The following is a 144179-nucleotide window of genomic DNA, read 5'->3' as shown; positions in this document are numbered from 1 at the left end:
TCCCCCAGCTGCTCAGGAGGATACTCTCAGAGCAATCCATGTAGGGCTTATGCCTCTCTACAAACTGATCACTTTCCACGGTGTGTCAAGAAGCTGCACACCCCTTGGCAGGTCTGTTTAGAGCAACGTTAACTCCCACAGGGATTTCTGCTCTAAATGCACCGGCTCTGAGGGAGGGATTCTGTGGAAAAAAGGCCATTCCCTTGCTCCAATCCAGGCTCTGCTGTTCTGATGCTGCAGAGCTGATACGGAAGGCCTGAAGTTTCCTGGAGAGCATGCTGCAACGCCAGCAATCCCATGCTGCCGCAGCCACAGGGATACGTTATCTTTCTCCCATGGCACCTTCCAATGGAAGGAAGAATGTGACACAGGAATTGGAGTGTCTCCCTGGCTTACAGATAACCCATCCTGCAGTAACACAAATGTGGACTCAGGGGAATGCTGTCCTGGGGTGTATATGCCCTGCAAGATACTCACGCATGAAGGGAAGCAACACTGCTGTTAGCACTGGAGTCTGGGCAATAAGGAAGAGGAATTGGAAATTCTGACTGAGGAGGGAAAATGGGGGAACCTGGTGGGACGATGTGTATGACTGGACTGTTAGTGTCACTGGTTACAATCCATTTAGGTAAAGGAAAGAGGGTAAAAGTGGTGGACAGTGTGACAGTTGACATTAGACCAGCTGTCATAAACAGATAAGTAAGAGTTAATAGAACAGAAGTATTTCATATCTCTTTTGCCTGTAAAGGGTTAACAAGATCAGTAAGCCTGGCTGTCACCTGACCAGAGGACCAATCAGGGGGCAGGATACTTTTAAATCTTGAAGGAGGGAAGTTTTTGTGTGTGTGCTGTTAGTGTTTGGTTGTTGTTCACTCTGGGGGCTCAGAGGGACCAGACGAGCAACCAGGTTTCTCTCCAATCTCTCTGATACAGGTTCTTATAAGTTCAGAATAGTGAGTACTAGGTAGATAAAGCGAGTTAGGCTTATGGTTTTTTCTTTATTTGCAAATGTGTATTTGGCTGAAAGGAGTTCAAATCAGTATTTTGCTGAAAGGATTTTAATTTGTACTTGTATACTTAGGCTGGGAGCGTATTCCCAGTGTCTATAGCTGAAAGACCCTGTACCTATTCCATTTTAAATTTACAAAGATAATTTTTACTGTTTTTTCTCTCTTTAATTAAAAGTTTCTTGTTTAAGAACCTGATTGTTTTTTTATTCTGATATGAGACCCAGGGGATGGGGTCTGGATCCACCAGGGAATGGGTGGAGAGAAAGAAGGGAAGGGGGAGAGAAAGGTTTATTTCTCTCTGCGTTAGGATTACTGTCTCTCTCAGGGAGAGTCTGGGAGAGGGAAACAGAAGGAGGGGGAGAGAAGGTGAATTTTCCTCTCTGTTTTAAGATTCAAGGAGTTTGAATCACAGTGATCTTCCAGGGTAACCCAGGGAGGGGAAGCCTGGGAGAGGCAACGGTGAGGGAAAGGGTTTACTTTCCTTGTGTTAAGATCCAGAGGGACTGGGTCTTGGGGGTCCCCGGGCAAGGTTTTGGGGGGACCAGAGTGTACCAGGCACTGGAATTCCTGGTTGGTGGCAGCGCTACAAGTACTAAGCTGGTGATTGAGCTTAGAGGAATTCATGCTGGTACCCCATCTTTTGGACACTAAGGTTCAGAGTGGGGAATTATACCATGACACCAGCAGTTCTCAAACTGTGGGTCAGGACTGCAAAGTGGGTTGCAACTCCATTTTATTGGGGTCACCAGGGCTGGCTTAGACTTTTGGCCTCCTCTCCTGGGCCGGTGGGGCTCAGACTTTGTTTGGCTTTGGCACTCCCACCCAGGGTGGTGGAGCTCGGGCAGGTTCAGGTTTCGGTCCCCCCTCCTGGGGTCATGTAGTAATTTTTGTTGTCAGAAGGGGATCGGATTGCAGTGAAGTTTGAGAACCTCTGCATTAGACACATCATTACCTGTTTTACGTGCCTGGTTATTGAAAATCCCAGGACCTCAAATGGACAGGGATCAATCTGCTAACTCACACAGCCCACAAGGGGAACCGGTGCGGGGCTGGCACAGTTCACTGAATCCAAACCAGAGAGCAGAAAATGTTTCTCCTTTTGCACCTGTCTGTGACTTGTGGGAAGAAATTAGGTTAGCATGGGGGACTTCCTTTTGGGAGTCAGATGGGGGAGGTCTCACATAGCCAGGAGTAAATCATCCTTGGAGATTTTGAAAAATTATAGATACTTTTCTAATACAACGTTTTGTACCCAACTAGAGGTGACTCTCTTGTGGGCCTCATTGTGGTGGATAAAGATGAACTGATCACTGGACTGGATGTTCGTGGTTGCTCTGGGGCCAGTGATCATGACTTGACTGTAGTCAGTAAGGACCAGTAAGGAGGTTTTGGAACAAATTGATAAATTAAACAGCAATAAGTCACCAGAACCAGCTGCTATTCACCCAAGAGTTCTGAAGAAACTCAAATGTGAAATTTCAGTACTACTAACTGTGCTATGTAAATCAGCTTCTGTACCAGATGACTGGAGTATAGCTACTATGACACCAATTTTTTAAAAAGGCTCCAGAGACACTCCTGGCAAGTACAAGCCAGTAAGCCTAACTTCAGTACCAGGTAAACTGGGTGAAATTATAGTAAAGAGCAGAATTATTAGAAACATAAACAAACATAGTTTGTTGGAGAAAAGTGAACATGGCTTTTATAAAGGGAAATCAAGCCTCACAAATCTACTAGAATTCTTTGAGGGAGTCAACAGGCATGTGGATAAAGGTGATCCAGTGGATACAGTGTACTTAGATTTTCAGAAAGCTTTTGACAAGGTCCCTCACCAAAGGCTTTGAAGCAAAATGGGATAAAATGGAAAGTCCTCTCTGGGATAGGTAACTGGTTAAAAGACAAGAAAGAAAGGGTCTGACTAAATGCTCAGTTTTCAGAATGGAGAGAGGTAAATAGTGGTGTCCCTCAGGGGTCTGCGCTGGGACCAGTACTGTTCAACATATTCATAAGTGATCTCGAAAGGGGGGTAAACAGTGAGGTGGCAACACTTGCAGATGATACAAACCAACTCAAGATAGTTAAGTCCAAAAGAGACTGCAAAATGTGACCAAAAAAGCGAATAAAATGTTGTGAAATCATTAGGAAAGGGATAGATAAGAAGACAGAAATGTAATATTGCCTCTCTATAAATCCATGGTACGTCCACATCTTGAATACTGGAGCTGGTCTCCCCACCTCAAAAAGATATACTGGAATTGGAAAAGGTACAGTAAAAGGCAACCAAAATGATTAGGGGTATGGAACAACTTCCATATGAGGAGAGATTAATAAAACTGGGAGTTTTCAGCTTGGAAAAGAGATGACTAAGAGGGGGATGGTAGAGGTCTATAGAATCATGACAGGTAGAAAGTAAATAAGGAAGTGTTGTTTACTCCTTCTCATAACACAAGAACTAGGGGTGACCAAGTGAAATGAATAGGCAGCAGGTTTAAAACAAACAAAAGGGAGTATTTCTTTACACAATGCACAGTCAACCTGGGGAAACTCTTTGCCAGTGGATGTTATGAAGGCCAAGACTATAACATGGTGTAACAAAGAACTAGATTAGTTCATGGAGGATAGGTCCATCATTGGCTATTAGCCAGGATGGGTAGGGATACAAAACTATTCTCTTGAAGTGTCCCTAGCCTCTGTTTGCCGGAAGCTGGGAATTGGCGACCAGGCATGAATCGCTCGATGATTACCTGTTCTGTCGGTTCCCTCTAGGGCACCTGGCATTGGCCACTGTGGGAGGATAGGATTCTGGGGTGGATGGACGAATGGTCTGACACAGTATGGCTGTTCTTATGACCAATAGAGGGCAGTCCCAACCAGTAATATTTATATTTGGTGCACTTAAAGGGATAACGTTACAAAGCTGACCAGAATTATTAGTGAAAGTGTTTTGGAGAAAAACATTAAACAGAATAATGTGAATGAAAATTGGGAGCTATTGTTTAAGGATCTTGTTAGATGGAGCATAGGCACATTGTATAATTAGCTGATCTTGCAATGGCCTTCCACTCAACTCGCTGGTCTGGAGCTGGAATCGTATGTCCTGAGAGCTTCCCTTGAATGGTGTATTCACCATGAGTAGGAGAAAGGACAACACCCATTTGCAGGTAGAACATCAACCTCCTCCTCTGTTAACTCACTTCCCCGCTATGAAATCTACCCTGGGGAAGAAGGACATAAGCCCCGGCAATCACCTTCACTTGTGGGTGTCTGGCCCTGGGACCCTAAACCAATTGGACTATCTGCCCCATCACCTCAACTGCCCTGTCTTTCCCTCCTAGGGCCTTGTCCTAAGTGCTCAGCCTGGCCCTTCCCGGCTTGTCCCTGACCTTTAAAGGACAATCCAAGCCCCTCCTGGGCCTGCTCCCCTTGGGGTCCCTCTCCTGGCTGAGCACAGGCTGCCCTCATATCTCTCAGCAGACCTGGGTCCCAGTCACATGCTGCTGCTTGTCACGTGATCCCCTCCCTTATTCCCTTCACCCTAGGGAGCTGCATAACCTGGGCTAGGCGCAGTTGAGCTCCAACCCCTTTCCTGGCCATCTCACCCCAGGACAGGCTGTAACTGGAAACCTGTGAGCGAACAGTAACTATTTGTTCTCAAAGGTGCTGAAGACACAACGGAAGAGGAAATCCTTTGGCCTGGATTTAAATTATTCCAACTGAAAGTGAATGAGAGACAATAGATCCAGAGTTATCTTCCTAGCAGCAGAAAATGTGGAGACTGATAGATGTTAAGGTCAAAAAGGACTATTATTGCATCTAGTCGCATCTCCTGTATAACTCGGGCCCTAGAATGTCACCGAGTGGCTCCCTCAGCCAACCCTAACGTGACTGAGCCAGAGCACGTCTTTCGGAACGACATCTACATGCATTAGAGCCAGCTGGCTGACAGAAAATCTTTATTTTGCAGTGAGGTGGGGTTAAGGGACATGGAGGAAAAGACATGGAGGCTGTGACTAAAGCTAGAGCAGCGAGGCCAGGATAACCAGGGCTAGGTCCCAGGCCTGACTATCAGAAGACCTGCCATTTTCTATTCCTGGCTTTGGGACAATGAACGAGTCTCTTCACTGCTGGGTGCCTCGGTTTCCCCAACTATCAAATAGAGCTAATCAAGGTTTTGTTCTCCCCATTTTACAGGGTGGGAAACTGAGACACGGATGGGACCTGTCTACACTTCAGGTCTGCAGTGCATGTGGAAGCTGCTGACCCCCACATGTTCAGATCCTATGGATAACACAGCTCCTAAAGATGTGTTTGTTCTGTGCTTATCCCCTATGTACCAGCAGGGCTGGCATTTTCTCACTGTGCTGTGTGGATCAGGTCCTGGGTACTAAGGGTCTGAAGAAGCTTTCAAGGACTAATTTTTTGAAATATTTTTTATCAATGAATTGGGAGAAAACATACAATCACTGCTGATAACACTGGTGGGTGCCAAAATACTGGTGGAGTAATTACTGATGAGGAGTGATACAGAGCGATCTGGCTCATTCAGCAAGCTGCCCCATTCAAAGAAAACAAGTTTGACCAGAGCCAAATGCAGGGTCCCATACCTAGCAACAAGGCATGCTGGCCACACCTACAGAATGGGGAAGTGTATTCAGGAACGCAGTGACTCTGAAGGAGATTTAGGGGCCGTACTGGGCAAGCTGTTCAACATGAACTCCCAGTATGATGCTGTGTGTGAGTAGGATAGGGAGGTGACACGGCATCAGTGAGACTGATATTGGAATACTGCATTCAGTTTTGGTGTTCTCATTTGGAAAAGATGTTGAGAAATAGGAGCTGTGGCAGCAAAGAGCCACTAAATGTTCTGAGGGCTGGAGAAAAATACCTTCTAGTGAGCTATTGAAAGAGCTCAACCTGTTTAGCTGGTTAAAAGAAGATTGAAAGGTGACTTCATTGAAGTGTTGAAGTGACTTAATGGAGAGAAAATATCAGGTATTAAAGGGCTCTTTAATCTAGCAGAGAAAGGCATAACAAGGCCCAATGGCTGGAAGATGAAAAGAGACAAATTCATATTACAAATAAGGCACAACTATTCAACAGTGAAGATGATTCGCCACAGTAACAAGCTACCAAGGAAAGTAGTGGATTCTCCATCTCTTGGTGTCATTTAATGAAGGCTAGATGCCTTTCTGGAATGTGTTTGCCCAAAAAGTAGCTGTTGTGATATACAGGAGGCCTGTGATATGCAGGGGTTCAGATTAGATGCTCTAATGGTCTCTTCTGGCCATAAAGTCTACTAATTTCTAAAAACTGAGTGTAGCATTGGGAGCAGCATCTGATGTTTCACGGTCTAGCCAGCTTGCTTCCTGGAGTGAACACTCATTGAGTGGGGTGATCCACAGGGAGTAGCTCAAATCTCCAAAGTGTCTGGCCAGTGGCAAGACATCAGCACTGCAGGGCAGGGGTGTGGCAGTGACATCACAAAGGCCTTTTGCAGGACCTTAGCCTATTGGTCAAAGGTCGGGGGAGACGGTGACCTCACAGAGAGATGCAGACATCAGCCAGACAGGTCAGGGGCCTGGGGCTAGGGAAACCTTGGAGACCCCTGTGGCTCTGCTTCAGCAAGTCTCCTTCTCGGAGTCTCTCTTTTAGGACTAAGAGATATTAGGGTTGACGTATGTGAGCTCCAGGAGGAACCTCTTGCGAATTTTCTCCTTTCCTTTTACTGACTTTACTAGAAAACAGACGTTCCTGTTTAGAAGGTAAGAGCCTCTGAGAGGTCTGGAACCTGTTCAGTCTGATCCATCTGGTGCCAGCTGAGTTCTAGGCATGGAAAACACTAGCTTAAGGTGGCAGAATTTTGTTCCCCATTTAGGATTTTGTCCCTTAGGATTGCTGGGGACATTATGGTTTGTCCTTTTGGTTTTACCTTTTCCTTCATCCCTCCCTCCTTTCTCTTCTTTTCTTGCTTCTTTTGTCCTTTCCCCGTTCCCCTCCCAAAACCAGGAGGTAGGTAGGGTGTGTGTGTGTGTGTGTGTGTGTGTGTGTGTGTGTGTGTGTGTGTGTGTGTGTGTGTGTGTGAGAGAGAGAGAGAGAGAGAGAGAGAGAGAGAGAGAGATGGGGGAGTGCTCTGCAGCTCCCATTGTGGGAGGTCCATCTAAATATGTGGGGCTGAAATAGTGCTCGGAGAGTGATCCTCACCATTAACTCGGGCCATCCTTTGGGCTCTCTGATGAGAACCCTTAGCCTCCCACCCCTCAGTCTCTACTCTGATTGACTGAGCAGGGGGTTATGGACAGGGTGGAGACTCAGGTCCTTGTTGTTCTCTTTTAAGACCAACTAAATAAGTCATAACCAGTCATATGTTTGATGAATTTTTTTGCTTCTTTGCATTAATTGTCTCTGAGCAGTTCATGATTCTCTCCAACATTCCAGTTCTCCTAAAATACTTGCTGAATAATTACTATGCACTGTGGTTGGTCTGGAGCGCATTTGAGAGAACATTATTCAGGTCATTCAATGTATGAAATTCAAGATTGGATGGTTAGTTTGAAAGTCAGGGCTCTTGGGTCCTATTCCCAACTCTGCCACTGACTGGCTGTGTGACCTAAGACAAGTCAATTCTCCTTTCTCAGCCTTAGCTTCTCCGTCTTTCAAGTAGGGATAAAAATCCACTCCTACCTACCTCCTGGTGGGTGGAGGATGGGGATCCAGTGGAGAGTGTCACTAGGAGCAGTGCATAATATGAAGTGCCCTGTCATGTTTACTCAGATCAGATTATGACATAATAGAATAGCTGAAATATTCTATTTTATTTATAGTTTATTATTTTGAAATTGTTAAAAGCAGCATGTACTTAGCTCAGACAGAAGCATCTTCTCTCATTTTTGAGATCTAAGTGTCTCCTCTTTGTGTGCAACGAGACAATTTAACACACTGTGACAAACAGGAGATGCTTTTGTTTTGCAACAAACTATTTTTGCAAAGAATTTTCATCCCACTTGTTATGATTTCAAGAACCAAACAGGTTTAGTCTGAATGGGATTTTCTGACAGAAACGGTTTCAATGAAATTTCCCCACCATCTCGATTCCTGCCTCTGGGGGGGTTTGTTGTCTATTAGAAAAGGAGTCAGGACTTGTGGCTTCTCTTTCTGGCTCTGCCACCGCCTTGCTGTGGAGGACCTTGGGTAGGTCACTTCCCTTCTCTGTACCTCAGGCTCTCCAGCTGTCCAATCGGAACAGGGACAATTCTCCAACTCTGAGCAGTCTTGAGCCTGGGTGAGATAAGGGGCGTAAAAGCCCTTTGTGAAGGAGGAAGGGGAGTTTCACGGTGTTTAACAGCAAGGAATTCTAAGCTTTGCTAAAATGTCTAGTCTACGGAAACAAGAAATGGTGGGGCCAAATTTTAACCATTGTCTTTTTTAAAGCCCATTCAGGGATGTGAGTCCCACTCTTTTAGGTACCTGGGGTTCTTTGACAGCAGGAGAGAAGAGGTTCCTGCCTCCATTTTTGTGGCCTTAACAAACCAGGTGCTATGCCCCAGTTCTCCTCTGAGATCCCTAAAAAAGAACATCTTCCCATCCATTAAGAAGTCAGGACCTATCTTTAGAAGGGGAACAAAGAGAACTCTGGGACTTACAGACTAGCTAGCCTTACTTCCATACCTGGAAAGATACTGGAACACATTATTAAACCATCAGTTTGTCAGCACCTACAGGATAATTTGGTTCTTAGGACTAGTGAGCATGGATTTGTCAAGGACAAATCATTCCAAACCAATCCTATTTCCTCCTTTGACAGGGTTACGGGCCTAGTGGAGGTGGGTAAAGAGTAGATGTGATCTATCTTGGTGTTAATAAGGCTTTTAACAGTCCCATAGGACATTCTCACAAGCAAACTAGGGAAATGTGGCCTTGATCCAATTAGTATAATGTGGGTACACAGCTGGTTGAAAGCCCATACTCCAAGAGTCTTTCTCCATGTCTGGCTGTCCAACGGAGAGAGTGTACCTAGTGAGTCCAGCAGGGATCAGTCTGGGATCTGGTACTGTTCAATATTTTCATTAATGATTTGGAAAATAGAGTGGAGAGTATGTTTCTAAAATTTGCAGATGACACCAAGCACTTTGGAGCACAGGATTGGAATTCAAAATGCCCTTAACAAATTGAAGAATTGGTCTTCTTGAGCCAAACTCCATGGCTGGGCCCCTCTCTATAGACTGGACTGAAGTGAAACCCCAGAGCCAAGCACTCCTCCTCCTGACAGTGCGCTTGGACCTTTAATGGACAGATGCTGCTTAGCACTGTCAGAGCAGCTTTTGCTGGGGAATTCTCCCAACACTTTCCAATAGTGGGAAAGTATTAAATCTCCATTTGACTGCTGGGGACAGAGTCATAGAGATGGGGAGCAACTTGTCCAAAGTCCCACAGGAAAAGGAAAACCAGCAATGGAACCCAGGAGTCCTGCCTTCCAATGCCCTGGTCCAATCACTACAGCAGAGCACACTTCCTCTCAAAGGCAGGGGGACCGGACATGAGGGCCTGGTTGTAATTGCAGCGGTGGGAGGGAGTATGTAGCGGTGGTTAGTGAAGGGGCCTGGAATTAAGGACTGCATGCCTCTGACGGTGTGACCTTGAGCCAGTAACTTTCTCTCCCCAGGCCCATTTCCCATCAGTAGGGTTGAGGTTCTGTTCCTACAGCCCAGGGGGGTTGGGAGGCTCCAGGAAGGTGTGTAAAGTGCCAGGATGTCAGGAGCTGAGAGGAGCTGTCAACCCCGCACTAGGGCAGTGATCTGCACCCACCGCTGCTGGCTGAGTTCTTCTGTCCCTTGGAAATAAGACAGATTCTTGTTTTCACAGCTAGTCGAACGCTCAGTGTCATCACCTTGCCTGCTGGCTGGGCAGGGTAACTCCTCAGGTCACCACCCTCTGCAGCCTGCCTTGGGCTTGGGGAGTGAGGAGAGGGCGAGGGACAGATGGTGACCCTGAACATCCGCCATCCATCGCTTCATCACCTAGAGCAAATGAGTGGCATTAGGGTTCCTCTGTGATGTTCCCAGTCTGTCTGGAGAGAGGCAGAAAGAGGGGGAGAGAATCTCTTCCAAAGGAGATTGGATTTGCAAACTGCCCCGAGGAGCCCCTCGCTCTCAGACCAGGAAGGGGCTTCTCCAGAGCCATCTCCAATGTGTTTGGAAAGGTCTCAGCAATGGGGCTCTCAGCCTTTCCCCTGTGGGAGACTGTTCCTCAGGCTGAGAGTCTCTGAGCTGGGCCAGACCCTGTGAGCTGCTGAGAATGGGAAAGAAGGGGGCCCTGGGCTTGCTATGCCTAGGGACTTTGATGTGGGGAATGATTTCCCAGGAGAAGTCCAGACTCCTGCGTTCTGTTCCTTCTCTAGCGTGGGAGGGGGGAGTGTGGGCTGGGATGGCAGGAAGCAGCTGCTTGTCCAAAGTGACCAATGGTCTTTGTGACTGACCCCGTGCTCGAAAAGGATGACTCCCCCATTATTGCAGCACCAGAGATGACGAGGGGGAACGTTGGGAGCAGATCATGCAAACAGCTCCTGCCCGCATGTGTAGCTTGCACTCCCTGCACCCCTGTTGGGAGAGGAAAAGCTGCTCTGACTGCAGCAGGGATGGGGAGGGACTGAAAAGGCCCGTTAGTAAGAGGCTGCCTTGACCCCAGACTCACGCTTGCTCCCCACTTGGTTCCAGGATGTCCAGGCTCCTGTTCAGGAAGAAGACTCTGCAGGTGGCCCCAGAGTCTGAGGGAAGCAGCTGCCACCTTCCCCAGAAGCAGACTGGCCCCTCTGTCCCCACTGGCGGGCAAGGAGCTCCCGGCAGGGCCAGGAAGTGGAAGTGCCCAGCCTTCTGGCAGAGGAAACCCGCTCCCGGCGCAGGCGCTGAGGTGGGAGAGGCACTGGCCAGGCCAAAATGGAGCTGGCCCAGGATGCAGCTGGGCAGGCAGGATCCAGCCCAGGAGGGGAGCCGGACAGGGTGGCTCTGGGGCTTGTTGTATGGGAAGCATCAGCCCCAGGAGCCCAGCCCTGATTCCCAGCAGGAGGCATCGCCCTGCCCGGTCACCAAGGACCTTCCAGCTCTCCAGGGCAGGAGGTGGAGGATCCCTGTCCCAGCACCAGCACAGCAGCTCAGCCTGCTCCCCATGCGACAGCAGCAGCGCCTGGGACTCAGGCAGCAGTGAGGCTGATGGGCGCCGCTGCTTTGTTCCAGGTGAGGGGCCAGGCTGGGCTCAGGGAGGGGTGAGGAGGGGGCTGTGAACACCCTAGGCCCAGGCACTCGACCAGTCCTAGGGGGGTGGGTCCCCAGCCCAGGTGTCTGGCCTGAGCCACGTGAACCCCACTGACACTAGATGGTGCCACTTTGGTCCTTGGTGCTTCAGCTGTGGGGGTGGGAGGCAGGTACCTCCCAGGGAGTCCAGGACAGTGATGGGAGGTCTCTTTGCAATAGGCTCCTGAAGGAGATGGGGGCTGAGGGCATCACTGAGAGGGAGAATGGGGGGGGGCGTGATCTGCCCTAGGTCCCAGAGGTGGGAAGGGAGCACATTGCCCCACTGTGCCCCTGTTCTTCCCCCAAGTGGCAGCAGGTGTCACCCTGTCCCCTTCTCTCCCTGGTGCAAGGACCCCCAGGGACTCAGAGGAGGAGGAATGGGGGGACATGGCCACAGAGGAAGCTGCTCTCAAGAACATCCGAGAGCAGCTCTAGGGCTGAGAAAAGGTACAAATGTTCCCCAGCTGTGCTGGAACTGAGATTATCCTGCTCCTTCCCAGCATCCCAACCCCCTGCAGAGGGTCTTCTTCCTAATGATCCACCACCCCTAATGGGGACCTTTCTCCTCCATGATCTGGGACCCCCAATATGGGGGTGTTTGTCACACACCAGCCAGCACCTCCTCCCCCCACAGGCACTGTCGCAGTTCCTGACCCTGCTTGTGTAGGAGTCGTGGATGATTTGGACAATGATTGGGTCCTCACTATCCCCCATTCAGGCCTACTCTGGCTCACTGTAAATGGAGGGGCTAGTGGAAGGGGAAATGGAACCCCCTGGCACTCACAGAAACTCTCTTCCCTCTCTGTGGAGCAGGGTCCTTCCCTCTGCCCCCCAAATTACTTCATCTGGGACAGGAGCTCTTTCCCTCACTCCCATTCTCCTCCCCCCTTTCCTTGGCCTGACCCCCATCCCATTCCCCCTGCTCCCAGGCAAAGCTCTCTCTGCCCCATATGGTGCAGAATGGCCTTTGTGTCAGGGCCACAGCCTCTAGCCCCACTGAAGCTCGGAAAGCTCCACTTTTGAGGAGGTAGGGCTGGGACAGAGGCTCAGGGCTAGCTTCATTTCGTGCCCTTTGTTCTCCCCTTGGCCCTTCTATGGGGTCTCTGGGAGTGAAATGAATAGGAGCCTGCTTCCCAGCTCTCTTCCAGGCCCTGAGATCTGGCACAACCTCCCAGATGGGCGCATCCTGCAGCTGAGCCACCTCAGGGAGCAGTGGGGACAGGTCACTTCATCCCCTCAAACCAAGCAGTGCTGGGTCTCAAAGAGGCTGAGATGGAAGAGCCTGCTTCCTCATGGAGGTAAGAGCCATTTACTCCTTGGGGCGTCGGTCTCTTGTGGGAGAAATGGGATCCCCGATGCATAGCTTGGCTGGGAGCTTCCCCTGTCCCTGGCTCCCAGCTCTGGGACAGAGATGTCTCAATCATTGTTCCATCCTGGTTTTGTTCCTAGGAAGGGGCTCCCCAGAGACATCCTTGAACCTGGACTCCTGAGAGTGTTTCCAGTAGGAGGCTCCAGCTCCTTGGGCATGAAGAGAGCATCAGGTAGTCTCGTCCACATGGTATCTCCTGTCTCCAGCTCCACTTCCTGCAGCAGGGCAAACTCAGCTCCCAGAATCCCAACTCTTTGACCTCCTTCCGCTCAGCAGTGGGGTTTCTCCAGCCCCCACACCACACCTGTCAGCCTCTGAATGATAACGGGCCTGAATGTCAGAGTCACCAGAACAAGCAAACTCCAGTTCCAGTCAGTGGGGCCTGTGTGTACTCAGCCCCTCTGGAAACCAGGTCTGAAATGAGGAGCAAGGACCCCAGCCCAGTAACAGTAGGAGTGGGCAGAGCAGGCCTGTACCAGGGTGCTTTCCCCCCGGCTGCACAGCCTGGGGCTTAGCTAAGCTGATTACAGAATGAGCCCTACCTGAGAGGCATCATGCACCTTCCCCTAAAGAGCCAGACTTCAGTGGTGATATGGCCCAGCTGGGGTATCAACAGGAATGAGAATGAGGTAGGAAGTTCAGAGCATCAAGGAAAGCCTAGAGGGGAACTTGAGAAGAGAGGTAAGAAGTGCCCAGGGGAAACTGCAGCAAAGAGAAAGGAGCAGACCGAGCTGTTGGGTGCAGGGCTCTGGGCTGCTACCAATGTCAGGGTGGGACTGGGTTCCCCTACTGGCCCCAAAGAAGTGGGTGTACACGCACCCGGAGAGGGTTCCAAGCCCAGCAAGGGGGCTGCAGGCTGAGCAAGAGCCCCAGCGAGGACAGAAGGACTTCTTTCTGTGGGAAGATCTCTTTGGACTTTTAGTGTGAGACAATCTGGGCCCCAGAAGGGTGGACTAAAGGTGGTGACCTGGCCAGCGGCTGAATTACCAGGCAGAGAACCTGCCATGGTGCTGGAGTGACCATTGATAGGGGACGCTAGCCCAGTGAGAGAGCTGTGATGCCATGTCTGGCCACCAGGGGGGCACCTAACCATGAGTAGATTCATTTATGATTGGCATAGTCGGGAGGATTGAATCCGTGAGGGCTGATGGAAGTCTTGGTTGCTGAAGGAAGTTCTGTTCTCCCAAGCAGGTGTATTGAGGGACCGAGCTGGTCACTGAATTTCCCACTTCAGTTCCAGGGACTGGTTAAGCAGCCAAAGCAGGTCTAGGGGTTTCTCCAGCAGCTCCTAGTAAACCAACAGAAGCAGAAGGAAGTGCAGGCAGAGCTACAGACACAGTAGGAGCAATACCTGTGAGAGATCCTGCAAAGGGAAATCAACCCAGGGTCTGCTATGCCCATGGACAAAAAGAGTAAACTGAGAAGGTTAGTCCAGGAGAGCAGGGCATGAGAAAGTGTACAAGCATGGCCTAATGCCAAGATGGGGACAAGAGTTCTTTGTTTTGCTGCAGAGAACAGGCCATATCAAAACACAGGCCTGCTTAGGAAATTGCTGAGTGGCAAAAGGAAGGGCCAGGGCCCCAAGAAGGTAGAAAGAAAGGAGAAGGTGTCCTCTGGCACGAACCCACATGAGGAAGGCAACGTGGAGGTGGCAGGGATGGGCATGAACCTTGCAGACTCTCCACCAACACACCCTGTCGCGTGCTGCAGGGAGGTGAAGGATGACATAGTTGGCACAGAGATGAAGCAGACTGCAGTAGGGACAAACACAAGGGTGGAGCAGTCCATGGTGGGTTCTCAGACCCTGAAGGAAAAGGTCTTGGGGGATGCAAAAGCAGTAGCAAAAAGGCTACAGGAGAAGCTAATGGCTTCAGAACAGGCTCTGCAAGCACTGTTAATGAGACTGAGTGGCTGCAGGAAGAGCGTTGGGATACTGCAGAAGAGAAGGATTGCCTCTTAATTCTGGTGAGCGAGCTGGCAGTGGAGCTAGAGACACTGGGTGCAGGCTGTACAAGCGTGCAGCTGGTGACAGCGACGAGATGAGGGATGAAGCTTAGACAAGAGTAGAACTTGCCTCCCCTGTGGACCAGTTTCTAAGGAGGAGGGTATTTAACAGGGGGGCTTGGCCTGTGGGTTATAAAGCCTGGAGCTAGGCCAAATGAATTACAGGATGAGTTCCAACTGAGGGGAAAACCGCAGCAAAGGTACAGGAGCAGGCCTAGCTGTTCGGTACAGGGCCTTGGGGCAAAACCTAGAATCCAGGGTAGGACTGGCTCTCCCATGGTCTCTAAGGAAGGGGATGTACAAGGCCATAGAAAGGGCTACTAAGGCCAGCAAGGGCAGGCCGAGACAATACCAGGCTGAGGAAGAGCCCTCAAGGGGACGGAAGACCTTGTTTCTGTTAAAGACATTTTTGGTCTTTTAGTTTGGGATGAGTGCGACCCAGGAAGGAGTGGACTAAAAGACGGTCACCTGGCTGAAGGGCTGAGTTCCCAGCCAAAAAACTGCCAGAGTGCCCTAGCGACTATCGACAGGGGTGCTAGCCCAGCAAGAAAGCTGTGACACCAGGCCTGGCCAGGAAGGGGCACCTATCGGTGAGTGAACTCTGTTACCAACCTGCTTCCATTATGGTATTGGAGAGTGGTGGGGATGGCATATGGGAGGGGATGGCTGGAGTGCTCATACAAAAGGGACAGCAGGGTCCAGTGACGAGAGCAGGGAACAGATTGTATTGCAGCCCTGCCACTGAGTGGTAACGTGATCCTGGCCAGGTCACTCTCCCACCTGGTGCCTCACTTTCTCTCTCTTTGAAATGGGGATCATCCTGACCCACATTAAGAAAGAGTTTGATCCTCTGCTCTTGCTTCCCAAATCCCTGCCCTCCTTGCCCCACACAGGTCTCTGCCCTATTCCTCAAACGTCCATGCTCATGGTAGTGCCTGTTTTGCCCCCCAACTGCAAGGTCTCATGTACAGTCTCCTGCCAGCCAACTGAAGCCGCCCCTAGATCCGGAACAGGAATTGCAGTTCCTGTGCTGTGCCCTGAATGGAATATAGACTGTGGGCATGGGGAAGGCCAACACTCACATCCAGGTAGATCATCAACCTACTCCTCTGTCCCAGGAGCAGGAAGGCCTCTGGTCCTTGCTCTCTTTGGTAGCTGGAACAGCTAAGTTGAGGGTGCAGTGGGCAGAGATGGAAACAGGCCATAGGATTAATCAAGTGTCAAGGGGAGACTCCCCCTCCGTGGGAGATGATGTTACCCCTCTGTGGGGAATCCCTTCCTTGCAGATGCTGTGCTTCGGTTCCTGGTCTGCTGGGAAGCCCAGCTCCGATCCCTAGCAGCTTGGCTGTTCCCTACCCTGCTGTGCACCAGGCCCTCTGCAGAGAGCTACTCTGGGCAAGGACTGCAGAGCCAGCTGTAACCCTGGCAGGTGTAGCCCCAGGTTCCATAACTCTGACTCATGATCTCCCTCCGCTGGCAGGCTCTGAACAAGGCCTGCCCAGAGACATGGATTCCATGCTGAAGAGCTCGCTGAAAGCAACCCCCAGCACACACAAACTCCAGCACATCTTGGAGGTGAGCACAGTGGGACTCTCTCTTCTCCTTCTGAGGTAACAGAACCCTGATTGTCACCATCCATCGAGGAGCTAAACACCAGATGGGAGCTAATAGATTGTCCTTGGTGGGCCATGTCCTGGTGTGTGATGGAGTTGTGTGCCAGAGAGGGCCGGAGCAGATGCCCATGCATGGCCAGGACCGTGCTAAACAGCCTATAATGCTAGGTGAGTACAACCATGGCCACATACAGACACCATGGGCATCTATGGGGACTGAATCTGGACCCTTCACTACCAGGAGCACAACTCACTCCAATTTGAGACATGACAGTGGTGACCCCTGTCAGCCCCTCTGAGGGGATCAGTATTATTCCTGTTAGCTGGGGCATAGGGATAGAAAGCAACTGGCTGCAAGGTCACGCACGTCACCAACAGAGGTAGGACTGAAGCATGGTACTGATACCAGTCCAACTCCAAACACTAGACTCCAACCATTTCCAAAGCCAGATAACCCAGGAGCCCTGACTTTCACAGATAGTCCTTAAATGACAAGACTAAACTCCCTCTCATTCAGGAAGCCATAGAAGAGACAATGCGCTGAGCCCCCCTCTGCAATGACACTGTCAGAGACCATTGCTAGTAGGTGCCAAGTGACTGAGCAGGGAGCTCCTGGAGAGACTCCTAGGGACCGCCCAGTTGTGTTTCGCTGTGACCCTCTGGGAGCCATGCAAAGAGTGTAGCATTGAAGAGAATCTCCTGCTCTAACAAAGGGTTTCTGTTCTAGTCAGCTAGTGATACCAGCTTGCAGTATGTGGAAGAGCCGTTTGGCAATGGGTGGAGGATTCACCATGTAGGTGGCAGCAGCTACAGTGCCTAGAGTCCCCATGGGCCAAGTCTCCACTCCTGACAGTTCAGGCTTATCTCCCACTGCTCTCAGCGGGGCTTTAGCTTTAGCTGCTGGGCCCGCGTGCCTAGACAGAGGACTCAGGTATTTCCATCAGGCAGCCATCCAAAGAAGTGAAGAATGGAAGCAAAAGAGCAAAGCTGGATCATCTGTGGAGCTGCTGCAGTCAAGTGAGCACAGCCGAGTAGAAAAGAGGGAGAACTTGAATGTGGCTGGTGGCTGCAGGGAGGAAAAGCAGTTCAGAAGCCAGAAGAATAGAAATAAATAGTTAATGTTGAATACTGCAGGCTTTGTCTTGTGTAGTGAAGGGTTTTAAATGGGTCTCTTTACTATCACAGTAAACTTTAAAATAGCTGTGTACGATGAAAGGGCAGGTCTATAAAGGTAAGAGGTCACTGTAGGAGTTTGAAATCTCAGATTCTGTCGCTATTGTCTGCTTCTACAGCTGACCTCAACCCAACAAATCCTTCAGGTGGTAGCAGTAGTGAGCTCTTTTCCTCTATTTCTGGACTAGCCATCAGAAAAAGGACACGATACATGTGGCCAAAGAAATAGAGAGGCATGGGGGTCACTTGCAGAATTGTCTGTTAATGCGGCTCTGTAAGGGAGCACGGCAGGGTACCATGGACTAAGTAAGAGCCACATGTCTCCTAACTTGCAAATTCTTAGGATCCCAGAGACCTCTCTCTAGCTCCCAGAGCTTCCTCAGAGCTCCTAAGGAGCCTGATGGAATCTGGCTGCTCTTCCCCCACCTCAGCAGTCCAGAAGAAGCTGTTTGCAAACATGTCACATATCCTCCCCTGCCACACTCACATGTGGGAAACTAATGCAGTGACAGTCTGAGTGTCATGCATTCCTCTGGGCTGTGAGAACCAGGAGAACTTGAGCTGCAATGGATCCTCCTTTGTAACCTCTCTACTGCCCTATCTAGTTTCCAGCCCACACACAGCGGCCGATGGCTAAGGAGGTGGTGATGGACTTACCCCAAAGGTGGGGGTGGTAGGTCGCAGCCCCTAGGTTCCATGGTAGGATGACCATATTTCCCTATGCTGAGTATCGGACACCTGGTAAAACTACTTGTATTCAAGCAAGTTCAACAGCAATCAATCAGAACTATGTAGCACAAATTAACCTCAAGCTGGCTGAGCCCCTGTTAAAAAGAAATACTGTATAGTTGGATTCTTTTTATTTATCTTATCTTTAAGGCTTTAGGTTCACACAGGGAGGGGTCATGTGCACCCCTCCCTCCTTCCCCTCCCCAACACACACACTCCCGTACTCCTCTCTCACACAGGGGGGATGACCGACCAACTGGACCCTTCTTGTCCGGTGCTGTCTGCCCTCCATGCCTGGCTGGACCCCTGGGACAGACCCACCTCTTCTGTTACCTGGCACCGTGTCTTCCCAAGGCAACATGTGAAGGAGGGCATGCAGGATCACATGCCCTGCTTCCCATATTTCTGTCAGGGTTCACACCAGAATGTGGCCAGCAGCAGCCTTTCAGCTCAATGTGGAAAGGAAGGAACGGGAGCTGCTTCCAGCTGCAGGGAAGGAGGAGGGGGGGAAGGAATGACCTGCCCCCTGTCATTGCAGAGCTCATCTCTGCTCTCCCCGCACCCCCTAAACCTGTGTGGCTGGAAGCAGCTTGTTCCTTCCTGCCCACACAGCGTCAAAAGGCAGCTAACACCTCCAGGCTGCTGCTGACCAGTGACATAACCCAGTGGAATTCTGTCCCTGGACTACGAAGCAGGCAGGAAGGGGTTAAGCATTAAGGCTGCATTGTGATGTGCACCAGGGCCCAGGGAACTTGACTGCACGGGCTTCAGCAAACCCGGCCAGAGAGGTGGCTCAGCAGAGGGTGGGGACAGAGCAGCCCTGTGCTCCCTGGGGGCAGGATCCGGGGGGGGAGGGAAGAGGGATGGATGAAGAGGATGCTAATCCCCTGCCTGGGGGACTGCTGTGGAGCCTGCAGGGTTGGGGCGGGAACAGGTTGGAAAATAACTTCCCGCCCCCTTGCCACTCTAGAGTTAGCTGAGGGGCGGAGCGGCTTCTCTGTACCAGCGCTGTGTGGGGCTTTGGCACACAAAGGGCTCAACTCCTCCTGGCCAGTGCCCCAGGCTGGAGGGTTGTGGGCTTTCTTGGGGTGCCGTCCCAGCCAGAGGCAGTTGGGGAAGGAAGGAGCCTCCTGGCCAAGCTGTTAGTGAGCTGAGCGCTCTGCCCAGGGGCTGGTTCTCCATACAGCGCTGGGAGTGGGACATGCCCCACTAGCGGGAAGCGAGAAGAATACAGAGGAACAGCAGGGGTGGGAGGCCAAAGCAGGGGAAGGCCAGCAAGAGGGGGAAGCACGTAAAGGGATAATGGGTGGGCAGCAGAGGCAATATGAAACCATCTGCTGCCTGGTGCCTTCCCACACACAATAGCCTCAGCAGCTCACAGCCAGCACTGGCCGGAAACAGGACGGGGGATGGAGCCCTGCTGCTTGAGAGCCAGCATGCAGCGGAGGCTGCACTGATGGACCAGCTGGGAGAGCAGCCAGTCCTGCGCACTGCGTCTTCGCCCTGCCACCAGCCTTCTACCCTCATACTCATCAGCAGCCACAGGACCCCCATTCACTACTGGTGGGCAGGTGGTTGGTGAGCAGAGATCCAGCTAGCAGCAGGACCTGCCAGTGCTGATGGGGAGAGCAGGGGGGAAGAAAGACAGAAAATACAGGACAATTTGCCCATTTTTAAGAAAATGGGACACCTGCAGGAGGGCTTAAATATGGGACTGTCTCTTTAAAAATAGGACATCTGGTCACCCTAGTGATAGAAACAATACAATAATTACAATAAAAATATATACATCAGAAAATGTGAACTAAGGCCTACACTTGTTAATAGGAAAAGTAATCTAATAAAGAAGGTTTTCCCCAGGTCAGTTGCAGACTTGGCTGGCTTCCCAGGGACCAGGATCCAGTATTTCATGGAAAACACCCCTCTTCAACAAGATGGTTCCTCCATGAATGGATCCAAAGTACCTTTCCTCAATCTGCATTATAATGAAACAGTTTTGTCTATTCAGAGACAGAATTCCATCTGTTATAATGTTCTTTTTTTTAACCAGAGTGGCTTTGATTGTTTGCAGTTGTCTTTGATGGTTTTCCATTGACGGTTCTGTGATGGGGCAATGGTAGAGAACTGGGCCTTGCATTACCTCATGGGCTAACTGGGAGGGGAGGCAACTCCCTCCTGCATGAAACAAGTTACATCCCTAATATATACAGACAACTACCTGAGGCAAGAAGTGATGAGACTACCTCCTTAGCCAGGAGAGGGACAAGACCTATTGACTTGAGAGGAAATGTTCTGTGTTCTAAAGCCCCGAACAGAGAAATAAGCTCTCTGCCTATCCTTAACAGGGGGGCAGACACAGAACAGAGTGTAATGATGGCTGAGACTCCAGCCAGATGTAGGGACACTGAAGCAGATGTGGTGCACTGCCAAATCTATAACAGCCACCCCAGAGGGAAACGCCCAAGTAGAGATTAAGGCCTGGTCTACACTACACATTTATACCGAAATTAGCAGCATTAAACCATTTTAACCCTGCACCCGTCCACACAACGAAGCCCTTTATATCGATATAAAGGGCTCTTAAAACCAATTTCTGTACTCCTCCCTGACGAAGGGAGAAGTGCTCAAATCGGTATTGCCATGTTGGATTAGGGTTAGTGTGGCCACAATTCAACAGTATTGGCCTCCGAGCGGTATCCCACAGTGCACCACTGTGACCGCTCTGGACAGCAATCTGACCTCAGATGCACTGGCCAGGTAAACAGGAAAAGCCCTGCGAACTTTTGAATTTCATTTTCTGTTTGGCCAGTGTGGAGAGCTCACCAGCACAGGTGACCACGCAGAGCTCATCAGCACAGGTAACTATGCAGTCCGAGAATCGAAAAAGAGCTCCAGCATGGACTGCACGGGAGGTACTGGATCTGATTGCTGTATGGGGAGAGGATTCCGTGCTAACAGAACTCCATTCCAAAAGACGAAATGAAAAAACATTTGAAAAAATTTCCAAGGCCATGATGTAGAGAGGCCACACCAGGGACTCAGTACAGCATTGTGTGAAAGTTAAGGAGCTCAGACAAGCCTACCAGAAAACCAAAGAAGCAAATGGAAGATCCAGGGCAGGGCTGAAAACACTCCGCTTCTACGCTGAGCTGCATGCAATTCTAAGGGGGGCCGTCACCACTACCCCACCCGTCTGTGGATTCCGAGGTGGAGGTAATCTTAGCCATGCCTGAGGATTCTGTGGAGGGGAAGATGAGGAGGAAGAGGATGAGCTTGAGGAGAGCACACAGCACACCATTCTCCCCAACAGCCAGGATCTTTTTCGCAGCCTGACTGAAAGGCTCCCAACCCTCCCAAGGCAGTATCCCGGACCATGAAGCTGGAGAAGGGACCTCTGGTGAGTGCACCTTTGTAAATATAAAACATGGTTTAAAAGCAAGCTTTTTTAAAATGATTAATTTGCCCTGAGGACTTGGGATGCATTCGCGGCCAGTACAGCTACTGGAAAAGTCTGTTAACATGTCTGCGGATGGAGCAGAAATCCTCCATGGACATCTCCATGAGGCTCTCCGGGAGGTACTCCAAAAGCCTTTGCAGAAGGTTTCTGGGCAGGGCAGCCTTATTCATCCTCCATGGTAGGACACTTGACCATGCCATGCATGTAGCAAGTAATCTGGTATCATTGCATGACAAAGTCTAGCTGCGTATGATCCTGGAGTTTGCTAGCATTCAAGCAACATCTGTTCTTTATCTTGCTGTGTTATCCTCAGGAGAGTGATATCGTTCATGGTAACCTAGTTGAAATTCAGGAATTTAATTAAGGGGACAGAGATGGCCATTCCTACTGGGCTGTCTACCTGTGGCTTAAAAGAAATCCTTCCCTGCAGGTAGCCAAGCAGGGGGAAGAGTGGGAGGTGATTGGCGCTGAGCTTTTTCACATTTGGCTTGCAGGGATCCTCCCTACCACCAGCCACGTGGGGGGGGCGGGGGTGTTTAGCTGTGATCTTCCATACCAGCCACTCGGTGGGAGGAGGGGTAAAGCAATCATCCCAGAGAATTGGGTGGGGGGGTGGTTTCTGCTGCTGCACGTTAACAGGAAAGAAGCAGCACTCAACAGGCTTTGCTTGCTATTTGGGAAAGGAGGGTGCTGGACATATGAAAGCTGCAGAAGAAAGACAATGGCTTACCATGGCTGCATGCAAGTCGAATTCTGCTGCCCAGACCTGCGTCTGTGAAATTTCTAACACCGGAGCCACAGGCACTCAATATTAAGATGTAAAATGCGACCTTGTAGTGAAATCACATGTGCTATGTAAGGTGAATAGCGTTGTTCACCGTGAAAGAGTATAACCATTGTCCTGTAAAATGTATCTTTTTAAATAATTCTCTCCCTTTTTTCCCTCCCTCATGCAGCTGCAAATTTTTCAAGCCTCCCTACTCCGTCCCAAAGGCTATCTCAGATAAGGCGGCGGAAAAAAAAGACGCGAGACGAAATGTTCTTGGAAATCATGGAAGTGACCTGCAATGAAAGAGCTCCTCTGAATGAGTGAAAGGATGTGGTATCAAAGTACAGGAAAGATGCCAGTGACCGTGAAGACAGGAGGGACGAACGTGAGGACAGGAGGGACGCTCGAGATGAGAAGTGGCGGCAGGAAGATCAGCGGTGGCAGGATGCAATGCAGGAGCTGCTGCGTGATCAAACTGACATGCTCTGGTGTCTGGTGGAGCCTTAGGAAAGCAGCAGGATAACACAGTGCCGTTGCAGCCCCTGTATAACCACCCTCCCCCCTCACCATGTTCCTTAGCCTCCTCACCCACCAGACGAATAAGAATGTGTGGGGGGAGGCTCCGTACACCCGCCTACTCCACCCCAGTGGACAGCCCAACCAAAAGGCTGTCATTATTATGATATTTTTTTAGTGACCTTTTCCCTTCCCTCCTATCCTCCTCCCAAACTCCACCCGGGCTACCTTGTCAGTTCTCTCCCTCTTTTTATAATTAATTAAGAAAACATGATTTTTAAACGAGTGACTTTATTTCCTTAGAAAGCAAGCTGTGTTCAGGGGCGGGGGGTGGCTTACAGGGAATGAGTCAATCAAGGAGTGGTGGGTTTCATCAAGGAGAAACAAACAACAGTTACACTGTACTTTGGCCAGTGATGAAACTGGTTTTCTACGCTTCTCTAATGCGCACCACTTCCTGGTGTGCTCTTCTAATCGCCCTGGTGTCTGGCTGTGCGTAATCAACTGCCAGGTGATTTGCCTCAGCCTCCCACCCCGCCATGAAGGTCTCCCCATTACTCTCACAGAGATTGTGGAGCACACAGCAAGCAGCAATAATAATAGGGATATTGGTTTGGCTGAGGTCTGAGCGAGTCAGTAATGAGCGCCAGCGCACCTTTAAAAGGCCAAATGCACATTCTACCACCATTCTGCACTTGCTCAGCCTGTAGTCGAACAGCTCCTGACTATTGTCCAGGCTGCCTGTGTATAGCTTCATGAGTCATGCCATCAAGGGGTAGGCTGGGTCCCCCAGGATAACTACAGGCATTTCAACATCTCCAACAGTTATTTTCTGGTCTGGGAAGTAATTCCCTTGCTGCAGCCGTTTAAACGGAGTAGTGTTCCTGAAGATGCAAGTGTCGTGAACCCTTCCCAGCCATCCCACGTGGATGTTAGTGAAACGTCCCTTGTGATCCACCAGTGCCTGCAGTACCATTGAAAGTACCCTTTGCGGTTTATGTACTGGGTGCCCTGGTGCCAAGATAGGGATATGGGTTCTATCTATCGCCCCACCACAGTTAGGGAATCCCATTGCAGCAAAGCCATCCACTATGACCTGCACATTTCCCAGAGTCACAACCTTTTGTAGCAGCCGCTTAATGATTGCTTTGGCTACTTGCATCACAGCAGCCCCCATAGTAATTTGCCCACTCCAAATTGATTTCCGACTGACCGGTAGCTGTCTGGCGTTGCAAGCTTCCACAAGGCTATTGCCACTCGCTTCTCAACTGTGAGGGCTGCCCTCATCTTGGTATTCTGGCATTTCAGGGCAGGGGAAAGCAAGTCACAAAGTTCCATGAAAGTGCCTTACGCATGCAAAAGTTTCGCAGTCACTGGGAATCGTCCCACACCTGCAACACTATGCGGTCCCACCAGTCTGTGCTTGTTTCCTGGGCCCAAAATTGGCATTCCATGGCTAGAACCTGCCCCATTACCAGCAGGATCTCCAACGCGCCGGGGCCCGCAGTTTGAGAGAACTCTGTGTCCATGTCCTCATCACTCTTGTCGCCGTTCTGCCATAGCCGCCGCCTCCTTGCCTGGCTTTGCAGGTTCCAGTTCAGCATAGACTGCACAAGAATGCGCGAGGTCTTTAAAACATCCATGATTGCTGTCATGAGCTCAGCAGGGTCCATGCTTGCTGTGGTATGGCGTCTGCACAGTTCACCCAGGAAAAAAGGCGTGAAACGGTTGTCTGCTGCTGCTTTCACAGAGGGAGGGGTGAGGCTGTACCCAGAAGCACCAGCAACAATGTTTTTTGCCCCATCAGGCACTGGGATCTCAACCCAGAATTCCAATGGGCGGGGCAGACTGTGGGAACTATGGGATAGCTACCCACACTGCAACGCTCTGGAAATCGACGCTAGCCTCGGTACATGGACGCACACCGCTGAATTACTGTGTTTAGTGTGGCCGCGTGCACTCAACTTTATACAAACGGTTTTAAACAACCAGTTTCTGTAAAATAGGAATAATCCCGTAGTATAGACATACCCTAAGAAAGCTGCTTGGGAGATGACAAAGGTAACTACAGGATGGAGAGGGGACTTCTTCCTGCAGTCTGACTGGTTAATGATCTGTGAAAATGCAAAAGACTCCGAGCTGGGTAGTGATCTTCATTAATCAACAAAAAAAAGTCAACTTTGAATTCTTATATAGCCTGAGTTGAAAAGTTCTGTACAATTGTTTAATGCAGTTTACATCATACAGTGTTCATCATGATGAACAATTCATGACAATGGAGGAACTCATCCATCTCATGAGAAATGTATAACATTGATTAAACAGGTACAAACAGAAATGAATGACATACAGTCATTAAACCATATTGTGGTAGCAGTAGTTATGAAGTATGTTAAAGTGGTAATGTCAGCTTAAAACCTAGTCAATTAAAAAAGTTAAAAATAGTTTCCAGGTACTACAGCTGCCCTTGTTTCCCTGGGCCAATTTCCTATTTAAATGTTACTGTTCCACCTGTTATGTGGAAGTTGCAAACAAATAATCTGTTTCACCTGATGTCAGTTAAAGTGTTGACAAATAAAAAAAATTAACTGAAAAAAGAACTTTTTTCTCGATTGAAGTAGTATTAGAGATTACATGTAGCGACTAGGTAAACAAATAGAATTCTTATATGGTTTCACTTTCTAAAGAGAGTTAATGTTTTTCTCAGCTTTTGCACAACAAAATGTCTTTCCCATAAATTTTGTAATTTAGGAACATAAAACAAATTCTTTACGTGTTTATAAACAGCTATCTGCACAAGTTCTACACAAGGTGGTCTTTGGCAAATACAGTGTACTTTAGTTAGCTTCTTTGCACTGATAAAGGCTACAATTCTAAAAGACAGCTATGAAAACTTGCCATATTTGATCTTAAAAAAACGTTAAGATAGAGTAGGATTTTCAAAAGTTTTGTCTCTGTTCTCATGAAGTCAATGGTAAAACTCAATGGCTGTTTCAATGTGAGCTGTTAGGTTGCCACTGAGTGCTTTCAAAACTCTTACCCATAAATTTTTCCTGTTCATATTTTTTAGAGATTTAAGTAGTAAAAATTTTTGCATTACATAGTAGAACCAGAGACCAGACAATTTACATTCTTTATGTTTTAAAAAAAGAATTAAAACTGAAAGAGAACAAATGCTGAAGACACATATATAAAAGTTTTTATGGTTAAGAAACAAAACAGAATTGAGATAAACATTTTTAATAATTACAAGAAGGAGTAAAAAGGTCATTCTAGAAATTAAACAGTTTTGAAGTGTATCCAAGACTGGAGTTCGAAATAAAGCTTTTGAACAGGTGCACCGTAAACATCCTTGATATTTACAAATCAAGTTTTTGAAACAATACTAGATCACCTGAGTTTCCTAAACCAAATTGAGTCAATCTTTATACATGGAACAAAAAGTATGTGGGGTGTGGTAAAGAATGTGGTTTTCGGTGGTAACAAGGAACATATCATAGAGACTAGACAGTTGTTGAACAGTAACAGAATGTCAAAAGCAGTCTGCAAGTTTCTTTCTTTCTTCAAATTGTTTGTCCACTACAAGTGAAAGAGCCTGAAGAAACACTGCCATTGTAACATTAGGACACTGGAAGTGAAAAAAGAAAAAATCTTTGTCAAATGTCTCAAAGAACAGTAGGTAGCATAATGCTCTACAGACAAATACACCTGAGAAGAGAAAAAAAAATTAGCTCCACATTTATTAGCATTTTCCAAATGATGTACAACAGCTATGGAATTCTGCACCAGTTAGCACAGGGGAATCTAAGCCAACCTGAGCAAATTCTTGAGGTTTAATCAATATCATGACTGTAAATTCACCTCACCAAAATCCAATAAGCAACATTACTGTAAAAAAATGTGACAGACCGCATCAAAACGTACAGAACAACTAAAGGAAAATAAGTGACAAAGAAGCAATATTGATGTTGTGTCATGATATAGGAGTTACTGGCCACATCAATCCTGCCTTCGTAATTGCAAAATATGCAAATATGTAGTTTCTCTTAACCTCTTTTTAAATAATGAGGTAGCACAAAATGATTGCAGTCCAGCCAGGAGCAGACCCAATGTAATTCAAATTAAGGTGGTTTCTTTTTTCAAAAAAAATAAAAATAAAGAGAAAGAAAGGCACACTCAGGAGCTTTCACCAAAGTGACTTCCCAACACACCTAAATAAAAAGCAGAATAAAATAAACTTACTTGAATATAAAGTGCATGTGCTAGAAAAGGAAGTTTCCTCAGGACACGGCCACTAAGTCCTTCACTTTTCCTACAATGAAGCAGAGATGTGCATACTATTATTTTGCTAAATACTAGATCTCCCTTCCAGAAATTAAGAGGTTTGCTTTCTGTGTTCTGCCAAGAATCCCTCTACAGAGAAACTCACATTATTGCTAGTTAGCACTATGTAGCACTGGGAGAGAAAATACAAATCTTTCATCCATTCTTTACCTGTTATGTCTAACAAACCTACAAAATATTTTACGTTCTTGAGTATTACTTTTACAAATACATAAATAAATATATATATACACATATATATACACACACACACACACACACACAGGGAGCTATTCAAAAATGCCCAATTGACATACCCCAATAGGCTGTCATTTGTTAATGCTAATTTCAGTTACTGTGCCTATCTTTTTATGGAATAACCCAGACAAGTCTACTGTGTTCTGAACACCACAGTTCACTGTTTGAAAGGGCACTATTAATTATATACTGGATATACTGTTGCTTTAAGGAAGACTTTTCTGACCCTTCTGCAAGGGTACACTTTCAAATACTTTTACTGCTCTGATATTTTGCTTGAGCTCTGTTAAGACCCCCACAAAAATTAGAAAAAAATTACTTAGTGAAAACACCAATAATCTGCTTTTTATTATTCCACAGATTTTCACATTGTGGTGAAATCTGTCCCATTAGTTCTCTTAGCAAAAAAACAAATAAAAATCAAACCAAAGTAAATGCAAAAAACTATTCATAATCCTCCTCTCCCACACCTCTGCCCATTTCTTAACTTGTGCTTCCAAAAGGTGACCTCCTAGTGAACTACTGAGATCTCTCAGCATCCTCAGATGGGATGAAGGCCAGAGCTGTTTATGCTGAACTGTGGCCACTACAGGCTTAGGCACCTCACTAGCCCAGGGAGGGATTTGATGGGAACTTAAAAGAGCAAAGCAGGAGGCAGGGATGGCATAAGATCATGCAGATTTTTGATACATTTTGAGATCCAGGAGGATAGAAGCAGATGGTCCTTGCAAAAAAATTCCCATGTTCACTGGTGAACACTGAAAAATTTTACAATTGACCAAATTTGAGAATTTGCAACAACAATTAAGAAACTGGGAAGTTTCAGAACTCTAGCTGTTGCTAATATATCCAACTCCTTTAGAAATAGTTCCACAAATTACTTTTACACACACACACACGAGCAGAGTTGCTCACTTTGTACATAAAATGCATGAATCAATAAATCTTAAAATCTTACCTTGCAATTTCTTTTAATATGAGACTCAGTCGTGACACATTATTTTCTACATAACCAATCATCTCTAACTCTCTGAGTGTCAGCAGCTGCTGTCGAGGATATATTATCTGACGCTAATAAAAAGAAAAATGATATTTGAAAAGACCAAATGCAGTTCTATTCTGAAATGAGACTATGAAAATGGCAACTTCTTACTCAACAGTTCTGCTCTTTGTATGTTTTCAGAATAACTACTGACTCCAGTGACAAATACTGTGTGTTTTACACTGCTAAGAGAAGGACACATCAAACAACTTTCCCTACCTAATCCTAGCACAACCCTTAATTTTAAATGATTTATGAACTGCTTACAGATTTCAGAAGTAACACAGAAGCAGAAAAGCAGAGTGTGTTACGGTTCATTTACCACACTGGCTGGCAGACACAGATTGAGGAACTATTATGGGGGCCAAGGGTGGCATTTATACCTGTGGTCAGTGCAATGGGTCTGTATGTGCCCCTGGTCTATAAATACAGCTTTAAAAAGTTGTGTGGCTGTGTGGACTACAGAGTGGCTCAGTAGAGGCAGTTTCAAGAAGGAGAAATAGAATAACATTTGTGTACTATTATCGTTAGCATTTATGCAATTATTAAAATAGGACATCTATGTTAAGAATCTTACTTGCAAAATTTTACCTTCATCAGTTCTTCCAAGCACGAAAAATATATTCGGAATACTGCTGCAGCAGATGGAGGTCCAATATATTGCTTTATATCAGCCCTGTCTACAAAGGCCGTGTCAATTTTCTCTGTAATATTTGAAGTAGTCAAAATTACAACATTGGGATACCTTTAAAACACAGAAAAAAGAGACATCATTTCTATCACTTACACATTATCATCCCTCAGGGCATGACAAAGTGACTGTTTCTCTTCTATGTCATGACAGTAAATTTAGTCCAGATCAGAAGTGGCCAACTTGTTACTGTTGGATAGATGTTAAGTGAAATGATCTGGAGGTCTCAATTTACAATGAACATATTCCACACAAAAGCACTTTTGTCAGCAATTTTTCTACAGATCCCCTGAAGACTGAACTGTATGTTAGCCTGGAAAGGAACCTCTTTCAAAATAGCACTGAGGTATAATCAGGTGGGATGAAGTTTGGACTGCTGCTGCCCATATTGTCTTGTGCTTGAGGGACAGGACTTTAGTTTCCAGTACTACTGAATCAAGCCTATTTTTATAAATACTAATTTCACTTGAAAAAAAAGTCAAGTCTTTTTAATTTGCACTTTTTGTCTAGCATATATTCTGTTTTAGTCCAACGGTAATTACCCTAATTTGCCTCCATACTGAATAATGAACTTTAAAAATTTAGAATTATGTAATATTTTAGTTACAAATTTTACCACAAAGAATTCCCACTTTCAGTGAATTTCTTAATAAAAATGTATTTAGATTTTTTTTTATTTTGTTTTTAATTTGTTGGGTAAGAAAGACAGCTGCTTCCAAGCACCACGCTCCTTCCACAGCCCAGCCAGAACTGCTAAAGAACAGGTAGGCTGAGGAAATATGGACCAGAGATATCTACCTTTACACAATTCTCAGGGTATTAATCTAAAACCCATTGACTAAATTATTTAAGTTAATAGTGAAATAAGAAAACTAGCTACTGCATATTTTGTCCTTCTTTCTCATGAATTAGTGCAGATACCCCCAAAAACACTTTGCATTTTTTAAGAATTTAAAGTAATTAATAATAATTTAAAGTAATTAAGCACCTCCTGAGCATGTTTTAAGGTGCCTTGCACATGTAAGACAGCGTAAGACAGTAAGAAAACTGGATTATAATAGGCACTATATTATATTAATTAAAATTACTCAACGTCTCATGAATGCACACAAACGTAGAATTTGTGTTTTAAAATTTTGCATGTCTGTTTTTATTAAACCCAAGTAAAACATAATATTGAAATACTTCACTTGGCTAACACACAATACAAACTCCCAAGATGTTCCGCATTTCCATTGATTTTTTCCTTCAAATTTATTTATAAGCCCAAGGAAACAACAAATCTAAATGGGTAAGGTCAGAATTATTTAAATTAATGACCCTACAAAAGGAAAGACTCTCGTTCCACTCAAGCCACTGTGAGAAAAATCCTGCAGGTATTGATAGGACTTGTATCTTGATCTGAAGCTCAAAGTTGGACTGTGGTGGACCTAGGTAGAGGCCCCCCTGCAACTAAGATTCAGTAGCAAATCAATTTACCCTATTCCCAGATATACATCTAGGGACTGTCAGCATCCCAGGTTTTGAATCAGAGTGTGGATAAGAATCAAATCTCTAAACAGCAGGGCCCAAACCATAAAGGAATGTGAACCAACCCTGAGAACTAACTGAAAGCCAGTGCAATCGAAGAGTACTGGTGCAATATGCTCTAGATGGGACATGCTGCTAAATAAGCAGGCACTAGCAGACCTGCGAGTGGTCTCAAAAGCAATCTCAAAGAGATTGCATTGCAATAAACCAATCTATAGATGGCAAAGGCAAGGATAAGTTGGGCAAAGTCTACATCAATCAGAAAGGTCAACATCTCTTTGTCTTGCCAAAGAAATATGGAAAAAACATTCTTGGCTATGGCCGTTTTTCAGATTTACAACCAGAAACGGCTATGGATCCCAAAATATGACCCAATGACTAAGTCTCAGAGCAAGAAAAAAAGCACTTTTCCTCAGCTAAAGCAGCAGTTGTCACCACCATCAAACAGAAGTTATTTCTCTTAACTTTAAAGTGTGGGTAGCTAGTTAACTCCCATGACTCACTTAGGTATGTCCATCACAACTCCTCTTCTCAGTAGGCATGGCTAGTTTAAAATTCAGCACAATTTAACCAGTCAAAGTTTTCTGGATTAAGGTTCTAAATGAGAATTGCGTAAAGCCAGATATTGGAATCTGTAATCATTTATCTACGTATGTTCAATATTTTTGAAATTAGACCCCAACTTGGTAATTCCTAGTGGTGTTTTGCTGTGGTAATACGGCTACTATGAATGTTACCTTTTAATTTGATCTATTTGTGTCAATACAGCATTCACCACACGGATAGCATCTGAAGGCTCTGTGCCTGCTCGGAAAGCACTACGAGCTGCTGTGAGACTTTCAACCTGCCCAAAAAACACCAACCAAACAAAAAAGTTTAGAGTTAGAGAGCTGGTATAATGCACTTTGGGGATAAGGAGATGGTGAAATGATCCAGGCAATAAATTTTCAAACTGCTGGGAATCTACTCAGACATCAGGAGTAGTTTCTCTGAAATTTTCTTTGTGGATAGGAACTTGCGCAGAGGGAGGATGATTGCTGACAGGGAGGTCTGGGTAGAATGTGGGAAAGGAGGCTGCGGAGATCGCTGCTTTCAGGGAGTGTAGTGTAGTGCTTGATGTACATCTATGAATATGACACTGTCAATAAACCTATTAATTTTGAGATGCTTGCTGTACATTTATGATTATTACACTGTTTGTCATTGATCCTGTGAGTTGTGTCACACTGTACGGTAACAAGTAGACAGGTGCTTTCTGAACTGCTGGGCACTTTGCAGTGTATGTTGTGAACTAATAGATGAATTATTTTCCAAATAGAATTTTGTTCAAACAAAACCAGTGCAAAGAAATAGCTGTGCAATTTAAAAACAAATATATTAAAAACTTAAGTTCTGTTCCATTTATATATTAAGGGGAAAGAACATTCACGCCCATTTTACCTAACATACAGCCAGGACCGGCTCTAGGTTTTTGCCACCCTAAGCAAAAAAAATTTTGGCTGCCCCTCACCCCAGCCCTGGGTTCCCCCCCCCCCACTTCCCTGCTGCCCTAGCGCTGGACTCCCTCCTTCCCCCCCCACCAATGCCCTCTCCCCACCTGCACTGCCCTGCTGCCCCAGTCCTGGGCTCTCCCCCACAACCTGCACCCTCCTGCTGTCCCAGCCCTGGGTCACTGGTAACTCGCTCCCAGGGCGAGTCATTCAGCAGAAATTTTGGATGTGCACAGAACACAGACAGGATTGGTTCCCATATGGTTACAGAACTGCAGTAAAGTGGAACAATTTTCAGCTTGTGTGATTGGAGGATATCTGGATGCATATTATAAGACTGTCCTGCATAACTGAGGAAAAGTTGAGATGCCTTTATTATTCTTTTGTTCCACTCTTTGTTTCTATGGGGAATTTGCCAATGCAATATCACTGTCTTGTTTTTAAACAGATAAAACTTAAAAAGGGCAATAGCTGTTGAAAATAACAATTCCAGTCCTAAAAACCACTGGGAAGCATTTCTTGCTTTTTCATTTCTTATCCTACTTTTTCTACAGCAAGTTACAATGGATCAGTATATTTGATATGGGAGAAATGAAGTAACAGCTGCCCAAATTGAGCTTGAGCACTCCTGAATTTTGAGGGTGTTCAAATCTGGAAGGCAGGTGCTAGATTCCCTTTCTGAATATTAGCTAAATCTGGAAGGAAAAGTCAATTTCTGCTTCCATGGCTCAGAAGTGGAAATCCTCCTACGTACCTGGTACTATATCTAAAGCTGCCGAAGTCCCCTAGCAGAGCCTCCCCTCCCTTACTTTTCATTTTAAATTCCAGTGGGATCCACGTACCTCCCTTGCCAGGCTTCAGATAGAGAGGTACACTGTTCATTTAGTCCACCCAATTCCTTCTTTGTGGGCTGCAAGGTGAGGTCACACCAGTATCCCTAATGCAGTCTGGGGAAGTCTTCTGAAGAGGAAATCTGGGGCAAAGCCTTCTACTCCTTGGGCACACTTGTTCCCCATTCAGTGCCACCCCTTTCAACTGGCAGCATGGCTCAGCTACCTCACTCCCTACCCCTCCTCCTTTCCTGTTGATAGCTGCCAAGGGATTGCTGGGAAATGTAGTTCTTTCCCTGCTCCAGGGCTGGCTCTATAGGAAGGGAGCAAGGCAAGGAACTACAGCTCCCAGGGTTTCATGGGTTCTTAGCTCCCATGCCTGATACCCAGCTGCTCCATGGCTCTGCTTCTGCAGGGCTGTGAGAATGGAGGAAGTGAGTTTAAAAAAGAAAAAAAACAAGGATGGCCAGAATGCTGCCCCTTAGAAATGTGCTGCCCCAAACACCTGCTTGTTTTGCTGGTGCCTAGAGTCAGCCCTGCATACAGTAACTGTGGCTTTCACACATCAGTGTATGTGAAACTGTGGTTATCCTTAATGTCCCACTGCATGGAGTGGCAGAAGCAGGGATGAGGCCCCAGATACAACAAGAAATGTTGTTGTGTGTAGGGAGATGCTGTAATGTCGCTCTCTATGAACTACAAAGGGAGACGAGCCTGTAGGTCCACAAGAGTCTGCAGCATTTGTGTTCGCTGCTGGAGAAGCCCCATTATGTCCTGGTGTGTATCCTCCTTTTTCTGTTGGGACTCTCTCGTTTGCTCTTTCCTTCTCCAGACAGTCTGTAATAGTCATCCTCCAAGCCCTCTGTTCATGGTCTGATGCAGCAACAATGGCTTGCAGGATCTCACTGAACATGTCTCCCTAGTCTTCAGCTTTCTGTTCTTTATCTGTCTCAGGTGTCCTTAAGGCCACAAAGACAGCAAAAAACACAGATACCACTGCCAGTGTAGTCATAACAGAAAGCAAAAGTTAAGATTCAGAACTCCCTTGCCTTGCTCCCCTAAAGTTTTAAACAAGACCTGTTTATTGACACTTCTGCTTGGGAGTGATCACGCACAGCGCCACTCACAGCCCCAGCCATGGTTAGTGTGGCCCACTAGGGGTGAGGGAAATGAGGAGGGAATTGCTTGGTTGCATGAAGCTGAGTATAGGGCAATAGCAATGAATATTGGCACAACTTTCCACAAGCGGCAGTGATCTTAGCTGATATGTTACTCCTGACAAAGGCTCAGAGACGACAGCTACAGCAAGAGTACCAAAGCCGCCTATAGCCTGCTAGCCTGTGTACTGGAATGGAGTCTGCTGAAGCTATCACCAACTGGCACGGGAAAGTGTCCTATTGCAGAGGAAACAATAAGTCTGCTATCCCTAGAAGCCTCCATGAGACGAAAGCCAAGTACCTCCATGAAAGTTTCATCGAGATCTCAGGAGGATTCAAGGCACATTCCTGTTTACATTAACAAATTGCTCCACATGGCTGTCCCACCTCACTCCACAGGGGAATGAAAAGCAGATCAAGCTATCTCTCTTTGTTGTACTACTACCTCTCCTAGTAAAAGAAAATCCTACAACAGGCTTGCCCATGCTCAACTGCTGGGACTGACTGGACTGCAGTGGAGTCTCAAACAAATCCTATCTGGTGGCAGAGTTGGACGCCCTCTCCATCTCATATCTCTCCTCCTCCTCCTTGCTGTTCATGCCAGGGACCTATGACTCAGGCCCCTCACAGGTATCCCCAGTAGTCTACAGGGTGGTAGCAAGGGTCTCAGGAAAAGGCATTTCAAGAATTCATGAGGTTTTAAGGGGGTGAGCTTCTGGTATACGTGGTCCTTTGGAAGTGGAGTTCATAATTGTGACCACAGTGGTCAGTGTCGGACATGGTGGAACAGCTGCTGGAGGACTGTTAGGAACAACATAGGTAACAGTGTCTATACTCACGCTACATCGACTCTGCTTGGAGAGGTGGTGTTGGCGTAACAGAGAATTTATATCAGCATGAAACAAATTTAAGTGTGGACACATGCAAAGCAGCTTATACCCAACTCTGTAGTGTAGACCAGGCCTAAGACAGTCTTATCAGTTCCACAGATAAAATTTTTTTTTTTTTTAGAAAGTGATGATTCTGAGTATCAGACTAATCAGTAAATTAAACAGATAAGCAAACATTCTTTAGGAATGCGACTTCAACAGTATAAAGTTCTAATAAGGTGCAAACTCTTAAGTCGCCCGTATAAGATGTCTATCAAAAGATCATCTAGGTAGTGAGCTAAATCTAATAGTGAAACCAGATTAAGAGACCATATTAAATCCACAATTCCTGAGCTCTATTACTAAATTCTTCTCTTACTAGTAAAACAAAACTAGGGCTCGAAGTTTAGAAAATGCTACAATATGTACACATAAAAGTGTGCAGGGAGGAAGCCAGCAAAAGCAGAGCCCTATACAGGAAGCTGAACTTCCCTTTCCATTCCTTCTGCAGCTGGAAATTTTTGTCTGAGAATTCAGACTACATTTCTCTCACTTTGCTGTAATGATGCAATTCAAATATCTTCTACCACTCTTACACACACAGTTAAATATAATTAATTACTCACAGCAGAGGCACATAGGGCATGGCTACATTTGCAGATGTAGTGTGCCGGGAGTTAAACTACCCTTCGGAGACTGCAGCAGGGAAAACACTGCCATGTGTTTACACTGTCAGCTGCAAGCACAGTGGCATGGCCACATTAGCAGCTCTTGTAAAGCCACAGAGAGCAGAGCATAGTGGTAACTATCCCAGTGTGCAAGTGGCTGCAGCGTGCTTTTCCAAATGGGGGTAGGGGAGAGGAATGTGACAGGGAGTGTATTGTGTGTATGTGGGGGGAGAGACTGCGTGTTTTGGGAGGCAGAGAGTGTGCCAGCATGCTGTTTCCTAAGTTCAGACACAAGCAGGGGGAAACCCTGACATCAGTTCCCAACCCCTTCCACACGCCTGCCTCGGCAGCAGCAATATTCCACAGTAATGGTTTGCTTTGCCGGGAGCAGGTAAGCATGCTGGTTGTTAGAAACGGAGCTTTGAAAGGGGATATTCGCATGCCTGCAGCCAAGTTCAAAACAATGACAAGAGTGGTCACTTGACTTCAAGGGATTATGCGACTTTTCCGGATCCCATCACAGCGCAGTAATGCAACATGTTGTCCACACTGACACCTGGGCATTTCAGTCAGGGTGCAGCAAGCTCAAAGCTTCTTGCGGAGGTGGATTACCACGAGCATGCCAGCTGCAGAGTCCACGTGCTCTAAGTGCCTTGTCAGCATGAACACCTCAGGCATTAAGACACCCAGGGCTGATTCAATGTGCTCTAACTTGCAAGTGTAGCCAAGGCCATAATATGCTTCTATATTTTCTCTAAAAATGTAAGTGATCATCTTTTATTCCAGTTTACTTTCCCATAAAGTAAAGGAATTGCACATCTTAATGTCATTGAAATCATACCTCATCAATCAGTACAAATACAAGAGCATCTTTATCATCAATTAACTCTTGAATCTTCTGGAACATCTTGGTTACAAGTTTGCCACTCTGAAAAGAAAATACAAATATATTAAGCTATTTTTACACAGTTTTCCCCAGAACTGATATACCTATTGTAGATCATAGTAAATTTTGTTTATCTGTACCACAAAGCTAAAATTGTGTAATGAGTTAGATAACACGTACCTCAGAAAACCACTTAGAGAAGAGGCTATGACTGTTTATCTCAATTAACTGTCCATACCTGTACCTAAAATATGGGAGAAATCATCAGCAATTATATTGTAAAATTAATTCTACTGTTGATTGCAAAGGAATCAAAAACTACAGCTTACATCCTCGATATTTAAAAAAAGAATTTTGTGAACTGTGGCATCATAGCATAACAGTCAGAATTCTTACAACATTAGGGCTTTGTAATTACTAAAACAAGTATCTGAATATAAAATGTAACTATTGCAAACTAAATTTCAATCTCAGTTTTATGTCAGTATAAGATTGCTCTTAATGTTCTCCACATTTTTTTTTCTCAAAGAAATTTAAGATTTGACACTATTTAGGCACAATTCAGGTATAGACTACCATGCCAGTAACCTCATTCTTATTTTCTGGTAATTGCTTACAGTCCAAAGTAATACAAGTATCAAGCTCATTCTCATCAGTTCTTAAGATATTGCCAGGAATGCTAAATTATGCATGGCTGACCCTAGAATTAAGTATGTTAATATTTCAGTGTAAGAGTATATAATCCATGTCTATTACACATTTATGTGAGAAAAACTGCATTACTTGGAGTAATAATGATTTATAATTGAACTATATTTATAAAATAGTAAGTTACCTAGTTACTAAGATTTGCAGTGTTAAATTGAATGTTATTACTTGTCTGTCTGAATATAAAAGATGAGTAAGGGAGGATGTGTTGATCTATAAGACAAACAACACAAAACCAATATATGTCTGGCTCTAAAAGCTGTTTGTTTAATTATTAAAGATGTGGGCTATTTTGTATGCAAACAAAACAGTGGGCCTGATTCAGCCTGGCTCTTCACCTTCTGTAGTAGTTTACGAGTGTGCAAAGCAGGCATAATACACTATCATTCTAAATGTGTAGTGTCTTATATCCACTGGTGTAAGTAGCTGCCTACAATAAAAGGCATTGGTGAATTGGGCCCAGTGTCTTCAGTATAAGATGACAAATGTGAGCATTTGCCATTCAACAAGTCAAGGATGCTGCATAAGGAACAACACTCAGCACCTAATCTATGCCTGAAAGAAAACCTGCCATACTTGGTGGCAGATTTTAGCCACCCTTAATGGGTTACAGATGTTTAACAAAGTAAACTGTATTTTAAACCAAAATATTAACAAAAATTACCTGTATGAAAGTCTAATGGTCAACTTCTGAGCCAATGCTTTGCAGAGTGAAGTTTTACCAGTTCCTGGAGGACCTATATTCAAACCACATCCGTATAATAATTTACATATGAACACATACTAGATAAAATGGCCTGACATCTCCTTAGCTACTGAATTCCAAAAACAGCACTAATTACATTTGACACTATAAAATAAACACACTACACTACTATAGCTGCCAATTTGAACAGTTATACAGATTGTTCACTGTGTCCAAATCTTCATTAGTGCTAGAATTGCACCCTGTCTATACTGCATCTTTTAACGGAGATTGTAACCAGTTACTTGCACAGTTTCCTCTAACCATGGTCTGCACACAAACAGATGGTTAAACTCTCAGTAACCATGGCATCTAACAGAATTTCTCCCTGTGCACTAGCATTATTTTTAAAATCTATCAGAACTGCATTACCACTGATGCAGCTCCACTAACTGTAACAGTAGAAGTACTATTATACACTGGGAGTAGATGTTTTATTACTATGCCATCTAACCCTGCTTGGAGCACATCCAGACAACATGGTGATTAAAATGCCTGCACACTCTCTCATATGCAAGCATTCCCACTAGTGAGACTGCCCAAGAGGTGTGGGGTTTTTTTGGTAAATAATGTAGATTGTTAGCTTAAGATGGCATATTGTTGCCTTCCTGCACCTGATTCAGCATATTTGTTTTTTACTGTATAGACAGAAATGCTAAACATGCCTGCATTTGGCCAGTCCCTTCTTCCGTCCTTCCGCCAATCTGTACATTAAGACATCACAGGGCGCCCTGCCCCATGTGCAACTGATGAAACACTGTGGGTTTGCCCTTCGGGCACTCCACCCCCTCCAGGATAACTGCCCAGATTTTCTAGGAATGGACCAATACAAACATGCTTAACTAGCCTGGGAAGTGTGAATATGCAAAGACTGTCAAAAAAGTTCGTATGTGGACACTAACTTAACTGTGTTATTGGTAACCAGCTAAGATGACAGTGCTTCCAATGGGTCACAAAGTCAATGTTGTAGTTGTAATGTGGCTACATTAAAAACAAAACAAAACAAAAAACCTGCACCTTCAGATTCTGATATTCTTAGCTTTTTTCCTATTCTAACATATATATTTAAACAAATCCATTATGACTCAAGTATTCCAGTGATATAAAGGATCCAATTCTCCCTTCAAAATCATTGTGCACCTTTCAACTACGTTTTATATTTAGACCTATAAATAAACCAAGAGAAGAGAGCTCTCTGTTAATTTGCTCTATATATTATAAAATCTCATGGTAGCTCTACTAAGGTTAAGTGAATGTCCACTAATTAGCATTTCCATTAAGAACATCTGTAGATCACAGAAGCTCATTCTGGACTGCCACTTGATACATAATGGTTCAGCTGAAGTCATAATCCTGTTTATGGCATAATTTCTTCCAAAGCAACTGAGTGACGGTCCAAAAAACATCTTGTATGTTATATCAGAAACACCACAATAAGTATTCACTTAACAGTTGAAAATATAATGGTTACCATTGTATCTGGGGGTAATTATAAGCTTAGTTTATTAAACAATCAATTTAATCTGTTTAATATTAGTTATCACTTGGTTATTGAAAGGTTTCTCTGCTCCCTCAAGTTCCACTGTATTCTTGCCAAAGACGACTAGATACAGCTCCTAGAGAAGCCCTGTCAATGCTGTTCCCTAATCATCCAAAGGGATCATTGTTCAATGACAAAGCATTTCCTGTCATTGGGGGATTGCTTCCATTATTGGTAATTTGGGGAGAGAACCAGTGGGAAAAGGAACCCACATTCTACCACACAGAAGTGCAATACAGCTCAGTCAAGAGAATGGCTTCATTATCAATACATTTACTCTTTATTTAGAAGTTGTAATCTTTACCGTGCAGCAAGACAACTCTGTTCCAAGATATCAGGTTGCTGTCAACATTTTTGTCAGAAAACAGTAAAGTTGTCATCACATAGTCAAGTAGCTAGTTCCAGAAGAGGAAGGAAAGAACCGTTAACACACATACTATAACAGGGTTACTAATGAGAGAACATAACACATCATCATCATCACTACTATGGAAGAAGTACATAGAGCAAGGCAAATGTTTAGGCCCCATCGAAGCTGCATTTTTGACCACCTCTACTTATCTTAGTACTATTTATTTTCCTTTTTTCTTCTTTTATATATTTTTCTCTCTTTGATACCAACCATTGTTAAATGAGGTCTGAAAATATATTTTTAAATTAAATTCTGGTCTGCTTTTGTTTCTCAGACTGACATTTACTTTTAGTGCCTTTACTCTAGATACAATAAGCATAGTTCCCTCTGAAAATATTTTTACCAATATTATTGGAAATGGCATAGACTACAGATATAGGAAATGGATTCCCAATTAGCAAAAGGTCTCGTAAGATATGCAATTGAACCTGTGTTTAATTGGTGGTATTGTTCTATACTGTCAAATTTGATATAAACACTCTCTTTTTTTTTTCTTTTTTAAAAAACTACTTGCATCATACACTCTGAAAATGGGTTGCTGTCCAATCTGTTTTAGATGAAAACTTGTCATGGCTCTTTTTGTATTTATGATTTAATTTTTGACATGGAAAACTGGATTTTGTTGCTGGTCTGGAATAATGACAGAGCTGCTTCAATCACATCCATATTATATTTACTTTCAGATGTTCTAGAAGATGTACATTTTTCTTAGTCATAATGCCTGATGCTATTTGACGTTTAACCATATGCTATATCTTCTGATATATACTGATAGCCCATCATATATAAATATTTCCAGTCAAATTTTCTTTACTTCCTATGGAACTGTTTATTTGCTACTGTAAGCAATTGGTAAATTGCTTTACCCAGGACAAATGTAAATAGTAGGAATTCTCCAGACAAAAGAATGTTTGCTTCCAAAAAGAATACTGTCCTCAGTTTTTAGTTTCCTGCCTGAAAGATAAGAAGCTTGACTCTATACTGACTTCATCTATAATTAGAATAGGAATACTCAATAGTATATTTTAATTTCTATTGATATATCTCAATTTTTTATGTTAAATTTCCACTGAGAAGTCAATGTAACATTCCTGCAATATGGCATGCCATAAGTCCTGTAGGTACAGCCATTATACAGAACAAAAAAGGTTTTATGATGTACCAAAACTGTTTTTAAAAAAATCTATGAGAACTTGAAAATGTCCTTAACACATATTACATATTAATTCTTGAGATGTCTTTTCACTCTTGATTACATCCTCAATATTGTTAGGGTGACCAGATGTCCCAATTTTACAGAGAGAGTCCCGATTTTTGGATCTTTTTCTTATATAGGCTCCTATTACCTCCCACCTCCGTCCCGATTTTTCACCCTTGCTGTCTGGTCACCCTAAATATTGTTATTCCGCAACAGTTCTCTTAGAGACTCCTTTTCTAAAATTGGAATGCGTGTGGGGACAGGAATATCTTTATGAATTTCTGTAACTACACAGTAGTACTGTTCGTATTTTCCAGCTTTTCAAAGTGTTTTAGTTTTGCAATACTGAGAAGAAGTTTCAATTAATCTATCCATAGTTTAAATAGGCATGTAAAGGCAAAGTAATCTTTTTCTAGATGTTAAGTTCAGTTTGATGGTTATTTAGTTTCTCTTTTCTTACCAATAATAATGTAGTATTTATTTTTCAATGTAGTGTTTGGTCCATGTGCCTATTGTTATTTTCAGTATATCAGTTTACAGTTCACCTACTATGCAACAGGCAATTTTTAAAATAGATTAAAAGTATTGTCATTTCAGAAGTGAATAGCTGTCACCAACATGAAGTGCATGCAGCAGAAAAAACCCCAGGAGGGGTAGCCTGAATTGGGTCAAGGAGAAACTATAAGATTTTGGAATTATTTTCACTCTGGATAAGGGGAACAATCAATTGATGACCCAACAGCACAGAGAAGGGACATTACCGAGAGTGAACAAGCCCCCAGAACACAATTCTAAAAGACAAATACTTTTAATATGTTTATTGACGCTGTGTAGTTTCTAAATGAAACTGCATCAGGTCTTAAAAAAACATTTCCACTTTTGCTCAGGAACTAAGATAATTTGAAATGTTATTAACATGCTGTTTTGTTACCCATGGACTGGCTCACTTAATTGTGAAAATATTTAAGTTTTTCTTTTTGAAAAGTATTAATAATAAGCATTTTTTAAAAAAGTGATTAACTTAGTGCCAATAATTCTATAGTTAAACATCTAATTGTTACCACTGTCCCAATAAGCATGCTCTGTAGCTCAAGGTTTTGTTGTTTTACAAGCGTCTGAGGAAGCTCAGGACCTTCATCAAGGGGCAACTGCTTGTGTGTAGATCTGCTATTCTAAGCACCTCTCTTAGATACGGGGAGGCCATCAAAAGATAGGGGTGTATTACCAAGGGACACGTTTGGAATTATTTGGGTGAACACTAATGGTGTGACTTACTGGACAACCCCCTCACAGCAACCAGACGTTTGTTACACACAGCACCAGCCTCAATAATGGACGTTTACTGGAATTTTCAACTCCTCCCTAAAGTTGTTTTTTCATGAGATGAGATGAGGAACCAAGAGGTTGAAAACTGCACTCAAAGTCTCTTGTTACTAAGCCAGCCTATGAGTCTGTCAAATTTCCACTGTTTTTCCAGTTCACCCTCTAGAAAAACAGGAAAAATTAGTCACACATAAGATAAGTTGCAAACCTTTCAGTGGTCTAGAGGGCATTAATAGCTTTATATGAAATTAAATTTTCAACCCCTTTCTAACCCAGTCTTGTCCCACGTTGCTTTTCATTAGTATGGACTGCCCTGAACAGGGCAAGTAGAGGGAGAAGATTTAAAGTCCCTTGAAAAGTGGAGTTATGAGCTATGTTACCAAAGCAGCCCTCGCATCTGCTAAAATCACTATTTTGTTTGAGAGCAATGCAATAAGGAAAGTTCATCAGATGACTTGTTCTGAGCTGAGTTTATGGGAAAGCAGGGGTGGTGTTTTATTATAGGGGAAAGAGTTAAGAAGCAAGCAGACTAGGCAGTTAGGTATAATGCCCTATGGCTGACTTGGAGACACAGGCTCTCCTAATCTAGACTCATCAGTACAATGGCCAGCAGCCTTCCCTACCCTCTCACCCCAGCTGAAGATTTCTTCTAAATAGCATAGCTGCTAGAGCTATCAAGTGATTAAATAAAAACCAATCGTGATTAAAAAAAAAAAGATCGCATTGTTAAACAATAATAGAATACCATTTATTTAAATATTTTTGGATGTTTTCTACATTTTCAAATATATTGATTTCAATTACAACACAACAAAGTGTACAGTGCTTTCTATTTTTAATAGAAGTATTTACACTGTAAAAAACAAAAGAAAGAGTATTTTTCAATTCGCGTAATACAAGTATTGGAGTAGCAATCTCTATCATGAAAGTTGAACTTACAAATGGAGAATTATGTACAAAACAAAATGAATTCAAAAATAAAATGTAAAATTTTAAAGCCTGCAAGTCCACTCAGTCCTACTTCTTGTTCAGCCAATCACTCAGACAAACAAGTTTGTTTACAATTGCAGGAGATAATGCTGCCTGCTTCTTGCTTACAATGTCACCTGAAAGTGAGAACAGGAATTCACATGACACTGTGGCAGCCAGGGTTGCAAGATATTTGTGTGCCAGATGAGCTAAAGATTCATATGTCCCTTCCTGCTTCAAACAGCAATCCAAAGCAGTGTGGACCGATGCATGTTCATTTTCTGAGCTAGATGTCACCAGCAAAAGGTTGATTTTCTTTTTTTGGTGATTTGGGTTCTGTAGTTTCCACATCAGAGTGTTGCTCTTTTAAGACTTCTGAAAGCATGCTCCACACCTCTTCCCTCTCAGATTTTGGAAGGCACTTCAGATTCTAAAGCTTTGGGTCGAGTGCTGTATCTATCCTTAGAAATCTCACATTGGTACCTTCTTTGCATTTTGTCAAATGAACAACATATGCCAATCATCATCCAAGATTGCTATAACATGAAATATATGGCAGAATGCTGATAAAACAGAATAGGAGACATACAATTCTCCCCCAAGGAGTTCAGTTGCAAATTTAATTAACACATTCTTGTTTTAACAAGCGTCATCAACATGGAATCATGTCCTCTGCAATGGTGGCTGAAGCACGAAGGGGCATACAAATGTTTAGCATATCAGGCATGTAAGTATCTATTTGCAATGCCAGCTACAAAAGTGCCATGCAAATGTCTGTTCTCACTTTCTGGTGACACTATAAATAAGAAGTCATTATCTTCTGTAAATGTAAACAAGCTTGTTTGTCTTAGCAACTGGCTGAACAAGAAGTAGGACTGAGTAGACTTGTGGCCTCTAAAGTTTTACATTCTTTTGGTTTTGAGTACAGATACGTAATAAAAAAAATCTATATTTTTAAGACATTGCACTACAGTACTTGTATGAAGTAAACTGAAAAATACTATTTCTTTTGTTTATCATTTTTACAGTGCAAATCTTTGTAATCAAAAATAATACACACTTTGAATTCAATTACAACACAGAATAGAATATATATGAAAATGTAGAAAAACATCCAAAATATGTAATGTCAATTGGAACCTATTGTTTAACAGTGCGATTAAAACTGCGATTAAGTTTTTTTGAGTTAATCGCATGAGTTTACTAACATTAATCGACAGCCCTAACAGCTACTAACTCTGCTCTAAGAGCTTCTCCTTTGTAAGATATTTTATTTCATTACTGGAGATGTTGCTGCTCCAGCTGACTTCAGTTCCTACAACAGACACTCACAGTCGGGGGACCATTAATGAAGAAATGCATTAGAGAATAGGCACATAGATATCTTAATCCTAGCCTACACTTAAAATTTAGGTCGAACTAATGACATCGCTCAAGGGCTATGAATAATTTCACACCTTTTGCAACACTTAGGTTGACCTAACTCCCACTATAGACACAATGGAAGAATTCAGAGTTTCTTGAGGCTGTGTTGTTTCAGCTAGAGGAGTTCACAAAATATGACTGTCAAACATTTTTTTAAAAGTCTGAGCTTTAAATAGTTAATATGACAGTGTATCATCATTCTGAAATGTTATGGAAAATTCAGCTGAGCTATATAATTTCTGTAATATTTATATGATAATATCATTAAACTTTGCAGACTAAATTCAAATTACAAATGGTAAAATTAATGAGTTTTAATCTGCTTTCACCCAAGATATGAATACAATTCCAACAATGAAGCCAAACAATGGAGCTGTTACTACAGTCCACAATACAGCTTCCAAGAATATGCTAAATCACAATACCTCAGGATCTCCTTTTATTCACATAAAATGTAAAAAAAAAAAAGTTTTATTTTTTATGAAGTATTATGGCCAAAATTTGAGTTTGAGTATCTGGAAATAAAGTAATTTATGCTGGGTGCCTATTTTTCAGAAGTTTAGTGTACTGTACCTATGACTTTTGCAGAAGTCAATGCAAGATGAAAGTGCGCAGGGCTGCTAAAAAACAACTCTTATTTAGTTGTACCATTTAATACCCATTTTGATCTATTTTTATCCAGAGATTACCAGAAAGTTTTGTTGTGTAAAATATAGTAAGAAAAATGAAAAAAAAAATTCTCATTTTGCAAAGTTCTGTCTTCATTTTAGCTGACTAGAAATATACTAACAAGGTAATTAAAAAGCATACTTTTCCTCAAACACAAAAATTTAATAAGGCTTTATAAAATTCCATGTAAAATAAGTTTCATTTCTGAAGACTGTTTCTCCCCAAGCTGCAGCACTTTCTACAGGCTACCTGTCATACCTCCTTGTCGACAGAGGGGTTATTCATTCAACTTACATGCGATTTTACTTCAATGTCATACACAAGGCTCTCCCAAAGACCATGGAATTCAACTGAAAAACAATATTATAGCCATTATGTATGATCCTATTTCATTAATAACTAAGAACTCTCACTTAAATGCAATGATCTGTTATCTAAACAGTGCATTATAATGCTGACAGATTTTCTGCAATAAGAAAAATGCTCAACCATAATTAAAGATATGGAACAAACAGCAGACAATTTTGAACAATAAAAATTAACCTAGGTTAATTTTGTTGCCCTGAAAGGAAAGTTCTTTACTCATTAGTGAATCAGAAAGCTTTACAACTTCTACGGCATACTATTATTTGGTCAACAACTGTAAGTATGGGTTAAATTATTTACTGGTTTCAACTTTCAGTAACATTTACCTATAGGTAGGAAAAAATTAATTGAATAGAATTTGTTCCCAATCATTTTATTTTCCATGCTAAAAATGTGAAAGTGAGATGCCAAGTTTGCTAAGAGTAAAATCTATTGAAAGCCAGGATGTTTATTAAAAAGGCCAGTTTTATAATTCAATTTTTTTTACAAGACTATTGTTGGCATGTAAGAAAGCAAGGCAGAAAACACAAGGAGTTTTTGAAAATAAGTGAAAATCAACTGCTTGATTTTGGTTAGTATTTATGTGGTTTTTTTTTAAATAGGAAAATTAAAATCTTATAAATAAGTTTCAGAGCTTTCAGAAAGGAAACTAAAAAGGTTTTAAAAGCAGGGTTTCCTCATAATCATAGCAGTAGCTTTCCATAGGTAGGAACTGAAAGCTGAGAAGGTGGCTGGGGAAGAACCACCCTAATATATTATCTCACATGTCAAAATTATGTCAAAATGAACAGCCACCTTCCTACCCATAACCCTTCCCAAGAAGTGGAGCTCAAACTATGTGGTGTACTCAGGTTTTCTATAGGATTGGTCAAAGGGAGAGAATGCCATGGAACTGCTGTTTCCCTCCCTTCCACCTAAGAGTGCCTAGTCTGGTTCCCCTGAAGACATGGTAGTAACAGAGAGGATCAGGCCCTATTTCAATACATCCGGGGCAAATCTTATTCCTATTTTGGGAACAAGGCCCCTATACTCCTCTCCTCCTCCCAGTTTTGTTTTTTTCTCTTTCTTAAATGAATGACTTGACAAGATGGGATAATGCCCATCTGATCCAATTACTGGCTCTGATCCTCACTTTTCCAGAGTAAGAATTCAATGCATTATTCATTTTCAGTCATTTGGATGCCTGTCAGAATTCTCCAACAGATCTTAACATATGCTATATTTTCATTAAGCCTCCCATCCTGAGAGCCCTTAATTACACCGCCATTTAATATTGCCTATGTCCACTATATACAGTGAGAGAAGAGTGCACACACAGAGGATATTAAGTGTATGAGCAAGAATAGGTGCCCAAAAGTTCATTAGAATGTACTATAAATACCAGAGAAGACTTTTAGTCTGTGAAATGTTCTTGTAAAAATAAACATTTAGACCATGCATTTTCATTTCCATTCATTTACACTATGACCGCAAAAACATTTACTTCCTCCACCTCCTAGTCCTTCAGAATTGTGTGCCATTTCCCAGAATCTTTTGCATTGCTTCAGTCAAAAAAGAGATGACTAACAAATTTTTTTTTATCAATTCATTGCTTCCTCACACCTGCTGGGAACTAAGCTTCATCCCATGTAGAGATTACCTTTAAGAAGCAGCCTTATAGCTACAGTCAAACAACAATGTCCCCTCCCATTCACAGATTTTTCCTCTGGACCTCCCACTAACCACCCCAGCTGGCTACCAAAAGAAGAGTACCTGTAGGCAGCACCCAGTGGTTGGCTGCAACAATATTCTCATTCTCTTCCTCTAGATTTTCAGTGCTTGGTCCTTCGTCATTCAGATGAAAAATATGAATCAAGAGATTGCATTTGCTCAAGTTAATGGGCTACAATGGATAGAAAAAAGTCAGCTTTAATAAGTAAGTTGATAAGTCAGTCAAATAACTCATTTTTGGTAGCTTGTAATAAGCTCTCTTTTTAGAAAAGGAAAAGAATTGGGTTAAAAAACAAAAGCAATCTGAGGTTTTTGGGTAAAGACCTGCATATTTTTAGAACCAGTGATTGAATTTTAGTCTCATTATTTCTCCCCCCTGCTCACCCCCAATAAATCATTACTAAGAATGAGATGGTATTTACGCACTTTCTGTGCATCTTACATTATTTCAATTCATTCAGTGGTTTTGAATGTGGTAGATGGGAGACTGAACATTCCACATTTCTACTATTTATCAGAGTAACTAGAAACTACAGAGCTCTATGGAACAAAGATCTTAGAATGTTTATTGCTCACGAAATTCTTCTAAATATTCATTCAGCTCTTCAATGAAATCATCAAGAAGTGGCCTGTCTGAAGAAAATAATTACTTTCAACCTGAATTCTGAAGTTTACTTTTAGGCGATTTATGTGGCTGGGCATTTTACTGGTCTAAAAATCACTGGTCAATTGACCAATCAAATGTTGATGAAATATGGTCAAAGTCAAAAATAGTCAAATATTTATCAAAGCGCTAATTTATTAGAACAATAGTAACAAAAAAAAGACAGGCAACAATGGGCTTACCCTTAGATAGATACTTACGCCCAATTACAAAAAAATTACTTAATTCAGTTATTTTAACTAAGAAAAATGTGAAAATTAATGAAGTTTGATAATGAAAAAATAATTACCTTTTTTATAAATGTTAGGTTAGCATTTAAATGTGAACTTTATTCAAGACTTAACTGTTAAAAGCAAAAAATGAAATTCAAAAGAAAAACTCAGAAAAGTTATTCTTAATAAACTTACGTTAGGTAGGCAGCATCTCGCTTTACATTACCTTTTTCTTTATCAGCTTCAACTGCTTAATCTATATCTTTGTCATCATCAAATTTATCAGTATCTCCCTCTTCCTCTTAATCTGACGAATACTGACTGAATTTTTCACCTGTAATTTTCTTCTCTAATCTTAGTGACAGTCACTAGCTTCCCAGCAGTGGAAGTCTTCAGTCTATTCCTGATTTTTGAATGGACCATTCCCCAAGCTGACCAATTTTATTTAGTGCACAGAAGTGATGTAAATGTTGCCATTGTAACTTTAGTGCAAGGACACAACCCTTTTCATCATGATAAAGCAAGCAGTTTTGATTCAACAGCTGGTATTGTACTCTACATTGTTTTATGACTGAACATGTTGCTTCATGCTTTATAATTTGCTGCCTCTGTCAGATTTGTTCATTTGTATATCCTTTAAAATTTGCAATAGCCACTATGAGGTCACAAGCCGAATCAAATTAGTTATCAGAAGGGTCCGGGCTCAAGCACGTAGGGAGCACTGATGTGTGCAAGTGATCACTTGATTTTTTCCATGGTATTATTTTGTCCATTATCTTTCTCTTCGGCTTTTGCAAATGGACTGTGTTCAGCCTTTTCACAAATGTTTTAGTATTTAGGAACTCATTCTTGGCATCAGACAATGCAGAACTATCACTTTCCACGTTCTGAAAGGACTGAACTATAGTTTCAAGTAGTGAAATGAATTCTGCACCCAAAGACAGCCATCAAGAATATCAGGGAAGATTACTCAGGGGCAACACCAGCCACCCCTTCTTCAACAGCATCTGCTTGACGAGCCTTGTTGCATATCTGAAGATATTTGCATATCTTTAAAGATCTCTGAAGATATTTAATAGAAGATGCCCATCAAGTACAATGAGGCTTACTCAGTGTGGATGAAACCGAGTGCTGTACCAAATGATGGTGGAAAATTGTTGCTGGGACTTTTCTTTGTTTTTGAAAAACTTGAGAATGCTTTTCATTTTTCACATGATGAGAAAGTTGTCAGGTCTCTGACATCACCAATAAAAAGCTGCATTGTGTGGGCAGCATATCCATATACAGACGGGGTGCCTATTTGTGCATCAGCAAAGACCAAGCAGCTTTCATATTAGCTGCACTGTTAGTCAACCAAAATAATCCTCCCAGGACCCAATTCATTGATTACATTTTTAAGCAGGCCAGCAAAATATTGGGCTTTGTGGTGATGCTAAATTGTGCTTGGAATAAGTAAAACACTAGTTGTAGAGTTGTTCCCATGACATTGATAACACCCTCATTATGAGTATTGCTCCATCCATCAGACAGTAGAGACACATAAGGAGTTTACAGAATAAAAACACCAACACACCAAGTCTCTTTCATGGAATCTGCTTCAGCATTCAAAAGACTTCCTGCAAGTGGTTTCCTATTTAGCCCTTTGTAAATTGGCCAAGATTTATGAAAAAATTCTAGTATATATGGATTTTTAATTATATGAAATAATGTACTGCTAGCATAAATATTGCTAGCAAATGTATGGTCAAGTTTGTTTTTCTGACCATGATATTCTATCCTCTTTCATCTATTGAATTTGATTAACATCTGAAGACTTTCAGGAAGTAGGAGTTTTCAATGCTGATGCAGATGGAGTACCAAAATTGTTATTAGAAGGTGAAGAAATGTAATGAGTGAGATGAATGGCAGCAAAAGTAAAACTATCTTCATCAAAAGATTCCATGCTTCTTGATGATGTTGCTAAAGAAAGTAGAATTCAGGGAAAAAATTTTTTTTGAACCAGACCAGTTTTCCCTTTCCTGCTGTTTGACTGCAATAATCTATCTTTGCCAGTAGCTGGACATCACAAGCATTTCTCCATTTTATCTACATGTCACATACTCAAAAGAAAAGAATTTGCACTTAGCTTCAACAGTTTTTCCACATTCATATATAGTAAAAAATTTCCAAAAAAGTGATTTTAGCTTTCCCCAACTCTGCACAATTTATTATGGTCCCTTTTATTAATGGATTACAACTTATGGAATGCTCTGTAGGTTATGAAGTATCTCTTGTATTTCAATCAACCAGTGGTCATTCAGTTCTATTTTTAACTGCTGCCGTTCAAGAAGATTCCAGCCAATCAAAATATTTTTGGACAGGCTGCCTTCTTCCTCCCAGGACCCATACAGACTCCCAAGGCTCACGGATGGGGAAGGGCTTTGGCAGGTAAACAAACTGGCCCAGCCCAGCCCAGCCGCACCCAACCTTGACACGGCACAAGGGGTGGGGATCTGGAGGAAGCAGGTCTGGGTGCTGGGGGCTCCAGATGCAGGGTGGATTCTCTGCAGCTTGAGGTCTTCAAACCACAATTTGAAGACTTCAATAACTCAGACATAGGTTAGGGGTTTGCTATAGAAGTGGATGGGTAGGGTTCTGTGGCCTGCTTTGTGCAGGAGGTCAGACTAGAAGATCACATTCGTCCCTTCTGACCCTAAAGTCTATGGGTTGAGGTTCAATGGGGTGGGGTTCAGGTATGGAGGACTAGGGAGATTCTGGGTGTACGGGGTGACACTTGGCGGGATGTCTGGGTATGGGAGGTCTGGATGCACAGGGGCTGGGCAGATGGGGGAGCAGCTCCCTGTACAGTGACCCCTCCCCTCCGCAGCTGAGGAGCAATAGGGCAGGAAGCAGGGGAGGAGGCTGAGGCTCCCAGAAGCAGGCCCTTGGTGGAGGAGTCAGGGGGCTCTGTGCAGGTGCATTCTGCCCACAGGTGCCACCCCCACAGCTCCAATTAGCCACGGTTCCCGGCCAATGGGAGCTGCGGGGCCAGCACTGGGGGTGGAGGTAGCGCATGGCACTTCCCTGATCGCCCCTGCTCCTAGGGGCCACAAGGACAAGCTGGTCGCTTCCAGGAGCTGCACAGAACTGATTGGACTTTTAACAGCTAGGCAACCCCAGCTTCCCCCCACAGAGGGACGAGCCGCCAATCGTGGCTCCAGCACCACAGGGGGACAAGGCTTAGGGCTTCTGGCTCACAGCACAGAGATTTGCCAGGGGCCGGATTACATGAAGCAGCAGACCAGATCAGGCCCAAGGGCTGTAGGGTCCCCACTCCTGACTTAAATATTAACTTTATACAGATGACATTTTAAAATGACTAAAGAGTGTTAAATAGAGGAGACTCCCTAAGCAGAGTGGTTGTCTCGTATGCTCCAGCAGGATGGTTAGATTCCTCGAAACATTTACACTACCTATTGTAATCATGAATAGTCTTGTTCATATACAGGTCTACTCTTTTGAATCCTCATCATATTTTAGCCTCAACAACATCCTATGACAATAAGTTATACAGGTTAAATATCTATTGCATAAAAAGTGTTTCCATTTACCAGTTTTAAATTTGGCAGCCTTTTAATTGTTAGTGTTCCACTGTTCTAACGTTATGTGACAGGGTAAATATAGTTTTGCCTATTGAAATCAGACACATTTTGTGTGTCACCTGAAGAATCATACTACTTTTCTGGTCAATTCATGAAAAAATCAGACACACAGAATTAAATTTGGAAAACAGGTTGTGAGTACTACATTTTTTACTACACCATTATTTTTACTACACCATATTTTCCCCATCTTTTTGCTCCAACAAAACAGTATTACATAGCAAAAGGGATACATTTGTTTAATTGAAAATATGACAGCTTGATACCGCATCACCAGAAGACGAACTAAAATTTGTGGTTTTCTGCTAGTATATCCCAATGCCTGTCTTTTGCCTGTTGATACACACCTCCTTTGTAAAAACTGCATACACACTTGTTTGCCTCATGGGGGAGAAGAAAATAAATAATTCTGGGAAATCTGTATCCATCTTTTGCGGTGCAGTGATTGCTGCTGTACTTGTTCCTGACTGAGATTTTACACATGCAAAACTACGATCATTTTGAAAGAAACAAAAATTAAACATACAATATCAGAAATAATTGACTCTGAGAATACAGGAGACTAAAGCTAAGAGCAACCTTAATTAAACGGATTACTATAATTTAATCTGATTTAACAGCAAGTTGATAACATTTTTCTATAAAAAGCGTATCCTTTTTATATTTACAAAGATGTGATTACCTGTCTTTCTTTCAGTTTTAGTTCCGTGTCCACAATAGACACAGACTGCACATTGTTGTTCAGAAAACCGTCATCAAACTCAGTCCATGTGTAATCACCAAAAACGATGTTATGTCTGTTTAGCAGCTTTAAGACACTCAGCCTGATATCTTCTTTCTTTGAGGTGCTAATAAGAGAGAAACAACATTATTTGTTAAACACCAGTGATATGCGTGGCAGCATGCAAGATTAATACACCTACAAAGAGCTTTTAAAAAAAGGTCTTTCCTCCAAAGGGCTTAGAAACAAAACATGGAAAATACTGACTTTTTCTAGAAGAAAAAGTGTTCTAATTAGGACTGTCAATTAATCTCAGTTAACTCACAAAATTAATCGTGATTAATTGTACTGTTAAACAATAGAATGTCAATGGAAATTTATTAAATATTTTCAGATGTTTTTCTACCTTTTCCAAATGTATTGATTTCTATTACAACAGAGAATGCCAAGTGTACACTCCTCACTTTATATTATTTTTATTACAAATATTTGCACTGTAAAAATGATAAAAGTAGTATTTTTCAGTTCACCTCATACAAATACTGTAGTGCAATCTCTTTATCATGAAAGTGCAACTTACAAATGTAGCTTTTTTCTGTTACATGACTGCTCTCAAAAACAAAACAATGTAAAACTTTAGAGCCTATAAGTCCACTCAGTCCTACTTCTTGTTCAGCCAATCACTAAGAAAAACAAGTTTGTTTACATTTATAGGAGATAATGTTGCCGGTTTCTTATTTACTACGTCACCTGAAAGTGAGAACAGGCATTCACATGGCACTTTTGTAGCCGGCATTGCAAGGTATTTACGTGCCAGATTGCTGAACATTCGTATGCCCCTTCATGCTTCGGCCATCATTCCAGAGGACATGCTTCCATGCTGAGGGCACTCATTAAAAAAAAAATCATTAATTAAATTTGTGACTGAACTCCTTTGGGCAGAGCTGTATATCTTTGGCTCTGTTTTACCCACATTCTGCTATAAATTTCATGTTATAGCAGTCTTGGATGATGACTCAGCACATTTGTTTAAGAACACTTTCACAGCAGATTTGACAAAACACAAAAGATACCAATGTGAGATTTCTAAAAATAGCTACAACATTCGATTCAAGGTTTAAAAATCAGAAGTGCCTTCCTTCCAAAATCTGAGAGGGATGAGGTATGGAGCATGCTTTCAGATGTCTTAAAAGAGTAACACTCCAATGCAGAAACTACGGAATCTGAACCACTAAAAAAGAAAATCAACCTTCTGCTGGTGGCATCGGACTCAGATAATGAAAATGAACATGTGTTGATTCGCTCCGCTTTGGATCGTTATCGAGCAGAACCCATCTTCAGCATGGACGCATGTCCTCTGGAATGGCCGTTGATGATGAAGGGACACATGAATTTTTAGCACATCTAGCACGTAAATATCTTGCAATGCTGGCTACAACAGTGCCATGCAAACGCCTGTTCTCACTTTCAGGAGACACCGTAAACAAGAAGCAGGCAGCATTATCTCCTGCAAATTGTAACCAAGTTTGTTTGTCTGAGTGGACTTGTAGGCTCTAAAATTTTACATTGTTTTATTTTTGAATGCCGTTTTTTTTGTATATAATTCTACATTTGTAAGTTCAATTTTCATGATAAAGAGACTGCACTACAGTACTTGTATTAGGTGAATTGAAAAATACTATTTCTTTTGTTTTTTACAGGGCAAATATTTGTAATCCAAAATAAATATAAAGTGAGCACTGTACACTTTGTATTCTGTGTTGTAATTGACATCAATATATTTGAAAATGTAGAAAACAGCCAAAAAGGTTTAATTGAGCAATTAATCAGGCAATTTTTTTTTACCGATCAATTAATTTTTTTAATTGCTTGACAGCACTAGTTCTAATACTTGCCAAAAATTAAGTTGTCAAAAAGTACTAGCAGAAGCTGCACTGTAACAGCTCGACATAAGAGTTACTCTTGGGGGAATTCTGTGCCAAAAAATTAAAAATTCTGCATATTTTGTCAAAATAACACTATATAATCACGCCAGTTTACATTATTTTGGCAATTTATTTCAAAATACCTTTCAGCAACTATGTTTGCAACAGTACATACACAAAAAAAATTCCTCCAGGAGTAGAGAGCTAAGTAAACCCTTATGACAACCCAGTTCCTGTTTCTCTGCCTCCACCTCCCAGAACCCCAGCAGGAGGCCAGGCCCACACCCCCTCTCCGCAAAGCCCAGCTGCAGGGCATCCCCAGCCCAGACACTCATCATTCCCCCCCCAGCTGTGCCTCCCCAGACCCCAGCTGTGCCCCCCTGCCCAGACACTTGCCGTTCCCCCCCAGAACCCAGCTGTGCCCCCCAGCCCAGACACTCACCATCGCCCCTTGCTGTGCCCATCCCAGACACTTGCCCTCCCCCCCAGATCCCAGCTGTGCCCACCAGTCCAGACACCTGCCCTCCCCCTTACACCCAAGCTGTGCCCCCTCCACCCCAGCCCAGACACTCGATATCCTCATCCCCCATCCAGCCCTGGAATCCACAGGGAGCAACAGCCTGAAGTTGGGTCCTGGGCTTGTATGGAGATTCCTGCATGCCACCTACTTCCTTCAAGATGTACTAAAAAACTGCAGCTGCCAGGGACCCTCTAGCTCCCCCCCTCCCCCCAGTCAGTGTCTTCTATTTGCAAGCTGTGCTCTGCCGGGTCCAGGGGTCCCTTATCAGTACCCATTGGGGAACCTCACGAGTTCTCTGCTGCCTCCTGCTGCTTCACAATGGTATAAAGGCCAGAGCACGTGCCCTCCTCCCCACAGTTCCTTCTTACTAGACAGACTCCAATATAGAGGGGAAGGAGGGTGGGTCATGGAATGGTCATACACAACACAACATATCTCAAAAAACATCAGCTACAGGTTAGTAACCATGTTTTCTTCTTCCAGTGAGTGCACACATCCATTCCACTTCAGGTGACTCATACGCAGTTTAGTCCAAAAGGTGGGATCACAGTTTACCCAAATAATGATGGAAGGACTACACACACATCAAAAACTGGCACTTTCTCTAGACTGTTAAAAAAAATAGCACCATGACATTCAAAAATATGTACTGATGACCAAGTTTAAGTTCTACAAATGTCCAGTATAGGTACTTTAGCTAGAAAAGCAGCAGAGGCTGCATGCGATCTTGTTGAATATCCTCGCTCCCTGCTTGTCAGAATTACACAGCCTACTGTAGCAAAAACACATACAGGAGGAAGTGCACAACAAAGTTCTTTGGGATGAGACTGGAAGGCCCTACATCCTGTGCACAGTTGCTACGAACAGTTGTGAAGACGACCTAAATGGGTTTAGTCTTATGCAAGTAAAATACAAATACTCCCCTAACATCTGTGTGGCATCTCTCTTCATCATTATGAGCAAGAGGGTTAGGAAAGAAGTTGATAAATACATTGCCTGATTGATGTGGAAATGAGAAGCCACTTTGGATGAAGGTGTAAGTATACCCTGTGCTTGTAAGAGGCTGTATATGATGGATCAGACACCAGGGGTCTCAATTCTCCTACTCTCCTTGCTAAGGTAATTGCCACAAAAAAGTTACCCTTCCTGAAAGATGCAGCAAAAAAACAGATAGCCAGAGGTTCAAAGGGTGGATCCATTAGCTTTGTTAATACCATATTTAAGTTCCTCTACTTGGGAATATAAACTTGGCCCAGACCCTTCAAAAACCTGAGTGAGGTAGGATTGGAGAAAAATGGACAAGTATCAAATGGAAGGTGGAAAGCAGAGTGAGCAGCCAGGTACACCCTGATAGACCAATTGGAAGACTTTGTTGTTTCAGATATAACAAATAGCCCAGCACATGTTATATTGGAGCCTGGACCAGACAAATACTTTTTTGTTGAGACCACAAAGAAAATAATTTCCACTTCACAGTAAGTATATCTAGAAGAATGTTTTCTGCTATTCAAGAGAATATCCCTTGAACAGACCTCCTCCAAAAGTATTAATGATGGAGGATCTTCACTGTATGGCTAAAAGCACACGGGTTGTGATGAACGAGTGCCCATTGTCTTGTGAGATCAAGTCTGGTTCTAGAGCCCTGCCTGAGAGAATCAGCAGAGTGGAAAATCAATGGTGGTGAGGCCATGCCAGTGCTATGAGGATCATGCAAGCATGACCCTGTTTGCTTTTTAACAACACTCTGGTTAGGAGCAGAACCAGAGAGAATGCATACATGAGATTATCTTCCCAGGACAAAAGGAAAGCATCCGCCAGAGACCCTGACTATGACCTGCACATGAAAAATTGAGGACAATTCCTGTTGTGTCGAGTTGCAAACAGGTTTATGTGGTGAACCCCACAGGCTTGAAAAATAAGTCATACATTAATTCTTCAACATTGAATAAAAAATTCTTCAAAAACCAGTGCAAAGAGACTAAGATAATGTATTGCTTGTACATACAAACGACTGATTTCATGTCCTTTATAAACATACTCAGGTGATGTCTCCCTTGTAGACAGTACATTTTCACTGATTTAAAAAAAAATTACAAAAATTCAGAACTATTACGGGAATACAGATGTCTGTTTCCAGAAATTATCTTGCCCAACACATCTTACTCCTTTAATTTAATAATCTAATGACTCATTCAACCCATTTTATTTAAAAGGAAAATAACCTTAATTTGCCTATACAAGAAAAAATAAAAGTTGTAAAAATTGGAATACCAAAGCCCAAACACTTGGTTTCAAAAAACATTCAAAGTTATTAAGCAACAATGTTCTGTCACATAACTTTTAAGTCCAAAGAACTTAAAAGCTAGGAAACGAATAGTTATACACTGCATAAATCTTGTATGAACCATACATATTATTTGGCAACATAGTTCTATTTCAACACAACAAAACTAACTCTGACCCAAAATAAATACACAATCATATCTAATCTAAAAAAATAAACAACCTTCTTCCAGAAAAAAGCCATCAAATTATATATGAACACTTTAAGACAATGAGCCTCACATGTAAGTTTACATATATGCAATTTTACCACTCTGACATCATGATTTTTGTTATTAGATATGTATATTATTCCCATGAAAAAAGTTACATCCTTAATAGTTGATATTTAGCAGTTGATAGCAATAATGTCAATATTCAGATAGTAATATTAAGATAAAAATATATTAAATAAAATCCAAGGTCAAAGTTAAGTTTGTGGAATGGACATTTCTTGAAAAGAATAAGAAGTTTAGTATATGGGTAGTGCAAGTTTTCTTTTTCCCTTTAGTGAATTGGTTTCCTTGGTGGTGGGATAGGTAAAAGCACACTTATTTAACCACCTTTACTAGTTTTTGAAATGAAGCTTGTGTTTTGGAAAACCTACTAAGTTCTTGTGAGGTATGTTAGGCTTCATTCATATACCTCTGAAATGGTCACAATATAAAACAAACCTGTTTGATTTCTGATGAACTTCTACATGTATCTGCACAGAATCACACACATTTGGAAGTGCCTGTTTTAAATCACCAGCTGCCTCATCCATTTTATTCATTCCTAAAAAGAAAATATACAATAGTGTTTACTAAAAAAGTGCCTCTAATGGCCTTGACTTTGAAGAGTTGTTAAAATATCAGATAAAGCATTTGTCCCATTCTAATAATAATTAGGCCAAATTAATATTTATGGAATGTCCGTGGGAATGTGGATCTGTGGCTATTATACTTTCTAGAGGAAAGGGCTGTTTATCATAAATTGAAAAAAAGTGATGGAAAGATTAAAACAACACAAAGGTCTGGTAACATAACAGTTCAAGCAGTTTTCAGAGGGGTAACAGTTCAAGCAGCAATACTCAAATTCAGGCAAACATCTACAAACTTCTATACCACAGTCCACAACTCTACATGCTTTACATTAGCTTTCAGCAATTTACATCTACAAATTGCTCTATAAACTCATTCTTCTGCATTAATTTAGATGAAATATATGGGTTAAAGATATTAGCATAACCCAGTCACTGTCCAACATTAAACAGTGTTAAACAGGGCTCAGGAAACAGACACCTCAGCCTGCTCAGTACCATGGCAAACACACTGTTAACATTCTTTTAACCTTTTATTAAAGAAAGAAAAAAACAGTTAAAGCATTTGAAATGTAAAATATTAAGTGAGGGTTTCATATTTAACAATTTTTTTTTTCTCTTTCCCTTTATTTGGAGGGGAATTTTAGAAGGAAAACTACCATTGTTTGAGAGTCTTGTATGCTGGTATTAAAAAAAAATGGTAACAACTGTCCTATTAGGGAAGAGTAAAGAAGTCAGTTGAGATGGGCTGGAGCTTTTGTTAAAGTCTGATCGTGTTTCATCCCTGGTGGTGTTTGGGATTCAGTTTCAATCAGCACAGATTGACGTCATCTGGTTTCTCTCTTTGGCCCAGTCTAGCCAGGACATTTCTCAGGATTAGGATGAAGGTCTGGGGTCCCAGGAGATAGTGGGTATGCAGCCATAGGCACCAACTTCCCCTCTTTGCTGTGGATGCTCGACCCCCACCCCGTTCCCCTAGCTCTGCCCCAGCCCTGGCTCTTCCCTGCCCCCATTCCAATCCCTTCCCCAAATCCCTGACCCAGCCCCACCTCCTCCCAGATCGTGCCACATTCCCACTCCTCCTCCTCCCTCCGGTTGCATGCTAACACCGCCAAACAGCTGTTTGCCAGCTGCCGGGCAGGAAAGGCTGGGAGGTAGGTGGAGGAGCGGGGGTGCGGTGCACTCAGGGAAGGGGAAGGAGGTGGGAAAGGGGGGTGAGGGGAGCTTGGCTGCCAGTGGGTGCAGAGCACTCACTAATTTTTCCCCATGGATGCTCCAGCCCTGGAGCACCCATGGAGTCGGCGCCTATGGATGCAGCCAAGATGGTGAAGCTTGCTACCGTAGCCTGTCTCTCCTCCCCCTGAAGTCTCTTTCTTTAAGGACTCAAAAAGAGAGTGGTGGGTGAAACAGTCCATCCTCTCATTATTTTGTCCACCAGTTAGAACCAGTTCACCCAGCAGTTGTGGCTGAAGCATACAATGACTGTGCTTCTACTGAGAGCATCACAACATGTCCCTACCTAGTCCAACTATAGCATCTGGCAAGACGACAACTGAGAACAGTACTGAGAATACATCTACACTGCTGTTTAAAACTCACAGCAGTGAACGTCAGAGCCCAAGTCTACAGCCTGTACACTTGTGCTCAGGCTAAAAACAGCAGTGTAGATATTCAGGCTCTGACCGGAGTTTGGCTTCCTTGGTCTATACCTGTAGATGTGCTTCCGAAGGTTTTAAAACGCAGCATAGACTCATCCAGTGAGACTGAATCAACGCAGGGTTGGACTCTTCTGTGCTTCACAAATAAGACACTAGATCAGGGATGGGCAAACTTTTTGGGCCAAGGGCCACATCTGGGTGCAGAAATTGTATGCAGGGCCAAGGCAGAGGGTTTGGGTGCAGGAGGGAGTGCGGGGTGTGGGAGGGGGTGCAGTGTGCAGGAAGGGGCTTAGGGCAAGGGATTGGGGCAGAGGAGGGATGCGGAGTGTATAAGGGGGCTTGGAAGGGGGTTGGGGTGCAGGAGGGAGCTTAGGGCAGGCAGTTGGGGTGCAGAAGGAGTGTGGGGTGTGGCAGGGGGCTGGTGTGTACAGGGGTGTAGGGTGCAGCAGAGGGCTCAAAGCAGGGGGTTGGGGTTTACAAGGGGGCTCAGGGCAGGGAGTCGGGGTGCGAGGTGTAGGGAGGGGGCTCAGGACAGGGAGTTAGGGGGCAGAAGGGGTTTAGGCTCCAGCCCAGCACCGCTTACCTAAAGCAGCTCTGGGGTGGCAGTGGCACCTGCAAGCCAGCCCTGTCCCCAGCCCTGCTCCAGGAAGCACTGCGGCCCCTGGGACACGGGGGGAAGGGAGGACTCCACATGTGCTACCCTTGCCATACCTCCAGGTACCTCCCCAGAAGCTCCCATTGGCCTTGGGGCAGCATGGACGTGGTGCCAGCTGCTCCTGAGAGTGACATGGGGGCTGTGGTGCCACTGGGCCAGGGCCAGCATAACCACTAGGCGAACTAGACAGCCATCTACAGCACTCTGAACCCCAGACCGGCAGAAGCCTCAGCGGCAGCCGGGACCCACAGCCTGTCATTAAAAAAAAAATCAGCACGCAGGCTGTAGGTTGAGGACCCCTGTTCTAGGGTATACTGTATGTTCCATAGTTTATGGTCATTTTCACTATGTGATTTTCCTCTTACACACTGATCTTAGAACCAGCCCCAAGATGTAACTCCACTGTATTCATTTATGAAAGTTTATAATAAGCAATGCTCTGTGCTGGGGGCAGGGGAGGGGGAAAGGTGGAAGTTTCGTCTAGGGCACAAAATATCCTTGCACTGGCCCTGCACAGGGGGCAAGCCCGTGGGCTGGATCCAAATCCCTGAGGGGCTGGATCTGGCTCATGGGCCATAGTTTGCCCTCCCCCTACTTTATAGCCCTAGACACAGTCATCTATTATTTAATCGCGTTAGCTTCTCTATCGGACCTTCAGGGCGAGGCGGTTAGGCCCCTACCCGGCAGGGAACGTCGGGCTGACCCGACCGGGCACCACCGCGTGCGAACACGATGTTCTGTCTACACCCGGCCGCCCCAGGGCCTGCGCGGATGCGGCTCGGGTGCAGAGGGCACAGGCGGACCCCAGAGACACCGCACGGGCCGCTGTAGGGACGGGCCGGGCTGCGCTGCTCGGCGCTCACCCCTGGCCCGCGCTGCCAGGGGGGCTCCGGGCCGCTCGGCTCCAGGGAGCCCGTCTGAGCCCCAGCGCGGATCGTGCCCCGCAGCCGGAACCGGAGCCCTCAGCCCATCCCGCGCCGCCCGCTCCCCCAGTGTAGCGTGACGCGACGTGACGTAACGTAACGTACCGCTCCGCGCGCCGCGGGAAGGAGCGGGGCTGGGCTGGGCTCGCGCACGGGAAGTAGCTGCCGTCGCTACTTTTGGAAAAACGCGGGGAAGGGAACCCCGCCTCCTGCCCCGGAAGTTCATGCTCCCAGTCGACCCCTTATCCGGAAGTGCATCCCCCGACTCGCTTCCGGTGGGGCTCGAGTGGCGACGGTGGCTGTTTCCGGCCGCGGCGGGGCCGCCATGGGCAAGAAGCACAAGAAGCACAAGACGGAGAAGGCGGAATGGCGCTCGGCCGCCGCGCCCCCCACCTACAGCGGTGAGTGCCGGCGGCAGGGAGCGCGGGGCCCTTCGCTGCCTGCTCAGCCCGCGGGCGGCGCCGCTCGCTCGGCGTATTCGGCCCCGGTTGTAGCTGCCAGCGGGGGACTCGCGACGCCTGTTTTATAGCGGGGGGCGCTGAGACCCGGGCCGGCGCCGCGGGGGGGCGCCCCCGCCTTGCTGCCCTCCCGGGAGCGCTGGTGTCCCTCCCGCGGCCTGAGCGGAGTGTGGTGCTGTCGCGCTCCCCGCGCTGCGCGGAGTCTGGGCCTGCTCGCCGGGCCGGTTCCCATCTGAAAATAGACGGGCAGGAATCGGCCAAATGAAGAGCAGCAACTAACGTGCGGGGCTGGAGACCCCAGTGCTAGTACCGAGCCCAGCTCACGCGTCAGGCTGCGGAGTGTCGCTTTGATCCCTGATACTGTATCTTCGCAGTGCGCTAGGGAGAGCCCCGCAAGGCCCTGTGGAGTCAGCGGGGCTCTGCTAGGGACCCTGGCAGAGCCTAGCACCACATTCACGCACTCCTTGGAGACGGGTTTCCGAGCGGGAGCCCTGTTAGTCTGTATGAGCAAGTGTCCCTGCCATCTCTCCTCACCTGCCTTCTCTTTCTAACATCCTTGGTTCAGCACAAACACTGCGAAGTGTCAAGAGTTAGACTCAGGACTCACAGTTTGTCAGACCACTCTGTTTTATTAACACAGCGTTCTGCTAATGACACCCAGATAATGTGAGCACCATGCAAGACACAAACTATCTTATTTATACAGATAAAAGGGCGAGCACGTAACAAAGGAAGCAGAATCTGAAAAGTTTACCTGGGCTAGGCATGCATATCCTATTTCCTTACTAACTATTACTGATCTTCTGTTAATGTTTTGCCATTAGCACCCTTGTTTATGCCTAATGTTTCTTTTCCTGGCACCTGTATTTCAACATTTCTTATTTCTGCTCAAAGGTACATACAACATTTCTTTAATTCATTCTACTTTCACAGAAGTAAAGTTTTCGTGTATTCAGGTGCTATCACAGTTTCCTTCTATGTTCAGTGCACATACGTAACTCTTCAGGGAGCCAATGAGTTAGGTGCATCTGTGAAAGAAAGTTTCCCATACAATATTTGAACCGTTGTATTTAAAAAAACAGATGCACTAATTGCTGATAGAGCCTGAAGAAAAAAAAGAGAGCTTGATTTAAATCAGAGCAGTTTAAATCACCGATTTTAATCATGATTTAAATCAGCAAGTAGGAAACCTTAGTTTACATCATCTGTCTTAACTGTGTTATTGCATTTTAACTTTAGTTGTTTTTCTAAAGAAATGTTGATTCTCATGGGTTGGTAATAATTAAAATGTTGATTTACAGCTAAAGATAGCTCTGTGCTAAAATTGGTACTTCATTTTGCTAGCTCAGACAGCATGCTACATCTGTACATATTTAAGCAATTATATAGGTTAACATACATTTAATCTGATTCTTATTTTTTTCATTTTTTCAATTAGAAAATGATGAATTGCATTTATTTACTAAATTAATTTTGTACTTGTGATTTGTGATGAGCTGTACTGGGATGTATATTGGAATTAATTTTAAAATGCGCAAAAAAGCAGCATCTTATTTTTTTAATTTAAAAATTGTCTTCAGTGTGCTGATTGTATCAGAATTTTTTTATTAAAGAATGTTTTGCATTTAAGACTGATTTATTAAACAAAGGAAGTAATTAGTAAATTGAGCTGGTTGTGTCTGGTCACTGTGTTCTTCAAGATTTTAGAAGTAAGACCTGGTCTACAGGAAAAAAATTAGGTCGGTTTGACTAATCAGTCCAGGGGTGTGAAAAATCTACATGTAGACAGAAAGTCCCCATGTAGACGGTGCTAGGGAATGCAATAATTCTTCTTTCAGAGTAGTAGCCGTGTTAGTCTGTATCCGCAAAAAGAACAAGAGTACTTGTGGCATCTTAGAGACTAACAAATATTTCATGCTGAAATAAATTTGTTAGTCTCTAAGGTGCCACAAGTACTCCTCCTGTTCTTTTTGCGAATAATTCTTCTGTCAACCTAGCTACCTCCTCTTGGGGAGGTGGATTACCTACATTGATAGTAGAACCCTCCCATCTGCTTAGGTAGTGTCTATATTTAAATGCTACAGTGGCGTAGCAGCGTTTTAAGTGTAGACAAGCCCTAGTAGTTCTTATCACACTGAGAACTTGTCTACGCTACTGCATTTTGTTGACAAAACTTATGTGGACACCTAAAAGTCAACAAAACAAAAATTTCCAAAGTGTGTTCACACTTGTTCCCTCTGTCGACAGATCATGTCCACATCGAGGACACCATCATCAACAGGGTGAGCAATGCACTGTGGGTATGTATCCCACAGTGCAGCGTTGTGGGAAGGAAGAGCTGATCACTGTGCATCTTGGGATTCTTTCCAAGTTCTCCCACAGCCCCCTCATCTGCCAAGAGCAGTAGCATGAGTAGCTCTGTGAGCTCTCCACGTTAAGGAATGGCAAAGCAGCACAGCAGTCTGTCCCCCTGCTGCTGTGTTTCTAGTGTAGGGCAGAACAGGATAATTCCCCAAGGGTTGAAAGGGAGGTGGGAGGGGAGATGCCTGCAGGGCAGCAGAGATCAAAACACTGAGCAGAGCAATCAGGGCGGGCATTGTGGGATACTGGCGGAAGCCAGTTCTGTTGACAAACAATCAGCAATATCTACACTGCCTCTTAGTCCACAATAAAAGGAAGGGAAAAGACAAAAGTCTCTCCTGGGGTGGTAGTTTTTTGTTGCCAAAACTGGGTGTTTTTCGTGACAGAATTCCCATTGTTGTGTGTACGCTCTTGCTGTTTTGTCACCAAAAGACAATTTTTGGTGACAAAACTTGGTAGCTAGACAAGACCTTAGCTTTTTTTCATAGACTGGGGGAAGAAAACAAGCTTTCCTCCTTTTTCAGTTCCCAACTAGTTTCTCAAGTTTGAGTGAACTAGTCATTTAACTGAACTAGTTGAATAAACTGAAAGAAAAATATTCTCTTGGCACCTGCAAAAAAAGATATTTGCTGTCAAAAGCTGGTTTAGCACTTCAGCAAACTCTGGTTCTAGGTACTTAGCTAATCACTTTCAGCAGTTCAGGGTACGTCTACACTACAGTATAATTTCGAATTAACTTAAACCGGTTTTATAAAACAGATGTTATAAAGTCGATTTTATGCGTCCACACTAGGCACATTAATTCAGCGGTGTGCGTCCATGGTCTAGGCTACCATCGATTTCCGGAGCGTTGCACTGTGGTTAGCTATCCTGTAGCTATCCCATAGTTCCTGCAGTCTTCCCTGACCCTTGGAATTCTGGGTTACTACTCCAGTGCCTGATGGGGCAAAAATCATTGTTGCGGGTGGTTCTGGGTACAGCCTCACCCCTCCCTTCCTGAAAGCAGCAGACAGCCATTTCGCGCCTTTTTTACTGGGTGAACTGAGCAAACGCCATAGCACAGCAAGCATGGACCCTGCTCAGCTCAGTAGCGCGATCGTGGATGTTGTAAACACCTCACGCATTCTCGTGCTGTCTATGGTGAACCATGAACTGCAAACGCAGGAGAGGAGGAGGCAGCTACGGCAGCGCGGCGACGAGAGTGATGAGGACATGGACACTGATTTCTCCCTAACCGCTGGCCCCCGCGCTTTGGAGCTCCTGATGGTAATGGGAGAGGTTCTACCCATTGAACGCTGATTTTGGGCCCGGGAAACAAGCACAGACTGGTGGGACCGCATGGTTTTGCAGGTGTGGGATGATTCGCAGTGGCTGCGGAACTTTCGCATGCATAAGAGCACTTTCATGGAACTTTGTGACTTGCTTTCCCTTGCCCTGAAACGCCATAATACCAGGATGAGAGCAGCCCTCACAGTGGAGAAGCGAGTGGCAATAGCCCTCTGGAAACTTGCAACGCCAGACAGCTACCAGTCAGTCGAGAATCAGTTTGGAGTGGGAAAATCTACTGTAGCGGCTGCTGTGTTGCAAGTAGCCAAAGCAATCATTAAGCTGCTGCTATGAAAGGTTGTGACTCTGGGAAACGTGCAGCTCATAGTGGATGGCTTTGCTGCAATGAGATTCCCTAACTGTAGGGGGGCGATAGATGGAACCCATATCCCTATCTTCGCACTGGAGCACCAGGGCACCCAGTACATAAACCGCAAGGGTTACTTTTCAATGGTGCTGCAAGCACTGGTGGATCACAAGGCGCGTTTCACCAACATCCACGTGGGATGGCCAGGAAGGGTTCATGACGCTCGCATCTTCAGAAGCACTGCTCTGTTTCATTGAATCATAGAATCATAGACTATTAGGGTTGGAAGGGACCTCAGGAGGTCATCTAGTCCAACCCCCTGCTCCAAGCAGGACCAATCCCCAGATTTTTACCTCAGTTCCCTTAATGGCCCCCTCAGGGATTGAACTCACAACCCTGGGTTTAGTAAGCCAATGCTCAAACCCCTGAGCTATCCCTCCCCCCAGTTTAAACAGCTGCAGCAAGGTACTTACTTCCTGGACCAGAAAATAACAGCTGGGGATGTTGAAATGCCTGTAGTTATCCTGGGGGACCCAGCCTACCCCTTGATGCCATGGCTCATGAAGCCATACACAGGCAGCCTCGACAGTGGTCAGGAGCTGTTCAGCAACAGGCTGAGCAAGTGCAGAATGGTGGTAGAATGTGCATTTGGCTGTTTAAAAGCCCGCTGGAGAACATTACTCACTCGCTCAGACCTCAGCCAAACCAATGTCCCCTTTGTTATTGCTGCTTGCTGTGTGCTCCACAATCTCTGTGAAAGTAAGGGGGAGACCTTTATGGTGGGGTGGGAGGCTGAGGCAAATCACCTGGCCGCTGATTACGCGCAGCCAGACACCAGGGCGATTAGAAGAGCTCAGCAGGAAGCGGTGCGCATCAGAGAAGCCTTGAAAACGAGTTTCATCACGGGCCAGGGTACGATGTGACTGTTGTGTTTTTCCCCTTAATGAACCTCCCCCCCTTTATTGACTCCTCCTGTGAGCAACCCACCCTCCCCCTTTGATTACAGCTTGCTTATGGAAATAAAGTTACTATTGTTTAAGAAGCATGTAATTATAAAAAGAGGCAGAGAATTAACAGGGTATCCCCGGTGTGGTTTGGGAGGAGGATAGGAGGAAAGAAAAAGGCCATTAAGGACATTTCAATGTAATGACAGTCTTTTGGTTGGACTGTCCACGGGGGTGGAGTGGGCGGGTGCAGAAAGCCTTCTCCCTTGCGTTCTTAAACGTCTGGGTGTGGAAGATATGGAACACGGTGAGTACTGAGGGTGGTTAAACATGGGCTGGAGCGGCACTCTGTGACCCCGCTGCTCTTCCTGAAGATCCACCAGACGTCGGAGGATGTCAGTTTGATCACGCAGCAGCTCCAGCATTGCATCCCGCCACCGCTGATCTTCCTGCCGCCACCTCTCATCTCGAGCGTCTCTCCTATCCTCACGTTTGTCCCTCCTATCCTCACGTTGGTCCCTCCTGTCCTCACGTTCACTGGCATCTTTCCTGTACTTTGCTACCACGTCCTTCCACTCCCCCAGATGAGCTCTTTCATTGCGGGTTACTGCCATGATTTCTGTGAACATTTCATCTCGTGTCCTCTTCTTCCTCCGCCTTATCTGAGCTAGCCTTCGGGATGGAGTAGGGAGGCTTGAAAAATTTGCAGCTGCATGAGTGGCGGAAAATAGTGAGAGAAGGATTATAAAAGATACATTTCACAGAACAATGGTTATACTCTTTCACAGTGAACTACACTATTCACCTTACATAGCACATGTGATTTCACTACAAGGTCTCATTTGGATTCTTTTAGTATTGAGTGCCTGCGGCTGTGATGTAACAGATCAACACAGACGCAGGTCCGGGCATCACAATTCAGCTTGCATGCAGTCATGGTAAGGCATATAAGGCATATAGCTTCTCCCTGTGCTGCTGCTGCTTTTACAAGGAGCAGCAGACGCCAAACCCTAACCCTAACACTGGAATTGCTTTACCCCTCCCCCTACCGCATGGCTGGTATAATGGCAGATCACTGCTAATCACCTCCCCTTTCTCCTCCCCTCCTCCCCCCCATCGCGTGGCTGGTAGCTGGGAAGATTCCTGCTGGCCAAACGCTAAACCGCTTGGCTACCTGCAAGGAAGGATTTCTTTTAAGCAACAGGCAAGCAGCCCAGTAGGAATGGCCAGCTCTGTCCCCTTAATAAAATTCCTTAATTTCAGCCAGGTTACCATGAACGATATCACTCTGCTGAGGATAACAGAGCGAGATAAAGAACGGATGTTTCTTGAATGCCTGCAATCACCGGGACCATATGCAGCTAGGCTTTGTCATGCAATGATACCAGATTACTTGCTACATGCATGGCGTGGTAAAGTGTGCTACCATGGTGGACGGAACAAGGCTGCCTTGCCCAGAAACCTTCTGCAAAGGCTTTTGGAGTACCTCCAGGAGCGCTTCATGGAGATGTCCCTGGAGGATTTCCGCTCCATCCCCAGACATGTTAACAAACTGTTCCAGTAACTTTAATGCCTGCTAATGCATGCCAAACACTCATGGCAAATCAATCATTAAAAAACGCTTGCTTTTAAACTATGTTTTATATTTACAAAGGTACACTCACCAGAGGTCGCTTCCATGGCTTCACTGTCTGGGCTAGTGGCTTGGGAGGGCAGGGACGGTAATTCCGTCTAGGTCACAAAAAGCTCCTGGCTGTTGGGGAGAATGGAGTGCTGTGTGCTCTCTGCAAGCTCATCCTCCTCGTCATCTTCCCCCTCCGCTGAATCCTCATCCATGGGTGAGATTATAACCCCCACCTCGGAATCCACGGACAAGGGGGGGGTAGTGGTGGCGCAGCCCCCTAAAATTGTATGCAGCTCAGCATAGAAGCGGCATGTTTTTGGCCCTGATCCGGATCTGCCGTTTCTGCTTTGGTTTTCTGGTAGGCTTGTCTGAGCTACTTCACTTTCACTCTGCACTGCACTGAGTCCCTGTTGTGGCCTCTCTCCCTCATGGTATTGGAAATTTTTTCAGAAGTTTTTTCATTTCGTCTTTTGGACCGCAGTTCTGATAGCACTGAATGCTCTCCGCATATAGCAATAAGATCCAGTACCTCTCATGCGGTCCATGCGGGTGCTCTTTTTCTATTCTCAGGAGACTGCATTGTTACCTGTGCTGATGAGCTCTGCATGGTCACCTGTGCTGATGATAGCTCCACGCTGGCCAAACAGGAAATGCAATTCAAAAGTTCGCGGGGCTTTTCCTGTATACCTGGCCAGTGCATTAGAGTTCAGTTACCTGTCCAGAGCGGCCACTGGTGCACTGTGGGATACCGCCTGGAGGCCAATAACTTCGATTTGCGGCCATACTAACCCTAAATCGATATGCTAATATCGATTTTAGCGTTACTCCTCTCGTTGGGGAGGAGTACAGAAATCGATTTTAAGAGCCCTTTAAATCGATTTAAAGTGCATTGTAGTGTGGACGGGTACAGCGTTAAATCGATTTAACGCTGTTAAAATCGATTTAACTGCATAGTGTGGACCAGGCCTCAGTAGTTTGACTTTCTTTAAAACTTTGACAGCAAACATGTACTGCCTAATATTGTATTTAATTGTAAATTAATACAAGATAGTAAGTTTAGGCCCTAATATACATAATCATAGTTTCAAATTTAATTTTAAATAAGTTTATTTTAAAAACAAAAAAAGTTTTTTTATTTTTAAATCATTGATTTCAAGTAATTCAAAACAAAAAACGTCATAAATGTTAGAGTTATGATTATGTGCGATTCAAGAGAAGATGTACCATTGAACGCAGCCATAAAAACACTGCAATGCACAAGCTAAGGATATATAAACTATTCTGATGCCAGTCTTCTTTATCCCGTTCTCTCTCGTGTTATTAACGGAATCATTTTCATTTCTGCTGTCCTGAGTCACTTTAAATAAGATGGTGAATTGAATTAATCTGACAAAGAATCAAATAACTTCAGTTTACAGTCTTGGTTCTTTAAAAATGTTTTCAATTCTTTTGGCCTCATCTGAACATAGTTTATTTGTTAGAAAGTTATAATCTATGGGACAGGCGTCACTAGCAGAAAAAGGAATAATGAAATGTTGGCTCCTTAATGGTTCAAGAGGAAATTACTTAAGCAAATAGTTGAAATACTGATTTAAAAAAAAGTCTGTAAATAGTTGACACAATATTTGTTTTTAATATAAAGATTGATTTAATTTCTTGTCAGACAATCAATTGTTAAGATTCTTTCTTTAGAAACTGTTAAATTCCTGGATCCTGCAAACATTTATAACTGTACTTTACCTTACTCGAGTGAGTAAAGCTAAGCATGTGTGAATATGTTTTCAGGATTGGTACCCAATTACACAATTTTTCGGATGTTTTCTAAAACATAGCAAATTATGATTTTTTATGAATCCTTATTATACAAGAAAATAAAGTTAAATTTAAGGAAACCAACATTTTTGTTTAGGACAGTTGTTTCCTACCTCAGATCTGTCAATTAAGGATTTTTTCTTTTAAAACTCCTTCATATACATTTCACAGTAATTGCGCTATACGCTAGTTTGTAAATGGAATTTTTGGTAGAATGATACTGTCTGATAACTATTATTGTTTACTGCGTAACTTTTTTTGTGTTTATGATTTTTTTTTTTTACTGTGCTTTAATTTAGATTATGTTGATAAGCCCCTGGAAAAGCCCTTGAAGCTAGTGCTTAAAGTTGGAGGAAGTGAGGTCACTGAACTCTCAGGATCAGGGCACGATTCAAGTTATTACGATGACAGGTCAGACCATGAGCGAGAGCGACACAAAGAAAAGAAGAAGAAAAAGAAAAAAAAGTCTGAGAAAGAAAAAGAAAAGCATCTTGATGACGAAGAAAGAAGGAAGAGAAAGGTAAACAATGACTCGCAGGGGGACAAATTCTTTTCACATTTGCTTGTCATATCTGAGAGGTGTCTCTTGCATGAAAGTGTACATTTCAGTTTAAGATGCAGTTGACTGAGAGGAATAACTAAAACATAGCAGTTTTATTTCTTCCTTTCCACCACTTCTAATCCAATGAGGGTCCTTTTTGTATATTTTCATCTCACTCTTTAAAAAAACAAAAAAAATTCTGTTTTTGTCCAAATTTTCTGTCTTCTTAAAAAACAAAAGTAAGGGCTGTATTTCACCAAATTAATTACATTTAGAAGTTCGAGTAGGGCTAAATTTTATAATCCCTCAATCTCTACTTACGCACGTCTTTTTAAATTTATTCCTATGAGTAGCCCCATTGAAGTCCTCTACAACTGGTTGTAACTATTTTTCAGTTTCTTCACTTGCCATAGTCATCTATGCCTTTGTCACCTCCATGTCGGATGAGTTAACATTTTGTATGTGGGACTGTCTCTAAAGACCACTTCAGTTGGTGCACAGTAAGACAACCTTCTTGCTTAGCACAATGTTGTGCAGGATTTGTGTTACACCACTACTTCAGATACTGCATTGTCTCTCTGTTAACATCTAAGGGCAGTTCAAGATGTTTACTGATCTACAAAGCCCTATACTTGGGCTTGGCAGAATTCAATATGTTTTATAGATTTGACAGATATCAATGTTAATTTTTTTCACCATGTTTTCAATGTTTATCCATTTCAATGTTCACACGTATAGGAAATTATGGGAGGAGTCAGACAATAACTATTTAATGACAGTAGACACTGAGATTTAGAAAGTTAAAACTTGATAAACTGTTTAAACATAAGTAACGAGGAGTACTTGTGGCACCTTAGAGACTAACAAATTTATTTGGGCATAATTTTTCTTGGGCTAAAACCCAAGATGAAGTGGGTTTTAGCCCACGAAAGCTTATACCAAAATAAATTTGTTAGTCTCTGAGGTGCCACAAGTACTCTTCGTTCTTTTTGCTGATACAGACTAACACAGCTACCACTCTGAAACCTGCTAAAACATAAATTGTCAATATCACATGTCAAAATATACAAAGAAAATATCCTTATTAGAGTTTAAGTCCTCTGACTGCTTATTTCTTTTTGTTTGTGTGCAAATTTCAGTTATTTTTATGGACTTTGTTGTTGTTGGTTTGTTTGTGTATGATGAAAGCAACATGTACAAATACTTACCGATTAAAAATCTCATCCTTCTGAGCCTACCTGTGTGGTTTGGGTCCTAGTCACTGCTGTTCTCTCTGTTCTTAGCCAAAATATGTAATGTGGTCAGCTAACAGTCCTTAGATTTAATTTCCCTTTCAGAGGCTCCCAGTATCTTAATGTTCCCTGAGACAACAGGAAGTGGTGTGTTCTTACAACTTGTGAAACATCTGTGTGCTCCTCACATATGTGGAAGGTATTCATACGATAATTTGCAGAACAATGTAATAAATGATTATTTTATAAATCTTTTACTGTATTACCCACTAATCAGTCTTCATGACAGCTTGTCTACAATTGAAAACTTTGCCTTTTTAAAATCTGATATGTTGCATCTCATTGGAGTTAAAAACAGGTGCTTTATTACATTGAGAAGAGGAGAGTCCCAGCTTCTGACTGAACCCAGCACGTGATTCTTGTCCTGGAAGTTCCTGACATGTCAGACTTCAAAACTAACATCGTTAGGTATAGAAGATCTATTTCAGATTATGTTTAAAGGCTTCTGTGGCTCCCTTTGAGACCTGCACAGATACCCTTGATAACTAAGCTGCCTGGCTTTACCAAAAGGAGAGGGATTTAAAAAAAAACAAGTATAACATTTTGTAAAATGCCCTAAAGCATTCCTAAATAGCTGTTTTATAATATACATAAAGTCCATGTAAAAGCAGCAAAGAATCCTGTGACGCCTTATAGACTAACAGACGTTTTGGAGCATGAGCTTTCGTGGGTGAATACCCACTTCATCAGATGCATGTAGTGGAAATTTCCAGGGGCAGGTATATATGCAGGCAAGCTAGAGATAATGAGGTAGTTCAATCAGGGAGGATGAGGCCCTGTTCTAGCAGTTGAGGTGTGAAAACCAAGGGAGGAGAAACTGGTTTTGTAATTGACAAGCCATTCACAGTCTTTGTTTAATCCTGAGCTGATGGTGTCAGATTTGCAGATGAACTGAAGCTCAGCAGTTTCTCTTTGAAGTCTGGTCCTGAAATTTTTTTTGCTGCAGGATGGCCACCTTAAGGTCTGCTATAGTGTGACCAGGGAGGTTGAAGTGTTCTCCTACAGGTTTTTGTATATTGCCATTCCTAATATCTGATTTGTGTCCGTTTATCCTTTTCCGTAGCGACTGTCCAGTTTGGCCAATGTACATAGCAGAGGGGCATTGCTGGAATATGATGGCGTATATTACATTGGTGGACGTGCAGGTGAATGAACCGGTGATGGTGTGGCTGATCTGGTTAGGTCCTGTGATGGTGTCGCTGGTGTAGATATGTGGGCAGAGTTGGCATCGAGGTTTGTTGCATGGATTGGTTCTTCAGCTAGAGTTACTATGGTGTGGTGTGCAGTTACTGGTGAGAATATATTTCAGGTTGGCAGGTTGCCTGTGGGCGAGGACTGGCCTGCCACCCCAAGCCTGTGAAAGTGTGGGATCATTGTCCAGGATGGGTTGTAGATCCCTGATGATGCGTTGGAGGGGTTTTAGCTGGGGACTGTATGTGATGGCCAGTGGAGTCCTGTTGGTTTCTTTCTTGGGTTTGTCTTGCAGCAGGAAGCTTCTGGGTACACGTCTGGCTCTGTTGATCTGTTTCCGTATTTCCTCGTGCGGGTACTGTAGTTTTGAGAATGGTTGGTGGAGATTTTGTAGGTGTTGGTCTTTGTCTGAGGGGTTAGAGCAGATGCGGTTGTAAGCAGATGCGGTTGTAAGGGGTTGCTCTAACCCCTCAGACAGGGAAGAAAAGTGTTTTGCTGTGTCCTGTGATGATTTTTATTTTACTTTTCTAAGTTACGATTTTCAAACCTTCATAATTAGCAGATGTGCAGTAGTCTAAAATTATAGAACCTTTTAACAGTGATATATTCAAATGTTGTAAATGACAGGGCAGCGGTGAGCATGCATCAGTAAGCACTGTAGTAAAAAATGGAGTGAGGCCGCCTAATTCAATGAAAGATTGTTCTCATGCTATGGAGGCTTACAGGAGAAGATCCGTCAGATATCTCCAATCTTGCAAAGCGTTTGTAGTTGCTCTACTGTGGAGTTTGAGTTTCAGTGTACTTACTCCACCCAGTGCAGACTGTCTTCTGTTAACTGCACCACTGTAAATGTGTAGTGAACAAAGTAAAGCTATGTGCTTCTTACTTCATTCATAGTAACTATAAGATGAAGCATCACAGCTGACCAGTCAAGACTTACAGAACTTTACAGTTAACTGTGCTCTTTCATTGTGCAATTATTTGTATACATTTTAATGCCATTTTTTCTAGCAACTGTCAACCAAAAAAAGTAGCTGAATAGATACAGAAATGGAAGTGATTTGCAAACAGTTACTGTAAGTAACAGAAAGCATTTTAAAGAAAGTACGTATAAGGTTGTGCTTTAGATCATAATTGTCCATCTTACAGTTCAACACTAGGAGTCTGGCTTTTTTCCCCCAGGGATTTGATGAAAGTGTATATTTGTCTTTAAATTTCTTGACTTTCATTGGTATCACTTGGATACTAAGTATTATTTTAATAAAAGGTTTTTGTATGAGAATATTTTATTGGAACTTGAACTTCCCTTTGTGAATATCTTCTTTTAACTATCTCCTATCCTTGCTATATTAGGAAGAAAAAAAGAGAAAGAGGGAAAAAGAACAGTGTGACACTGAGGGAGAAACAGATGACTTTGATCCTGGGAAAAAAGTGGAAGTTGAGCCACCTCCAGATCGCCCAGTCAGAGCTTGCAGAACTCAGCCAGGTAAGTGACCAAGACTAGGTGGGAAACCAGGAAAATTTAAATTTCCTAGTATGTTCTTTAAATTTTTTCATAACTAAGTGTTAAAATAATACTTCTGATAATATACCAAGGTATTAAGCTTTCCAGCAGAATGTAGAGATTTCTGGTGAAATACCTGGATATCAGCAGACTTTTCCAGGTTGGAAAGATACTGCATAAAAAGCAGTTATTCCTCTTAGCAGCTTTGGGGCTTGATGGGTACATTCTCAGGTGCCAGTTATCTGAAAATTTACTTCTAGTTCTTCACAAGATCACATCAGAGTGTATTTGCCTGTTTGAAGTACAGTCAAACCTCACAATAACGCGCCCCGCCATACCGTGAAATTGCATTTAACACGATCATAAGTTGGCTCCCCTTTAAGGCCTAATACCAGTGGTCCCCAATGCCATGGCACCCGCCGGGACATTGATGTGCCCCCGCTTAGTGCCCAGCAAGGGAGAGAAGCCGTGGCCCCACACCTGCTGGGAACAGAGGGCACCGGCGCCCTCAGCATTCGAGTTCTCTGTCCCCGGCAGGTGCGGGGCCACGGCTTCTCTCCCCTGCTGGGCACTAGGCACTAGGTGGCGCAAATCAATGCACCGCATTCGGGACCACTGACTTAAACTGACTGGCTTGAAATCCCACTATACCGCGACCCCGCATTTATCGCGATGGAATTTTTTGGACCCCAAACATTGCGTTATAGCCGGGTTTCACTGTATAAAAAAGGATATTTAAGTATCATTCCAGTATTGCTGTTTGCAGTATGTGCACCAGAATAAGGTAAACTGCAGCTACATGTAATTATTTTGATTGAACATATAAAGGACACCTATGCATTTCTCTAACTTCCTGACATGACATTAAAATATAACCTACAATGATAAAATGCAGAAACAAGCAAAAGAGCCAGAGATCCCACACCAAAGCAGGGATTCAGCAGAAAACGTAACAAAATCCCTGTCTGTAAGCTTTCCCCAAGTCCCTCTTCCACCTCTACACCATACCCTTCCCTCAGTGTCCTGTGCAAAAATTGGTCTTTGCAGTATGCCCTAAGTGTCAGAAAATTCACACTATTTTGAACCAGTGCAGGAGCAAATCCACAGGCAAGGGAGAATGCTTCACCAGCAGCAAGCTTTCTTTTCTAATTTGTCAAGCTTCAGCTCAATCACCTACCTGATATTATTTGTGGAATGCTCTCAGTTACACAGATCCTGAGTCATTGTTTTGTTAATTTTGGCTATAACACCTTAAAACCTTTTCAGGTGCCAATGGGCAGCTAGTGCATGTACCTATAATGTGAGTGTTTATCCCTTCTTACTATACAAATTCCATTAGATCCTGGCGAGACTACTCAATATTAAATTTAGGTAATTTTTATAAGCCATTTTTTTTTAATTCCTTCAGACTTCTAAATTCTTTGAAATCCTTTACTAACAAAAAATATTCAGAGCAAAGGAATCTCACTCCTGAGTGCCATGTTAACTTTGCTTAGGCCGCTTGCTTGAAAGATACGTCAGTAAATGTCTAACAGAAATCTGGACTTGTATGAAAATTAGCAGGCTTCATTTCAATCTTCTTAAGATTAGAACGTTGCTTGTTGACAGAGCAAATCAAAGACGGGAACTATACTTACCAACTGAGCAAATCAATCTTGAGGAATTTGCAGGTTATGGGTGCTCCCTAAATGGAGGGTGTGAGCCCACTGTCAGAATGGGCCATAATCCTACAGGTCATTCACAGCCTCTAAACACACTTTGGCATTGAAAACCTGGCAAATTTGAAACAGATGACTGTGAAATGTGTCCTGTAGGCTGCATTTCATAGATTCATCTGTGCAGTAATTAAAATATACTTGTCTCTCTAGCATCTGTGTTTGTTCTTTGTCTTTATTTTTAAAAAATTAACCCAAATCTTAGGAAAACTAATGCAAACATTTTTGTAAATGGAACACTAAGGTTGCACTGATAAAATGAAGTCAGGAAATGCAGAAATCAGCACGTCTGCAGCAATACCTGCAGAGTCAGGTGTCACATATGCAGGGGCAGCTCCAGGTCCCAGGATGCCAAGCGCATGCTTGGGGCGGCATGCCGCGAGGGGCGCTATGCCAGCCACCGAGAAGGCGGCAGGCAGCTCTGGTGGACCTCCTGCAGGCGTGCCTGCGGAGGGTCTGCTGATCCTGCGGCTCCGGTAGACCTGCCGCAGGCGTGCCTGCAGGAGGTCCACCAAAGCCGCGGGTCCAGCGGACCGCGGGATCAGTGGACACTCCGCAGGCATGCCTATGGGAGGTCCTTCGGAGCCGCCTGCCGCCCTCTCGGCGGGCTGGCATAGCGCCCCCCGTGGCATGCCGCCGTGCTTGGGGCAGCAAAATGTCTAGAGCTGCCCCTGCACATATGAAATCATTTTCTTGTTAAACAGATGCCTGAATATAGTACTGCTTGTTAAATGCTTGCCATAAAATATGCAGGTTGTGTATCATGGATGATTATGTTGCTGTAGGCACCATAGCGTATGTATTTCTTTTACTTCTATGCTGCATGAACATTTCTCCTTTAATATAATTAAATAACTAACATATAAGGAAATAGGTTTATTGTATGTGCTTTTGCTGCCCTTGAAATACAAGGCTTATTGGCTTCTGGAGCGAGTTTGAGCCGCAGGGCTGTCTATTATAGACTCAGGTATAAAACATGAACTTTGTTCAGAAATAAATACTGTCATTTGACTGAACTTTATAAATATTTTTCTCTCTCTCAAATTGCAGCTGAAAATGAGAGCACACCCATCCAACAATTATTAGAGCATTTCCTTCGTCAGTTGCAAAGGTAGGTCTGCATATTATGTAGACAGCTGTGTAGATGGTAACTGATGCTTATTACTATGCTGCTTTAGAACCTTCTAATTTGGTCTTCATTTTGGGATGAATCGTTTCAAACTGATTTATAATTTGGTTTACCACCATTGCTACCTTATTGGACCCAGTAAGAGAAACTATTCAAGATTAATTGCATTTAGAAAAGTAGGAATTAAAAGTTTCTGCTATCATTAGTAATTTTATTTTTGCTCTATGGGCCCTTTATGTACATTAATTACTTATTTTAGGGATTGGAAACCAGCTGCAAACTTTTGTTCCATAAAATGGAATAATCTCTGGTAAAATCTTATGATTTATTCTCTATCTGTCTGATTCAAATAGAAGTTCATAATTAATTAGCTGTTAACTCACTGGTTGGGAGAGGTTTTTTCATTTTATAATTTTTTGTAAGATATCCGATGCGTATAGTCCAAGTCTTTGAAAAATCACTAGTAGATTTCTCCCTTTCTAATAAAACTATAAATTTAATTTGAGACTATTAATCAGCTATTAATTCTAAAACTAGTTAATCAGGAGCACCACTCTTAATTAACTGCTTTAGTAAAAATGAAGAAAAACTCTAATCAAAAAGATGAAAACAAGAGTTAATCCTGCAAGATGTTCAGTGACCACAATGTCTACTGATCTTTTGTTGTTTAAGGGAAACTAATACAAGTATAAATGTAAAATGTATACCAGTAAATCAATACATAATTAAGTAAACAATAAACAATTAATTTCAAGCACTGTCTTTTATAAATAAAAATTATGGCTGTCAAACGATTAAAAAAATTAATTACAATTAACCACACTGTTAAACAATAATAGAATACCATTTATTTAAATAGTTTTGGATATTTTCTTCATTTTCAAATATATTGATTTCAGTTACAACACAGAATACAAAGTGTACAGTGCTCACTTTATATTTTTGTTTACAAATATTTGCACTGTAAAAAAAATCATATTTTTCAATTCACCTCATACAAGTACTGTAGTGTAATCTCTTTATCATGAAAGTTGAACTTACAAATGTAGAATTATGTACAAAAAAACTACATTCAGAAGCAAAACAATGTAAAACTTAAGAGCCTACAAATCCACTTAGGCCTACTTCTTGTTCAGCCAACTGCTAAGAGAAACGAGTTTCTTTATATTAACCGGAGATAATGCTTCCTGCTTCTTATTTACAATGTCACCTTAAAGTGAGAACAGACATTCACATGGCACTACTGTAGCCGTCATTGCAAGATATTTATGGGCCAAATGCACTAAAGATTAATATGTCCCTTCATGCTTCAACCACCATTCCAGAGAACATGCATCCATGCTTATAACATGTTCTACTTGATAACCATCCAAAGCAGTGTGGACCGACGCATGTTCATTTTCATCATCTCAGTCAGATGCCGACAACAGAAAGGTTGATTTTAAAGTTTGGTGATTTGGGTTCTGTCGTTTCCGCATTGGAGTGTTGCTCTTAAGATTTCTGAAAGCATGCTCCACACTCCAATCAGATTTTGGAAGGTACTTCAGATTCTAAAACCTTGGGTCAAGTGCTGTAGCTATCTTTAGAAATCTCACTTTGGTATCTTCTTTGTGTTTTGTCAAATATGCAGTTGAAAGCGTTCTTAAAACGAACAGCATGTGCTGGGTCATCATCCAAGACGGCTATAACATGAAATATATGGCAGAATGCAGGTAAAACAGAATAGGAGACGTACAGTTCTCCCCCAAGGCGTTCAGTCACAAATTTAATTAATGCATTATTTTTTTTAATAAGCGTCATCAGCATGGAAGCATGTCCTCTGGAGTGGTGGCTGAAGAATGAAGGAGCATATGAATGTTTAGCATAACTGGCAAATAAATACCTTGCAATGCCGGCTACAAAAGTGCCATGCGAACGCCTGTTTTCACTTTCAGGTGACATTGTAAATCAGAAGCGGGCATCATTATCTCCTGTAAATGTAAACAAGCTTGTTTCTCTGAGGCTAGATCTACACTGAGAGTGGGGGAAGTCAACCTAAGATACGCAACTTCAGCTACACAAATAACGTAGCTGAAGTCAGCGTATCTTAGGCCAATTTACCTGGCTGTGAGGAGGGCAGTGAGTTGACCACTGCTGCTCCCCCGTCAACTCCACTTCCACCTCTCGCCACGGTGGAGTTCCAGAGTTGACGGCAGAGTGATCAGGGATTGATTTTATCTCATCTACACTAGTCACGATAAATCGATCCCCGATAGATCTATCACTACCTGCCAATCCGGCAGGTAGTGTAGACGTACCCTCAGTGATTGGCTGAACAGGAAGTAGGACTGAGTGGAATTGTAGGCATCAAAATTCTACAAGGCTTTGTTTTTGAAGGCAGTTATGTAACAAATAAAAATCTACATTTGTAAGTTGCACTTACACGATAAAGAGATTGCACTACAGTCCTTGTATGAGGTGAATTGAAAAATATTGTTTCTTTTGTTTGCCATTTTTACAGTGCAAATATGTGTAATCAAAAATAATATAAAGCGAGCACTGTCAACTTTGTATACTGTGTTGTAATTGAAATCAATATATTTAAAAATGTAGAAAAACATCTAAAAATATTTAATACATTTCAATTGGTATTCTATTGTTTAACAGTGCGATTAAAACTGCGATTAATTGCTATACATTTTTTTTAATTGTTAATATTTTTGAGTTATCGCTTGAGTTAACTGCAGTTAATCGACAGTCTTAATAAAAATGTTCCCAAACAGGCTAAATATTCTTAAATTCTCTCTCCCATATCAGCAGATACTTTTTTTTTTTTTGTTTTAAAGCAACAACTGGTGTTAATGACATAAAATGATATGTTATAAGGAGTAGTGATCATTTTGTTTCCTAGCATAATTATACATATTTTTTATTCCATTTTTAGGAAAGATCCTCATGGGTTTTTTGCTTTTCCAGTCACAGATGCCATTGCACCTGGATATTCCATGATAATAAAACATCCCATGGATTTTGGCACTATGAAGGACAAAATAGCAGCAAATGAGTACAAATCAGTCACCGAATTCAAGGTGAAGTGATAAGGATGTGGTTATTTCAAAACATTTTCAATAAAAAACTTTAATTTGAGTCAGATTTTTAGGTGAAATTAGTTCGTCAGTCAGGCTTCCAACATGTAACTCACTTATAAATAATTCATCACACTTTCACTTTCTGTTGATAGGAGTGGGATTATACTCTATACTCTGTATATATCTGTCCTGCTGTCCTAGGGCAACTGCTAAGATTATTGCAGACAAAGAATGTGTACTACTGATAAACTTACTGTGGTATCAAGTATCAGTGGGGTAGCCGTGTTAGTCTAGATCTGTAAAAGCAGCAAAGAATCCTGTGGCACCTTATAGACTAACAGATGTTTTGGAGCATGAGCTTTCGTGGGTGTCATGCATCCAACGAAGTGAGTATTCACCCACGAAAGCTCATGCTCCAAAACGTCTGTTAGTCTATAAGGTGCCACAGGATTCTTTGCTGCTTTTACTGTGGTATGCATTTCAGTGCTACAAGTGATAACATTCAGAAAAACAGGCTGAGAAGAACTCGTTGTTTTAGAGAACTCTAGATGATTTGTTTAAATCTAGATTAGTTCATTAATGACCAAAAGGTGATGGTGCCCTTTGGAGGCTCTTTGACTTATGTTAAATGATCGTGATGTTTTATGACATAAATGAAATAATATGTGCTGTTTGTAGAAATTTCAGCTCCGCTTTAACTAGAGAGCTGCTATTAGCATCTCCATAATTCTTTGGCAGATAGTTTGTATTAGGGCAGGTCTACACTAGAAGCGCTACATTGGTGTAGCTTGCTGCTGTAGCGTGTCTGGTGAAGATGCTCTGTGCCAACGGGAGAGCACTCTCCTGTTGGCATAATTTCTCCACCCCTGCGAGAGGCAGAAGCTGTGCTGGCGGAAAGCAACTCCTGCCAACACAGCACCAGTATGGACAGTGCTTAGGGTGCTGTAACTTGTGTTGTTCAGGGGACTGGCCTGTTTTTGTTTTTTTTAAGCTAAATCGATTTAAGCAGTAGTGTAGACCTGCCCTCTGATAAAGAATAATTCTAATTTTAGTTTGTATTATCTTTTTGTACAGTTAGTGTTCCATTCTTTGATTATTGCCTTTTCCAAGTGATTTACAGTTTGAAATTGCCGGCTAGTATTGGACCAGTGTCTTGGCTATTGAAGACTTGTTTTAGGGGATTTGAGGAAATGGCCTGTTCCACTCCGATTGGGTGTATTTTGGTTCTAGTTACCAGGAATTACATTGGTGGTATTGCTTGCTCCATTGGTGATGGATGAAAACAAGATGTTCATAGTGATTCTTTTAGATCTGTTAGCTGCCTTGAATATCATTGTTCATAAGGTGGTATTGATGCGTCTTTAGAACTTGACAGAGGTTGGAAGTGTTGCTGTTGAGTGGTTCTGTTCCTTTCTTTGAGAGGTCCCACAGGGTGGTACTGGGCAAACAATTACTTGTCTCTCCCAAAGGTGCTCTCATTCGGGATTGTGCAATTATTGTCTCTTGTTCAGTGAAGTATGAGGCCATTATGGGAGTTGGTTAGAAAGGTCTGGGTTGCAGTGTCTTCAGTGTACTAACACTCAGCTTTTGTTTCTGTCTCTTCCAACTCCACTGGTTGATTGGAATGAGCTATTCAGCATCTTAACAGCAAGGCGTGGGTGAGAGTTGGAAGGCTGAGTTTCAACACAGGCAAGACTGAGATAGTGATTGTAGGCAGAGAGGAAGCCACCCTAGAACTTAGGACAATTATATCATCACCCCCTGTTAGCAGGGTTGTCTGTCATTTGTTTCCAAAGTCTTCACCTGGGTTTCTTTTTGTAGCTCCAGTTTCTACTCAATACTCTGGGAGTAGAGGTTGCCAAGTGTTTCATCTCCTGTACTCGACGAAGAGTTTGCATCCTTTTCTTTCAGATGTGGGTTTCATCATTGTGGTTCATACTTTGTCATCTCAGGTTGCTTGTTGCAGTACATTCTATATTTCTTATGGGCATAGTCCCACATGGAAATTGTAGCTGGGGCAAAATGTGATGGTTCCCTTATTAAGTGTACAGAAAGCACATTACACCAGTATTCCATGATAAGCCCTGACTGGTACACCGCTGCCTTGATATAACACCACCTGATATAACACGGTGCTCTGGGGGGGGCCTGGGGCGGGGCTGTGCACTCCGGTGGATCAAAGCAAGTTCAATATAATGTGGTTTCACCTATAACGCGGTACAATTCTTTTGGCTCCCAAGGACAGCGTTATATCGAGGTAGAGGTGTATTTGATTTTGAGATGAAGTTTGAGCTGTTGGATTTTACCTATAAAGCCATAAATGTTCATTCTAGTTCTGTTTACAGGAGTGAACTCTTAACTGCGGCTACACCAGTTATGACTATCAGAGGTACTTGACCTGAATAAATATTTCCGTGTAAGAGAAGAGTCATTCAGAAACATACACGTCAACTAAGGAAAGAGATTGAGTGAGGGGAGCTGCCAAGGAGTGGAGCTTATTCCTAGGCCAGTATCTTAGGAAAAGACTCCGTACAGCTCTTCAGGAGTCACCTCACCTCACGTTCAGTCCCCCATTTCTGTCCCTCAAGTTGTCTCTTTAATCAGAGAGGCTAGAGGCAAATTACTTAACCTCAAGTAGTCACAGCAGCTGTGACTGTGCCCCTCTACTTCTTTAGCATTGTATTGATGGCTTCTGCCCTAGGTATCAGAGCAGCACTTTCCCAATCCCTGCTTTGAACCAGGAAATTTAAGAAAAAAAAGATTTATTCTAATGTAAAGAGTTTTTCTTCTGAGATCAGAATCTGGTTAGGAGTTTAGGTCCAGATTTTCAAAGGTCTTTAGGTGCTTAAAGATGCAGTTAGGCACTTAATAGGGTTTTCAAAAGCACCTAAGTGCCTAACTCCAATGATAGGCACCTAGGAGCTTTTTAAAATCCCATAAGGCTCTAATCTGCTTTTTAAAATGCCTAAACACCTATGAAAATCTGGCCCTGAGTCTCTAAACTCCAAAGGTTTGTTTTTCAAAAAGGCACATAATTCCCTGCACAAAAATGCAACCACAGATAGGGTATGTTCATGCACAAATGACCAAGAAATTATGATTTGCATGAGTAGGTACCTGATTTGTGTGCAGAGAATCATTCAGATCAAGTTGTTTGAACAGCCACCCTTTCAATATTTAAAGTGTTGGTGGGAGTTACAGCCACCTTTGGGAACTAGTGCTGTCAAGCTAGCACTAATTTAACATGCCCTAATCTAATTTAATGAGGGCCAAGGGACTTGAGTGTTTGCTTTGATTCTTGCTTTGCAATCTTCTGAAACTTTCATATCCATTTCAAGTCTACAGAAGAATTTTTTTAAATAGTTCATGGATATCATGTAAAACTGCTAATAATACTTTCCATTGGGTTATTGTGGGACAGTAATAATGAATAGTGTTCTTTTTTAATATGCATGGAAAGGAGGTGCACACTTAAAAGGCTTATCCAGTTTACATCAGAATATACCTCTGTTACTCATCCCTTTAGAGAAGTCCAGTCGTAAGAAGTAGCAGATTTTAAAGGTGACATGGAAAGCAAAAGAAGAAAAAATGTGTTTATGCCTTTTCTACTTTTTTATATTTAAAGGATGTCTGAAAGGTAGTTTCAAAAATGCTTTTACTTCAGAAATTCTGTTCTTTTGTACCCTGTTTCTCTTGAAAGACACTATAGAACTGGAATAGTAACATCAGAGATGTCATGTAATTAAACCAGATTAAGAGAACTGATTTTTATTCAGGCTGTTTTAAAATTCCTTTTCCTGTGCTTCTGTTTATGTTGTTTTAATTTAAATTGGAATAAATGATTGGGAGGGGGAATATGTCTTTCCTAAAGATTCAGTGACCCAAAAACCTTCAGTTAAAGAGTGAGAGAGCTCTCAATACAGATCTGTGACTACTCCATCCCCACTCCTCAGTGAGCCCTCCTAGAAAATCAAGGAAAACCTGACTTTATATTCCAGCTGCTTCTGAGTTTAAAAAACAAACAAGGAAAAAGTTGTGTGTGCATAAAATAAATAAAATTTAACCTTTCAGGACTTTATTGAACATCATAAGGAAGCAAAAAAGGTGCAACCCTTTGCAAGTCACTTTCACACTTTTGACTCCTATTCACTTAATGTCTTTGAACACTTTTTGGTGGTCTCTAAATGCCTTTGCACTTAATGTGGCTGTCTTCACAGGAGGTTATCTGGAGCTCTTTTTTATGTTCAGTTATTGAAGAAGATATGAAGTTTTAGCAACTTTTGTGTTTTGTATTTTTCAGGCAGATTTTAAACTGATGTGTGATAATGCAATGACGTACAACAGACCAGATACTGTGTACTACAAGCTAGCCAAGAAGATACTCCACACAGGCTTTAAGATGATGAGCAAAGTAAGAGATCTATTAAAAACAAAAAGCAGAAAAGATTTGTTAAACTGACAAGGACTATAATCAGTCATAGTGATAAACATTATTTCATCCATCTGTCATTAATTATAGCAGTGCCCATCCGTGCTGCTATATTTAATGGCTTGTCGGCATTTCCATTATAAACCCCCTTTCTCTTAGGTCTTGATTATGCACCATTGAAATCAGTGATAGCTTTGCCACTAACCTTAATGGGAGCAGAAACAGGGCCTAAATCTATATAACCCACCTATAAATATTTGTTTCAGACTGAAACTTTGGACACAAAGTTTTCACTCCGGAAACAAATTTAATGTACCCTATCGATTTTCAATGAGCTGAGCTCTTTTTAAAAGTTTTTTATGACTGTAAAAAGATTTGAGGGTTTTTTCCCATGTCTGTTACTGTAAAATAGTTGTTAATGTGGACTAGTGTTTATAGGCTGCCTTGCATGTGTGTTGCAGTTCAATTATGGTAAGTCTATATGTAAAATAGGCAGCTGTATCTGCTTGTGTAGTTCACTTGTTTTTTGATAGTCAAGCTGCAGAATTTCTGGTGTCATGCTACCATGACCAAATCATGTTGCATCACCATTGGAAGTTAAACAATAGGAGCAAAATAAGGACATGGCCATTCCCATCCCATCCCATTATCATAGCATCTTGGCTATGAGGGAAAGGTAAAGTCCCTGCCGCTCTGTCCTTTCTGATTCTAGGAACGGCTGTTAGCTTTGAAGCGCAGCATGTCGTTTATGCAGGACATGGATTTTTCTCAGCAGGCAGCTCTTTTGGGTGATGAAGACACAGCTGTTGAGGAACCTGTTCCTGAAGTCGTTCCTGTACAAGTAGAGACTGCCAAGAAATCCAAAAAGCCGAGTAAAGAAGTTATTAGGTAAAGGTCTTAATGGAAATGCATACTGCTTTGTGGCAGCTATTGTACTCTCGATCATTGCAGCAGGCCAGGCTTGGGTAAGGAGTAGGGAGCAACTCTTTGCAGTTTTGTGTTTGATACTTTAAGTAATACAATGTTAACATGAAATTTGATCATGCAGTAGTTTCACAGGTTGATGATTCCAAATCTATAACCACATTGCTTCTATGGCTGAAAATACCTCCCTCTACAAACTAACCTGACTTGACTGTTGATGAATAGATAAATATTTTCTCCTCTTTTACATGCTCTAAAATTAAGATCTGTCTTTATTTTAATGGTGGCTGAAAGCTTCTTTCACCTCCAAGTGTCTGTCACCTTTTCTCATCACATTTCCCAAAAGTTCTTGAAGTTGCAGAAATAGTTCCTGTGAGTAATGTCAAGCCTACTGAGAAATTATGAACTTCAAGTTTTAAAGGGTGACTATTTTGACACCAAAGTTATGAAATAGATTTTGCAAAAAAAAAAAGTTCAACATTAGTAAATAATACAGGGTTTTTTAAAAACTGAAGGTTTGTGTATCAGGATGCAAATCCTTTAAACAAGTTTTATGAGTTTTTTTCCTTTCCCCTCTTGTTGTTTATAAGGGTCTTTTTATCAAAAGAAACAGTAAAACTAGCAATTTTGTCAAATGAACAGAGTAAACACACTGGAAAAAATAGTAAACTTTTTTGCAAACATTTTTCAGTTAAGGTAATCTTACTTATTGTAATTAGTAACTATATTAGGTCCAAAATTTCTAGTCAGTTATTGCTTTTTTCCAAGCTTATGCTGTCCTTTTAAATATAAAAAAACGTAGAATATAATCTGCCCCTGAGCTTTGTGGAACAGCGCTGGTGATTGACAGTTCTGGTAATCATCTTTAGTGGCTAATGGAAGAAACAGGAGATTAGTTTAGCAGTTCTGTGTGTGTATGAGAGAGAGACAGAGGTGTGGGGTTAAAAATAGAACTCTTCAAATGTTTGTGTGTTTGCATTGACTGGAATTATTATACAGTAGAACCTCAGAGTTATGAGCATCTGAGTTACGCACTGACCGGTCAACCACACACCTGTGTTGGAACCAGAAGTATGCAATCAGGCAGCAGCCAATACCAAAAAAGCAAATTTCAGTGCTGTAACAGTACTGTGTAAAATGTAAATGACTAAAAAATGAAGAGAAAGTTTTAAAAAAAGATTTGACACGGTAAGGAAACAGTTCTGTGCTTGTTTCATTTAAATTAAGGTGATTAAAAGCAGCATTTTTCTTCTGTATAGTAAAGTTTCAAAGCTGTATTAAGTCAATGTTCAGTTGTAAACTTCTAAAAGAACTACCATAACGTTTTGTTCAGAATTATGAAAACTTCATAGTTACGAACAACCTCCATTCCCGAGGTGTTTGTAACTCTGAGGTTCTACTGTAGTGGAAGAGAGTTGTTGTACAACAGTGTAAGTGCTAGTGCTTTCATTAATAAAACTGTGGTTTATTTTTCATGGGCTACTTGATGGAATTGAGGAGAGTAAACTGGAAGTAGGATTCTGTTAATGGGAATACAGACTCAACATCATTTACATACACAATAAGGAGGAGCACCTTCATTTAGGTTTGTACAATGCCCAGCACAGTAGGGCCCCAATTCTGATGAATTCTTACAGCCCCCGTTACCATAGTATCTGAGGACCTCACAGTCTTTAATGTGCTTATTCTCAAAACACAGGCAGTCTGTGGCAGAGCAGGGCATTGAGTCTCCTGGGTCCCAGTGTCATAACTTTCCTACTCAGGTCTGAACCTTAGAGTTCAGAACATGAGAAGCTAGCATGGAACCTCCAAACTTAATTACCAGCTTGGATCCGATATCGCTGCCACCAGCCAGAAGATTCCAGTGTCTGGCTCACTGTGGTCTCCCCAAAACCTTCCCTGGGGGACCCCGAGACTCAGATTCCTTGAGTCTCACAACAAAGGGGAATAAACCATTTCCCTTCCCCCTCCTCCCCTCCTCCCAGATTTCCCTGCCCTGGGTTCCCTAGGAGATTCCCTGCTTCAAGTCCTTGAAACACAAGTACCGAGAGATCAAATCTCTCCCCTCACCCAGAGGGTATGCAAAGTCAGGCTTTGTAAATCTAACACAAAGAGATTTTCCCCCTCCTTCGTTTCTTAGCCTTAACCAGTGAAAAACACTCAAACAGGTCTTAAAAAGAAAGCTTTATATAAAAAGAAAGAAAAAGGACATAAAATGTTCTCTGTATCAAGGTGACAATATACAGGGTCAATTGCTTAAAGGAAAAAATGAAGAAACAGCCTTATCCAAAAAGAATACAATTTAACACATTCCAGCAACTACACACATGTAAATACAAAAAAAACAATATAAACCTATTGTCTTACTATCCTTGTACTTACAACTTGGAAACAGAAGATTAGAAAGCCTGGAGATAGAAAGATCACCGAAGAGAGGGTCACCGAACCAGAACAAAGAACTCACACCCAAAACTTCCCTCCACCCAGATTTGAAAAAGTCTTGTTTCCTGATTGGTCCTCTGGTCAGGTGTTTGGTTCCCTTTGTTAACCCTTTACAGGTAAAAGAACATTAACCCTTAGCTATCTGTTTATTACACCCAGGCCTACTACCTTGTCTACTGGACCATCCTTCCTCTTGGTGCTCTACCAAAGTATAAACTCAAATAACTGAATTACTGGTCTCCAATTCCATCCAAGAGATCAAATTCTGAAGTGATCTCAGTGTGGTTTTCACCTTCTCCTGGCCCCCTCAATGTTTTTATAAGTCCCTTGGGCTTCATTACTTAGATTCACACCCATTTAGCAACTTACATCTTGCACAATCTGAAGGGCTTGATTGTGTACCATTATAGTCAGCAGGAGTTCTTTTGCAATGGGAGCACAACCAGAACCTAAAGGTACATGTTTGTACATTAGATTCATGATAAAAAGGGGAAGAGGCTTTTTTCCAGTAGAATGTTGTGAAGTAAAATTTTCAATTTTTTTTTCCATTTTTCAAACCTAATTTAAGCATTTAGAATCCTAAGTGCCTAAGTCGCTTTTGAAAATGTCACCCATCGTCTTTATAACTTACTGATCAAGTTTCCTGAACAGAAGTGTAGAAATTTGACTCCATCCAATGTGGAGTGTGTCAGAGAGACCCAAGCTTTTAATGTTTTTAAACTATTAGTTAATGCGATATAATATTATCATTAGGGCTATCAAGTGATTAAAAAGATCAATCACTCAATTAAGCAATAATAGAATAATATTTATATAAATATTTTTAGATGTTTTCCATTTTTTCAAATGTATCGATTTCAATTACAACACAGAATACAAAGTGTGCTGTGCTCACTTTATATTTATTTTTTATTAATATTTGCACTATAAAAGTAAAAGAAAGTGTTTTCCAGTTCACTCAATACAAGTACTGTAGTGCAATCTCTACATCATGACATTTGAACCTACAAATGTAGAATTATATTAAAAAAAAAAAAAAACGCATTCAAAAATAAAACAATGTAAAACTATAGTGCCTTCAAGTCTACTCAGTCCTCCTTCTCGTTCAGCCAACTGCTCAGACAAACAAGTTTGTTTATGTTTGCAGGGGATAATGGTGCCTGCTTCTTGTTTACAATGTCACCTGAAAGTGAGAAAAGGCATTTGCATGGCACGGTTGTAGCTGGCATTGCAAGATATTTACGTGCCAGATGCGGTAAAGAGTCATATGTCCCTTCATGCTTCAGCCACCATTCCAGAGGACATGAGTCTATGCTGATGATGGGTTCTGCTCGATAGCGATCCAAAGCAGTACAGACCAATCCATGTTCATTTTCATCATCTGAGTTAGATGCCACCAGCAGAAGGTTGATTTTTTTGGTGGTTTGGCTTCTGTGTTGGAGTGTTCCTCTTTTAAGACTTCTGAAAGCATGCTTCACACCCCGATGTAACTTGCATGCTGAGTGATTGGAAGGATCACAGAAGGGAAAAAAGATTGGTGTAAGTAGGCTGAAATGAATATTAGTGTAAGGAAATCTAACGGTGGATTTGATTTAAATCACTAGTCAGACTCGATTTAATCATGGATTTCTACATAAAAGTTCATTCTTGTTGGTTGTTATAACCGTAATACATATTCTTCACAACTCAGAGATAGATGTAGGTTTCATTTTTAGAAAGTACACATTATACATATTTATAGTGATTTATTTTGAAAACTTTTCAGATTAGTTTTACAGATATATCAGAAAATGAATGATTGGTTATTTCATTTACTAAAAGTAATTGAAGGAGATACTTATGAAGTCATTGGGAGGTGAACTATCTCCAGTTCAACAGGTTAATCGTTAATATTCGGAGAATTTTCTTGCCATGCTGTATTAGGAGGAGAACATCACCAAACAGACATTTAAATTGTTTTATTTAACTAAAACAACGACATTATGTATTCTGGATTTTTTTCTTCAAAAGCAAACATATAATATTTTAACAAAACAAGCATGAGATTTTTTTGAATATAGTTAAACATTCAAGTTTTTTAAATTCAAACTTGTTTTTGTTAATTGTTAACTAAAATAGTTAAAAGAAATATTAAAAAAAAATTAAATCGACTATGTCAGCCAGGTCAACATGAGAAATTTAAAATATTGGCTTCTGCAGCTAACTCAATTGTCTTCACCTTCATTTTCTTGTTTGTTCATAATCTGGAAAAGAAAAACAAGCTTTCCTACTTTTTCACTCCGCAAACGATTTCTCAGTTGGGAATGGATTAGTCCAAAGGAAGAAAATATTCTTTCTACACCTAAAGTTTATTATAGTTGGACATCTAGCAATCATCCCTCCATAATGCCATGTCATAGCCAACTCCTCCTCTTCAGCAGTTAAGGTTTGACCCTGGTACCGAGTACTGAGAATATTTGCAAGAAAATGAGCTGGAGATGGTGCTTGTCCCATTTCGTTATTTTAAAGCTTGTAATTTAATTCTGTTGTTGCATATTTCTCTTTTTAAGATCTCACTCAGCTCCTTCCAAATTTCAACAGCGTCATCAATAAAACAGCTATTTCCCTGCATTTTGTTCAAGGCTACAGAAATAGGCTTCAGGGTACTCAGCATGTGTTCAACATTTCTCTTAAGCCCAATGTTGGGAACTTTGGCTGTGACAGTGCCATCTATTTTTTCACGATTTTGTTCACAAACTGTCAGAAGATTAGGCCAGTTCTTGCTATAGTGCTCAAAACAGTGCACTACTGAGTTCCATCGCACGTCTTGTGGGAGAGTTAGCTTGGTTCCTCCCACTTTTTTCAGAGCAGCTGCTGCAAAGTGGTTGTTATGGAAGTATTTTGCAGTTTCAACAACATTAGCCTTTACTTCTTGAACACTGAAGTCTTTGGCTAGGAGGTGCATTAAATGAGCACTGCAACCATATGTTATTAGCTTGGGACTGTCTTCTAAATTTCTTCTCATCTTGGATACATTTGCAGCATTGTCTATGACCAAGCTGCGTACTAGACCTTTGAATTTTTTTTTTTTCGGTTTGTTATAGCTTTTACTGCTACTTCTCATAAGTATTGTGCTGTGTGTGCATTTCCTGATGTATCAGTTTTCTGTAAGGAAGACATTCCCTTCTTCTGTTGTCACACAAGCATATACAATAGGATCATTGTGGACATTGCTCCACCCATCAAGACTCACATTAACAATTTCATCCTCTAGACCTTTTGCACACTGCTCAATTTCTCTTTCATACACTTCATCCAGCAATTTGCCTGCGACATCTGCTCTGTTGGGTGGATAGTATCCTGGTCTTAATGACTGAACCATGTTAATGAAGTGTGGGCTCTCAGTCACATGGAAAGGAGAGTTTGTTGCATAAACAAAGCAGGCAATTTTTATATCATTTACTACTTTTTGTAATCTGCTGGTTCTTATGATAAACTTATTATTTCTGGATGATGGAGATTTTTTTTTCTTTTTGCTACAGGTAATAGACTGTGGCTATGTGACACACATGATGTGACTGAAACACTATCATTGGCAGATAACTCTGAAACTATAGAAAATGGTGGTGATCTTGAAGGTGAATAGTCTTCAGAATCCTATATGTTGAGGATGGTTTCTCCAAAACAAAATAAGTCAATGCGTTATTTAATTATTATTACCATACTGCTCATTTAGTATTACTCATTGCATTCGCTGACACTCAGTACTACACCTCTACCCTGCTATAATGCGACCTGACATAACACGGGTTTGCATGTAGCAGTGGGGGCTCCAGTGGCGTTTTAAAGGGTCCGGGGCTCCGGCTGCTGGGAGGAGCCCAGGGCCCCTGAAATCACCGCTGGAGCCCTGCCACTGCTACCCCGGGGCTGTGGCAGTGGGGCTTGCCAGCGATTTAAAGGGCCTGGGCTCCCCAAAGGGGCCAGAGCCCAGAACTCTTTAAATCACCGCTGGAGCCCTGCTGCCCCTACATCAATATAACAGGGTTTCAGCTATAACGCAGTAGGGATTTTTGGCTCCTCACGACCGCGTTATAGCGGGGTAAAGGTGTATTTTAAAGGTGAAATTATAAAAGGAAGATCTGCCTATTTCAGCTATTTATTTTTTATCACAACTGCATCTAAAATGATAGTACTGTAGAATAACTACTATATTTTTTGCTCAAACATGAGAATTCAAGAATAGTCCAGAAGGAAGACAGGCAGTCCTTAAGAAAGAAGTATGAAATCCAAGAGTTTACCAATCTGAAGATTCTGCCTGTTCAGTCATGTTCCTTTCATCATCTTCAGCGCAGCTTCCTCCTAAGAACATGTCTCATAATGTTGTTTCATTTAGGCATACAGGCCTTGCATTTCTTTGTTACACTGTTTTTGCTTTCCACACATGCCTGTCTTATCCACAGGTAGAGGAACTTCATTAAAATATTCCCAAACTGGGTCTCTTTAACAGCCTGCTGCCGTTATAGGTTTTCCCTTCTGGTGAGAGAATGGTATGGTAGATCTCAAATCAATGAAGGCTGCATTCAGAAAGACCTCAAGACTTCTGGAATATGCTGCTCAAACAGTTTCACTTTTGTTTCTACTGCTTGTCCTTCCCTTCTCACCTTTATCTCCAGACTTCTTCTTGTCCAGATCTATTCCGCCCCCAACAATCTTGTATTCGTTCAACTTTTTGAAACGTTGCACTTTTAGAGAGAGGTAAGGGACTGACTGTGTGTACACAAATTTGCAGAGGGACAATAGGGTTGAGGGCTGCTATTTCTCACCTCTATTTATTTATTTTATTTAAAAACATTAACAAGCATGTTATCTCTAGAGACACAAACCCACAGTGTGAGAACTGCAAAACTAAGCATCTCTGATGGTATATTCCAGACTTAGCACTGAGTCCGATTGGGTAGACAGAAAGATTAACCTAAATAATCTATACAGAAGCCCCTGGAACCCAATAAGATTGGGTCCCTAATCCATGAACTACTGGAACTCCATTTACAAAACTTTTCTTAAACATTACATGAATATATTGTCTCATACTATAGAATTAGAATTTATAATCCCTATTCCATGATGAGATATCTTTGCGCTATAATATATGATAATTAAAACTATCTTTAGCTAGGTTTTTTCCCTTGAAAAGCATTTTATCAAAAAACTCTTATTTATTTATTTTTACTTACTGGTTTTTATCCATCCTGAAATCTAATTTACACAGCACCTTACATACCACCTGAGAAATGGCTCATGGTACCGTAGTGACCTCATAATTCATAAGCCTCTTAGACCCAAAATTATTCTTTTAAAATTTATATAATACAGAGATGATGCATTCTGTCTGTTCTTCCACAACATTCCCTTTCTACACTTCGTTACATTTATATATGAAGTAGCTCGAACTGTGTCCTCTGTTCCATTAATGTATGGTTCGTGGTTCTTCCATTTGTATTTAGCTGTTGGTAGCTATTTTAGTTAAAAGGATTCAACTGAAAAGTAAACTTTAAAATTCACACTTGCCTTCAGAAACAAGAATGTGTTGGATGTTGATTAATATGAAACAGATGTTTCACTTGTTTATAGTAATATAGAAATGACTAAAATCGTGAAGGAAGTTGTTTTTTTGTCTACTCAGTTGTTTCAGTACTTCAAAGTTATGATAGGACTTTTATCACATGCGAGACTTAAACATATAGACAAATTGACCCTATGAAGAAGACTGAATTTTTAAAAATGTTGGCACTACTTAGCTAGTAGTCACAAAACTCAGTTTGCTATTGTTTTGAAAATGGGTTTGGTTCCATTTTTATTTGAACAATTTGTACTCTGTTTTAGTTGCATATTTGAACCTGAAGGAAATGCATGCAGTCTAACAGACAGCACTGCTGAAGAACATGTCCTGGCCTTGGTGGAGCATGCAGCAGATGAAGCTCGAGACAGGATCAACAGATATCTACCAAACAGCAAGGTCTACAACATGGTCAAGTCTACCATTTTACATAGTGTCTGACTTGTAAATATTTGTCACATCACAAGAAATAAGTTCTATGAATATTATTTACATTTCCGGAGTGTCATGAAGTCTGTGGCGGGTGAAATTCACCTTTTATGGAAGACCAGCAAAAGGATGTATCACTTACGTCCCATTTAAGCCATTTAATTATGGTTTCAGTGGCTCTTAAGTGGCATGTAGGTCTCATGTCAGTCCCCTGTGGAATTTCACCTGGAGAAAATAGATAGTTAGGTTAGCTGCTTTGGAGTCCTTACCCTTAGAGATGACTGTAACATAGTGGCAGGATTCTCTTCTTGTCTACCACATTAACAGGTAGCTGGAGGTAAATTAGTGTTAGTATGTATTTGAGGGTTATTAGGAATTCTTTCCCCCTTTGGAGTTCATCTTTACATATTCCTAACTTCCTACTTTAGGTAGAGATCCCAATGCCCCTCCCTCCCAAACTCTTTTTGGTTCTCTAGTTGCTGACTGCTGCTCACCACACACAACACATTCTTGAGTGACGCTACATGAAGAACATACCCTGCCATCTGCACCTGGCTGTGTTGATGAGCCTCGGGTACTAACAGCAGGCTAAACTGTCTTGAACCTGGCCCCAGAGATTAGAGGGGTTCAGTTATAACATATGGGCATATGTGGGTACGCTTACAGGCTGCGTAGTTGTCAACTACATCATTTAGGGGGTCTTTTTCATTAGCTGCCACTAAGCCCAACATAAATGCTGAGCCTGGCTTTGTGACTTTGACAAGTTTGCCCAGGCATCGATGGTGGGGTAGGTGTAACAAGCTGTTTTTGTGGGGTGGGTGGGGCAGGAGGTGCTACTCAAGGTTGTACTGTGAGTTGTGTGGGTGCTGTAGGAAATAGCAACTTGGGAAATTTTGAAGACTGCAGGACTCTCTGCTTATATCAGAGTCCTGAGTAGCTCCAGTCCTCTATTGAGGCAGACATTGAGGTTTACAGCAACTGTTTAATTTTATCATGTGCAGACTTAACATTGTAGTGAAGCTTCAATTTCATTTTCCATTCCACACCACCATCTCTCCTATGTCATAGGATGACAGGAGTTCCTAGAGATGGCTTTAGTTGAAAAGGTCCGGGGTGCATGTGTATCCCCCATTCCCGTCCCAGTCTATCTTGCTTCTCTGCATTTAGTGGTCATTGCAAGGGAAAGGTTTGCTGGAGAACTTGGATAATAGGGATGAGGGCATAGTTGGTAACTTGAACTTTATTTACTTTCCTGCATCTTATCTCCTTGACTGTTAGGAGGAATTGCAGTAAGCAAAGTTATTCAGCAAGGGGGAAAGAGGAGAGAAGTTATAGTTTCCTACTGGACTGTCTGCTTCATTGTGTCGTTAGAAGGGCATACTGGGAATTGAGGCTCTTTGGAAGCCTCCAGATAGACCTTTGAAAGCCACATGCAGCAGCAGTCCTGTGTGAAACAGCCAGTTGGTAAACTCTTTGAAGAGGGCTAGTTGATGCAGAATGTAACCAGCTCACAAGAAGAGGGGATGAGCATGCGGAGAAGGAGTAAGTTGCTCCATATGTGCAGCTTTTAAGGCCCAGGCTTTAATACAGGCTAGTACAGACCCAGTGGCTGCAGCCAATGCTATCCCGCCCTCAAACCCTTTCTTGGTGTAGATTGCTGCTCTTTCGTGACATGGAGGTATCATTCTTCTTCGAGTGCTTGCTCATATCCATTCCAATTAGGTGTGCGCGCGCCGCGTGCACGTTCATCGGAGACTTTTTACCCCAGCAACACTCGGTGGGCCAGCAGGTCACCCCCTGGAGTGGCGCCGGTATGGCGCCTGATATATACCCCTGCTGGCCCATCCGCTCCTCAGTTCCTTCTTACTGCCCGTGTCGGTCGTTGGAACTGTGGAGCACGGCTAGCTGTTCTCCACCTCCCTAGCGTTTCACTCTCCTGTATAGTATCGTGTATATAGGTCTTTTATTGTAGTTCTAGTTAGTATTTAAAGTTAGTTTTTTATAGTTCTGTATATCGTTAAAGAGGATCGGGGGTTCACCCCTTCTCCTCCCCCGGTACCGGGGCCCATGCCCGGTTCCCCGGGCTTCAAGCCTTGTGCGGCCTGTCATCGGCCGATGCCCACAGGAGATCCGCACGACTCCTGTCTGAGGTGCCTAGGCGAGTCCCACCTTGCGGACAAGCGCTGGATCTGCAAGGCGTTTAAACCCCGAACAAAGAAGGAACAGGACAGTCGCTTAAAACAGCTATTGATGGAGGCAGCTTTGACTCCTCCATCTTCGGCACCGACTCCGGCACCGGGACCAAGCATCTCTTCCGCTCCGGACCGCCCAGCACCGACAAGGGCTTCGCTCCCCCACCCTTCACCGGCCCAACACTCCAGCCGGCACCGCTCCCTCTCACCGAGGAGTAAGAAGCACAAGGCTCCTGCGGCACCTACAATTACGCCGCAGTCGGAGCGTGCTTCCAAACCGGACCGCCCGGCACCGTCATCTGCCGCGGCACCGCTTGTCTCCGCACCGTTGATTCCAGCTTTTCAGGAGCCGTTGAGTCCGGTGCCTCTCAGCTCCCCAGCACACGCTGTGGTTGAGTTCGTCGCGCCATCCACACCGGAGACCTTCTCCGTGGCGCGCGACCTCATCGCTCTTACAGAGCCCGAATTGCCCCGGCACCGCCGGTGCGGGTTATTCAGTGGCTGGGCAAGCCCACCATGGTGTGACCACATTCACCGGGCACCACTGAGCACCGTCGGTCCCGCTCCAGATCTAGAGACCACTCTCTCAACCTCGTCATCGCTCAAGGTCCTGGCGCCGCTCGCAGTCCCGGTACCGTTCCCCACGGCACCGGTCGTACTTGCGGCACCGCTCAAGATCCCGGTCACCGTCGTTCTACTCTCGGCACCGGTCCAGATCGCAGCACCAACGCTCTTACCGCAGCCGATCCCGGCATCACGACACACGGCACCTGTCGACCTCCCGGCACCGAGCTGGTAGCAGGTCCCGGTCCCAATCGAGATACCGCTACGGCTCCCGGTACCGCTCACCGGCACCGCGTAGAGGCGAGCTCTATGGGCGCAGAGGCCTGGCCCATTCAACCTCAGCTCCTCCATGGCCATCACGTCACCCTTCCGCCTCCCCACACACAGACAGCGCCTCCTACAGGGGTTCGGATGCACAGGCCCACCCGGATCATGGACCACCACGATGGTCCTTTTGGACACCTTGGGCCTACCACCAAGCCCAGGGCAAGCCAATGGGCCCAGCATGCTCCAGCCATTCGGAGCACCGTGCACCAGAGGCCACAGTCACCCGGCCTCCTCCCTCGGGTATGGAGGAAGACCCTGCGCATCCCCTTGCACAGCAGGATGTCCCAGAGACGGAGGTCCCTCAGGACAAGGCTTCCGTACAAGAACCACTCATCCCTGGGTTGTCTTCCTCCTCTTCCCCAGATGAGGCAGTAGCGGGCACATCATCATCGGGGCACCCGCCGACTGATCTTTGGGCACATCAGGACCTTCTACGGCGCGTTGCCCAAAATATAAACCCGGTGGTCAGCATACTATCAGCAGAAGCACCGACCAGGATGGCCCTCCCCTTCATCAAATCCATCTAAGCCAAGGCAGACACCATATGGCAGTCCCCGGCCTCCATTCCACCCACAGCCTGAGGAGTGGAACGAAAATACATGGTGCCGTCCAAGGGGTATGAGTACCTCTATGTGCACCCTGCCCCCTGCTCGTTGGTGGTACAATCGGTCAACGAACGGGAGCGCCACGGCCAGCAAGCTCCCGCGCCAAAAGCCAGACGCATGGACTTGCTGGGCCGCAAAATTTACTCTGCGGGAGGCCTTCAGCTCCGTGTGGCAAACCAGCAGGCCCTCTTGAGCCGATACACCTACAACACCTGGGAGGCTATTGGCAAATTCCCTGAATTAGTTCCCCAGGACTCACGCCAGGAGTTTTCAGCTCTCCTAGAGGAGGGGAAGAGGGTTGCCAGGACCACACTGCAAGCATCCTTAGACGCCGCAGATTCGACAGCCAGAACGCTTGCATCTGGTGTAGCCATGCGTCGCATATCGTGGCTGCAGGCTTCCGGCCTACCACCCGAGTTACAGTATACAGTCCAAGACCTGCCATTCGACAGGCAGGGTCTTTTCTCACAAAAGACAGATCCCAGACTACAGAGTCTGAAGGACAATCGGGTTATCATGCGTTCACTGGGAATGCACACACCCCAGACTCAGAGACGGTCCTTCTGCCCACAACCCAGCGCCCTTACCCCCTGCCTCGACCGAGACAGGATCTTGCTGGGCGACGAGGCTGCCCGAACCGCAGACGTCAGTCGGGACCTCAAGGGGTTAACAATTCTGGGTCCACCAAACCACCGCAGGGACCTAAAGCAAACTTTTGGGGGTGCGCCCGAGAGCAGTATACCAATCCCCTCCCTGGATCCTCTTCATTTTTTCAACCGCCTCTACCCTTTCCTTTCGGCGTGGTCCCAGCTGACCTCGGACCGTTGGGTCCTACGCACGGTGGAGTTTGGATACCGTCTTCAGTTTATTTCTCCACCCCCCTCCTATCCTCCCTCCTCGTCCCTCTTCAGGGACCCCTCTCACAAGCAACTTATCATCCAGGAGGTTTGCAAGCTCCTCTTCATCGGAGCTATAGAGGAGGTGCCGGAGAAGTTACGGGGCAAGGGCTTTTACTCCCGGTATTTCTTAATCCCCAAGTCAAAAGGGGGCCTCTGACCCATCCTGGACCTGCGAGGACTGAACAAATTCATCAAGAAGTTCAAGTTCCGCATGATATCCTTAGGAACCATCATTCCTTCCCTGGATCCCGGAGATTGGTACGCTGCTCTCGACATGAACGACACATATTTCCACATTGCAATTTATCCTCCGCCCAGGAGGTATCTGCACTTTGTGGTAAATCAGGATCACTGCCAGTTTACTGTCCTTCCCTTTGGTCTCTCCTCGGCCCCTCAGGTCTTCACCAAATGTATGGTGGTCGTCGCTGCTTCCCTGCGCCGTCGTCGTAGTCACGTCTTCCCTTACCTCGACGACTGGCTTATCCGAGGCACTTCGGAGGCGCAGGTGCTCGGCCACGTCGCCACCATCAGGGAGCTGTTTGTGAGTCTAGGCTTGACCATCAACCCCGACAAGTCCACTCTGGTGCCTTCACAGAGGATAGAGTTTATCGGGGCAATGCTGGACTCCAATCTTGCGACAGCCAGTTTACCCCTGCACCGGTTCCAAGCCATAGTCTCCCTGGTCAAAAGTCTGCAAGCCTTTCCGACCACTTCTGCTCATACTTGTCTCTCTCTCCTGGGGCACATGACGGCATGCACCTTCGTCACGAGGCGTGCAAGACTGCGCATGCGCCCGCTGCAGACCTAGCTCACGTCAGTCTGTCGGCCAGGCAGGGACGCCATAGACACCATCCTAACGATTCCACTGGATGTTCTAGGCTCCCTCGGCTGGTGGGCAACGTCATCTCAAGTGTGTGCGGGCCTGCTGTTTCACACCCCCCCCAGCCCTCCGTGTCCCTGACAACGGATGCGTCCTCACTGGGCTGGGGTGCCCACTTGGGGCTCCTGCGCACACAAGGCCTCTGGTCGCCACAGGAACTGACGCTCCACATCAATGTGCACGAGCTGCGAGCGGTCCGATTGGCATGCCAAGCGTTTCAGCGCCATTTACACGGCCGTTGTGTTGCAGTGTTCACAGAAAACACAACGGCCATGTATTACATCAACAAGCAGGGCGGGACCCGGTCCTCCCCACTGTGTCAGGAAGCAATACGCCTGTGGGACCATTGTATAGCCCACTCTATACATCTAGTGGCCTCCTTTCTCCTGGGAGTATGGAACACCCTCGCGGATCACCTGAGCAGATCCGTTCTATCCCACGAATGTTCCATCCGTCCAGACGTCCTTTATTCGATTTTCCGGAGGTGGGGATTTCCCCACATAGACCTGTTTGCTTCCAGAATGAACAGGAAATGCCAGGTGTTCTGCTCTCTACAGGGTCGCTCCCCGGGCTCCCTGTAGGACACGTTCCTGATCCCATGGATGGGACGTCTTTGTTACGCCTTTCCACCCTTCTCTCTCATCCACTGAGTCCTAATCAAACTCCGGAGAGACAGAGCCCGCCTCATCCTGATCGCTCCGGCTTGGCCGATGCAGCCCTGGTACACCATGCTGCTCGACCTGTCCCTGGCAGACCCAATTCCCCTGCCTCTTTGGCCGGATCTGATCACGCAAGACTTCGGCATGATGCACCATCTGGACCTGCAGTCCCTCCATCTGACTGCATGGCTCCTGGCTGGTTAAGCCAGTCGGAGTTGCGCTGTTCCGCTGCAGTACAGCAAGTGTTGCTGGGTAGCAGGAAGCCTTCGACGTGCTCGACCTACCTCGCGAAATGGAAGCGCTTCTGCCACTAGTGCAACCAGCACGGCCATTCTCCACATTCCATATTAGTCCCCACTATTCTGGACTACGTGTGGTCTCTCAAGCAGCATTGATTGGCGATCTCCTCTCTACAAGTACATCTAGCGGCTATATCCACCTTCCATCCAGGCGAGGCTGGCAAGTCAGTTTTTTCCCACCCTATGGTGTCAAGATTCCTCAAGGGCTTGGAGCGACTATACCCACAGGTCAAACGGCCTACCCCTACCTGGGACCTGAACCTTGTCTTAACCAGGCTCATGGGGCCCCCTTTCGAACCTTTAGCCACATGCTCGCTGCTGTACCTGTCCTGGAAAGTGGCCTTCCTAGTCGCTATCACCTCGGCTAGACGAGTCTCGGAGCTTCGAGCACTGACTGTGGACCCTTCATATACTGTGTTCCAGGAGGACAAGGTACAGCTGCGACCACACCCGGCATTCCTCCCCAAGGTCGTCTCCGCCTTTCATGTTAACCAGGACATCTTCCTGCCAGTCTTTTGCCCAAAGCCGCATTCCTCGAGACGAGAGCAACAGCTCCATTCTTTAAATGTCCGAAGGGCTCTCGCCTTCTACATTGAGAGGACCAAGCCCTTCCGCCATTCACCTCAATTATTTGTGGTAGTGGCGAACGCATGAAGGGCATGGCAATCTCCTCCCAGCGTATTGCATCCTGGGTGACATCCTGCATTCGGGCATGTTACAACTTGGCCCATGTTCCGATGGGTCCTCTTACCGCCCATTCTACTCGGGCTTAAGCCTCATCTGCCACGTTTTTGGCCCATGTTCCCCTACAGGAAATCTTCCGCGTGGCCACCTGGTCTTCCATACACACCTTTGCATCACACTGTGCACTGGTCCAGCAGGCTAGAGACGATGCCGCCTTCGGCGCAGCGGTTTTACATTCCGCAACGTCTCGCTCCAACCCCACCGCCTAGGTAAGGCTTGGGAATCACCTAATTGGAATGGATATGAGCAAGCACTTGAAGAAGAAAAGACAGTTACTCACCTTTGTAACTGTTGTTCTTCAAGATGTGTTGCTCATATCCATTCCACACCCGCCCTCCTTTCCCACTGTCGGAGTAGCCGGCAAGAAGGAACTGAGGAGCAGATGGGCCAGCAGGGGTTTATATCAGGCGCCATGCCGGCGCCACTCCAGGGGGCGACCTGCCAGCCCACCGAGTGTTGCTGGGGTAAAAAGTCTCTGATGAACGTGCACGCGGCGCGCGCACACCTAATTGGAATGGATATGAGCAACACATCTCGAAGAACAACAGTTACAAAGGTGAGTAACCGTCTTTTCTTGTGCATTCCCCCTTCCAAGTGTGCATCACTCATTTCATTATGTGTAATATAGAGTTTAATAAACTATTTAGAAATAATTTTCTTTGTGGCACTTCTTAGAGTCGTTTCAAGTACTTTAAGAAAGAAAATCATGAGCTAGAAAGAGAGGGATATTTAATTGGAGATTTAAAGTAATAGCAGCAGGTAAGTTCCAAGTAGAAGAATGAAAGAGCACCCATCCCTCAGATATGGGCAAGAGGCAGCTTTTTGGCCTTTTGGTTCAGATCAAGCAAAGTAGTAATTCTGCTTTACTCTGTCATCAACATGTGATTGTGTCTCTGTAAATCCTGTTTATCAGTCCTCTTCCTGATCATAGCTTGTCTTTAGACAGTCAGACATGTATGCTCAAGTAGTCCTGATCCTCTGATTATAGTTTTTTCCCCTAAGGGCTTGATTCAGCACCAGTTGAAGTAATTGTAAGTGTTTTGTTTCCTTTAACCAGAGGAGAACTGAAGTCCTAAATTTACAGGGCGGGTAGACTTAGAGACAGAAAGATGAATTAGCTCATCTGAGTCCTGTGATTCTGTAGCAGTTGGGTGAAGTGAGTGGCAAGGGAGCAGGAAGATATTATGTCCCAGACACAGGATGGAGCAAGTGTTGGAGAGATGTGAAAACAAGCAGTTCGCACTGGATTTGGAAATGGATATGTTGGAGGATGGGCACGATGGTTGCATTTACTGGAACAAAGAGCAGTCTAGCCTTGGCAGCGTGGACACCTGTGGTGAAATCTTGGCTCCCATGGAGTCATTAGTGAAACGCCCATCAACTTCATTGAGGCCAGGATTTCACTCTTACAAGTTTTAGGTCTGAGTTAAGAATTAGTCAGATAAGGGACAAAGTATCATTTGTTCCAAAGGACGTCTTCAATCTTTGAAGGATTCATTAAAAGGAAGTTACTGTACAGCCAGGACTCTACATTCCTTTTTATTGAAAAAGGCTATTTAAGTGCAGTATAAGAGAAGCCAGGTTCAGCTAGGAAATTTTTTCAAAGAAACCTATGTAAACTAAAATCTCAGTGTTTCAAATTTGGATTGTTTTGAGTTATAACGATGAGTGTAAGGCTACTCCTTTATCAATATACTTCTATTTACAGATGGGTTATCTGAAAAAGAATGGAGATGGATCTTTATTATTCAGTGTAGTTAATTCATCAGATCCGGAAGCAGAAGGTAAGTGTTTAGTTCTTTTAACAATGTATTTCTAATGGTAACTGTGGTGTAACAGGGTAGCTGGCCCCTAAAATGAAACAGAGTCCAGCTCTCCTGTTTCAGTCCAGGTGCACCTTTATTTGGTGCAATGAGAAGGGTGGGGCTGCCTCTGGGAGTTATAAATGAGCTACAGCCCGAAGGCCGGGGAGAGTTCAGAATCCAGGGTCCAGAAATGGGGAGAGAGCTCAGAAGAAGAGCAGAGCTGGGTTGAGAGCTTCAGGAAGGGGAAGCTCCAGAAGAAGGGAGCTTAGAGAGTTTGCTGGTGAGCAGTGGAGCCAGATCAGGCTGCTGGTGAAAGCAGGAGGCAGGAAGGCATTTGAGGGTTTGTCTGCTAACTTTCGCTAGACAAAGTGCTGTGGCCAGAGAGGGGTGAAAGCTAAGACCAACAGAGGGAGATCTAACAGTTGCTTATAGTAGTTTGGAGGGTTATAAAATCTAATATTGACAATATGTTGTTGTACATCTTTGTGACACTATAAAGGAGAATGCCATTGTCCGGCAGTGCTGGAAGGAAAGAAGACACTGAATGTGATTTAATTAGGCTGCAGCTTTATTCCTAAATGTCTGGGAGTACCCAGCAGATAGAATTGTACAGTGCAGATAATCCCATCATCATTTACATATACCCAGGGGGCTGCTGGCAGGCACCCTGCCCCCCTTACTGATCCTGTTCCCCAGCCAACCCACTGTGCCCCTACTCCCCAAATGAGGGTTAAGAGAGGGCTGTAAAATAGGGGGTACCCCTGCCATACCACTCATAGGAGTCCTGAACTCCCCCCACCTTTTTCTACTCTTTTAAAGAATACCTCCTTTAAATCCTTTCCCACTCCATTCTATCTGATCACCATATTCATACCCTGTGTAGTACCTGCATTGGACATCTGCCCCAAGCTTACATAATAAGTTGTGACATCATCGCCTAACCTTTAGATTTTTGCCCACTAAGCCCCCAGCCTGCTATGGGGAAGGTGAAAAAAGCCACCTCACCTTGGCCAATCTGACAGTGAGGGAAAAATTCCTGCCCACGCCCACCCCCACCCCCCTTTGAAAAAGGAGCCACTAGCATAATGCCCACAGTGGATTATGATGAAACCTGGTATTTTAACTACGGAGGGCAAGAGGATGAGTGCTGCTCAGCCTGGTCCAAGTAAAAGAGAAGGCTTTTACTGCACAGATGTGGGTATGAATATCCACCCCCCAAGTAACTGGAAGAGATGGGAAGGATGGGAAGGTTAAGGTACCCATGCTGATGTGCTATGGAGCTGCTGTAGCTGGTAACTCTGGTAAATCTCTAGTCCTTAAAGGGACAGCACATCTCTGGCAAGTTAGACAAATGACCCAATCTCTTAATGTGAAGTGAGGTCATTTTAAGTATAATAATGTGTTTTTCATTAAGTATGGAAACAGTGCACATTCAGCATCTCTTGTGCTGACTATTTTAATGAAACAGTTTTTATGCAACTTTAGCATAAAGTCAAGTCCCCATAATCACAGTTACAATTTGTACATTAATTTAGGATTCTTATTTTTTCATTGTAGCCTTGTTCTCTATAAACATGTTACTGTTTACATGATTCATTTTACAGGTTCTGGTTTTTTTGGAAGCATACAAAACTTGAAGCATGATGTAATACCTTACTGTTACAGCTCTTGTGGCAAGAGGAAGTGTTAAGGTTATACTGTGCACTTAAAAAAACAAATAAAACTAACCAAACTTGTGGTTGAAAGATTGAAATTTAGCTATATTGAATTGAATGTGTTTGAAAATTAGAACAAGAACTTTGATTATTGTGGCTGTACTTCATGCATATCATTTAATATTATGTTTTACTTTTGTTCAGCTTTGTCTCATCTTCTATCATTGTGACAAGTATCGAAATACTCATGATGATTATTTAATCTTAATTCCATAAGTAGAAGTATATGAAATTTATACCTAAGGTATTTTGAAAAGATCATTAAGTGTATAATACGAATTTTTTATTTAATCAAATTTATTATAGAGGAAGAAACTCACCCAGTGGATCTGAGTTCTTTGTCAAGCAAATTATTACCTGGCTTCACTACACTGGGCTTTAAAGATGAACGAAGAAACAAAGGTAAATCTGTAGAAAGAAAATAGCTTAACTTTAGTGTAAGTGCTTGATCAAACTATAGAAAGCAAATAATTCCAGATTATTCTGTCTCCACATTTCTGGTACAGTTAGCTGTTTTTATAAATTATAGTATTTGTATTTGAACTGAATGCAAATGTTAATTATCAAAACAAAAAGCAAACTTAATGAAAATAACAGTATTAAAATGCTATGTTGATTTCATTATTGTTCAGTTGAATGTAACCTCTGCAATAGAAATTTTTTTCTAAAGCTGCATCCGTTTGAATGTTTTCTTGGGAATAAAATACGTTTTCGTCTTCAAGTAGTGTCCCTGTGAGTGCTCCACTGTAGGTGTGTCTGCTGATCGGAGAACTTTAGTAGCACAGTGTATATCCCCACAATCATGTCATACTCCTTCACTATCGAGTTAGGGATCAGATAGTGATCCAGATGGGGTTTAACAGTACTCCTCCCGAGCTCCATATGAGACCCACGATCAACAGTGTCTGGAAATATACCAGCAGGCTTGGTATGGCCACCCATGGACACCTCCACCAGGCCATATGCCGCCATACTGGGACCTCTGGGTGGCACAGAAACAGCCTGCCTTGCAAGTGTCAAGCATCGCCTAACAACCCTCCAGGCACGCTCCCTCATCCGCAGCATTTAGGGCCTCAGAGCCTCGAGAAACTAAGGAGCAAGAAGAGGACACACAGGATGAGATAACACTTGAAGCCATATCTTCCTCTTCCCCAGATGAAGAGGTCATGCCTTCACCACCATCCATGGCAGATGGTTTCTGCCTGTTTAAGAAGCTGGTGAAAAGAGGAGTGGATACCCTCCACATGCCATTGGAGGAAGTCAGGTCAAAGACATGCACCACCAGCTCATCAACAATCTCCACTCTTAGTCCTACTTAAAAATTGCCCTCCCAATCAATGAAGCGATCTTAGACCCGGCTAAAACGATGTGGCAAACCCCAGCATCGGTAGCCCCAATGTGCAAGAAGGTAGACAAGAAATATTATGTCCCCACAAAGGAATCAGAGTTCCTTTTCTCCGACCCACCATCCAGTTCCATCGTGGTGGATGCACTAAAGTCTCGTGGCCGATAACATAATTCCAGGGCAACACCCTATGACAGAGACTGGAAATGCCTCAATCTCTTTGATAGGAAGCCATATTCCTCATCCGCCTTACAATTTCATTGCCAGTTACCAGACAGGACAAAATATGACTACACGGATTATAGTAAGTTACATGACTTTATTGACAAGATGTTGCAGAGTTCTCGGGAATCCTTTTAAGGCCATCATTCAGGAGGGGCAACGGGTGACAAATACATTGTTGCAGTTGGCTCTTGACACCACCTGCACAGCTTCCAGGTCCATTTCCATGGCTGTTGTGATGAGACTGGTGTCATGGCTCCACCTGTCGGGATTCCCAAAGGAGGTGCGGACTATAGTGGAGGACATCCCCTTTGAGGATGTGAAACTCTTCTCTGAGAAGACTGACTCCCTTCTTCACATCTTGAAGGATTCCAGGGCCACCCTCAGGTTACTGGGAATCTACACACTGGGGAAAAAGATGTTTTAGCCCCCAATCCCAGCACAGGCCCATTTATCTCAATTCCCATCACAGTGCCACTATGAGCCCCAAAGGAAAAAGGGAAGATTTACTAAATGTGTAAACCTTCTCGTTCTCAATCTTCATCCCTCCCCCTGCCCCTAAACACCACTTTTGACAGGCAGATTGTGGTGCTGCAGCACCACTCCACACTACTGTCTGTGACCATGCACCCATTTGGCAGCGTTCCACGGTGCCTGGGAGCACACAACATTGGACACATGGATCCTAGAGATTATCCTATCCAGATATTCCATCCACTTCACCTTTCCACCCCCCTCCACAATACCCTTCCCTGTCCCTCTTCAGGGACCCTTCTCACGAAAGTCTGCTGTGTCAGGAAATAGATTGACTCCTGCAGTTAGTAGTTAGGAGGCAAGGGGTTCTTCTCTTGTTACTTCCTAATACCCAAAAGGAAGGCAGGTTGGAGACCTATTCTGGAGCTCAGAGCTCTCAACAAGTTTGTCAAGGCTCAGAAATTCAAGATTGTCACTTTATTGCCAATCATTCCATCACTGGAACAGAGAGACTGGTTTTTGGTCCTCGACCTACAGGACACCTGCTTTCATATTTCAATGCTACCGGCTCTCAGATGATTTCTCAGATTTACTCTAGAACATGACAATTACAGAGTCCTCCCCTTCAGACTTTCATCAACCCCAGAGTATTTTCCAAAGTTCTCTGTGTGGTAACTGCTCATTAGCACTCACAAGGAATAATGATCTACTCTTACCTGGGCAATTGTTTCCTCAGAGCCCGGTTGCTCCAGGAGGCTCATTGAGCCACTGATGCCACAATAAACTAAACTGGTTCACAAAACTGGCCCTTCAGATCAGCACCCAAAAGTCAACCCTCAAGGCCAGCCTAGACACTCTACAAGCCAAAGCCTTCCTACCTCAAGACAGGTTCCTATCCCTGGTCTCACTAATAGCTCAATGCAGTCCTCAAATACCATCCAGACTCTTGCCTACAACTCCTGTGGCATATGGCGGCAAGCATAGCTGCGATATCACACACCAGACTCCATATGCGATGCCCAGAACTATGGTTCAGTTTCTTTTACAGACCGAAAAGAGACAGTCTGGACAACCTCCTGTCACTACCTACCAGGATCAAAAACTTCCTCGACCTGCGGAGAGAGATCCCTATACATCCATCTCCTAGAGTTGAGAGCGGTCTGGAATGTCAGTGCCTATATCCTTCCACAGATAGCAGGATCACATACGAAAATCCTAACAGATAACATAGCCTATATGAACTACATCAACTGCCAGAGAGGGACCAGGTTGCCCTCTCTATGCACAGAAGCAATGGAACTGGTGCATCTCTCATAACGTCACCTTGTCCACAGCTTACCTCCTAGGTACGCAGAACTTGATACTGGACAAGCTTAGTTGCAAATTACCACACAACCATGAGCGGGAGATGCACCTGTCAGTACTTCATGACTTGTTCATATGGTGGGGAATACCATCCACAGACCTGTTAGCCATTTACAGAACAAGATGGGACAGCACTCTCTGGGCCATGCACTCCTTTTCCCCTGGGACCAGGACCTTTTTTTTACACCTTTCCTCTGTTTCCTCTTCTGCTGAAGGTCCTTCTAAAGGTAAAGAGGGACAGTGCTCACCTAATCCGGATTGCTCTTACTTGGCCAAGGCAGACCTGGTACCCTTACCTGATGCCGCTCGCAGTGTGCCCATTGATCTCCCTTCTGACCACTCCTCACCACCTCTCACAGGACAAAGGGCAAACCATACATCCCAACTTGGGGATTCTCTGCATCAAAACATGGCTCTCACATGGTTCCAGCACCTAGAACGCTCATGTTCAAGGGAAGTACAAGAAGTTCTATTACACAGCATTCTTCCCAGACAAGATTACACTCAGACTGCATCCGAAGTTCATTCTTAAGGTAATCTCCTCTTTTCATATGAATCAGTCAATCTTCTACCTCAAGCCTCACCAAGACAAGAGGGAGGCCATGCTGCATACCCTAGGGATCTTCTAACATCTAATATTCTACTTGATAGGACAAGAGCCTTCAAGAAGTCCTCTAGACTATTCCTCTCTATGGCAGAAAGCTCTAAGGGCTCAGAAATATCAGCCCAAAGACTCTCCAAGTGGGTCTCGAATTCAATTAGTGCTACCAAATTCATAACATGACCCCTCCAGACTTGATACGTACATGTTCCACAAGAGCGATCTCATCTGTCACTGTCCTTGAGGATGTCCCTATCTGAGAGATCTGCAGAGCGGCAAAATGGCTGTCAGTCCACACCTTCGCCGAGCGCTATGTGATCACTGGGGACTCTGCCTCTGATGCCATCTTCAGCTCCACAGTGCTGTCATCTGTAACCGACCCGACTCCAAAGTCCCAGCCCTCCAGAAGTACTGCTTGGGAGTCACCTATGGTGGAGTATCCATAGGGACCCTACTAGAAGAAGAAGTAGTTACTCACATTGTGCAGTTATGATGATTCTTTGAGTTGTGTGTCCCTGTGAGTGCTCCACAATCTGCCTTTCTCCCCTCTATTTTTGAGTTCTCATTTATGACTCGGCAGTAGAGAAGGAACTGAGGATGGTTAGCCCGCACGCTGGCTAGCCTCGTGGCAAGGCACAAGGAGACACAGAGTGCATGCACGAGCCCAACAAACACTGATACCAAAGTTCTCCGATCAGCGGTGCAGGGATGCAGACACACCTACAGTGGAGCATCCATAGGAACACAAATCTCGAAGAATCATCATTACTGCACCCAAGTGAATAACTTCTTTCTGATGATTTGGCAGTTAGCATTGCTTGGATAAAACGTACTGATGCTGAAAAAATGTCTACTGGTCAGCCAAAATGTTTAGCCCTAGCAGGTCATAGGAGATTGGATTTAACATTTAAGTGTCACTTTATTAAATCTGTAGTAAAGTGGGGGTGGTTCATTGTTTGTTTAAGTTAATTTTGTAAAACTTGTCAGTAGTTTTCAGTCTGCCATGATTTGGCAACTAACACCTCATAATACTTTGTTTTCTTGCTGAAGTCTGGAATTGAAGTTGTGGATGTCAAATAAAAATATTGGTTTCAGCTAAATCATACTGGAATTAAATTAGCAAAAGAAAACAAGGTGGTCAACAGAATGTGGTTTTTAGGTGGTATATTTCGTGAATGGCCAGTTAAAAATATAAATGTTTTAGCCCTGTGGATAACAATAAATGTCTTGCTTTCTAGGGGCATAATCGTGATTTTTTTTTTTTTCCCCAGTGGTTCATAAAAATCAAACTTAAAATAGTCTCACTGGTTCTGTGGTCTTGCAGTGTCCTTTTGGCATTGGTATAGGTCAGGACTTGATATAAAAGAACTGGACCTTGGACCAGTGTAGCATTCTATACCTTCTTCAGGAAGGAAACAGGATTTTCTTTCTTTCCAGATGAGCTTTTACACTCAAGATAACTTCCTATCTTTTTCTCCTTTTTTTCATTCTAGTCACATTTCTTACAAGTGCTAGTACAGCACTTTCAATGCAAAACAACTCTATCTTTCATGATCTGAAATCAGATGAAATGGAACTGCTATATTCAGCATATGGTGATGAAACTGGGATACAGTGTGCCTTAAGGTAAGCATTTCTTTAACAGGGAAATCTAAGCCTGTCTTATTTCCTTTGTGAAAAGAGATTTTTTCTTAGATTAGCCGAGATAATATTCCATAGTGCTTTTTCATAGCAAATTACAGAGAGGCAATGCAGACTAATGGGCCAAGCATAGATGAAGTAGGAGCCCAGAACTCCTGGATTTCTAATAACTGCTCCAAAACTGGCTTGCCGTGCAACTTTGAGCAAACCTCTCTGCCTAAATTTTCCCAAGTTTAAAGTGGTGATATAATTTATTAACCTACATTACAAGGCTGTTACAAGGCCTGCTTACTTAAGGGTTGACCACACTTTGAAGTTGTAAAGTGATAAAGATTGTTAAAGTTTGCTAGTTTGGGTGCTGAAATAAAAGGCTTTACAGGGTCAAATTGGCAGGTATTTCTGTGACAGAAATAATGGGGTCTAGAAATTATTTTTCAGTGAACAAATATTTAAAGTTCTAACAGCAGTTTGTACTAAAGTTTGGTAAATCCTGTGTAGCTGGAGAGAAGCGTCTAACATCCAGAGATAAGGGCAAAATTTCCAAGCCCGGGGTGTGAATAATGCCTGGCATATTTCTTCTGTGGTAGTACATGTGATCTTGCAAAGTAATGGTATAATTCATTATATAAATATCACTGTTCTTTCTTTCTTCTATTACTAGAAAAGTATATAGAAAAAAATATAGAAAATATGTTCTGTGTCAGTTTTGCGTATTTCTTTAATGAAGCCAAATGTAAAATATTTAGATCTTGCATGTTACTTTCAGACCTGTTCAGGTTTCTGATGCTGTTACAGCAAACTATAATTTTTTTATCTTTGATAAACTCTTATTTCAAGTTTGTACAGTCTGCATGGGAAGCAGTGGCAAAGCCATCACTTTCTGGAGAGGAAAGCTGCTACTTTCCATTAAACTGTCAATCCTTTTAAAAGCCACAAGCTTCATCTTAGTAAATGCAACCGTTTTGAGTTTCTGATTAAATATTCTTTAACTTCATTTCCTCTAGCTTACAGGAATTTGTGAAAGATTCTGGAAGTTACAGTAAGAAAATAGTGGATGATCTTCTGGATCAGATTACTGGTGGTGATCATTCCAAAACCATTTATCAGCTAAAGCAGGTGGGTCCCAGTTATGCAGAAGTGAAATTAATCAAACAGTTTAATCAGCATAAGGATGGTCCTATTCTCATCCCTAAGCATTCACTTCTAAGTATCATTAAAAGGTGTCTAATTTATCAGGAAATGTTTTAGCTGTTTTAAACACACAATATTTTGTGGAAAAATTAGTTATTCATAATGTTAAAACAGTATGAGGAACTGTTTGGAAAACCAATTACCATGTAAATGCTGGGCTCTGTATTACCAGGGTTACTAACAATGTCCATTTTTAAGCAACCTGAAATGTCTAAAGAAATTGCAGTTGTCTTCCAGATGCACCATATTTGGAGATCACTTCTTCCTTTGTGTGCATACAGCATTAATAGGAAGTAACAGTCACACAGCCATGAGAAAACAGTCTAACAAGGAATTGCAAAATGGTTTCCTGTTATCTACACTCTGAAAACCACTCTGCTTTCAAGAATTGCCCATATGGATGCAGTGTTCTAAGAGAGACAAACCTTTAGTGTGCAAGCACAGATGTTTCCAGCAAGCAGCATTTATTGAAATCCTCCCCTCTCCTACTCCTTGCACAGGATCTGAGGTTATTGACCAAACTAAGTGCGCACTTCTTTCTTAGTCTGTAAAGTGCTAACTTCTGAACACAGCATCTAATCAATTCCAAAATTTCACACAACGTTCTGGGTGTCAGTGGGCAGAACCCTGTTGATTTTGGTGAAAACCAGAACAGGGAAATGGGGGATCATACAGAGCCCCTGGCAAGGGGATAGAAAAAGGGGGGACCCTGGCATGGGGGGCACACAGAGCCTCCTGGCATGAGGAGGTGTGTGTGTGGCAGGGAGACAGCATCCCTGAAATAGAGGGAGGTGGGAGGATAGCACACAGAGAGCTTTTTTGCAGGGTGGGGCAGGGGGAATGGAGGAATGTAAGGAGCCCCTAGTATGGGCAATGAGTTTGGCCTACAGAAGTAATAAAGTGTGAGACCCTCTACTAAAAAGGGTGTGTGGCTTTAAATACCCTTCAGTTCCTGCCTGGCCACAGAAAAACCAGTGCTGTGTTTTCAGTGCTTCCCTGGTCATCTCTCTCTCTCTCTCTCTCTCTCTCTCTCTCTCTCTCTCTCACGCCCCCCCCCCCCCCCCCCACCTCCACCCCCTTTTGTGCTCATTTGGGCATTGTTTTTCTCTATAGTTTATATATTGTACTCCGGGGGGAATTCTGCACCAAAAATTAAAAATTATGTGCACAGTATTTTAAAATTCTGCATTTTTTTCTCAAAATAACACTAAATAATCCCATCAGTTTCATTCAGAGTGCATTTGATTTAAATCAGTAGTCAGGAAGACTGAATTTAATCATGGATTTCTACATAAAAGTGCATTTTTGTTGGTGGTTATAACCAGGGCCGGCTTCAGGCACCAGCGCAGGAAGCAGGTGCTTGGGGCAGCCAATGGAAAGGGGCGGTATGTCCAGGTCTTGGGTGACAATTCAGCGGTGAGTTGCTCAGTCCCTCTCAGAGAGAAGGACCCACTGCCAAATTGCTGCCGAAGAATGAAGCAGTGCGGTAGAGCAGCCGCTGAAGTGCCGCCAATCATGGCTCCCTCCTTGCCCCCCTTTTTGCTGCTTGGGGTGCAAAAAAGCTGGAGCCGGCCCTGGTTATAACCTTAATACATATTCTTCACAACTCAGAGATAGATGTAGATTTCATTTTTAGAAAGTGTACACTATACATATTTAAAGTGATTTATTTTGAAAACTTTTCAGTTTAGTTTTACAGCTATACCAGAAAATGAATGAGTGTTTGGTTATTTCATTTACCAAAGGTAGTTGAAGCAGATATTTATGAAGTCACTGGGAGGTGACCTACCTCCAGTTCAGCAAGTTAATCATTAATATTTGGAGGATTTTCTTGCCATGCTATATTAGGAGGAGAACATCACCAAACAGACATTTAAATTGTTCTATTTAACTAAAACAACAACGTTAGGTATTCTGGATTTTTTTTCTTCAGTTGCAAACATAATATTTTAATAAAACAAGCATATGAATTTTTGTATTTAGTTAAACATTCAAGTTTTTTTAAAAGAAGGTTTGTTTTTGTTAAATTGTTTTAAACTAAAATAGTTAAAATGAAATATTAAAAAAAATCAACTGTGTGGGCCAGGTCAACATGAGAAATTTAAAATATTGGCTTCTGCAGCTAACTCAGTTGTCCTCCCTTTCATTTTCCTGTTTGTTTTAATCTGGAAAAGAAAAACAAGCTTTCCTGCTTTTTCGGGCCCCAAACTATTTCTCAATTTGGAATGAATTACTCCAAAGGAAGAAAATATTCTTTCCACACTGCAGAAGAAGCTACTGCTGTTAAAAGTGAGATTATCACTTAGTTTCTGAATCCAAGTGCTTAAGCGTCTTCCAGCAATTCACTGGTGTGACTTTCTTTAAAACATCATCAGCAAACATATATTTCTTGAATGGTTCACCCTTAGCTCTGAAGTTTATTATAGTTGGCATTATGGAGGGATGATTGCTGGATGTCCATGTCATAGCCAACTCCTCTTCTCTTCTTCAACAGTTAAGGTTTGACCCTGGTACCAAGTATTGAGAATATTTGCAAGAAAATGAGCTGGAGATGGTGCTTGTCCCATTTGTTTTTTTAATGCTCATAATTTAACTCTGTCATTGCATATTTCTCTTTTTAATTTCTCTTTTTAAAATCTCACTAAGTTCCTTTAAAATGTCAACAGCATCAGCAATAAAACAGCTATTTCCCTACATTTTGTTCAAGGCTACAGAAATAGGCTTCAGGGTACTCAGCATGTGTTCAACATTTCTCTTAAGCCCAATGTTGAGAACTTTGGCTGTGACAGTGCCATCTCTTTTTTTACGATTTTGTTCACGAACTGTCATCAGATTAGGCCAGTTCTTGCTATAGTGCTCAAAACAGTGCACTACTCCGTTTGCTTCTTTCCTCCCACTTTTTTCAGAGCAGCTGCTGCAAAGTGGTTGTTATGGAAGTATTTTGCAGTTTCAACAACATTAGCCTTTACTTCTGGAACACTGAAGGTTTTGGCTAGGGGGTGCATCAAATGAGCACTGCAACTGAATGAATGTTATTAGCTTGGAACTCTCTTCTAAATAATTTCTTCTCATCTTGGATTCATTTGCCGCATTGTCTGTGACCAAGCTGTGTACTAGACATTTGAATTTTTTTTCACAGTTTGTTATAGCTTTATTGCTACTTCTCGTAAGTATTCTGCTGCGTGTGCATTTCCTGATGTATCAGTTCTTTCTGTAAGAAAGACATTCCCTTCTTCTGTTGTCACACAAGCACATACAACAGGATCATTGTGGACATTGTTTCTGCCATCAAGATGCTGGTTAACAATTTTACCCTCTAGACCTTTTGCACACAGCTCAATTTCTCTTTCATACACTTCATCCAGCAATTTGCCTGCGACATCTCCTCTGTTGGGTCGACCATATCCTTGTCTTAATGACTGAACCTTGTTAATGAAGTGGGGATTCTCAATCATACAGAAAGGAGAGTGTTGCATAAATAAACCGGGCAATTTTTTCATGAATTAACTCTTTTTTTGTAATCTGCTTCTTATCACAAACTTATCTATGGTTGTTTCTGGATGATGCAGTTGTTTTGTTTTTTTTTTTCTTTTTGCTACAGGTGATAGACTGTGGTTATGTTACATACATGATGTGACTGAAACACTATCATTGGCAGATAACTCTGAAACTGTAGACAATGATGTTGATCTTGAAAGTGGATAGTCTTCAGAATCCTATATGTTGAGGATGGATTCTCCAAAACAAAATAAGTCAATGCAGTTATTTAATTATTATTACCATACTGCTCATTTAGTATTACGCATTGCATTCACTGACACTCAGTACTTCTTTAAAGGTGAAATTGTTAAAGGAAGATCTGCCTATTTCAGCTATATATTTTTTTATCACAACTGCATCTAAAATGCATCTGCATCCATAGAGTAACTACACCTCTACCTCGATATAACGCTGTCCTCTGGAGCCAAAAAATCTTGACCGCGTTATAGGTGAAACCGCGTTATATCAAACTCGCTTTGATCCGCCGGAGTGTGCAGCCTCACCCCCCCATAGCACGTCTTTACTGCTTTATATCTGAATTCGCATTATATCGGGGTAGAGGTGTACTATATTTTTTGTTCAGACATGAGAATTCAAGAATAGTCCAGAAGAAAGACAGGCAGTCCTTAAGAAAGAAGTATGTAATGAAAAAGTTTACCAACCTGAACATCGTGCATGTTCAGACAAGTTCTTTTAATCATCTTCAACGCAGCTTCCTCCTGAGAAGGAACACGTCTCATGATGTTGTTTCATTTAGGCAAACAGGCCTTGTATTGCGTTGTTGTACTGTTTGCATTTTGCACGCATGCCTGTCTTATTATTCCCAAACTGGGTCTCTTTTACGGTCTGCTGCCATTATAGGTTTTCCCTTCTGGTGAGAGAATGGTATGGTAGATCTCAAATCAATGAAGGCTACATTCAGAAAGACCTCAAGACTTCTGGAATATGCTGCTCAAACAGTTTCACTTTTGTTTCTACTGCTTGTCCCTCCCTTCTCACATTTATCTTCAGACTTCTTGTCCAGATCTATTCCAACCCCAACAATCTTGTATTCATTGAACTTTTTGAAACGTTGCACTTTTAGAGAGAAGTAAGGGACTGACTCTGTGTACACAAAGTTGCAGAAGGACAATAGGGTTGAGATCTGTTATTTCTCACCTCTATATATTATGCATTTATTTAAAAACATTTTACTGTTAATAAGCATGTTATCTCTGGAGATACAAATCCACAGTCTGAGAACTGCAAAACTAAGCATCTCTGATGGTATCTTCTAGACTGAGCGCTGAGTCCCATTGGGTAGATGGAAAGATTAACCTAAATAATCTATAGAGAAACCCCTGAAACCGCATAAAATTGGGTCCTTAATCTATAAACTATTGAAACTCATTTACAAAACTTTTCTTAAACATTACATGAATATATTGTCTCATACTATAGAATTAGAATTTATAATCCCTATTCCATGATGAAATATCTTTGAGCTATAATGTATCTTTATCTTTAGATAGGTTTTTTCCTTAAAAAGCATTTTATCAAAAAAATCTGATTTTGTTTTTATTTTATTTTTTAAATCATTGATTTTTATCCACCCTGGCTTCAGTTATTTTGATAATTAATTTCAAAATACCTGTCAGCAAGTATGTCTGTAACCATATAGACAACAAAAAAGTTTCCCCTAGGAGGAGAGAGTTAAAGAAACCCCTATGACAACCAGTTCCTGTTTCTCTGTTATGCTTTTGTTGGGCCCTTCATCTGGGTGTATCATAGTATCATACATACCAGCTGAGCACATCTGGGGGGGAGGGGAGAGGAGAGAAGGGGGGCGACTCTGCCCCTCCAGTCTCTCTCTCACACACACTCTCTCTCACACACACACACAAGCCCAAAGATACAGAGAGAGACAGCCAGATGTTGGATCCTGGGCTCCTTCCTTCAGGACATGCTCTGGATCCACGTGGGTAATCCTCTCAAAGAACCATAATTACAAAAAACAGAACTTTTTTTCTTGGGCTTTCTGCCAACGTATGACATAGGAATCTTTTTGTGTATCTTTGTGTTGTTTATTCTAGAAAACTATTATGAAAAGTTAGTACACCGCTACCTCGATATAATGTCACCTGCTATAACACGAATTTGGATATAACGCAGTAAAGCAGTGCTCGGGGAGAGGGGGGGCTGCGCACTTCGGTGGAGCAAAGCAAGTTCAATATAACATGGTTTCACCTATATCGTGGTACGATTTTTTGGCTCCCAAGGACAGCGTTATATCAAGGTAGAGGTGTATATGTATATACCGTGATTTCCAGGAGGGAGAAAATACAAATATTTTTTAAAATTAGCTTCTGAAACAATCTTTAAAGCAAAGCCGACCAGAAATCTTTTCTCTACATATAAAAAGAAACTGTTCAATATACACCTTTAAAAGTCCTTTTGAGCTATTAACTTGTACATCAAGTTGAAATCTTGTTGCAAATTAGAATGGCTTAAGCCCTTACTCTTAATGGTCAGTTTACATTATAAATACAGTTCAACTATGTTGGTGCCAGTGGATTCAGCTTTAATACTACTAAATATCTTTAAAAATTGTAATATAATAGTCTGTTGTAGCTATTGTGCATTACAAAAGAAGGAAGTTTTTTCAGGTTTAGCACTAGAGAAGTCAGATGCTGATTTATTATTAGATAAAATGTAAATACATATGAAAGTGGTGTATGGGGAGGAGAAGCGATATAAAAAATTCAATCATAATTAAACTAAATGACAAATTGTTAAGCACCCAGATGCTATGGCAAGTATGTGAAAAATGTTTGTTAAAACTACTTAATCTGTATTTTGTGTAAAGGGTTTAGAAATACTTAATATTGTACACGAAAATCTCTGCTTGTGCTGAATATAATTTTTAACTTTGTTTGCAGAGGAGAAACATTCCAATGAAACCACCAGATGAAGTTAAAGTAAGTTATACTGAGATACAGGTAAAAACCGGTGTTCCCTCTACTTTTTCCCACACATGTGAGGAATGAATTGTATGTGCACCAATATGGAGGTGATGTGAGACACATGTCCTTCATAGTGGTGCACATAACAAAATTCATGTGGTAGGGGTGGGGCCGAGGGGTTCAAAGTGTGGGAGGGGGGCTCAGGGCTGGGACAAAGGATTGGGGTGCAGGGGTGTGAGGTCTCTGGTGGGGAGGCAGGCTCAGGGGTGGGGGGTTAGGGCTGGGGCAGAGGGTTGGGGGGTGAGGGCTCTGTGGTGAGGGGCTCAGGGCTGGAGCAGAGGGTTGGAGTGCAGGGGGTCCGGGCTCTGGGGTGGGGCTGGGGATGAGAAGTTTGGGGTGCAGGAGGGTGTTCCTGGGCTATGACGGGGAGAAAGGACTCCTCCAGGCTCTCTCTCCCCACAGTAGCATCTAGGCTGTGGGGACGAGGCGCCTCTCCCTGCCGTGTCAGTTCCAGGGCTGAGGCCGCAGTATAGGCACCCTTTCCCTGGCCATGGCAGGCCGGGGGAGGGGCACTGCGGCAGGTCCAGGCTAGGGCTGAGGTCGGGCCACCCCTCCACTGGCCACAGCAGGTCCAAGGCTGAGTTGCGGCTGGGGGAAGGGCACCCCAGCTGCGGCAGGTCCGGGCTGGATTGGGGCTTGGGGAGGGACACTCTCCTCTGGCTTCGGCAGGTCCCAGGCAGGCAGGTACCCTGAGCGCCTGCGCGACAATAAATAGGCTGCTGCGCAGCTTACAGGGAACTTAGCTAAAAAACGTTTATTGGAAGAATATATAGTACGGTCTTTAGAACAGTTATTTCCAACCTGTAATTTAGAAAAGTGCTTAGTGGAATATTTCACTGTCTTCCAAAATTCATTGTTTGATTTGTTCAGCTGTATATTTATTATACAGCAAGCTAGAAAGGTAAAGTGTGTTTTGTGAGGAGGAGCTAGTGTGTGTGTGTGTGTGTGTGTGGCGCTTATTAGAGCAATGTTGAAGCATGTCGATTGTAAAAAATTGCACCTACCAAAGAAATCACAAAATGCTAGAATTTTATGTGGGGGCACAAGTCCAGACCCGTGTGAAGTTATTGACTATTTGATGGAATCCTCGAGAAGTAGAATGCTAAATTGTAAAGTGTTAACAACTCAACTCTGATTTGGTGATTTAGGGTCTGCCAGTTCTCATAAAGGAAGAACACAGATTGCGCAATACCTGCCCAGATTCCTCCAAACAGATTATGGTAAGATTACATTTCCCTTTTATAGATTTTATATAGGCAGAAGAGAATGCGGCTGAGTACTCTGTCTACTCCATGCCTCGCTTTGTGTGTGTGAGCGTGAATGTTTTTGTTTAGGGGATTTAAATATATTATTTATATTATATTCTAGGTATTTGCAAATAGAAAATCCAAACCCCTTCAATGCGGGAGAATTTTGATTGGTTTTACTTCAGTCATATCTTACAATTCCGCCTTTACTTTTTAATTCAGATTTATGGCATCTGAAATTGCTATAAAATAATGCAATAAATAACATCCAAACTTACATCATGCTTATGTAATTTACATTCCATAAGCACAAATACTACATTAAATAAAGATAGGAATCTTTTTGAGTGAAAGATTGTTGGTCTGCGCACTTAAATCTTGGTGGTCAGCCACTGATTAACGTTTAAGTTTCCATCCCTTTATAGCAATGAAAACATGTACATATTTTAGCTTTCACACTGTGAATCATGATTTTTTTAAAAAAATTCTTGTCGAAATACTGAATATGGTTGGTGGATTAGAGAACATAGTCTTTACCATATAAATGCAATATGAACATAAGCTCCAAATCTTGAATTTGATACATTCTGCTGAAAAGCGCTCTGAAGTTGCATCTGAGGAAGTGGGTATTCACCCACGAAAGCTCATGCTCCAAAACGTCTGTTAGTCTATTAGCTGCCACAGGATTCTTTGCTGCTGAACTTTTAATACATTAATTTGCATTGTGGGTTTTCTAAACTACATAGGAGGTTATATAGGATATCTCCAAAAATTTGCACAAAACCCTGTAATATCTTTTGGCACTTTTTGATTGATTACACTATACATGGGAGAATCAGATGTGGACTTTTGTGTGTGTCTCTCTCAGATTATATGATTTTATATATAAAATTCCCATATCTTCTGTGACGTCCAGATGCTGAAACTGCTTTGGGCTCAGTACTCCCGTTGGCCTGAAGTCAGTGGAAGTTCTTCCCAGAGAGCAGCTTTAGAATCAAGCCTTGTACTTCTTAACTTCTTCTGACAATGTGGGTTGTGCATGGGCTGCAGTAAAATGGGAACTGAATTATTTTTGCTTTTGAAAACTTAGAACAGTCAAAAAGATCAATGGAACAGAAATTGCTCTAATGTATTAGTTTCTAATGGATTTATGTAATTCTTTGTGCTTTCCAAACACATGCCTAAGTGTATTTTCCTTTTTAAAAAAATCAACATTTGCAGCCCAGCACACATGACCAGATACATGCTAGCTCTGCTTGAGCTAGCGTGCTTAAAAAATAGCAGTGTGGCTGCAGCAGCAGCCCAATCCCCTCGGTATGTACTCGGGTGGCTAGTTCAAGCTGCTGCCTGTATGCCCACGACCACACAGCTATTTTTAGCATGCTAGGTTGAGCAGAGCTAGCACATGTCTGTCTGCACATTCTGGGAAACACGTTCCCAGCTGCATTGTAGACGTACCCATGCTGACAGCAAATAATATTACTATATTCTTTGGCAATCAGCACTGAAGGACATTGCTAAGGATTTCATTTGAGGGTAATAGTTTCTGTAATCAGTTTTAGAATGTACTTGTGATCACTCAGTATAATTCATGCAAGTGCTGCCTGTTCGTTAGATTTACAAAATTAATGTTGAAATGGCTGTCTTGAAATGCTGCATGCCCGTGATTCCCATAGTAGGTGAAACATTACACCCTGAGAGCTTTCTGGATAGAAATGTTCATTGGGGCTCCACTCCTTTTCCTTTCATCTCCCTTGTGAGGATGCAGAAGGAACTCTCATGGCTGATCCACTGTATACAATGCCATAGAGATAAGGTGATGATGTGCTTAGAAGCCCAAGTTCTTATCAAAAGTGGCTTCTGTCAGTCCATCTGCCTACTTCTGTTTTTTACTAGGGTTCATTTGTTACCAGGGGAGTCTGATCTGCCTTCTGTGAATGTTAAAAAATAGCTTTTAATTACTATTTGAACTGGACTAAGCCATTCTGTAGGACTCTTAGGTTGTTTATAGCACACAGGGGTAATACAAGGTGGAAAAAACTATCACCTTCAGTAGTAACTTCAGTTGTCTGGGATGATTGATTGCCTGGAAACCACATTCCCTGCCCTTCTTCCCCATTATTTTGTAATGGGAGGGACAAGGTGGTAGTTGAGGCTGAACCCTGGGGATATCCTCAGGTGAAGGAGTCATGGCAACACAAAGGAAGTGTGGCCAGACCGGACTGACAGTCCAGAAAGTGCTATGCTCATACATTAGTGCACACTTCTAGAGTGAGGATCCACGCAAGCAGTCACTTTGAAGAATCACACTTGCTGTGATAATTAGTCATTATCATCATCTACAGTTCATTTGAGTCTTTTTCTCCTCTTTCCTGTATTTTTAATCAGGTTGGAGAATCAATTGGAGACAGTAATACTTCTGTTTTGGATTTTTTGTCTGTGAAACCATATTCAGATGTGTCTCTTGATATTTCCATGTTAAGTTCACTAGGTAAGTGATCTAATAATGTTATTTAAGAGTTTTGTAGTGGTTTAGCTAACCATTTAGCTGGGGTAATGCCATGGTTTGCTGAAGTGTTTGAGAAATTTTAAAAATTTAGTCTACATAGACAAAGTCTTAGTCAAGCATAGGAGATTCATCCAGCCTTGATCTTTCTTTTGTTTGGACATTTCTTCATCCCACGCTGGTCCAGCTTCTTTTTATTGAACCTTATCAAACAACATATATATATACACACGTTAGAAGGTTTTGGTTAGTACATATTCATGCTGATTTGAGTTCAGGAATGAATCTAAAGGACTTCCACGTAGTATAAAAAATACTTCAGTCTCTTGTAGGGAAATTGCATAGGCTGTAGGGATATAGTTCCTTGTAAGAATGGCTCACAGCCATTCTTTTTTTAAATGCCCCAGAAATATAAAAATGAACATTACTGTTGACCACAAATGAAATATTTTGAAAGAATGACTGTAGAATCTCTTCCAACATATCATTGTCACTGAAACAAGTCCTGCTTATAATTTTAAGTTTCTGTTAATTAAATATATGAGAAGAGTCCCTGTGTTCCATAACTAAAAATGGGAGCAAGGCTGCAGAAGGCCAGAAAAGTAGACTGAATGCTTTCCTACAGACTTTTGCCGTTTTTTCTATAGAAGATGCAGCCTTTGGGAAAGCAATGACAAGTTCCGATTGTAACTGCTCCACGGACGTAAATATTTTTCTAGCAGTTTAACAACATACACTCCTATTCTGACACAACTGTATTTCTTGCATAACTTAAACAAGTGAAGTTTTTTTTGTTGGTGGTGGTGGTTTTTTGGGGTCTCTTAAGGCGTCTGGATGTTTATGTTGCTGTCAAGTGCGGTAGTCCTAGAGTATCTACCAACTGTACAGAGATTTTGGTGTGTCACGTTTCTCATTTATAGGGGAAGTTGTCAGTGTCTAATGTATCAGTGCACAGTTTTACTAGAAGTGAGTGAGTTCATTTTTTCCTATTTAATGTGTAACAGGAATCTCTCTGAAATCCTCAGATAAAAATAGAACACCCATTGCCTTATACTTTCAACAGGTTCAAAGTGTGACTTTCTTTAGCTTTATTGTAAAATGAGTTTCACTGGGAAATGGTTCTTTTCTTTAAAATTAACCTTTTTTTACCATTCATTTGGGAATATGCTTAATCTGTACCTGTTGTTCATTTTGGTTATTTGGTGTTCCTAGGGAAAGTGAAGAAGGAGCTTGATCATGACGATAATCATTTACATTTGGATGAGACAACTAAACTATTGCAGGACCTTCATGAGGCTCAAACTGATAGAGTGGGATCCAGGCCTTCATCCAACCTCAGCTCCCTCTCCAACACCTCTGAAAGAGATCAGCATCATCTAGGTAACATTAACTGTACCTCAACAGTTGCAAGATCACTATTCTAATTTAAATTTCCTAATTTTAGGACAAAAGAGAATCCCTTACAGAAAATGTATGTTCTACTTATGTAAATTGCTATTTAAAGATTACTTAGATAAGACACAGTGTGCAGACTGCAATAGCTGTTTAATCCTAAAATGTCTATTTATCTGAATATTAAAAGACTTATTAGCCTATGCATTCTTTAGGGTTAAAAACAGTTTTTTAATTCTGCTTACTCAAGTTTCAGATTAAGCATGAATGGAATGACCTATAAATCAAACTGATGTTTGAATAACATTCACAGCACCCCCCTCAATTTTATGTCTTTGTGTAGACCTGTGTTGTTCACACAAACAGCATTTTGACTCTCACTCACAAACTTAACTTTTTATGATAGCGTGCGTAGTATTAAAATAGATATATGAGGTTTTCAATTAAAGGCATATAAGAAATGGACATTTTAGAATTGAAATGGAAGGGAATTATTATTAATTAGATACATTAACCAAATCACCCTCAGATAAAGCAAAATGTGTTTGTACGTAAAACAGAGAATCCGATTGTATGTAATGAAGTGAAATAATCAATCCTAATTAAATACACATCAGTTTGTAAAATCCTCTGAGAGTTTAAAAAAAAAATCAGACTTGACAAGGCACTAACATAATCATATAAAACTGGAGGGCACTAACTATTTAAATAACTTGGTTACATCAAGTGCGAAATAATCAGAGCTGATGTTGTTTACTTCCTCAATGAAGCAAGGATAATCTTAAATGTATTGCATCTCCACTGCACATCATCAGCATATTATATGTACCTTTTTAATTTTCTTCCTTTTTTTGATGTTTTATCAAACGTTCAAAATGTCATCTCTTATTGCCTCTGCTAGCAACAAAATAAGCATAAGTCAGACAAGCATTCCTTTCAGCAGCGTGTCCCTCCACTGAGTTAAGCATTAGTCCATAGGAAATCCACTTCTGCTGGGACCCTGTAATAACCTCCCCATTGTTCATTTTAAAGGTCAGGAGGGTAAAACAGAGCTATATGCTGATACAACATTTTAATACTTTTCTGCAGTTTTATTTAAAAGAGGATAAGTACCTTCCATGGATGATTTAATTACATCATTTTAGCAATTTAGAGTAATAAAACAGAGGCAGATTTTTCAAAAGCACCTACGTTTTGATTTCATAAGTTATTAAGGAGTCTCTAGTCCCATTGACTTTGATGTGACTTATGCTTTTAAGAGACTAAATCACTTTTAAAAATAGGACTTAGGTACTTTTGAAAATATTACCCTAGGACAAGGAAGGCCAAACTAAGGCCTGTGGGCTGGATCCAGCCCATGGGATTGCCAGCCCCACACCAGTCCTGGAAGCAGATGGTGCCACGTCCCTGTGGCCCCTGGGCAAGCAGGGCGGGGGGGCAGAGGGCTCCATGCGCTGCCTTTGCCTGCAGGCACCATCACCCCACAACTCCCATTGGCTGGGAACGGGGAGCCACAGCCAATGGGAGCTTTGAGGATGGTACCTGCAGGCAAAGGCAGCGTGTGGCGGAATCGCCTGCCCCACCCCACACCCGGGAGCCACTGCTGGACATGCTGGCCACTTCCGGGAGCAAGGCAGGGCCAGGGCAGGCAGGGAGCTTGCCTTAGCCCCGTTGCATGCTGTTGCCTTCCCGGAGCCACTTGTGAGTGGTGCCAGGCCGGAGCCCACACTCTGAACCCCTTCTGCACCTCAAACCCTTGCCCTGAGCCCCCTCCCACACTCTGAACCCCCTGCCGTGAGCACCCTCTTGCACCCCAGTTCCATTCATGGCCAAGCATACAATTTCTCCACCCAGAAGTGGCCCTCAGGTCAAAAAGTTTGCCCACCCCACCCTAGGACATGGAGGAATGGTGGAAAGAACATATTAAATACCAATGTACCAATGCAGTTTTATATCTTTAAGGCTCGCCTGCTAGATTTTTCTGTCTTTTATTAATTTTTTTTTCTTCTACTACAGGAAGTCCTTCTCATCTGAGTGTAGGAGAACAACAAGACATGGTTCATGACCCCTATGAATTTCTTCAATCTCCTGAACCTGCAAATGCCACCAGTAATTAACGTGTACAATATTTTTGTTGTTGTTGTTTTAATTGTGTAAAATTTTTATAAATTTTTTGTCAAATGGCAGAAACCTCAATTTTGTCCTCTTTTCTGTGAGGACAGCTGTATAATAATACCATGCACATTTGTAAAATTTGCCTAGCCTAATGTATCATGTTGTCAGCACCACACTAAATATTGCCTTCAATTTTTTTTTAAATATAGTGGTCAATAAGAATCTCAATAGGAGAAAACACAAATTGTGTGTTATAGAACCACATTAGGTAAGTAGGATGTGTGCAGTTCTTAATATATAGAACATCCTCAAGGAGGAATATTTATTTTTTAGCAATGGCACAACTTCCTGAATTGTGATCATTTTCACGTTCCCATTCCCCTTTCATCCTGTTCTGTAGAGAGGGGCTATGTTTCTCTGTGTCTTAAAATATAGCTTTTTAACACGCCAAAACCACTTAATTTGGAAACATAAAACTCTCTGTAGCTGTCATATCAAACAGCTCACTATAGGAGTTCTACCCTGCAACTAAATGGAGATAAATGTATTGTGGTCCCTTTTATCCATGAACAGGATGGGGACCAAATACCTAGTTTTTTTTGTAAAGGTAATATATATATTTACTTGAATGAAAATATACTGGACAAAAGGGTATGCTTTTATGTAATTAAGTTTTTGTAATTCAGCACTGACATGATGGATTTTTTAACATTGATATTATGTGTAATCTAGATGAATGTTATGCATTTACAATATTTTGTAAATATTAATAAAAGTCATACAAAAAATCAACTTTTTTGAAGTTTGCCAATGTCTTGTTATTGCCAAAATGTAAGTTGCTTGCTTGTTCTTGCTAAACCTAACATATCGTAAGTTGCTGGTCTGTACTACCTTATTGCTATAAAGGGCACATGACATTACATTGCAAAGCTTAGTTGCACACAGTGCTAGTTGGGAACATTTTGAAAACAGTCTAGAAGCTTGACAGACATTTGGGATTAGGAAGCAAAGTCCTTGGGATTTCCCAGTTGTGAGCTATGCAAGTGTGGTCTTGACTTTTGAATCTCATGTTTATGGATATTTGTAACTAAATTTGCATTTGTACATTGTTCAAGATCAAATGTAATCAGTAACGTTGCTGGTGAGTATTTGCTTCAGGTTGGGAAGCTGTCTGTAAGCGAGGACTGGCAAATACTCAACCAGCAACTAAACACCACACAACAAAAACACTAACCCAGGAACCAATCCCTGCAACAAACCCTGTTGCCAACTCTGTCCTCATACCCATTTAAGGGTCACCATCATAGGGCCTAACCACATCAGCCACACCATGAGGAACTCGTTCACCTGCACATCTACCAATGTGATATATGCCATCATGTGCCAGCAATGGCCCTCTGCCATGTACATTGGCCAAACCGGACAGTCTACGCAAAAGAATAAATGGACACAAATCAGACATCAAGAATTGTAACATTCAAAAACCAGTAGGAGAGCTCTTCAATCTCCCTGGACACTCAGTAACAGACTTAAAAGTGGCAATTCTTCGACAAAAAAACTTAACAGACTTCAACAAGAAACTGCAGAACTGGAATTAAATTGCAAACTGTACACCATTAAATTAGGCCTGAATAAAGACTGGGAGTGGATGGGTCACTACAAAGGGTAATTTTCCCTCTCTTGATATTCACCTCTTCCTGTCAACTGTTGAGAATAGGCCACTTCCACCTTAATTTAATTGGCCTTGTTAGCACTGACCCCCCTCTCCCCCAACTTGGCAAGGCAACTCCCATCTTTTCATGTCCTGTGATAAATACTGCTACTTGTATTTTTCACTCCACACATCTGATGAAGTGGGTTTTAGCCCATAAAAACTTAACGCCCAAATAAATTTTATTCTCTCAGGTGCCACAAGGACTCCTCGTTTTTGCAGTATCTCCATAGTTAGAATTGTAACTAGTTTAAAAGTTGCATTTGACTTACCTGACTTTTTTTTTTTTTTTTTTTAACATTGAACCAGTCCACTTGAATTCTATGCTCCTCTTCAGGAGGGGAAAGTTTTAGAGATAGTTTGGTGGTAAAGAGAGGAGTTTGAAATATCAGAAGTATTTCACATTTTGAAAATTAACATTTTTTTTAACACTATCTCAAAAAATAGCTTGGCTTAGTGTCATAATATAATAAAATAATATATATATATATAACATTATCCTAAGCTACACTGTATCTTTGACCCCCTCATGCTCTCTCCCTGTGGGGTCCCTTCCAAGTGCTATGCCCAGCACCTGCATTTTTCAGAATGGAATTCTGCCATTCCACCCCCCTGTTAGACTCGACCTGAGTTACAGCACCCCTCTTTACTGACACTTTTCCCTCAGCACATCCAGCTGGGCTTGGTCCCTGTTATAGACTTCCCTTCGGGGACGGTAAACACAATGACACTGAACAGCTGCAAAACGAAGTGTTATCCATGGGAACACAGCCATCAGAGAGAGAGGATTAAAATAACAAAGGCTATTGTCTTCATTGAAAGTTTAGGCATATCCCTCAAGGTTTAGGTAGGTCCCACGTATCCTGCTGCTTCATGGGACTGGAGTTCTGTCTGCTTTTTTGCAGATTCTGTGTCTGAGTTTCAGTTACTAAATTCTTTGTTTTAAGGTCTCCCTGCTTGGATTCTCTACCCCGTCCCAAGTTATCAGCCAGATTGTTGGTCAGAGTGTGGCGTGGATAAACTTTCAAAGGAATTGATCCCTGTATTAAGTTAATCAGTGATTGGGTTATCTAAAGCATTGTCTGCCTTCCTACAGATGTGCAAAGCCACCCTGGACTGAGTTAACTCTGCACCCTTGTAGCAAACAGCATTACAGTAATCAAATAGGGATACACATCATACTCATAACAGATATCCCATGTTATTCAGACCTAGAAACCCTAAATGTGGCTTAATTTTGTCTTACAACCCACCCTTCCACTACTCTAATGTAATAGGTCTGTTTTTGTGAAAACTCGGGTTTCACGCGCACTTTAAAAATTCATGAGGTCTCATATGAGTCTGTAGAAATTGAATGTCCATGTGCTCTGGGATGGTACAACAAAAAGGTGGATATGGGAAGGGCTCTGAGAGGAAGAGAGAGGAAAATAGCCATCAAAGAAATTAATCTGAGTTACTGAGAGAGGACCCCTGGCTCTTTCCTTGTCTACATATAATACAAAAAGAACTGATTAGTGGTGCACCAGACCAGTAATAACCATGTGGGGCTTTTAGAATGAAATAAAGCCATACAATACGTCCATGGACATCTGGCGTTATGGACTCATGTTGTAGGGTTTTAAGTTTGAGGTCAAGTCATTAAAATTCACTTGTATGTTTCCAAAAATAAAACCCTCCATCACTAGAAGTATTAACCTCTGCCACTGTTAAAGGATTGGACTCTAGCCTTGGTGAATATGTAGTTCATTAAAGATTAACTTTCAAGCTACAGAAAAATGGATAAATGAGAATCTTAACTTTTCCTGCACTAGGTGAAATCCGTTCTCAAGTAACAAAGAGGGCTTTATTGTATAGAAAGTAAATTTTCACCATGTGTTTCTTCTTTCCTATTCCTTTCTCATTCCTGGTTTCTGTACTTTGGTGTTTGTTTTTTAAACAATCTGCAGTTATCTCTAAGTGATCATTTACCATTCCATGAGGAGATATAAACTCCTTGCTGCTTTTTCTATATACATGTCATTTTATTTTGTGTGTGTATATTGATACATATCAATACAGGTTCATTGTTCTGAAAGATCAGAACAATTTAAAGTCTACAAAACAGCAGTCTTACAAGCAGGGAAAGAACCTAAGCTTTCCAGTAAGTGCACAAAATGCATAGCTATGACCTGTAATACCTGTTCTGGATGCTGTCTAAGGCAGATTGAATTGACTGTGGTTGGAGTTTGTAACAAAACAATCTGAGGAGATATCACAGTATTTACTTCAGATACACCCACATGGACAAGCAAACAACTGTACTACTCTTTGTTTCTTGTTGAAAGGAATTAGTACATTTAGGCATGAAGTTACTTTTCTAAAAAAAGAAATACAAAGGTGCCATAACATTCAGCCCTGCCAGAAGGTTTTGTCTGGGATCTGAACCTGGAACTTTAAATTTTCACACGTCTACGTGTGGAATTAACTGCTATTCCTGAATAATTCTGTGTGTGTGTGATGTTGCACTCTATATGATTTTATTAAAGTATGCTGATGAGTGTGAATATAATGTAGCTAACATATGCTTCATGCAGAAGGTCTTTTGTAAGGTATCATTACAAAGCTTATAATCTATTCCTATTTGTATAAATATATCACTCTTGTATCTGAAACTAGAAATATGAAATATAACTCTGTGGGCCATTAATGGTGGTTTGGAATCTTGATGGCTCCCATCAACCAGGACAATTGACTATAAATGGTTCTGTTTTACTTGTAAGTCTTCCTGTATATGTTGTGTGCTGGCAAGTGGGTAATGAAGTCTTACAGTGGCATGTGAGCATGTCACCTGAACTGGAATCTGAACTGGTGCTTTTCCATTGAGAAGGAGGGAGTGGGAACCCAGAGCGGGACAAAGGATTCCCACCTTATGCAAAAGATATGTAAGTGGGTGGAACAGAACAAAGCGTGAGCCATCATGAGAGATCCCCTAGCTACCACCTGAGCTGGAACCAGGGCCGGCTCCAGGCCCCAGTGCACCAAGCGCATGCTTGGGGCGGCATGCCGCAGGGGGCACTCTGCCGGTTGCCGGGAGGGTGGCAGGCGGCTCTGGTGGACCTCCCGCAGGCGTCCCTGCAGAGGGTCCGCCGGTCCCATGGCTCCAGTGGACCTCCCGCAGGCTTCCCTGCGGAGGGTCCGCTGGTCCTGCAGCTCCAGTGGAGCATCCGCGGGCACACCTGCGGGAGGTCCACCGGAGCCGTGGGACGGGCGAAGGGCAGAGCGCCCCCCGTGGCGTGCCGCCGTGCTTGGGGCGGCAAAATGGCTAGAGCCGGCCCTGGCTGGAACAAAGGCTGTACCAGGGGAAAGGATTGTGCCCAGACTAGGAAGGCATCCAGTCTGTGACAGAGACTTATTGAAACATCTCTGAGGGTGAGATTTTATCTGTATTCATCTTTATTACTGTATAAGGCTTAGACAGGCGTGTTTCATTTTATTTTACTTGGTAATTCACTTTGTTCTGTCCGTCACTACTTGGAAACACTTAAATCCTACTTTCTGTATTTAATAAAAATCACTTTTTACTTATTAATTAACTCGGAGTATGTATTAATATCTGAGGGGGGGGGTCGAGCAAACAACTGTGCATATCTCTCTATCAGTGTTATAGAGCGCAAACAATTTAAGACTTTACCCAGTATAAGCTTTCTACAGGGTAAAACGGATTGATTTGTGGTTTGGAACCCATTGGGAGTTGGGCATCTGAGTGTTAAAGACAGGAACACTTCTGTTAGCTGCTTTCAGTTAAGTCTGCAGCTTTGGAGCACGTGGTTCAGACCCTGGGTTTGTGTTGGAGCGGACTGGTGTGTCTGGCTCAACAAGACAGGGTGCTGGAGTCCCAAGCTGGCAGATAAGGCAGGGGTAGAAGTAGTCTTGGCATCAGTTGGCAGTCCCAGGAAGGTTTCTGTGGCCCAACCCGTCACAGTGGCATAGTTGAGCAGGATTTGTGCACACCTGATCGCTTTGAGATACTGGTAGTGATTTTAAGTCAGTTTTAAGTGTGGTGGCTGGAGAACAGACAAAGTGGTTACTGGTTTGTTATTTTCTCTTTGCTTATTTTGGGTAAGGGAAATAGGGTCAGAAAGGAAAGCAAAATACTTTAAGTAAGAGGGAAGATCAGAAAAAGCTAGTACTGCACAGGTTGCAAAGTACCCAGAAAGTCTTAAGACTGGGAAAGTCTCTGCTAACTAAGAAGCCCCTGAGCTGACTGCATCCCAGTTTCAGTGAACTGCAAAGGGTGTGTGGCCCAGCACAAGAAAGCAGGAAAATGACTACCAGTGAAGCAGCAACTAACCTCGAGCTGGCAGGGAAAGCAGGGGCAGAAGTAGTCTTGGCACATCAGTTGGCAGTTCCCAAGGGGGTTTTTGTGATCCAACCCATCACAGTGTGAACATAGAATAGGAGAGCCTTGCTCATTTTTCATTTGAAACTTTTTAAAAATAGGAAAAGATAAACTGCAAAAACAGTAACTTTCTCTAATTTTTTAGTTAAAGTAGTTTTAGGTAAATATTTTCAGATGACTTTAAACTGATTAAGTCCTTTTAAAGAAAGGATGCCTTCACAGGCCCTGTCTACACTGGCAAGTTTCTGTGCAATAAAGCAGGTTTCTGAATTGTAATTCCTGAGGTGTACACACTGCCAAGCCACTTAGTGCGCCGAAAACACCCCAATGAGAGGTGTAGAGCTTTCTGCACCACGGGTACAGCGCTGTGGTGCCAGTGTAGACACTGTGCTATATTACAGCACTGTGATTGGCCTCTGGGAGGTGTCCCACAACGCCTATTCTCGCTTCTCTGATCATCGGTTTGAACTCTACTGCCCTGACTTCAGGTGACCAACCATCATCCCCACCCCATAAATTCCTTTGGAATTTTGAAAGTCCCCTTCCTGTTTGCTCGGTGATGTGTGCAGTGGTCTCAGTGCATCTTTCCAGGTAACCATGCTCGCTTCACGCACCAGGGGATCCCGTTTGGAGCAATGCTGAGCTGCTGGACCTCATCAGCATTTGGGGAGAGAAGGCTGTCCAGTCCCAGCTGCGCTCCAGCCATAGGAATTATGATACCTATGGACAGACTTCACGATGCATGACAGAAAGGGGCCTTGACAGGGACACACTGCAGTTCAGGGTCAAAGTGAAGGAGCTGTGGTATGCCTACCACAAGCTGCGGGAGGCAAACTGCTGCTCCAGTGCTGCACTCACGAGCTGCTGGCTCTACAAAGAGTTGGATGTGACACTTGGTGGCGACCCCACCTCCACTGCAAAGACCACTGTGGATACTTTGGTGGCTTGCATGCCAGTCAAGAGTGGACCAAGCCAGTGGGAGGAAATCTTGGACAAGGAGGGGGATCCAGAGGCAAAGAATGACTTGGAGGTCAGAGATGCATGGAGTCAGGAGCTCTTTTCTACCCCGTAGGAGACTAACCAGTCACAGCTGTCGGACATTGGCGAAATGCAAACAGGAGAAGAGGCCTCAGTAAGTGGATTTGATTTTGGGAATCGTTGAAGAGAGTTGTTGGGGGAAGAAGAGTTGCAGAAAACAGGCGTGCCTCCCATGATATGCCTAGTGTGAGCAGTGGTACAGGATGTTGATTGACTCCCTTAACAGTCATTCTGCACTTGCTCAGCCTATTGTCGAACAGCTCCTTGCTGCTGTCAAGTTGCCCCATGTATGGCTTCATAAGCCACGGCATTATGGGGTCTCCCAGGATCACAATAGGCATTTCAACTTCTCCTATGGTGATCTTCTAGTCTGGGAAGAAAGTCCTTGCTTGCAACTTCCTAAACAGGCCAGAGATCCAAAAGATGCGTACGTCATGCACCTTTCCAGACCAGCCTGCGTTAATGTCTGTGAAACACCCACGGTGATCCACAAGTGCCTGGGGAACCATTGAGAAATACCCCTTGTGATTATATCAGAGTGGATACAAATCAATGATTTTTTATTTTAAAAAAATCAGTTTTTTTTATTTAAATAGGATTTTTTGATAAAATGCTTTTTGAGGAAAAAACCTATCTAAAGATAGTTTTAATTGAGATACATTATAGCTCAAAGATATCTCATCAAGGAATAGGATTATAAATTCTAATTCTATAGTATGAGACAATATATTCATGTAATGTTTAAGAAAAGTTTCGTAAATGAGTTCCAATAGTTCATGGATTAGGGACCCAATCTTTTGGGGTTCCAGGGGCTTTTGTATAGATTATTTAGGTTAATCTTTCTACCTACCCACTGGGACTCCGTGCTCAGTCTAGAACAGAGACCTCAAACTAAAATCACCATGAGGGCCATATGAGGACTAGTACGTTGGCCCAAGGGCCACATCACGTTTCATGCAATGATACAAAAGTATAGTCAAAAATGAAAAAAATGAAGAGTAATATAGCATGCTATTAAAAGTCAATGTATTAACTTTTTAAAAACTGTAATGCGAAGAGGGGTTTTAATAAAATAAACATCTGTAACTATTCTTTATGTGGTCAGTAACACTGATGATCATGATCTACACTAACAGTCTATTAACATAGCTATAATGGCAAGAACTTCATACAAAATACATTGCCACTTTTAACAAACATTCTTCCCAACTACTCTCAGCAAAGAATCATACATGCTGAACTTCATTCCTCAGACTGCTCGTCTAGTCCATGAGGCCCCACCCCTACCCCACCTCTTCCCACCCTTTCCCCACCCCCATTCCAAACCTTCCCCAAAGTCTCTGTCCCAACTCCGCCCCCATTCCAACCCCTTCCCCACATCCCCGTCTTGGCTCCGGACCTCTTCTCTGCCTCCTCCCCTGAGTGCAGCACATCCCCGCTCCTTCCCCCTCCCTCCTGGAAAGTCCTAAGTGCCACCAAATAGCTGTTTGGCAGCGGGAAGCGCTGGAAGGTAGGTGGAGGAGAGGGGACGAGGCGTGCTCGGGGGGGCGGCGGGAATCAGGCTGCCGGTGGAGTCAGTACCTATGGCGGGCCACAGGAAATAACTCAGCCCTCAAGCCACATGTTTGAGACCTCTGATCTAGAAGATACCATCAGAGATGCTTAGTTTTGCAGTCCTTAAACTGTGGCTTTGCATCTCCAGAGATAACATGCTTGTTAACAGCAAAAATGTTTTTAAATAAATAAATAATATATAGAGGTGAGAAATAATAGACCTCAACCCTATTGTCCCTCTGCAAATTTGTGTACACAGAGTCAATCCTTTACCTCTCTCTAAAAGTGCAAAGTTTCAAAAAGTTGAATGAATACAAGATTGTTGGGGGCGGAATAGATCTGGACAAGGAGAAGAAGTCTGGAGATAAATGTAAGGGAGGGACAGGCACTAGAAACAAAAGTGAAACTGTTTGAGCAGCATATTCCAGAAGTCTTGAGATCTTTCTAAGTGTAGCTTTCGTTGATTTGAGATCTACCATACCATTCTCTCACTAGAAGGGAAAACCTATAATGGCAGCAGGCCGTAAAAGAGACCCAGTTTGGGAATATTTTAATGAAGTTCCTCTACCTGTGGATAAGACAGGCATGCGTGCAAAATGCAAATAGTGCAACAAAGAAATGCACTAAATGTTTGCCTAAATGAAACAACATCATGAGACGTGTTTCTTCCCAGGAGGGAGCTGCCTTGAAGATGATGAAAGGAACATGACTGAACATGCAGGATCTTCAGGTTGGTAAACTTTTTTATTTCATATTTCTTTCTTAAGGACTGCCTGTCTTTCTTCTGCACTATTCTTGAATTCTCATGTTTGAGCAAAAAATATAGTTGTTACTCTATAGTACTATCACTTTAGATGCAGTTGTGATTACAAATATATGGCTGAAATAGGCAGATCTTCCTTTTACAATTTCACCTTTTAAAAGTAGTACTGAGTGTCAGTGAATGCAATGAGTAATACTAAATGACTCAGACTCATAGACTCAGACTCCAGGACTGGAAGGGACCTCGAGAGGTCATCGAGTCCAGTCCCCTGCCCTCATGGCAGGACCAAATATTGTCTAGACCATCCCTAATAGACATTTATCTAACCTACTCTTAAATATCTCCAGAGATGGAGATTCCACAACTTCCCTAGGCAATCTATTCCAGTGTTTAACTACCCTGACAGTTAGGAACTTTTTCCTCATGTCCAACCTAAATCTCCCTTGCTGCAGTTTAAGCCCATTGCTTCTTGTTCTATCATTGGAGGCTAAGGTGAACAAGTTTTCTCCCTCCTCCTGATGACACCCTTTTAGATACCTGAAAACTGCTATCATGTCCCCTCTCAGTCTTCTCTTTTCCAAGCTAAACAAACCCAATTCCTTCAGCCTTCCTTCATAGGTCATGTTCTCAAGACCTTTAATCATTCTTGTTGCTCTTCTCTGGACCCTCTCCAATTTCTCCACATCTTTCTTGAAATGAGTAGTATGGTAATAATAATTAAATAACTGCATTGACTTATTTTGTTTAGGAGAATCCATCCTCAACATACAGGATTCTGAAGATTATCCACCTTCAAGATCACCATAATTGTCTATAGTTTCAGAGTTATCTGCTAATGATAGTGTTTCAGTAACATCATGTATGTCATATAGCCAGTCTATCACCTGTAGCAAAAAAGAAAAAAAATCTCCATCATCCAGAAACAACCATAGATAAATTTGTGATAAGAAGCAGATTACAAAAAGAGGTAATTGACGAAAAAAATTGCCCAGTTTGTTTATGCAACAAACTTTCCTTTCCGTATGACTGAGAATCCCCACTTTGTTAACATGGTTCAGTCATAAAGACCAGGATATAGTCCACTCAACAGAGCAGATGTTGCAAGCAAATTGCTGGATAAAGTGTATGAAAGAGAAATTGAGTAGTGTGTAAAAGGTCTAGAGGATGAAATTGTTAACGTGAATCTTGATGGGTGGAGCAATGTCCACAATGATCCTGTTGTATGTGCTTGTGTGACAACAGAAGAAGGGAATGTCTTTCTAACAGAAACAATTGATACTTCAGGAAATGCACACGCAGCAGAATACTTACAAGAAGTAGCAGTAAAAGCTATAACAAAGTGTGAAAAAAAATTCAAATGTCTAGTACACAGCTTGGTCACAGACAATGTGGCAAATGTATCCAAGATGAGAACAAATTATTTAGAAGAGAGCGAAGAGAGGCCCAAACTAATAATATACGGTTGCAGCCAAAGACTTCAGTGTTCCAGAAATAAAGGCTAATGTCGTTGAAACTGCAAAATACTTACCTAGCAACCACTTTGCAGTAGCTGCTCTAAAAAAAGTGGGAGGAACCAAGCTAACTCTCCACAAGACGTGTGATAGAACTCAGAGGTGGACTGTTTTGAGCACTATATCAAGAACTGGCCTAATCTGATGACAGTGTAAACAAAACTGTGAAAAAAGATGGCACTGTCACAGCCAAAGTTCTCAACATTGGGCTTAAGAGAAATGTTGAACACATGCTGAGTACCCTGAAGCCTATTTCTGTAGCCTTGAACAAAATGCAGGGAAATAGCTGTTTTATGGACGACACTGTTGAAATTTGGAAGGAACTGAGTGAAATCCTAAAAAGAGAAATATAAATCATGGTTTAAATCAATTTGATTTAAATCAAATCCACCCTGTGATTAATGTACTCAGTGGCTAGCTTGTCTGGTGCCAGAATTGGAATATGCGTGCCAACTATTGCCCCTCCACAGTTAGGGAAGCCCATTTGTGCAAAGCCATCCACAATGTCATGCACGTTGCCCAGAGTCAGGGGCTTTCGTAGTAGGATGCGATTAATGGTCCTGCACACTTCTGTCAACATGAGTCCAACAGTCAACTTTCCCATTCTGAAGTGGCCAGCAACTGATCAGTAGCAGTCTGGAGTAGCCAGCTTCCACAGTGCAATCACCACGCGCATCTCCAACAGCAGGGCAGCTCTCATTCTCGTGTCCTTGCGCCACAGGGCTGGGGCGAGTTCATCACACAGTCCTATGAATGTGGCTTTCCTCATCCGAAAGTTCTGCAGCCACTGCTTGTCATCCCTGATATGCATGACGATGTGATCCCACCACTCAGTGCTTGTTTCCCGAGCCCAAAAATGGCGTTCCACTGGTGGTCAGCACCTCCATGAATGCCACAAGCAATCTCCTGTTGTAGCTAGTATGTGTAGCGAGATCAATGTCACACTCCTCTTGCCTTTGTAGTTTAAGGAATAACTCCACTGCTACTCGTGATGTGTTGGTCAGAGAAAGCAGCATACTGGTCAGCAGTTTGGGATCCATTCCTACAGATTGAAGAGGCAGAGCGTGCAGTACACAAACCGTTGAAAGATGGCGCCAAATGTAGATGAAAGCACAGGGATTGCTGGGATGCGAAGCAAAGCATCACAGGTCATTGGGACAGGACCCAGGATGCCCTGCACTGCCCTCTGTCTTCCCAAAACTCTTAGCAGCAGAAGAGGAAGAGGTGCTCTGTGGGATAGCTGCCCAGAGTGCACCACTCTGAATATTGCTGCAAGTGCTGCACGCTATTGCGCAGGCAGCTGACAGTGTGAACACACAACAACAGTGGTTTCCCTTCAGCACTCTCTGAGTGCCGCTGTAACTCCCGGCGCTGTAACTCTGCCAGTGTAGACAAGCCCATAATTATTAGTGCTGCTGCCAGCGTGCTTAGCATTGAACAAAGCATGGTTCTTATCCAAAGTAGCCTATCTCCTAATAAAGAGACAATACACTTAAAACTCACATTAGACAATACACCTATCTCAAAACAGAGTAGATAATCCTTTATTAAATTATGGTATTGATGAAATGTAAATATTTTTCAATCGTAGTCTCTACCATTTACTTATAAATGTTGAAGTGCAGAAATACAGCAAAAACTTGCATACTATTAAAATAATTGAAGTTATGCTATAAAAAACCCCTTTACTACTTAATAAGACTATATGGGAAAGTCAAGATTGCATCTGCAACATAGAAATTTCATTTTGGTTTTAAAAAGACTTTAAAGATGTTGCCATATGGTCCAAATATGCAATAGCCAGGGTTCTCAACCTTTTTCTTGCTGAGACCCCCTCTCAACATGCTATAAAAACTCCAGAGCCCAGCGAGGGGAGGGGGGCAACTCGAGGCTCCAGGCCAGGAGGGGAACCCTTAGGCATAGGCATAGTTTTACTTCTATTTGGCGGGCGGCAAAGGCTGGCAGGGCTCAAGCCAGCTCCGCACAGCGAGGTCCAGGGAAGTAGTGCCATCTCCACCCTGGGACTCACTCAGGAGGCCCCCCAGCCTGTCTGGGCTGTGAGGGGATGCAACCAAAAATATAACTCAAAGTGGAGACTCAATTCAAAAAGTTTGAAAACTGCTCAGGATGCAGGGAGGGGATAGCTAGGGGCTGTGTGCAGGCAGGCAGGGGGGCTCCCAGCGCAGCTCCCAGCTTCAGTGGGGGGGGAGGCTCTGGAGCTCCCAGTTTCAGCCCCCCACTCCTCTTGGCTTGTGGGGGAGAAAGTTTGCCCCGTTTCAGACCTGTGCCACTCCTAGATTCAGGGGTGTGTGTGTGGCTTCAGTCCCATGCTACTCCTGGCTTTGGGGGCTGTGGGGGGATGCTGCCTCCAGCCCTGCACTGCTCCCAGCTTCGTGTGGGTGCCACCTTCAGCCCCGCGCCACTCCCAGCTTCAGCACTGGAGCTTGAGGTCTGGGTTTCAGTTGTGGGGCCCCATGGCTCCCCTGAAAGGGCTCATGGACTCCCATGGGGCTTCAGACCCCCGGCTGAGAACCACTGCAATATGCTGCAGTCCATTCAAACTAAAAAGATTTTAAATAAAGGTGGACTTTGGAGACTATTATTGCATCTGGATTAGGTTTAAGATATGTTTCCAGGCTGATTAAGGTTACTAGTGAACTTGCAATTTAAATTAAGAGGGACTAATTCACATAGTGTAATAGCATTTTAATACCCAGTTTGTAAATCAAGTCAGTCAGTAATTCAGCCATATTAAAAATTAATAATTTGTCCACCATCTGACCTGCTATTCAGAGGCTTAAATTGTTCTCTGAAGTAGCTGCATTTGCTCATTCTATTTATTACTTTAAATATGACAGATTTAGAATCTGAGCCATGTCTTTTTTTCCTCCATTTAGTAATAGCTAAACATTCTATATCACACAGAAGTTTGAGTCCCAGAAGTCTGATAATTATGACTCTAATTGTTAGACTTGAATAACCACATTTTAAAAAAGGAAGGCTCACAAACCATATGTAATTTGCATACTTACAAAAAGAACTACTGGCTGCAGATACAAACTGGATGAGTAGGTGTTAAGATATTTGTACACACTTGTAAAATGTAGAAGCAAATGTAAGTGCTTTTAAAATATATATTTTTTCAGATTGCTATAACAATTTGGATAAAATACATCTGTACATACATTATAGTCCAACATTCCTCACTGATATTATTAGTATTATATAGAAAGCAGAAAGGCAATCACTTTTATACATTAACTCTCAAAGCACAGAATGCACAAATCAAAGCAGGTACTTGTAGCTTTATCACCTTGTGCTGTGATCCTGTCAGATCTCACAAGCTAAGCAACATCATGCCAGGTGAAACCACCATGGAAGACTTGGCAGCAGCAGGAATTAGTGTTGGTAATTCAGCAGATGGCATTCTTTTCCAGTCAACACTGAAGTCAAGGGGCTTCTGCAGATAGAATGCTGCAGAATTGGACCTTTCACAAACAAGACGAAGCATGGGGGAAAGGGATGGAGTACACAAACAAAACGATCTGAGTGATGGCAAGTACACAGTGTCAGTTCCAGCAGTTTTATGAGTACTGAGTTTAACTATTCTTGCCTGTTAGTTGACAGTGTTTGTGCTGCATTTTTAAAGACATCATAAACTTCTGGCAGGAGAAATCTTAGGTCTGATATACACAAGAGAATTGCACTAGCTTAACTAAAGATGTGATTTTTCAAACCAATTTAGCCGAACTGGTTCAAATCCCTGTGTGGACACTCTTATTCTGGGTTGTTTTAAATCAACTAGGAATCAGCTTAAGCTAAACCCAACTGAGTGTGTTTACACAGGTTTGCACCACTTTAACTAAACTGGCTTGAATATCACACATTTAGTTAAAACAGTGCAATTTTTTTGTGTAGACAAGGCCTTCTTTACATGTTCTAGTCCTTCCTTACACTGGAGGTCTGAATCCTGCCTAGCTTGTAAGAGGTGAAAAAATACACATACCTAAATTTTAATGGTTTCAGAGGGGTAGCCGTGTTAGTCTGTATCAGCAAAAACAAGGAGGAGTCTGTAGCAGCTTAGAGACTAACAAATGTATTTGGGCATAAGCTTTCCTGGGCTAGAACCGACTTCATCAGATCAACTTTCATCAGATTAAATTTTATGGCATTTTTCTATCCTTGATTTGCTGCAAGTTCAAGTTGCTATCAAGAGTTAATCCTATAATAATATGCTAAAAGGGAGGAATGCATGTTTAACAGATTCCTGGATCACATTAATAGAGTGGTGCTATGTGCGAGGAAGCAGATCCCATCAGCTTGAATTAGGAAGAGGAAATAAAGATAGCTGATATGAAAATTCTTTATCTCTTCGTTGTTTGGATTCTCAGAGGGCTGGAGCTAGGAAACAAAAGCAGAGGTCCCCAGGGTCAACCTGGCTTAGCCCTAAAAGACATTCAGTGCTGACAGATTACTACAGCTCTGCCACCTTTTGAAACCATAAACTGTAACTCATATGTTGCCTGCTTTAACCTGTAAATAACTCTCTCATTTATTCTTCCTAGTTAATAAATCCTTAGTTTACTAAAAGACTACACCATTTGTCAGACGGTCTGGAGTGGTTCACGACCAGGAATGCCAAACTCACGGCAGACTGTCAAAAAGCAGGGCAAACACCCCATAATGATAGTATGATCTATAATTAGATTTCACCAACCCAGTAACAAATGTGAACCCCTGAGGAGCTATGACAGTCTGATCATAGAGTCAGTCCCTTTTGGCCCTCCAGTTTATCTTGCCACCCAGCCAAGCTGGAGTCTGCTTTACTCCAAAAAATCACTCCTCCTGCCTGGGTTCAAAAGTTCAGAGCAGGCATTTTTACAGTTGTAAAGCAAAACTGACATATTACCGGATAGTGTGGGATACAGACGTTACAAGCAAGATTAATGCACACAGCAACTTACAAGTATTTTACAGTGTCTAAACACTACAAACATCCTTACAAGTCTAAAACCTATCTTGAACAATACTAACATACAGGTGAGTTGGTCTGGTTTCCACCTATGAATTTGTCAGTGCTCAGCTGATACCTGCAGTGTTGGCAAGAGCTGGCTCCTGGTTTACCAGTGTTACAGGTAGTATAGATTCAGAAATCCCAAACTGATGTTAAGAGGATAACAGAAAACAAAAAATAAACAGAAAAAAATACTGTCAGCAAAACTAATAGCTTAACTGGACTGCAACATGTTACGCAGAAAGACGTTTGGCCCAGGGAATGGGTGATGGGCAGCTTCCTCAGTATTTTTAGAAAAAGGTATGTCTCAGCTATTTTCTAATAAATTTGAAATACAGGCTACTGACCCTTTCAGCCAGCCATGAGGGGCTGGATGGAGCTGAAAAACAGATGCAGTGCAACTTATTTTATAACAAATATAATCATTAATAGCATCCTGCCACTTTCCTTTTAGCTTAGACTTCATTAGAACAGAACCACATCCTGTTTCTCTTCCTCAGGTTATATCTTCCCTTTGGGTTTCTATACCTGCCTGTGAGGTTCCTTAGCCTGTGGAGGGCTAAGGATCATCTTTTTGCCCACTCACGCTGGTGAGCAGAGCTGTTTGCTGTTTTAACCTCATTCTGACCATAGCTTGTATGGCACCCTTCACACAGTGGCTTGTTGAGGGCTATCAACAATATGTAATACCAACAGATCCTAATCAACGGCAGGCGGAATCGAATTGGGAACCTCTAAAGCTTAGTGCATGAGCCTCTAGTGCATGTGCTAAAAGCCAACTGCCTGTTAGCTAAGGCTGTAGAGCAGACCCATTTTCTCTCTCTCTTTAAGTGGTCTCGGTGTCACTAGATGGGCCAGAACACCACACCCAGGAGGTGTGTGGGTTACAAATACATGACGATTCTTCAAAATTGTGCATCTAGACTGCTTTAGACCATTTCAAATGTTGAGCAGGAGGGAGAGTAACAACAATTTTTCCTTTGGGGCAGCTAGGGCACTGCCTCATTGACAAATATTAGAACATAAAATCCAGATAAGATGTCCCTTGCCCCAATTATAATTCCCTTTCAGGTTGCTACTTTAGAGACATAGGCCCAGATCCTCAGACGTATTTATGCACCTAATTCCTGTCGATTTGAAGATTTGGGGGACAGCGTGCCCATCTTCCAGCTAAAGTATCCACAGTAGGGCAGTGGCTCTAGGGCCTCACACTGTACAAGGTAAAGGCCTCTATGTAACTCCTTTGGGGTTTAGATAGCATGGCCCCTTTAAATCTTTTTCCTAGGGGGAGAGGGAGAGAGAGGCAGTAGCCAGCAGGCACTTGCAAAAGAAACAGCGGAGAACCTGCCTGAAGCCTGGGAAGGACAGAGTGGCTGATTGGGAATACCCCAGGACAGGAGCCAGGAGGAGCACTGTGCCAGGGAGGAATTGCCCGAGAAGGACAGGCCGGAGCTGGACCCAGTATCACGGCTGCCCAGAGCTGCATGGGGTTGTGAGTACTGGGGCTTGTGACTCTGCATTGGGAACAAGGAGGGAGGCAGCGAGCTAGTTAAGTGGGGAGGCTTTAAAGAGAGCTGCAGAAGAGGTCACCGGAGGGGTTTGTTGGGGGAAAGTTCACTGGTGCCAAAGATGACCAGGAGCACCCAAGACTCACCACTGGACTGGAACTTTGCTCAGGACTCCTGAACTCTGTGTGCAGGCACATTGCTCAGTTTCTGCCCTTCCAAACTGTGTTACCACTGGGCCCCTGGCTTGGATGCAGTCCTGTTTTACTGCTCCCCCTATATTTCCCCTTGTTGTTTTTCTCCTCTCATCCCTCTGTAAATAAATATTTCCCTTTCTTATATCCATTGTACTTTCCCTGTGGGTGGGTTGGAAACAGGTGCCCCTGGGGTGGAAGGGATTTTTCCTGCTGCATTCCTGTGCGTGCCTTCTCTTGGCCAGAGCTGCCTGCAGAGCAGACTCCATCTTGGCCACGAGGGCACTAAAGTTACATCTATAACTAGGATGACC

At 42.9% G+C, this 144179-nt stretch overlaps 2 protein-coding genes across 7 annotated transcripts; one reads left to right on the top strand and one right to left on the bottom strand.

The window, feature by feature from the left end:
- Positions 1-26147: 26147 nt before the first annotated feature.
- Positions 26148-61959, bottom strand: TRIP13 (thyroid hormone receptor interactor 13). Its single transcript, XM_050938239.1, has 14 exons — positions 61881-61959; positions 58412-58514; positions 52932-53097; positions 47775-47904; positions 45951-46006; positions 39965-40055; positions 38040-38112; positions 36848-36911; positions 36623-36709; positions 31505-31611; positions 29138-29291; positions 28463-28575; positions 27166-27235; positions 26148-26551 (listed from the first exon to the last, which is right to left on the bottom strand). Exons 2-14 carry the CDS (start codon positions 58510-58512, stop codon positions 26456-26458), a joined length of 1308 nt encoding a protein of 435 aa, XP_050794196.1. The 5' UTR covers positions 58513-58514; positions 61881-61959; the 3' UTR covers positions 26148-26455.
- A 94-nt stretch (positions 61960-62053) lies between these two features.
- Positions 62054-126989, top strand: BRD9 (bromodomain containing 9). 6 transcript variants are annotated; one of them, XM_050938208.1, is made up of 17 exons: positions 62054-62176; positions 70907-71127; positions 74985-75117; positions 77901-77961; positions 80903-81047; positions 85348-85458; positions 86252-86364; positions 94705-94837; positions 103745-103820; positions 105863-105958; positions 111057-111189; positions 112209-112320; positions 118854-118892; positions 120086-120157; positions 122573-122675; positions 123903-124070; positions 126099-126989. In XM_050938208.1, exons 1-17 carry the CDS (start codon positions 62101-62103, stop codon positions 126197-126199), a joined length of 1893 nt encoding a protein of 630 aa, XP_050794165.1. In that variant the 5' UTR covers positions 62054-62100; the 3' UTR covers positions 126200-126989. The 6 variants fall into 6 exon arrangements, with proteins under 6 accessions (XP_050794165.1, XP_050794163.1, XP_050794164.1 ...); XM_050938206.1 differs by having other exon boundaries at positions 94705-94849; XM_050938207.1 differs by having other exon boundaries at positions 86249-86364.
- The last annotated feature ends 17190 nt before the right edge of the window (positions 126990-144179 follow it).

Source organism: Gopherus flavomarginatus, chromosome 2 (genome assembly GCF_025201925.1).
Source record: "Gopherus flavomarginatus isolate rGopFla2 chromosome 2, rGopFla2.mat.asm, whole genome shotgun sequence".
Classification (NCBI taxonomy): Eukaryota; Metazoa; Chordata; order Testudines; family Testudinidae; genus Gopherus; species Gopherus flavomarginatus.
Note: the sequence above shows the minus strand (reverse complement) of the source record. Positions and strands in the feature narration are given on the sequence as shown.

What these genes read in the sequence shown, in the direction of transcription:
- TRIP13 (XM_050938239.1), bottom strand. Translation starts at nt 58,512, where the DNA reads ATGAATAAAATGGATGAGGCAGCTGGTGATTTAAAACAGGCACTTCCA. An exon ending in CCACTGGGTGCTGCCTACAG is followed by an intron (nt 46,007 to 47,774) that starts GTACTCTTCTTT and finishes ATTGTTTTTCAG; the next exon opens with TTGAATTCCATGGTCTTTGG. An exon ending in ATATTAAAAGAAATTGCAAG is followed by an intron (nt 27,236 to 28,462) that starts GTAAGATTTTAA and finishes GCTTCATTGTAG; the next exon opens with GAAAAGTGAAGGACTTAGTG.
- BRD9 (XM_050938202.1), top strand. Translation starts at nt 62,101, where the DNA reads ATGGGCAAGAAGCACAAGAAGCACAAGACGGAGAAGGCGGAATGGCGC. An exon ending in ACAGCAAGGTCTACAACATG is followed by an intron (nt 94,850 to 103,744) that starts GTCAAGTCTACC and finishes TTCTATTTACAG; the next exon opens with ATGGGTTATCTGAAAAAGAA. An exon ending in AAGAGATCAGCATCATCTAG is followed by an intron (nt 124,071 to 126,098) that starts GTAACATTAACT and finishes CTTCTACTACAG; the next exon opens with GAAGTCCTTCTCATCTGAGT.